The sequence below is a fragment of the Cynocephalus volans genome, chromosome 13 (assembly GCF_027409185.1).
Source record: "Cynocephalus volans isolate mCynVol1 chromosome 13, mCynVol1.pri, whole genome shotgun sequence".
Classification (NCBI taxonomy): Eukaryota; Metazoa; Chordata; class Mammalia; order Dermoptera; family Cynocephalidae; genus Cynocephalus; species Cynocephalus volans.
The window spans coordinates 42,714,903-42,859,081 of record NC_084472.1 but is presented as its reverse complement, the minus strand read 5'-3'; the positions used below and the strand labels follow the sequence as shown (position 1 = coordinate 42,859,081).

General features: G+C 38.8%; 3 protein-coding genes across 6 annotated transcripts; 2 read left to right on the top strand and 1 right to left on the bottom strand.

The window, feature by feature from the left end:
• The first annotated feature begins 22,872 nt into the window (after positions 1–22,872).
• IER3IP1 (immediate early response 3 interacting protein 1) lies at positions 22,873–34,569 on the top strand. Its single transcript, XM_063077139.1, has 3 exons — positions 22,873–23,029; positions 32,214–32,315; positions 33,208–34,569. The coding sequence occupies exons 1-3, from the start codon at positions 22,939–22,941 to the stop codon at positions 33,261–33,263; spliced, it is 249 nt and encodes an 82-aa protein (XP_062933209.1). The 5' UTR covers positions 22,873–22,938; the 3' UTR covers positions 33,264–34,569.
• Positions 34,570–40,091: 5,522 nt separating this feature from the next.
• Positions 40,092–88,050, top strand: HDHD2 (haloacid dehalogenase like hydrolase domain containing 2). Of its 3 annotated transcripts, XM_063077135.1 has the most exons (8): positions 40,092–40,211; positions 46,963–46,995; positions 55,779–55,889; positions 58,424–58,632; positions 62,475–62,559; positions 73,868–74,084; positions 83,062–83,125; positions 87,314–88,050. In XM_063077135.1, exons 3-8 carry the CDS (start codon positions 55,789–55,791, stop codon positions 87,415–87,417), a joined length of 780 nt encoding a protein of 259 aa, XP_062933205.1. In that variant the 5' UTR covers positions 40,092–40,211; positions 46,963–46,995; positions 55,779–55,788; the 3' UTR covers positions 87,418–88,050. The 3 variants fall into 3 exon arrangements, with proteins under 3 accessions (XP_062933205.1, XP_062933206.1, XP_062933207.1); XM_063077136.1 differs by lacking the exon at positions 46,963–46,995; XM_063077137.1 differs by lacking the exons at positions 40,092–40,211; positions 46,963–46,995 and adding an exon at positions 52,767–52,849.
• Positions 88,051–94,917: 6,867 nt separating this feature from the next.
• KATNAL2 (katanin catalytic subunit A1 like 2) lies at positions 94,918–138,833 on the bottom strand. Of its 2 annotated transcripts, none has more exons than XM_063077305.1 (15): positions 138,769–138,833; positions 132,658–132,824; positions 131,274–131,316; positions 127,529–127,646; positions 126,251–126,346; positions 123,148–123,246; positions 122,861–122,938; positions 119,893–119,991; positions 117,776–117,839; positions 117,457–117,575; positions 113,008–113,099; positions 110,703–110,813; positions 96,712–96,874; positions 95,584–95,686; positions 94,918–95,057 (listed from the first exon to the last, which is right to left on the bottom strand). In XM_063077305.1, exons 1-15 carry the CDS (start codon positions 138,831–138,833, stop codon positions 94,918–94,920), a joined length of 1,557 nt encoding a protein of 518 aa, XP_062933375.1. The 2 variants fall into 2 exon arrangements, with proteins under 2 accessions (XP_062933375.1, XP_062933376.1); XM_063077306.1 differs by having other exon boundaries at positions 131,274–131,313.
• Positions 138,834–144,179: the final 5,346 nt, after the last annotated feature.

Sequence of the window (144,179 nt, the reverse complement as noted above, 5' to 3'; positions counted from 1 at the left end):
AGCAAGCCAGGGTGTCACATGGCGGATGGCAGAAGCAGAGAAAGAGAGCTTCTAAGGAGGGCCTCAGAACCATGCCCACAAGCACCATTAAACCACCGGATGGATTAATCCACTCACTATGGCATGGTCCTTACAATCTAATCACCTCTTCAAGGCTCCACCTTTCAGTTTACAGTGGGATTTCACACCTTCAACAGTTACAGTGGGGATTAAGCTTCAATGAGTTTGGAGGACCATTCAATCCACAGCACTGTGATGTTAAATCCAAGTCCATGAGATCATTTTATGCCAAAATTCTGCCTTTCATATGAGAGAGATAGAAGGGCCAAAAAGGCTAACACCTTTGTAGCCAAGGTTTCTAAGGTAATGCTGGGTTGCACAGAAGTCCACGGTGGATGACCTCCTAACCTGAGCTTGCCAACCATCCTAATTGGAGTATCTCACCCATTGACATCCCTCAACATTCAAAAGGGGTTTAAATGCATCACCATGATATTTAATACTTTTCCTTCACAAGCTTTATTATCATGAACTATCCAAAAAAGCTTCACAATTTACCCTTGCGATAAATGTTCTTATTTTAGCTGCCACGTCAAGAAACTAAAAGAGAGATTCTCATTTGTGATTTCCTTCCTATCCCATGAAGGATAAGAAAAGACACAAACCAAGTCTTGGAGCCTGAGGACAGGTTCCCAGTGACCACTAGCAGAAACTGATCTGAAGATGCAGCGACAAAGGATGTTTTCTTTGAGCTGCTCTTCCAGGAGGGACCTGGGTCTAGGCATGGGACTCACATACGCCTTTGGACATGGCACAAGTTTCTGAAACTGGCAGCTGTGCTTGGGAGAGTAATCTGAGCAGTCAAATAGGTGGAGCATTTTCTCCCATGTAAGCATTAAATTATGTGTAAAGATGGAAGCCCAGCATCTTTAGCTTCATACTTCAAGCCAATGGCAATCAGAAGTAACATTATCAGGGAGGTCATAAAACTGGCTTCATGACCAGCCACCAGAGGACAGCAGAGGTTATTTTCTACAGAACTCAGTGCAAACTCTGGGACCAGGTAGCTTCTCAGAGCAAGAGCAGCAGCTCAGCCAGAGGTTCACAGGGAGAAGTAACTAACAGATTTGCAGATGGAATTAAGGTCTTTGTTTTATAGTTGCATCTCACTGGCAGTGTAAACCAGACTGAAATGTCATTCTTTTCCCAATTGCAGCTTTAAATGTCTCAAAGTTATTAGTGCTAAAATATCAGCAAATGATTTTGTAGCAAAAGGAAAATTAAAACCAGATAATTTGACAAGTATGTCTGCAGAGCCCTGGAGTTACTAACTGTGGCATTGCCCTGAATTGAGTTAACGGCCAAGTTCAGCACAGAAGACCGTTGGCTTCTGCTTCTGAAAATGCTAAAACTACATAGGTGCCCTCTAGTTCTCCTAAATTCTACACTCCAAAGAACCCAGTTCTACGTCTCTCCCTGAATGCTAAGGAACTCTTAATATCCTTATTCCCTGGCCTTAGAGTCTCCTCAAGCAAACCGTAAAGTCACACACCAAAATCTAAGAGCTTCAGAGAAGAAGAGTCAAGGAAATCCAACATACGATATGAAAACATGTCATTTACCCCATATATTTTATAATTGAGGACAGTAAACACCTCTTCCCTATTCTAGTAATGTTTGATGCTTTTAAGTTGGAACAAAATTTCCCCCAAAACTGGATATGATTGGTTCATTTGAGCTACCTTGTGGAAACAGACAGGACATCCATCTAAAACTCTGCAGGCTAAAAACAAAGCTAAAAATAAAGCCACGCTTAAGAAGGACAAATAAAAATTCCTGGCTTCACAAAATGACAGTAGAAAAATGCTGTGCTCTTTTCTTTGACTGTTTTATCATGTCAGAATTCCAAGGTCAACTCAAATACTAGCTAATGAAGAATACAAGCAATGCAAATAAAATTCTCTACTGTTTTAATTTCAAATTAAATTATAAGATTAGAAAGGGCCATAGCAAATCAAAGCAAAAATCCCAGCCCAACCAATAAAGTATTTCCTGTTGGGGCAGACCAGACATTTCAGACTGATGCTTTCAGTCCTCAGAATGCCTGAGTAATTGCTCATCTGTTTGCCACAGGCAAGGAGAGAGGGTCATCACATCCCAATTTCCTTAGATTGAGCAATGAGCGTGGCCTCAGCTCTGTGGAAAATAGAGGGAAAGCTCTCTCCTCGCTAAGGGGATGTGATCACACTTATAGGTGCTTCTTCATTTAAGAGTAAGAATTAAGACAGCCTTGGTCAGCAGTGAGGAAGATTAGAGAAAAGTAAAATTATCAATTGTGCTAAGGATATGGAACCACGTCATTTAATAGGACACTTCCAGCAGACCCCAGGCAGGCCTCATGAGAAGAGCTCCTTTGCCTCTCTCTACAGAGTTGAGTGCACAAAGTCTGACCATCTTACAAGGTTCCTCATAGATAATCCAACCACGTTTGTAATTATACACCCTTTTATGGGATAGATGTGCACTGTAAACTTTATGAGGGCAGGAGATGTTCATTTCAGCCACCACCATCTCCCCTAGAGCTTAGCAAAGAACCCGGCATGCAGTAGCTACACAAAATGTTTTTGCTAAATGAGTAAATGGATCTCATTGATTTTATCTGAGCCAAACACCAAAGCAAATCATTTCACTGTGACCACTTTAAACTCTCTCTCAAAGAGTTGAAATTTCATCTGGTTTCAAGTGACCATATGGTGCAAATTGCTGGTTGCCATCTAACTGCATCCACTCTCGGGTAGCAATACAATAAATAAAAAACAACTTTCCCAGGCTTATTTGCAGTTAGATATGGCCATGTGACTATGCCAATCGGATGCAACTGGAAACGTGAAACTTTCAGGAAGGCTGCTTTAAAAGAGCTTGACTTAGTGACGAAGCATTTCTTTTTTCCCTTCCCTATCTCTTTTTTCCCTTCCCTTTCTCTTTTCTCTCATGTCTGTAATGTGGGTGGTGCCCAGCAGCCATCTTGGGCCATGAAGTGATTTTGAAGATGGAAACCATATAATAGTATGGCACAGAAAGATAATAGAAGACTGGGTTCCTGACAGCTACTGAGCCACCATTCCAACTCTGGACTGCCCATTTCCAAATTGCTTTTGTATAGGAAAGAAACAAGGTTGTATCCTATTTAACCACTGTTATTTTAGATATCCTGCTAACTCTGATTACAAAACACTTTTCTCTATTTAGGGGCTCTGATCAGCCAATAATAGCACAACTTCTTGTTTGTGTGACAATTTCCAATGCATATTTATGCTGATTATTTCATTTTATAATCTCATTGGCCATTTGATTTACCTAAAGGAGGTCATTGGATATGAAGGCTAGTTAGTTTCAGAGTCAACCCCAAATCCAGTTCTTCTTATGGCCATGGCAAACTTTTCTTGTCAATTTCTTGGCCTCGCTGTCACACCAAGCTAGTCTATAACATCTCTTATATACCCCGTTGCAGTATAGGTAGTTGAAGATAGAGAAAGGGGCTGGACCTGAACTTGGTCTGGTCCCCAGGTTAGGACAGGATCAGGGTTAGAAAAGTACACTGTCCAAAAGGCCTCAGTTCTAGTGTGATGCAAGCAAAGATATGACCAGGTGTGTGGCCAAGACTCAACCAGGGAATTGATCTCAGCAGAACAGGCAAGTTCAAGAGCTGGAGGTTGTCAATTATCATTATCCGTGATAACAGGACCTTGCTGCTCATGTGACATTCATAGGCAGGTTATAGCATTGGGAAAATACACCACTGAGAATAGACAGAGTGACAAGAAGCAAGCCCAGTCCTAGACTCAGGGACATGATAGGCAGAGAGCTCTTTTGCTCAGGAGCCCATGTGGGCATTGGTTGTCCTCATCAGAAGGGCAGCAAGCTAAGCTTGGGAACTCAGGTGATAGCCCTGGAACTCCCAGATTTGAGCAAGTAACCACCACACAGGACTGGGAGAAAAGAACTAAGGCCTTCTAAATGCAGCATGACTTCAGTCCTGATTTGGGCTCTAAACAGTGTTGCAGCTTTTGGAGGAGGTATGGGAAAGGGGCTGGTTTTGAGCTGAGAAAGATGCTGAAAAACACTGAGAGCTAAAAATACCTTTCTACAGATGGCCACTTATTTTCGTACCAGGATAAATATACATATAACTCAGAAGTAATAAATTCAAGTTACATAAAGTAAATAATCATTCTGAAATGCCACGACTGAATTAAGAACTTCCTTGAAAGCATTGTTAATGTCTGGAGTTTTCAAATAATAAAATTCGTTCTTCTCATCCAACTTTTATATCATCTCACTGTTAAGGACAGTGGCTTCCTGGATGACTGTTAATGATGGTTTTCTTTATTATATTTTAGACCATTTAGCAAAGTTTATTGATTTATACTTCCTTGTAATTAGTTGTAGTGATTAAAATAGCTTTTATGGCACCTTAGGGATTGACTTTCTAAAGAAACAACATTTCCCCTAAATTGTGTGCTTTAAAACATGGTTAAATACTGTTTGAACTCAGCACTAAACCATCATTGGTGAAACTATGATTTTATATGTAGTTGCTTTCTTATTCTTCTACTTATATTGCACTATCATCCAATTACTTGGCAGCTGATAATAATAACAGCAGCCAACTTCCATTGAGTGATTACCGTAACATGAACATTGGGCTAAGTGTTTTAATGCATTATTTCATTTAATTCTCTCAACAACCCTGTGAAGTAGGGACTATTTAATTGAAACTTGGAGGAATTAAGCTACTCAGCTGTTAAGTGGCAAAGCAGGAATTTTAACCTAGGGCCATCGCCATTTCAAAATCTCTTCTTTTAACCACTTAACTCCACTGCTCGCTGCCAAGTAAGCCAAGCAGGACCCTGTCTACACATAGTTGAGCTGGCAGTCCCCAGACTGACATAATTTGACAAGTGCTGAAAGATCCCTCTTAAACAAAAGTGTCTCCTGTCACCAACCTCCCTTGAAACTGAAATTCCACTATTAGCATGATTCTTTTGACAGAGGTATATATTTTTCTGGAAAGATAAATACTCTAAGACAGTGCTACTCAAAATGTGGTCTGTCAAACAGCTAACACTATAAAACTTTTAGGAGAAAAATACATGTATATTTTCACAACCTTGGGTCAGACAATGGTTTTGTACATACAACACCAAAAGCACTAGTGACAAAAGAAAAAAATAGATAAATTGGACTGCCTCAAAATTACAAACTTTGTGCTGCAAGTGATACTATCAGGAAAGTGAAAAGATGACTCAAAGAATGAGAGAAAATATTTGCAAGTCATATATCTGATAAGGGACTTGCATCCAGAATTTATAAAGAACTCTTACAAATTCAATAATAAAAATACAAATAACCCAATTAAAAAATGGGCAAAAGATTTGAATAGACATTTACCCAGAGAAGATATACAAATGCCCAAAACACATGAAAAGATATTCAGTACAATGAGTCATCAGGGAAATGCAAATCAAAAGCACAATGAATACCATTTCATACCCACTAGTAAGACTACTACCAAAAGGACAGTCAATAACAAGTATTGGTGAAGATGTGGAGTAATTGGAACCCTTGTTACATCGCTGGTGGGAATCTAACATAGTGTGCAGCCACTGTGGAAAACAGTTTGGCAATCTGCAGAAAATTAAATGCAGAATTACCATATCACCCAGCAATCCCTATCCGGGGTATACACCCAAAAGTATTGAAAACAGATACTCAAACAAGTATTTGTATACAAATATTTGCAGTAGTCAAAAGGTGGAAACAACCCAGATGTCCATCAATGGATGATTAGATAAACAAAATGTGGTATATACAGACAATGGAAGATCACTCAGCCATAAAAAAGGAATGATGTATTGATATATGTTACAATGCGGATGAATCTTGAGAATATATGCTAATTGAAAGAAGCCAGATACAAAAGGCCACATATTGCATCATTCTACTCTTATGAAATATCCAGAATAGGTAAATCCATAGAGACAGAAAGCAAATTGGTAGTTTCCAGGGTCTAGGGGAAAGGGGAGAATTGGGAGAGCTTGCTTAACAGGTATGGAGTTTTCTTTTGGGGTGATTAAATGTTTTGGAACTAGATAGAGGTTGTGGTTTTATGACGTTGTGAGTGTACTAAATGCCAATGACCAGTACAATTTAAAATCATTAATTTTGTGTTATATGAATTTCACCTCAATAAAAAAAAAATACTGCAGAATAAATTTACCAAAAGATATGGAAGATCTATACTCTTAAAACCTCTGAACATTACTGAGAGAAGCTAAAAAGACTTAGTACACTGAAGAGATATACTGTGTGTCTGAATTGGAGGATCCATTATTGTTAAGATATCATTTCACCCAAAATATATTTATAGATTCAACACAATTTCAATCAAACTCCCAGCAGGACTTTTGGGAGAAATTGGCAAGCTGCTTACAACTTAAACACAAATGCAGAGGACTTATAATACCCAAAGCATTTTTGAAAAAGAAGAGCAAAGTTGCAGGAATTTATAGCACTTGATTTTAAAACTTACTATAAAACTATAGCAATCATAACAGTATATGGTACTGGCTTAACAACCAAAAAACACATCATATAACTAAATAGCCCAGAAATAGACTATACTTACAAGGTCATTTGATTTTTGACAAAGGTGCCAAGCTAATGGAGAAAAGAAAGTGTTTTCAACAAAATGGTGCTGGAAAAATTTCATATCCATATGGGAAAAAAAAAAAACCAACAAACAAAAAATATTGACCCCTACCTCACACCATACATAAAATTTAATATGAGACAAATGATAGACCTAAAAGTAAAACTTAAAATCATAAAACTTGTAGAGCGAAACATAAGAGAATATCTTTAAGACTGGGGGCAGGCAAAGATTTCTAAGACACACAAAGCAATAACCACCAAAAAACCAAAAACTAAAAACCCAACCCCGATAAATTGGACTTCATAAGAATTAAAAACTTCTGCTCCTCATAAGACCCCAATAAGAAAATGAATGTGCAAGCCACAGTCTGGGAGAAAATATCTGAAAAACGTATATCTGGTAAAGAACTTGTATCCAGGATATATAAAGAACTCCTTCAACTTAATAAAAATAAGAAGCAACCTGATTTTCAAAAAATGAGCAAAAGAATTGAACAGTTTACAAAAGAAAATATACAAATCACTAATGTACATATAAAGAAGTGATCAGCATCATCAATCATCAGGAAATACAAATCAAAAGCACAATGAGATACCACTGCACACCCACCGGAAAACTAAAATTTAAAAGACTGACAACACAAAATGTTGACAAGGTTGTGGGGCAGCCGGAACTCTCAAACACTGTTTTGTTCGTTGGTTTGTCTGTTTTTGTGGCTGGACGGTACAGGGATCTGAACCCATGACCTTGGTGTTATAAGGGTTTATTCTAAACAACTGAGCTAACCAGCCATCATACATTGTTGACGGGAATGTAAAATGGTATAAACTCTTTGAGAAAGAGTCAGGCAGTTTCTTATAAAACCAAACCTACACCTTCTCTATGACACAGCACTTACTCTCCTATGTATTTTTTCCAAGAGAAATGAAAACACAAGTATATGTATGCAAATGTACATGAAGACAAATGTACAAGAATGTTCGTAGTAGCTTTATCAATAATAGCCAAGAATGGGAAAGAGCTCAGGGGTCTATCAATAGGAAAATGGATAAAAAAATTATGTGGAATATTCATATGATGAAATACTACTGAGCAATATAAAGAAATGAATGACTGATACATACAGTAACATGGATGAATCCAAAAAACATTTTGCTGAGTGAAAGAAGCTCTGCACATAGGAGTAATTAATACTGTAGTTATTTGATTACAGTTATTTGAAACTTTACAATGGTTCCAACCAATCTATATAGGGTTAAAATCACAACAGAGGTTGCCTCTTGGAGAGTGGGGTTAGGGGTCAACTGGGAACAGTCAAGAGAGAACTTTCTGGGATGGCAGTAATGATCTCTATCTTGATAAAGATTTGGGTCGCACAGGTGTCTGCATTTGTCAAAACTCAGCAAATGTATGTTTAAGATTTGTACATTTTATTTTATATAAATTTTATATCAAAGGAAAAATATAATCAAACATTAAACTTTAGTTAATGGTATGTATGTTCAAGTATTTAGGAGAGGGTGTAGCAATGTCTGCAATTTACTTGGAAGTACACCAAAAACAAGGATTAATGAATGGATAGAAGGATAGATATGTGATAAATCAAGTGTAATAAAATCTTAATGGTAGAATCTAGGTGGTAGGCATATGAGTGCTAATTGTAAAATTTTCTCAACTTTGCAACGTTCGAAATTTGAATAATAAAATGCTGAGGAATAAACAAGGATGAGATGATACAAGGTGGCTCCAAAGTCCTGTGTGTGCTAGTTAGGAGTTATCTGTACATTCCTTGCCATTTTCCACACATATTTTAATTCCTCCCCCACCTCCCTATTCTTCTGGATGTCTTCTATCATGTTAGTGGTCAGAAGGTATGAAAATAGTCCCTATGAGATGTTTCTTCTGTTAATGCTAAGTGAAAGAAGTTGATAATTTTGTCTTTCACAATGTCCCTGAGTGAATTGTTGTAATTATTAAGGAAGTGACACTGTCAGATCCCTATTCAGATAGGTTGTACAATGAACTTGTCATCAAGACCTTCTCTGACAGGGGAGCCTGTTGTGCAGGTTCCAACCCCTGCATGTGGGGCATTGTGGCTACTTTGTTCAAGCTAAAGATAAAAATAAATTAGAAAAATAAATTCCATAAATGTACTGTGCAAGCACTACATTTCAATTTGTTGTTCCAAACTTAACCTCTCTTCTACCAAGCGTTGAAACAATTCCCCTAGTTCTAGTCTGTGTTCCCTTGGTAGCCTTCATGATCCCTGATTCATTTTAGTTGTTTGTCTAGGCCAGTGGTTCCCAATATCAGCTGCACATTGGAATCACCTGTGAACATTTAAAAAATATTGATAACTGGATTTCATCCCCAGAGATTCTGACTTATTGGTCTAGAGTGCAGCTTGGGCATTAGATTGTTATAAGCTCCTTGCGTGAATCTATTGTGCAGCTTGGGTTGAGAAGTAATATTTAGACCTTGTCCAGGTTCATCCTCTCATTTTAGAGGTATTTTAAGCTGTAATAGCACACAGAATCTCAGTTGTGGACACACCACCACCATCATTTGGCACATCATTCTGCATTACCCTTTTCAAAAATGTACAGAATTTTGTCAACTGGTTAACTTCCCCTCTTCCTCGCCTTCCTCTTCTGCCTTTCCCTCCCTTCTTCCTCTCTCTTCCCGACCTCTTTTCCTCTTCCTTTTCTTCATCTGAAACATTGAAGCTAATCCATTTGGGAAAGAGCTACTCTCCTCAGTTCCCCTTCATGATCCATAAAGGGAAGCTTAGAGTCCCTCATTCTATCAGCTTAGTGGTGCCTGAATCTTTCAGCCACACAGATGACCTCATGATGATGGCTTCTTCCTCTGAGGGTCTGGGCTGCCCTGCTTTTTGCTACACTTCATCTTCTTTCCCCCACATTCACCCCATAGCACTGTGTTAAGTGAGCTGTTAGAATGAGCAAATGTGAACTGATAAAGCTATCAATTTTTTCCAGCCATGAGAGCCCAGAATGGAGCTATTGGCATCAGTAGAGAACAGTTGTTGAGCTGCATAGAGAAAGCCCTTCCTTGGAGCAGCTACTAAAGAAATTCTAAGATAAATATCCCTTTAATGTTACCTCTTCATCCAATGACAATCCTTAGACAAACTCAGGCTTATGATCATTCACTGTGCATTAGGAATGACTTCCTATGAGGAGGATTCTGAAACTGTACAATTTTGCCAAGAACCCTTCTCTGAGATGCTGAAGGCAGCTCTACAGGATAGCAAGAAGTTGTTCCTGCTCAGAGTTATGGAACAGGCAGACCTCCCTACAAATCCTTCCAAGAAAAGTGTTCTGAACTCCAGTCCTTCACTTTTACCCTTTCTTTTCATTATCAATCATTAAGAATAACTACCATTTATTAAGAACTTACCATGTGCCAAGTACTACATACTTTAGCATATAAAACAATACAAAAGTTAGGAATTTTTACAACCATTTTACAGATCAGGAAACTGAGTTTCAGAGGGTTCACGTGGTGTGTCCAATTAGCAAATAGTCCAGCTGGGATTTGAACCTAAGGCTCTCTGATTCCCAAACCCGTTCCCTGAACTGCTAAGCCAGGCAGCAGGCAAGTCTATGTGATTACAGCAGAATGAGTGCGGGCTGGCACTAGCAGGTGATGCTCCATGGAGGAGGTGAGATTTATGCAGCACCAACAAAGACGTTAATAAGCAAGGAGGAGGGGAAAGGCATTCATGAGCAGTTACCTCTGCCATTACTGTCCAAGTGTCTTTCGGGGTATGGATAGTGTGGTCATTCTCATGTTATGCTACTGGCAAGGCTATATTCCTATAAGTGAAGGAGCAGGATTTCATCTGAAGGGCAATGTATTTTGTCATTTCTTCAACAAACAATTAGATGACTGCTATGTGCCAGGCACAGTACAAGGTACTGGGGTAAGAAACCCCTGCTCTCAAGATATGTGCTGTCCAGTAAAGGATGCAAACATTTATGACGCAGTAGAAGTGCCATGGTGGAGATTCCCATATGATGCTATGGGAAAGTAAAGAACACCCATCTTAGACTGGAGGATGAGTAAAGTCTTCTTTCTAACATTTCATCTGTGTCATTGCTGCTATACTTTGGCTGGAGGAGGTGACACATGAACCAAGCCCTGAAGAATAAGAACTTGGTCAAATGAAGTGTGAGTGAGGGGGAATGGGATGGCAAGGATGGGGGGAGAATGTTCTAAGCAAAGAAAACAACACTCCAATAGGATACCCTCATGGGGTACTAGTTAACTATTGTATTGTTGGAATAAATCACTCTAAAATTTAGTGACTTAAAACAATGATTGATTATTTTCCATGAGTTTGTAGGCTGATTGGGTCATCTTTTGCTGATATCCACCAAACTCACTCCTGTAGCTACATTCAGCTGTCAGGTATGTGGGAAAGGGACTTGGCTGAGACAGCTGGAATGCCTGGGCCTCTCTATCACCTTTCATTTTGGGCTTTTTATGTCATTGGGGTCCCAGGGAAGCCTTCCAAGAGGGAAAGGCAGAAGCTATAAGGCCTCTTGAGGCTTAGGCTTCAGAACTTGCAAAACATCACTTCATTTGAATTCTACTGATCAGAGGAAGTCTCAAGTCCAGCTCAGATTTTGATTGGAAAGAGGAGCTGCAAAGCAGCTGTGGCCATATTTAATCTATTACACATGTCACGCTATGGTATCACCTCTAAAATCCTACATTCGAATGTTCTATTTTCTAATTCCAATTACCCATTTTTTCCACATTTGAATCTGCTGTTTCAAGACTTCCAGTCCCTGACCTTTCCATTTTCACAGCCTCTTCCTAACTTTTATTCTCTCTCAATGTGAGTGGTTGATCTCCTAAGCTCTCCTCTCACTTGCCCCCATCATTCCTACCTAGGGGGCCCTGGGGTTAGGCAAGACTGAAATCACATAATCAGAAAGAAATCACACAATCTTCATAGATTGGTGGATTGGCCTCACCCAGTCTCAAACCTCAGCTCTCAGCTCCACCTGTCAATGTTTTCACTGTTCTTGGCCAGTTCCTCTCCCTCTAAAGCTAGTCCAAACCTCCACTGAACTACAAGCCCCTTACTCAAACCTTGCCCCTCACTCTCAGTGAACAATGATTTCTTCTACTCCACTAAGGAGGCAAAAGTCAACAGACATGACCTCTCTCAACCTCCTACAAAAGTTCCCACCTGCATAAACCTGTGTCCTCCCTTTTTCCTTTCAGTCTGAAAAGATGAGGCATCCCCTAATCCGGTTCAAATCTCAACCCTCTGCCTGCGCCCTTTCCCCTAGACCCGCATTCTCATTCTGGGAATCTGAACTGAAGAAATACAGAGTGAGCAGCTGGTGGCAGGGTCAGAAGCCAAAACACACAGAGAGAAAATAAGATGACAAGCAGAAGCCGTGAAGCAGTAAGAGTAACTGATAGCGGCAACTGAGAAGGGGAGAATGAGTAATCAGAAGCAATGAAGCAGAGAAAGGGAGAGTTGAGAGGAGATGGTTGTCAGATGCAGGAGCAGTGGAGACAGAGACAGGGAATACCAAGGTCAACATAATGGCCAAACACAAAAAGAGGGAGCTATGGACCCACTGCTGGGCTGGAAATTCAATGACCCGGTCATGATTTGGGAGCCTGAATGTGTGACATTCTTGGGTCCTTGTGAGGCCTGGATGCACAAAGATTCCCACCTTTATTACTGCCATAAGCATTCTTCAATCAACTCCCATTGCTTGAGGTAACTTGAATAGACCTCTACAAACAAAAGCTTAACACACCATCCCTATTACTTTATTATAGTCCCACTTTCACTTGTGTTTATGTCTAAAGACATAAGAGAAAAAATAATTTCTGTGTTCCCTGCTCAGGAAAAAGTATGTTAAATGAAAACCATGTGGTTTTACTTTTACTTAGAAAAAAGAAAGCTATTTCATAATATAACAGGTTTTCAGAGCCCCCACAGTCCCAAAGTTCTTTTCTATATAAAAAAAAAAAAAAAAAAAAAAAAAAAGATGACATGTAAGGGGATCTTAACCCTTGGCTTGGTGTTGTCAACACCACGCTCAGTCAGTGAGCGAACCAGCCATCCCTATATGGGATCCAAACCCATGGCCTTGGTGTTATCAGCACCACACTCTCCCGAGTGAACCACGGGCTGGCCCCCAAAGTTCCTTCTAAGATTTATAAGCATTCCTGATACACTTTGGTTCCTTCCTCCTTCCCTACACCTGACTATCTTTCCTGAGTGTATACATGGTTGACTCAACAAAGATTAATAAGGTAACGTTTATAATAAGAGATCTTCTCTTTAATAAGCTAAATAAATAACAACAGACACAAGAAAGCCGTTGGGAGATACTAATTAATTCTCAGAACTCCTAAGAGGTTTCCTTCCTTTAACGTTAAGTAACAAGGAAGGAAAAATCTTGGCAACAACATATTGGTGTTCCATCTTCTGGAACAGAACTTTTTATTCTTAACTCCCAATAAGCCAAGGATAATTGACCCTTGTAGCTGCTCCAGAACCAAACTGAATTGAGACAGTATTCTCAAATATTCAAAGGCTTAAAAACTAATACTAGAAAAAGAAATGTGGTCTAATGTATTTTACCACCACTTTTATCCTGCAAAATTTTGTTGTTACCTATTGTCTACAAAATAAAACCCAAATCCTTACCTGTTGCTCAAGGCCCTATATAATTTGGACTTAACTTACATTTGACATTGCATGTCAGAACAATTTCCCTAGGTTTGCCTCCTATTGCTGGCACCATTTCTCTAGTTTGAAGGCCCTTCTTCCTTCCTTTCTTCTTGCCTACATTCTGCCCAGCACTCAAGATTCAGCTTAAATCTACCCTGGCCCTATTTCTCCAAAACCTCAGATTTCTTCCCTTCTCTTAAACACTGTAAGGGTACCTGGTTTTCTGCACCAGTCACTTGGCCCTTCTTATGTGTTGCCTTGGGTTTTTTTTATTGCTCTCTCTATCTTATGAGTGCCCAGTGAGACTGTAAACTCCTTCAAGGCAGGAACAAATAGTCACTGTTCTACATTGTATTCCTCTTGGCTCAATAAATGTAGCTGTTCCATTAGTGTTTTCTAAGGCAGATGACTTGAATAGCTTAAATGCACCAAACTTGTATTCAGGTTTGTAGAGAACTGTTAGAACTGGGGGAAGACTCAATATACAGAAATGTGGCCAACCATGCTCATCCTTCCCGAGACATGCTCCACGCCTTATCACCACCTCTCGCCTTCCCAGTTTCTCTCCTCTGCTTATACATTCAGATGCTTCTTGACTTTCAAACTTCCATATATTACCTAGCTTAGCTCCCAATCCAAAGTGGCTTAATTCCATCAACACCAGCAGATGACTCTGGCAGTTGTTTATACTTGTACAGTGCCACTGGGTTTAAGAATAAATGAACCTACCAGTCGTTCTTGAATGCTGCCTTCTCCTCGGGCTGCTTTACCTTTTCTCCTTCCTGTCACTGCTGATTTCTTCTTTTTAGTTCTTTGTAGGTGTATTTGCTACTTAGAACCTAGCTTCTGCCCTCATAGAGGGCCATATTTAACTCAACTTTATATTGGATCAAGTACTTGTTTTCCATTTTATTTTATTCAGTACTAATTATATTTCTTGTTTCACACTGAGAGAAAGCAGTGCCCTTTCCTAAAAAACACATTTGTAGTTAGGGTAGATTAAGAAATGTTGCAGTAACAAATAAAAACCTGGTATCTCAGTCAGTGGCTTAACATTGTGAAAATTTATTTTTTGATCATACCACACAGTCCAATTTGGGTCAGAAGAAAATTTCCTTTCAGGGTGAGGTTCTGAGAATCCTGACATCTTCCAAACTCTCCACTGGATCCACTCCAGCCAGCCAGCCAACAAAGGAAAAGAGAGATTGTAGGGAAGACTCATCGTTTCTAAATTGCCTTAGCATGAAGATGAAATTTACATTCTATTGGCCAGAATTCAATGACACAGTCCCACCTAACTATAGGGAACTCTGAGAAACATAGATGTCTTAAGTATCTAGGAAGGATCCTACCGGATTGCTGAACACTAACAATTGCTACCATATCATATCACTTATATCTTCCAGCTGCTTTCTCATTTTATTTCATGGAATCTATTTTTATTCTTTTTTTCTATAAGACGTTCTTTATGAAGCACACTGATGTCTTGTTCAATTTAGACCAGTGCTTTTAGGACAGTGGCTTACCTCTCATCTAAGATTCTTTTTGATGACTGCTTAGTTTAGTTCTGCCGTTTCTTATAACTCATCTTTTTTCTTGTATTATACCAATGCATTGCAGGAGTACATCTTCCAATAGCTTTCTGAAAAGGATACGTGAATCTTATCTTCATTAGAATTTAGATTTCTTGAGGGAAGGGCCTATGCCATGTTTATTGTTGTATCCCTATTGCCTAAAATAATGCCAAAATAGGTACTCAATAAATATTTGCTGATAGAGTAAAAACGTTCTGAGTTTTCTACATGTTTAAATCTCTCTTTAAAAAATAATTTTTGTCTAGAAATGTTAGTTTAGTTTTGCCTTTGTTTTTAAAATCTTCATTTTTACCTTTACCATTAGCAGATAGTTTGATTGGCTGTAGAATTTTAGATTCAAAATTATTTTCCTTCAAAACAGAAGTGTGCCATTTTCTCTCACATCTGGTGCTAGTGGTTTCTTATTTCTTTATAAATTTCATTTTTCTTCCCTTGAAGCTTTTATAATCTTCTCTTTAATAAAATGTTTTGAAATTTCATATGTAACACAAAGGTCAAGGGTTCAGATCCCCTTATTGGCCAGCTGCCAAAAAAAAAATTTATAATGATGGGTCCAGGTAACGGATTTTTTAAAACCCATTTAACCTACTCAGCACCTAGTAGGTCATTTCAGTTTGAACACTCATACTCTTTTCATCTCTGGAAATTTTAATTTTGTATTATTATTTCCTATCCTGCATTCCTATCCTTAGGAAACTCCCATTTTCCCTGTGTTCTAGTTTTTTATCCATATATTTTTAAAATGTTTCATTTATTTATTTATTTATTTTTGGTGGCTGGTGGGCATGGGGAACTGAACCCTTGACCTTGATGTTACAAGGCCACACTAATCAACTGAGTTAACTGGCCAGCCAGTACCATATTTTCTATCTCTATTTTTTTTCTATATTCTGGGAGATTTCCTCAACTTTATCTTCCAAAGAACCTTTTGAAGGTCTATCAAGTTTTTGATTTTGAGAATTCTTTATTTTTCTTTGTTCCTTTATAAAAATTTCTGGGAAAAATTCCTCTCTTTTAATGCCTCTCAAGTCACTTTTATTATCAATAATTTAGCCTTTTTTTTTTCTTTATTGCTGGTTTTCATCATATGTCCTGATTGCCTGTTTATATTTAATAATAATGAGCTTAAGGTTTGGAAGCTCTGTGTAGTTGTTAAAGTATGAAAACAGCCATTTAGCTATAGATTGAACTAGTAGTAGTCAAGTTAACAATCTCCAAAATGCCAGAATAAGAACAGCCCTATTCTAGAGCAGGAATACTCACATTAGAAGCCTTAGCTCTTCTCCGATAATTTCCTTAAAGAAAAGTCCTTGTAGTCTTGCCTGGGGACAAATGCCAGACTGTTTGCTATCTTGTCCAAGCTGGTTGGGAGTTAGTGCTGGGAAGGCTGGGTATTTCATATACAGATCAGTTGATCTGCCCATTTTCAGCCCTGCTTCTTCTTCAGGATCTCTGTTGTACCTGCCGACTCTGAATCCAGAGCTTTTGTGAAACTTCAGGATAATGACTTTACTGCCACTTCAACTTTTCATGGTTCATTCTGGGCTACAGCTTTATGCACTGTGTGTTATCCATCGATATGCTTCCTTTTATTTTTTATCTCCCTGAGTTTATTTAAATTGTTTATATTCTTCCATATCTTTACTATTACAAATGTATTTCCTTTTTAAATTCCTTTATAATTTAATGGAATTGCAGGCAGGAATGAAGAGAAATACAATTCCTTGGTGCACCATCGTGAGCTGGAAGACAATTATATATATTTAAAAGCACCTGGGTGATTCTGATGATTGGCCAGGTTTGGGATACACCAACCTAAACTATCTTTTGTTCTCACTCTCCTCTTATTTTAAGCACTGAACATTTACTGCTCTGTAACTCCTTGCATTCTGTGGCTTATTTTTTTTTTCTTTTCTTATTTTTCATCAGAGCAGGAACATATTTGATTATTATTTGTACTTAGCCTACTGAACTTCATCCAACCCCTTGTGCGATATAAGGCGCATCTTAGAAGTTCAATAAATTTCCATTGAGTAAAAGAATAAACAAATAAATTCATTCGAGTAAGTAGTTTCTCTACTTTTTTTATTCTGATTTTATTTACTCAGGTGGCTTTTTTTTTTTTTTTTTTTTTTTTTGGCTAAAACCAGTCAGATATATGTAGCCATTTTGGATTAATCCCCTTTTAAAATAGGTACAGTGACCTATTTTTATTTTTTAAAAAATCTTTCCATTTCCAAAAGCCCTATTTCCAGAAGCACTTCATAATGCACAAAGCTTTCAGCTTGCAAATGGTTTCATTTGAGTCTCATACCAGGAATAGCTTGTATGAGTCCATAATCGTGAATGAGGCTCTTGTGGGATTTTCCTATTTTGGTGCAATGCTTACTCAAATAGAACCCATTTGGGTGAATGCTGGTGCCATAAACCCAGTTAAATTCAAGGTTGCTATTGTAAATAACAGGATTAAAAGCAAACATACCTCACTCATCATTGATTCATATCTCAGACATAGATAATAAAATAAGTATATCTATTAAAACATGTTATCAAGATAAAAATGTTAAAAACCATAATCCATTTTTGTCAGTCTTCAAAGTGACTCTAAATTTTTAATAAATAACATGCATCAGTCTTATCTTGATGAACTATTTTTTAATGAATGTAGGAATAGATATGCTGAGATTTTAAAACAGGAAGACAAAGAGATCAAAGCCAACAGATTTACTGAAGAATTATTTCAAGACCTGATTTGTGAAAAATTTTTCTTTAGTACATACCTGATATTTTTTCACTGAGTTTGTAAAAGGTTTTAGTTAATTTAAATAGTGACTTTAATCACCAAGCATTTTTGTTTTTTACAGATGATTTGAGTATTGTAAATAGCATTTAAGTCAGTCAGGAACCTAGGGATACAATTAGCAAAATCTAGAATGCAGAAAGTTCTACAGGACAAATTACCCAGTTCTCTCAGCAAATAAATTGCTTTTATTACTTGACTTTAAAAGAAGCACCTGGGCTGTTCTGGGGAGAATAAACTGGAGAGAGGCAAAAGCAGAAGCACAGAGACCTGTTAGGAGGCTATTGCACTGATCTACCCAAGAGATGATGGAGACTTGGACCAGGATTTTGGTGGATGAGATGTGGTCAGATTTGAATACATGTTGAAGTTAAAGTCAACAGGGTTTGCTGATAGATGGTATGTAAGGTGTGAGAGAAAAAGACAGAGCCAAAGATGATCCAAGGATTTTTCCCTGAACCACTGAAGTTGTCATGAACTAAAATGGGATGCCTATAGAAGTAAGTTTCAAAAGAAAAATCGAAAGTTCATTTTTGGGCAAAGTAAGTTTGAGATGTTTATTAGACACCCAAGTGGTAGTCAGCTGGAAATACCAGTTCATGGGTGATTTCTGGGTAGGAGATAAAAATTTGGGAGTCTTCAGGGTATATAAATGTTTTTAACCCATTAGAATAAATCATATCACCAAGTGAGTGACTATACATAGAGGAGAGATCTGTTGCCTCAAAAGTACCATGGAAAAAACCACCCCAAAATTTAGTGACGTAAAATAACTATCATTTGTTCTCATGGATCTGTGATTGAATGAAGGTTGGTTGATCAAGGCTGGACTTGACTGTGGTGATTTGGTTCTGCTCCACATCTTTCTTTCCTTCTCTCAGAACCAATGGATTAGTCCAGGCATGTTTTGCTCATGGCAATGTCAGAGGCACAAGAAAGAAAGCAGAAACATCACTTCCTCCTCATTCTATTGGCCAAAGCAGGTGATATTGCTGAATCCAAAGTCAAGGAGCAGTAAAATTATAAGGCAAAGGCATCGATACAGGGAAGGGTAAAAAATTTGATCTCAATAATACAGTCTCTCATATGTACAAAAACTGAGTTGTAGGCATTTTAACTTTAAAAGATCAAGTTTGAATCCTACATCTACCCTGTTCCCCACATCTAATCAGGGGCTAAACACAAAGATTATCCTAGACGTATTCTTAACCATTGTTTTTTCTTGCCTTTATTGAAAGCATCAATTTTTTGATTCCTGTCAAAGGAATGAAAACACTCATATTAGTATTTACAAAGGAAGTCTATGGCAAGACGGTCTGAGATGCCAGTGTACCATCTAGAAGTCAAAAGAGAAAGAAACAAAACAAAACAAAACACCTTGAAGAAGAAAGAGACATCTGCATCTGAAATTGGAAAAACAAAGTTTCATCCCTGACAGTACTGTTCGATAGGGCAACTAACATTGAGATAGGAGGTGCTCAGTTTCCCTGGGGTCAGGTTTTAGGCCACCCTGGGTCTCAGACCACTCCCCCTAGGGCTCAATCCCCTCCTTTGAGTCCTGAACTGCTGTTGTTTGTAGCACCTATTTTAATACCAGCACCTGGAGACTGAGACCACGGGAGGCAGACCTGTGTAAGCTTGGTGGCTCAGCATGCTCAGTAGAAAGCAGTTTATCCTATGAATGACCTTCCACTGAAAGCACTAGAGAGCACCTAGAATATTCCAAGTGTAACCTATGCATGTGGTGGAATTTAACCAATAAGCATGCTCCAAGGAGACCAGTTGCACAAGACTATGTTACCTAACCTGTTACGTGACTAGGAACCACCCCCTTAGTTGAATATTTATTAGATAACATGAATATGTGTAGATAACCAAACTATAAAAGTGAAATCTAGGAAGAAGGGAGGGCTATTGTTCATCCTCTCTGGAGCTGGCCTGCACTTTGCCTGAGAGGTGTGTATTTCTTACTTTTTGTGTTAAATCTGCCTTTAGCAGGCTGCTCTGCTCATTCTCTTGAGCTAGCCTGCACTTTGTAAAGTGTGTATTTCTTTATGTATTAAATTTGCTACAGCCACTGCTCAGTCTCTGGAGCTAGGCTTCACTTTCCTTGTCAAATCCATATCTCTTATTCTTTACATTAAACCTGTTTTTGCTTTCTACTCTGTCTCTGCTCTTGAACTCTTTCCTGTGGTGGAGTCAAGAACCCAGTAGAGGATGGTGAGGGTTGATGTCGTCCATTGGATCTCCCTAGACCCTCTCCTCTGGTACTAATATGAATGTGTGAAACCACATCAAAACAGACATCAGAAGCTCAGCACCACGCAACAAGTTCTAATTTGAAATAGACCACAACCAGTTATTTATTTTCCATCTGCTAAAATGCAGAATGTGCATTTTACTCATTTTTTGTTTGAAAGCAGACTTTTTTTTTTTTTTTAATGCTGTGACACCTATTTTATAAATATATAATAAAATTCCCAGGCTTTGGGTTTCTTTAGAAGTAAGGACATCGAAGGAACAATTCTTTTTAAAGATATAATCTGCTGTTATCAGCTTAGCCTACAAGCCTGAATTTTTGAAAAATAATGAATCAGATAACATAGCACTAGTACTTGTACACTATCTCATATTTTAAGCAGTTTTTGTTAGATTTAGAGAATTTTGAAGCTCAAAGGGCCTCAGAGATGATAATCACCTAATTTTATAGATGAAGTAACAGAGGCACAGCGATGTTAACCTGACCCTTTTGACAATAAAAGAATTGGATCTTGCGAGTTGTGATCCAGTGGCAGCACAAAGGCGTAGCCATGAGAAGCTCTACTCTGACCTCCACTTCATCCATGCAATAATTTCTAGTCGTCCTTCTGTATCTCTTCCTCCAAACAATCTAGTAAAAACTTCAAGTCACTGCACAACTAAAGCTTCCAGACAAGTTTTCCCAAGTGCCACTTCCCCCTTTCTAGCCCAATGTAGAAGTCCTAGAGGGGCCCCACTTTCCACATTCGAGAATAACCTTCCTTCACTGTTATGGACTGAATGTTTGTGTCCCCCGCTAAAATTCATACACATGAATGTGATGGTATTACTCGTTTGGGAGGTAATTAGGATTAGGTGAGGCCATGAGAGTGGAGCTTTTGTGAATGAGATTAGTGTCCTTATGAGTCCTGAGAGAACTTGCTTCCTCTCTTCACCATGGATACAAGAAGTCGGCAATCGGCAACCTGGAAGAGGGCCCTCATTAGAATCTGACCATGCTGGCACTCTGATCTCAGACTTCCAGCCTCCAGAATTGTAAGAAAAAATGTCTGTTGTTTATAAGTCAGCCAGTCTATGGTATTTTATTATATCAGCCTGAATGGACTAAGACATTCACCATTACCAGTGTCTAGAGTTTTATAGGCTTTAAAGAACTGGAGGATTTGCTGGTGTCCTATTGTTTCTTTTATTTCCTTTATTTTATCTTTACGTGTCTCTCTCTACCTGATTTGCACTTGTGTTCAGATTTTGGAGTTAGTATTTATGTTCTATTGTGGGAAACAACACATCTCTTCTTCCCTGTAGACACTAACTAGTTGGCCTATATAAGCTTAATTTCTTTCAGGGAGTTTAACCTATTATTCTTTTTTTGGCCAGTGTCTCTTCCAGCACAAGTAACACACAGGCTTCCAAAGTCCTTTCTGAGACTAATGTGGTGCTTTTCCCTCTTTTATCGTATGGTACCCTGTAGAGTTTAGGAAGTGATTACTTTGCACACTTGCTCTCAAACAATGTCTAAAATTTATCAAGGTCTAACAGCCTCTTGCTGATGCTGTCAAAGAGAGACATTAGTTAAAGTGGTAAGGACAGATTTTAATCAGAAATATACTATTGCAATAAGGAAGAGTTTCCAGTGTGAACTGAACTAAACTTTGATTTGTGCATAGGTAACTGGGCATTTTAAAAGGAGAATGAAAGAGTAGGGAGGAGGATGAATGAGACCTCGGTAGAGTCAGGATAGTGAAAAATTACAAAGGGTTGGTCAGTGCAAATGTAGTTAGGACTGCTCTGTCTATGAGCTAGCATGTATGGAAGTTAGGATTCTATCCTCTCACGGAGACTGGGAGGCAGAGGCCCTATCCTTCCTGATGATTACATTTTAAAGGAATGGTTTTCAGGTCCTTGAGAAAGACACTCCTGAGTTGTAGGAAATACATATACATCTCAAAGGTACAGAGGAAGGATTCACAATTGTAAGCCCTTTGTCAGGTGTTGGCTAGAACGAACAGTAAATTCTTTTGGTAACTTGAGCTTTCTCAGGCAAGCACTTTAAGGGGGCAGCTAGTGTTAAATTATGTCAGTGTTTGTCTTTTAAAGTAGGGGTTGAGGGACAGACACAATCATTTGTGTGGACTGTCTATAATTTTTATAGGCTAATGTTGAAGGCTGGTCAAGAAGAGGGCTCAGAAGGAATTTGGTCAGGAGAAAATGCTTCTCACTGCGTAATTTTAAGATATGTTATTTTATTTTAATTTATAAAAAAATTTTATTTGTCAAAGCCTCTGTTCCCTCATCTGTAAAATGGGAATATTAAGATCTCAAATAGCTCCTGGGAGAATCTAGCACAGTGCTGTCCAATAGCAATATAATACATGACTCGTATGTCATTCTCAATGTCCTCATAGCCACTTAAACAAAATGTAAAAATAAACAGGAAAAATTAATGTTGGTAATATATTTTATTTACCCAAATGTATTAAAAATATTATCATTTCAACATGTAATCAACATTAAAAATGAGTAGCATATTTTACATCTTTGTTGTGTCTTTGTATTTTGCAATTTTAGCACCTCGCAATCCAGGCTAGCCACATTTCAAATGTTCAGTAATCACAGGCGGCTGTGGTGTTGGACAACATGGGTCTAGACAGCTAGGCGCATACGCCCTGATGACGTAAGCGCGGGGCGGTTCTTGGCTAGAGGAGGGCGGAGCTTCTCGGAGAGCGCGTTTTGGGCCCCACCGGCTCCCGTAGGAGAGCGCCATCCGTGGCGACGCCACGTCCCCTGCGGCGTCTGGAAAGGAATCAGTTGGGCGTCTGGGCGACTCTGGGTGGCTATGGCCTTTACTCTGTACTCGCTGCTGCAGGCGGCCCTGCTCTGTGTCAACGCCATTGCTGTGCTGCACGAGGAGCGCTTTCTCAAGAACAGTGAGTGGGGCCATGGGGCGCGGGCCAGAGTGGCGGTTGCGGAGCCCCCGGGGACGCGGACCCGAGTCGGGCCTCGTGAGGGACAACCCCGGTCGGAACAGAGGAACAGCCGAGTGCTCGGCTCCGAATGGGAAGTGGGGGCCTTCCTTAGAGGGGAAGCTGAGTCTTTCACCTCACCTGGTTTGAGCTCAACAGCCCTAGGCACCAGGGTGGGAGGGTACGGAGGTGAGCAAGGGATGCACCTGACTGCGATTAGTTTAGGTCATTAATTTAATTGCTTTTCCTGTGACTGCTTTTAGTGATCGAAAAGGTGAGATCTGAGTTTTAGTTAAAAAAAGAGTTGCGAGTGGAGGGGGAGGGGGCGTGGCATTGGTAGTTAGAGTAGTGAACTGATGGAGGGCAGTAGGGGTTCCTGAGCTTTGGGGATAATAGGAGAGAGAACGTGTTGAAGTTATCGGGTCATCCAGCCGCCCCTGTTCCAAGAAAAGTTTATTCAGCACAATTTATTGGGTGCCTTTAATGTGCCAAGGACCGTGGTAGAATCTAGGAATACAAAGATGAAGATACAAGTTATTCCTACCGGGACCCCACAATCCAACGATCTCGATGCCATCTCGGACAGTCTGGTTTTTGCTGTATGAGGCAAAATTGAGGCAGGGTACTGCGTGATGTGAATCTTTTGTCGCAGTAAATCAAATATGTTTATGTGAATCACTGAAACTCAAACCGACGAGCAAGATGTATTTATTTATTACTTCAAAAGAGATTTATCAAGCACAAATTATGAGCCAGACCCTTGTAATAGGAGCTGGAGTTACAGCAGTTACCCTGCTTTTCTAATGGAATTTAATCTAAATAAAAACCGAAAAAGTAACAATAAGAAGTATGCATACCGTTGTGAAAGTTGGTTAGAACACAGCCTTGCAACCTCAAGGTCAGGGGTTCGGATCCCTCTACATGCCAGCTGCCAAAACAAACAAACCAAAAGAATGTTATGAAGTAGAAGTGCAGGGAGATGCTAACTTGCGAATCTGTGAAAGTTTCTTGAAGGAAGTGTGTCTAACCCGAAATCTAAGTGAGTAACCATTAACTAGTTGAAGGCGAAGGGTTGGGAGAAGTTGGAAAGGTGAGGAGAGTCTTAAGCAGCATAGAGCTAGTATGAAAACTCTGCATCAGGTGATAACAGGGTCTTAAGCAAGGCAGTGACATGACCAGATTTGTGTTATTAGCAAGATCCTCTGGCTACAGTATGGAGAACAAATTAGAAGGGAGTAGAGTGGATGTGGGAAGAACCATTTCAAACAGGGCAAGTTGAGATAGGTGGGTATAATAACAATAATAATAACTAATACTTATGTAGCACTTACTGTGTGCAGGATCTGTATCGATTGCTTTACATATATTAACTTGTGTAACCCTCATAGCAACCCTATGAAATAGTTACTTTGATAGCACAAAGAGAGTAGGTAACTTAGTAGGTTCTCTCCAAAAAATAGTAGAGAACACTTCCCAATTCATACCATGAGACCAGTATTAACCTGATATGAAAACCAGAGAGACATTGCAAGATGAGACTACAGAGCAGTATCTCTTATGAATATAGACATAAAAATTTTCAACAAAACACTGGCAGACTAAATCCAGCAACATATAGAAAGGATTATACACTATGACCAAATGGGATTTATCCCTGGAATGCAGAATTGGTTTAATATTTGAAAATCAGTTAATGTAATAAATTAATGAAGTAAAAATCACATGATCATCACAATAGATACAGAAAAAGCATTTGACAAAATTCAACACCCTCTCATGATAAAAAACACTCGAACTAGAAAGAGGTGGGAACTCCCTCAGTCTTACAAAGAGCGTGTGGAAACCTTCCAGTTAACATCGTAATGATGGAACACTCACTCAATACTTTCCCTAATCAGGAATAAGACAAGGATGTCCTCTCTTGCCATTTCTGTTTAACATGGTACTGGAAATTCTAACCAGGGCAATTAGACAAGAAAACAGTAAAAAGACATCCAGATTGTGAGTTTGAAACAGTAAGATTATCTGTTTGCAGGTAACATATTCTTGTAAATATGGAAAATCCTAAAGAGTCCTGTAGAAAGCTATTAGAACTAATAAAACAGGTTCAAAAAGATTGCAAGATATAAGAATAATATATAAAAATCAATTGCTTTTTTATACAAGAACAAGGATCTATTATAAGTGAAATTGAGAAAACAGTTTCATTTACTGTATCCTCAAAAAAGGATAAAATATTTAGGAATAAATTTAACAAAAGAAGTTCAAGTCTAATACTATGGAAACTACAACGCATTGTTGAAAGAAATTAAAGGTAATTGAAAGTAAAGATAATTTTAACAAGTTAAGACATTCCATGTTCATGGATCAAAAGACTTAATATTGTTTAGATGACAATACTTAATATTGATTGACAGATTTAATGCAATGTCTTTCAAAATCCCAGATAGCTTTTTTTGAAGAAACTGATAAGTTGATTCTAGAGGAAATGCAAGGGACCCAGAATAGCCAAAACAGTCTTGAAAGAAAAGAACAAAGTTGGAGGACTCATGCTTTTTCATTTCAAAACATACTACAAAGCTACAGTAATCAAAACAGTGTGGTGCTGACATAAGGATAGACATAGATCAATGAAGTAGAACTGAGAGTCCCAAAATGAGCCCTTATATTTGTGGTCAATTCATTTTCAACAAGGGTGTCAAAACAATGGGGAAAGAATAGTCTTTTCAACAAATGGTGCTGTAACAACTGAACATCCATATGAAAAAGAATGAAGTTGGACTCTTAACTCACACCATTCACAAAAATTAACTTAAAACCATAGACTTATAAGCTGTAAAATCTAAAGCTATATAACTCTTAGAAAAACATGTAGACATAAAGCTATGTGACTTTTGGTTAGGTAAAGCCTTCTTAGGGAAAGATTTCTTAAACACTATAAAAAGCACAAACTAACACTAAAAGCACAAGGGCCTAAAAAGATAAATTGGGCTTTGTCAAAATTAAAAACTTTTCATGCTTTAAAGAATACCATTAAGAACGTGAAAAGACAACTATAGAATGGGGGAAAATATTTGCAACTCAACTGTTGCAACGCAATAATAAGAGATAACCCAATTAAAAAACATTTGCAAAGGATCTGGATAGACATTTTTCCAAGAAACATATACAAATGGCCAATAAGCACATGAACAGATAGCTGACATCATTAATCATTAGAGAAATGCAAACCAAAACCATAATAAAATACTACTTCACACCAACTAGGATGGCTATAATGAAAAAAGACAATAACAAATGTTGGTGAAGCTGTGGAGAAATTAGAACTGTCATATATTGTTGGTGGGAATGTAAAGTGGCTCAACTGCTTTGGAAAACAGTCTGGCAGTTCCTCAAAATGGTAAATGTAATTATCAGTGATTCCATTCCTAGATGTACCAAGAGTAATGAAAACAAATGTTTACATAAAAGAATACGAATGTTCACAATAGCATTATTCATAAAAGCCAAAAAGTGGAAACAACCCAGATGTCCATAAGTTGATGAATGGATGGCTAAAATGTGGTATATTCTTAATGTGGAATACTAGTTGGTAATAAAAAGGAATGAAGTATTGATATATGCTACCACATGGGTGGACCTTGAAATCATTATGCTAAGTGAAAGAAGCTGGTCATAAAAGACCACATGTCTTATGATACTATTTGTAAGAAATGTCCATATTAAGCAATTTTATAGAGATGGGAAGTAGATTAGTGGCTGCTTGGTGCTAGAGGGTCTAAGGGGATGGGAAGTGGTTGCTAATGGGTACAGGGTTTCTTTTGGAGCAATAAAAATATTCTAAAACTGAGTGTGGTGATAGTTGCACAACTTTGCGAACATAATTAAAACCATTGAATTGTATACTTTATTGTACATTTTAAATGTATGAACTGTATGGTGTGTGAATTGTATCTCAAAAAAAGCTATTTTTAAAAAAATTTCATTCTTAGCTCACAGGCTATTAAAAAACAGGTGGCTGATCCTAATTGGCCGTGGCTGTAGTTTGCTGATTCCTGATGTAGAAGATAACAGAAAACATCTTCATGACCCTGAGGGTAGGGAAAGATTTCTTAAACACTAACCATAAAGGGAAAGATTGGTAAATAGGACTTGATTGCAATATAATGAAGAACTTATAGGAGAAAAAAAGTGAGCCACATAGTGGGAGAAGACATTTCTGAAACAGATAACTAGCAAAAGGCTTATCCAGAATTAAAAAGAGACAGTCAACCTGGTAGAAAAAAGGGCAAGAAATTTGAACAAGCACTTCACAAAAAAGGATAATGGCTAATCAACAGTATGAAAATGTACTCAACATCATTAGTCATCAGGGAGATTCACATTAAAACACAATGAAAGCAATTACGTATACTCCTTAATAGACTTAAAATTAAAAAGACTGAAAATACCAAGTTTTAGTAAAGATGTAGAACTGTTTGAACTCTCATACTCTGCTGATGGAAGTATAAATTGGTGCAACAACTTTGCAAAAATTTTTTGGCAGTATCTACTAAAGTTCATCATACACATCCTCTCTGACCCTACAGTTTCACTTCTACACAAATGCTCATATGTGCACTAAAAGACATGTATAAGAATGTTCATAGCAGCATAATCATAGTAACCAAAACTTGGAACAGTAGAATGGATAAATTGTTGTATTCATACAATAGAATGTTACACAACAATGAAAAGAAATGAACTATGGCTGTACAAAACAATATGGATGACTCTGCCATAATATTGAGCAAAAGAAGGCAGACACAAAAGAATACATACTGGATGATTCCTATATATAAAGTTTAAAAATAGGCACAACTAATATATGGTGTTATAAGTCAGGGAGGAATGACTGGAAGAGGGTATAAGTGAGGTTTCTGGGGTGATTAGTGATGCTTTATTTTTTATTTGGATGCTAGTTACATGGACGTATTCACTTTGTGATAATTCTTCAGGAAATATACTTACAACTTAGGTACTTTTCTGTATAGATATTATATTTAATTTCTTTGAAAAAGATACCAGCTATCTTGCAGAAATGTTGACAGGGCTAGAGAACAAGGCTCAAAGCTCAGCTTCTAGGAAAAGCATCCAAATGCATTGATGCTACTTCTCTACTGAGAACTAGGCTTTTCTGCCCCTACTATGGCTGCTGCCACCAGACAGAAGGTTTTTCAGTCCTGTTCCTCTGACATCACTACTTTCTGAGTCAGTCTGGTATGATCATGTCTAGGTATTAGATGGGCATTAGTGAAAACTAGTTCAAATATCTGTGTCTTAGCTGCAAGGGAAGCTGGGGAAGTACATATTTAACTTTTTCAGCTCATCTGGGAGAGAAATAGTCTTTGGGCCTCTCCAAAACTCATAAATATGGTATGAAGTTCAGTTGCTGGGTAGCTACAATAAATGAATATCTAGCAGATACATATTTTCTCTCTAAAAAATCTATATGAAGGAAATGAGTCCATTTGCTGAAACTGAGAAACAAGGTGGAAGGTTTGAAATGCAGTGATCATACACAGAGGAAGAAGGAGGTAACTTAAAACAGTTGGGTTACTAGGCAGTGTAGAGAGCCCTTTTGGGGAAGGCAACAGTGAATTTGTGCTGTTATTGGTTTGGGGGGTGTGATTTTTTTTTTTTCCAACAGTAAACACTTAATTCAGTTTCATATTTCAGAAGTGGAGCACTTCCAGTTGCTCAATAAGCCAATTGATAGCTTTGTTTCACCCTATTTTCTAAGTCATCTTCTACTTCTCTTAATAAACCTTTGGTTTCCAAAAGAAGTACTGTATGTTTTACAGTGGTACTAACTTATCTTAAAGGACAAGTAAAAAGGCATAATACTTAGTACTTAGTCAAAAATAAATACTTGTAGATTTATTTAATTAATGACCTTACCTGCATATTTAAGTACTCTCAGAGTAATAGGCATTTTACATAGTTCTATGGAGAGTCACACTGTTTGTGTGGGTGTGTGAGATACAGATCTTACCCTTTGTAAACGTATGGCCTTAATAGGAGGTATCATAAAATTTTACTTTATCTTATGTTTGTGAGATTGTTCTTAAGTACTTTGGCTTAAGAGAATGTTGTGGCTGATGTGATCTTTTATTCAGATCATTGAAACTTTCTCTATATCAGCAATTAGGCTGTTTCAATTTCTTAGCATTCTTGTGTTCACTGGAGTAGCACTTTTAATTTCCTTCAAGAACTCTTCCTTTTCCTTCACAATTTGGCTGACTGGCACAGGAGACCTAGCTTTCGGCCTGTCTTGGCTTTTGACATGCATTTCTCACTAAGCTTAATCATTTCTAGCTTTTAATTAATTATTTTTTTTGGTGGTTAGCCACTATGGAGATCCAAGCCCTTGACCTTGGTGTTATAACACTGTGCTCTAACCAACTGAGCTAATAACTAACTGTCCAGCCTCCAGCTTTTAATTTTAAAGTGAGAGATGAACAATTTTTCCTTTCTCTTGAACACTGAGAGGTCTTTGAAGGGTCATTAATTGGCCTAATTTTAGTATTATTGTGTCTCAGGGAGTAGAGAGGCATGAGGAGAGTGAGAGAAACAAGAATGGCTGGTTGGTGGAGCAGACAGAACACACACATTTCTCAATTAAGTTCACCATCTTATATGGGTGTGGTTCATGGCACCACAAAACAATTACAGTAGTAACATCAAAGATCACTGATCACAAATCACCATAACAGATATAGTAATAATGGAAAGCTTTGAAATATTGTGAGAATTACCAAAATATGACATAGAGACATGAAGTGAGCACATGCTGTTCAAAAAATGGTGCCGATAGACTTGCTTGATGCAGGGTTGCCAGAAATCTTCAATGTGTAACAAATGCAGTATCTGCAAAGCACAATAAAGCAAAATGCAATATGGAGAGTTTTGCCTGAACTTCAGCATTGATCTTTTTGATGAAGGCAATTTTTAAAAACTTATGTTAGCAAAATTCTTTGTGTAGTTTATTATTTGGTACTTTCATATTTATGATAGCATTTGATTCACATGCAAACTTGGTGACATTGACAAACTACATCACATTCATTCTCTTTTATAGATACAGAAACTGCTCTGAGAGGCTGATTTACTTAGGGTCAGGCATCCCTTAAAACTGTAGAAAATAGTTTTTCTTCAAAATGTATCTAGCTGGGGGTTTTTGACTGAGCCTTAATGGATGGCCATTTTGTGTCTGACTTCTTGAAGAACATGTTTGGTGTTTGCAGTTAGTAACTTTTTCTGTTTAAGTTTGTTCCTGAAATTATAGTTGGGTGTAATTATGTGAAATTATGCTGGCTGGGCATCTCATTTGTTTTCTGATAGGCCCTCTAGCTATGTAAGTGACAAGAAAGCCAGAGAATTAAATCATTCTCTTTTTTTTAAAAAAGAAGCAAAATTCTTAAAGCGTTGGTCAGGTTTCTGAGAAAAACAATTGAGATTCCCTTTGTAGTAGTTGGAAGAAAAACTATTTGTTACAGTAAAAGGATACCAACCACTATTGGTTTTATCAGTATTCCATATTTACACAACTATCACTTTGAATATTGCTCACAGCTGGACAATAAAAAATAATGACTTTTATTCTAATTGATTTGTGGTATGGGTATAGAATTCTAGATTGTAACTAATTTTTTTTCAGAGTTTTAAAGACACTGTTCCATTTAATTTTCTCATTTCCAATGTTGCTATTAAGAAGTCTAAAGCCATTTTGTTTTCTGGCTCTTTGTAGATAACCTAATTCGTCTAAACCTTTAGGGTATTCTCTTTATCTTTAGGGGTCTGAAGTTTTATGATAATGTTCCAACGTGAGGGTCTTTTTTAATTCATTGGTCTGTGTTCTGATAGGGCCCTTCTGGGCAAAAGCCTTGTGTCCTTCAGTTCTGAGATTTTTTGTTTGTTTTAAATATTTCTGTGATGATTTCTTCCCATCTGTTTTTTCTTATCTCTTTCTAGAAGTCTGGTTATTTTGACAAATTGATACTCTAATTATTTTCCTTTTTTTCTTTAATTTTGTCTTGTCTGGTAGTTTACCTTAACTTGATCTTTCAACCCCCTTTTTTGTACTTTTTATCCTAACATAGCAAGAGCTCCCTTTTTGATCCCTGACTATTCCTTTTTTATGATATCCTGTTCTTGTTTCATAGTTAAAATAGCTTTTCTCTAAGGATGTTAATTTTTTAAAATGTTTTCTCTACTTCTTGCATTGTCTTTTCCCCAAAGTCTTTTTTTCTGTTTTTTGGTCTTTCCCTGTTAAGAATTGTTCCCTCTTGACTGTCAGTTTGTTTTTAAGTGTAAGGAACTGAAAGGCTTATTGTAGACTCCATGTTTATGTTTACTGGCTTATTTACTGGTGGGCCTCACAATAAGGTGAATGTGGAAGTTGGCTATTTCATTGACGTGAGGCTTCTCAAATGTCAGTATCTGAAGTCTTTCTTCTTGGGCAAAATTGAGAAATGAAGAGGAATGATCAAGGTAAAAGTGAAAAAGATGTGCTCTGATGACAGGCCAGAGCAAGCTGTGAAAGCCTGACTAAGCTGTTACCAGGTTTATGTTAAAATTTCCCCAGGTGGGCTTTGGCCGGTTAACTCAGTTAGTTAGAGTGTGGTGCTGATAACACCAAGATTCAGGGTTTGATCCCTGTACCAGCCAGCTGCAAAAAAAAAAAAAAAAAAAAAACAATAATAATAATAATTGTTGGCTTTTATAAATTCTGAATTGAGCTAATTCAACTTGATAATATACTTTGGTTTTCAATCCGAGCTGAGAAGTTTTTTGTTTGGTATTTTTAAAAAGGAGGAAAAAAATCAGGTGTCACAGCAGTCATCTTCACTGAATTAAATGCCATGGAATAATTTAAACTGTAGTTTATTTTATAAAATCAGAGTGTAAATGAAGTGAAAAGAGGTTGTTGCTTCTATCAGAAGTTAAAAAAATACCCATACGTATTTAACTCAATATTAACTTTTCTTATGTCTTATTTTATATTTTATGTCACTAACAAGGGCTAAGTCTAACTTTTAAAAGATGGCTAACGAGGGAGCAAGGCAAGTGCATAATAAATAAATGCTAATCATTTTATATTATACAGTTGGCTGGGGAACAGACCAGGGAATTGGTGGATTTGGAGAAGAGCCAGGAATTAAATCTCAGCTAATGAACCTTATTCGATCTGTAAGAACTGTGATGAGAGGTAAGAAAAACTCATACAAGCACCCTGAAATTTTAATTTTGTGGTTCAGTGTAAGTAGCAAAGCTTCAGCGTGTGAATACTATTACATAGCCTTTTTGTGAGGTTTTTTTTTTTCTTTTTGGTTTAACCTGGCTATATTGCAGCTTCACTGCTTGAAAGTGGTTTTTTTCTCAGTTTGCCTCTTTCTGTCTAAGACAGTTGATGCAAATGGACTGCTCAGTAGTATAATTTGTTTGTGTGTTATCTGTCAAAGCTGAAAGACAGATATTCCTGTCTTTTGGAAACTGTTGCTTCCACGTTGTAAAGTCATCTAGAGTCGTGGAAGGCTCTCAAGAGAAAAATAAAGATCCCATATCTGCAATTCTACGGGAAAATATTTTGGAGTAATTCAAAAAAGAAGAGTTTGAAAACCTGTTATTTAAAACCATTAAAATTAGAGCCTCTTCTCTCTTTTTTAAACTACTTTAATCAGAACTTTGGATACAGTGCTAAATAAACTTATTCTTAATTTAGTTATGAGACTACAGAATCTTCTTTGCACTGTATTTCTAATCTTAAGCGTCACTGGCAGCCATGTGGATCTATTTCTGCCTGGGTCCAGTGTGCTTTTGTGTTTCCAGAGTTGAACCAGTACTATCCAGAGTTGTTTCACATTGATGTAGTTGTGCCAACGTGACACTTAATCCTAGTTATACGAGCCCTCTTTAAAATCAGTTTTGGATTTTGTGATCCAGTGCATTTTTTAATGTTCTTCTGTTGTTATATCTATTTACAACATGATTATGATAACATATTGTTAGATATTCCTATCCTTCGTGGATGCTAGTAACTGTTGTTTAGTTTTTTTCTCAAGTTGTCTTTATAGTAACAACCTTTTTTTTTTTCTTTGCAGTGCCATTGATAATAGTAAACTCAATTGCAATTGTATTACTTTTATTATTTGGGTGAACATCAATGAGGGAAATGGAGGCTCAGAAGAGGAGATGCCCGCAGAAGTTATGACTTCAGTCATTATTGGAATATTCATATCTTAGCAGGCCAGTCTTGCACTTGAAAAAAATGTAAAGCTGACAATAAAACCAGAGTTCCCATTTATCTGATTTTTTTTTAATGTTGCACTTGTAATTTCATTACAAAAAGATCAGATCATCAGAGACAGTAACTCTCCAAGATTGGAATGTATTTGATTGCTGACTGTTAATAATAGTCCATATTATGGTAAAGATTGTTAAAAGGGTACAGGACTGTTGCTTCTGGTTTTTCTTTAGATATTTTTCTATGTTTCACTTCTCAGGGATGAATTTTTTTCCAAAGTTTTGAAGTTCCTTGTGACTTAGCTATCACATGAGAGTGATTATCCCCCTAGATAAAACTTAAAGGATTTTTTAAAAGTAATTACATATAAAGTGATAAGTAGGTAATTTGGATAATTTTATTTTGAACTCTTTGGTTAAATATTTTGTTTATATGTTGTCTTGGCTATAGACACTGTTGAGTAGCAACACTCTCTGATTTCAGACCTTGTTATTTCCTTTTGTCTTTTTCGTGACCGGCCCTCAGCCAGTGAGTGCACCGGCCATGCCTATATAGGATCCGAACCCGCGGCGGGAGCGTTGCTGTGCTCCCAGCGCCGCACTCTCTCGAGTGCGCCACGGGCTCGGCCCTACACTCTCTGATTTCAGGGAGGTTCTAATTTTCTAAGTCAGTCAGATGATAATTGTGTTTTTGTTTTGCTTTCATGGATTTGTTACTTTACTAATTGGCCTCAATGATGAAACAAGACCAGTATCTACGTATTTTCATTGGTAGAGAAATCTGTGTAGAAAAGTTTGTACCCTTTTTACAGTGACTTATTTTTTTTAAATCAGCATACATATTAGCCTGCAAGAACAATCCTAAATGACACAATTAAACTATACTACATAAGAAGATTGTTTATTGTGAAGCATTTACCTCCCCCCAAATTATCACATTTCCATTTCTTGGTAGAATAGCCCTTTAAGGTGTATGATTCTTAATTCTTCATTCTGTCTGTAAATAGAGCATTCATGCTGGATAAGGTTTTTTTTATTTTGTTTTGTTTTTATGTCTTAGACCATCTTGTGAGGTTATTTGCTCATCCCATAATACAGTTGTATGCAGAAAGGTAAAAACTATGTAAATGGTTTTTGTGGAAATTCAGTTGTAATATTTTAAAATGTGGAATGGTGTTTATAGGAGAACATTTGTAAATAAAGTTGAATTTCCAAGTCGAGCATTTGTTTTTGTACTTTAGTATAAGCCTGTCAATGTTAACTGCATTAATTTCCATTTTGTGTGTAAAGCCTCTTATATATGTTCTTTGCTGTAAAACTGCTGCATATAGATTTAATGAAGTAAACAGTCCATTTTTTTCTTCAGTGAATTAACTGAATTGCTGACATATATCAAGAGGACTCTTGTGCAATATTTATTCCATGACTTAAGTTACTTCTAAAACTAGGGAGCAGGTATTGAATACCCATTGGCTATGCCTGAGTTAGAAATGGATGATCTTTGGGCTGTGAACTTGCAGCTGTACCAAGGGAATGTACCAGGGATTCTTAATTGATTACTTGGCTCATGTGAGTAACATTTGTTAATTATAGGCAATGTTCTTTTGGCCTTACAGAGAGCCAATAATGCTTGTGTCCAAGTTTGAGCCATTGAACAGATTTAAAAGAAACAGTTCATTGAGGGCACTCCATTCACCCACACACCATGAGCCATATAAAATTTTGAAAAGAAAAGAGAGATCTTGGTCTGGTGCCATTTTTCATGTAAGGCATTACAACACACCTTCATGTTAATATAGTGCTAGGATATTGTCCAAGTCCACACTCCACTGGGGAGCAGTCACAGCAGGGTAGGATCAGAGTATTCTCAAGTAAAGCAGTTCTGCAGAAAGTGAAACACTGAACATCAAAATATTTAATCTCTTGAGGCCACTTACACAGTTCTAGTTTTAATGTGGCTGAAGGGAAGTGTGAAGTTTTCACACTTTAGCCCTGGTTTCCCCAGAGCAGTTGTGATTCACTGACCATAGTATCTTATTTTAGTAGATGATAACTTAAGTGCCTCTTTGCCTGCCTGCATCTTTCTCCTTGAGCATTCTCAGGATTAACAATTCGTGATCATTCTGGACTTCAAATATCCATGATATTTATGGTCCTTATGTATTCGAGCCCTTTGTCTGTATTCCTCTGAACTGTTGCAAAGGTCTGGGCTCTAGTCAGTAGATATTAACCAAATTCTTACTCTAGTCCTTAATCGAGTGCAGTGGTTTGCAAACTTTGTTAACAGCAGAACCAGCTTTTTAAAGGAATTCTAACATAGGACTGGAATACCCCAATATCTAAAACGTGAGATGAGGTCCATTTGTTTATTTTTAGCTGAAGCAGGGCTGGGGCCCAAAAGCCCACTGTTCAGTCTCCACCCCACTCTTGTCAAGCTTCCCGAGGCACTTCCACAAAACCCTAAATTTTCAAAAACATGGCTAGCAAGTATCTTTTTTTAAAAAATCCCTGCTTTAGATTCAGTAAGAGTAGGTAATGTGATCTGTGCTCTATACGTAATATGCAGTCACTTGTGTTTAGGTATGTACGTACACATGAAACGACTCAAAAGAAAGCAGTATATTTGAACAGTAAAAAGTAGGAGGCAGGATATTTCTAATATGTGAGCAAAACCTTTTACATGTGACTTAGGCAAGTATACTTCCTAAGACCTCAGTAGTTTTTGGTTGCCTTATCTACAAAGTTGATCAGTAACTGTTTCAGAGCGGAAGTCTGGTCCTGACGGTTTATACACATCTTTTCCAGATTACTAACCTTTGATTCTAGATGTACCTCTACCAAAGAGATGTTCTCCTGAAATAAAATATTTTTTGGTGAAGTAAAACACCTTCTCATTGATTTATTAGTTTAAAAAGTATTACCAAAATAAAATTTTGATACTAAGCAAAATGGAATTCTTTTTTGCTAAAATTTTCCTTGGTCCCTGACTGGTCATTAGATGTCAGATACTGTGAAAACATTCTGTGCATGGACCTGGGACACCTAGTGGGCTATGTCCAAGGGTATAAGTTTTGGAATCCTACTGTTTTTGTTTCAGTTCAGATATTGTTTTGTGTCTCCATTCCTCCTTTGGGTTTTTGCCCCATCTTTTTTCTGAATTTAGCCCCTCCCTGTTGAGGTCCCATTCCTTCTTTACTCATTCTGTTTTTTGGGAATCAGAGCCATTTGATGAGTCTTTTGCTGAGGAAGCCATTAGTCCTGTCCCATTATGCCACATAATTGTGAATGACATCAATTACACTACCCAATTGCTCAATCCTGGAACATATCTTGAGGTCTTCCTCTCCCCTACCCCCATTCTAATCTATCACCAATTTTTGACCATTTTGCATCCTAAAGATCTCTTGAATTTGTCCTCTTTGCTTTGTTTCCATACATTCTAGTTAAAGCATCTCTCTTGGAGTCCCACAGTCCCCTCTTATCCGGTCTCATCCATTTTGGCCCCCCTCCAATCCATTCTTCATACTGCAGCCAGCGAATGCATTTATTTTTTATTTATTTATTTTTTTTGTCTGTTTCGTGACCGGTACTCAGCCAGTGAGTGCACCGGCCATTCCTATATAGGATCTGAACCCACGGCGGGAGCGTCGCCATGCTCCCAGCGCCGCCGTGCTCCCAGCGCCGCACTCTCCCGAGTGCGCCACGGGCTCGGCCCAGCGAAAGCATTTAGAAAAATGCATGTCTTATATTACCCACTTGCTTAAAATCCTTTGGTGGTATTTTAATCTGGTCGACTCATCTGGCTCAGGAGGGGAAACTAGGAACAGGTTCCTTTTCCTTCAACCAATTAGGTCCTCACACAAAAAACTCACACTAAACAAATATAAGACAAAAACAACTTCAGACCCAGTTGGGGGGAAAAGCAGACGACCTAGTCCAGGGGACAGAAAGGGTTACAGCTCACAATGTGGCTGACTGCAGCACTGAGCAGAGGCGTTGGATGGTGTTCCAGTCAAGGGATTTCATATGTGTAACCAGAGTGTGTATCCTATTATATCAGACTGCTCCAGAAAGTTATTCATTTAGTCATTGTTTACAGTGACTTCATAAGGATGACTATCTGTGCATTCACATTTATTTGGATCTAAATATTTTATTCAGATCAAGAGACAAGTAGAGACTCCCAACATGTGGGAGGGGACGTGAGGGAGGTGGTTCTATGTTTACTAAGATATTGCCCCCCTAGGAACAAGTGGGCAAGACCTCTGGTAGCTCTATCTGAGAGAAAGAGACAAGGTGGGAAGCAGGGACCTCGCTGCCTGAGGTAGTGTTTGACGGAGACAGCAAGAAATGCCCGAAGTTACTCATGCAGCTAAGGAGGAAATGATGACGTCAGAGATTGGGTGTTTGAAGGAAAGCATTAAGTAGACTTCTTGAGTTACCCCCAGAGAATGAACAAGAAGTGGTGGAGTGACGCAGGGTGGAGGCAAAGAAAGTTACTCAGTGATACTTGATTCAACAATGGTGCTGTGGAGAAAGTTGGGCTTCCGGTCAAGATGGCGGAACAGACGGTCCCCAGCGTCACTCTCTCCCAGAAATCAACCAATTTACAACTATATAAAAAAGCAACAACAGCCAAGCTGGGGCAGCTACAGCTCAGGGGAAGAGAAGGAGAGACCTACAGAGTGCATGAAGGTGAGAGAAGCCATGATGAGAGAAAGAAAAAAACTGCTCTGACCATTTTGTGCTGGCTGCTATAACACTGAACTGCTGAGCACACGGAGCAGGAGCTGGCAAAGCTGCAGCTGTGCCCTTTGGATGGAGTTGCTTGGAGGTGGCAGGGGAGAAGAGGGCCTTGGTGGCTCCCAGGCCAGCAAGACCACTAATAGTGTTCCTGTGGACCCACATAGGAGAGAAGAGCCACAACTGAAAAAATGGAGCCACTCAGAGGCTGGTGAGTCATCACAAGGGACCGGTGTATGGCCTGTCCCATGGGAAGTGTTTGCAGCATGGGCAGTGGGAGAGATGGGCCCACAGGGGGAACAGTGGGGCACAGCAAGCACAACTGATCTGCACCCCAATCAGCACACGACCACTCAGAGGAGACTGGTCAGGAATATAGAATTGCATGGGGTACAGTTTGATGAAAAGACTCAGGCCCAGATCAGAGTTACTACACAACCCAGGTGCACCAAGTCTCTGGAGAGCCAGAAGTACAAAGTCAACCTGAGCTGCACAAAAAGCCTTCCCTAGGGAAGCAGCAGCAAAGCAGCAATTTAGCTAAACCACAGAGCTCAAGTACTGGTCCCCACAGGAAGTTCCCACACTTTAGAGAAAGCAAAGGACAAAAAAATTAGTTCCGGCTCAGAGACACCACCAGTGCCTCGGATCCACCCTGGGATGTGAGGCTTGGAGCCAGGTACCAGACCCCCCTCCCACAACCAGGCACACTGTGCCAGTGCCTCAGGTGCCGTCCGGGGACCCAAGACATGGAGCCAGGAACTAGAACCACCTCCCACAACCAGGCACATTGTGCCAGTGCCTCGGGGGCTGCCCAGGGACCTGAGGCTTGGAGCCAGGGACTGGACCCCCCTCCCACAACCTGGCATACCACACTGGTACCCACCCAGGGACTCAAGGCATGGAGAAGGGGACCAGACCCCCGTCCCACAGCCAGGCACGCTGTGCCAGTACCTCGGGGCCTTCCCAGGGACTCGAGACATGGAGCCAGGAACCAGAACTACCTCCCACAACCAGGCACACTGTTAGCACTTTGGGGGCTGCCCAGGGACCTGAGGTATGGATCCAGGAACTGGAACCCCCAAACACAACCTGGTGAACTGTGCCAGTGCCTTGGGCCTGCCCAGGAACCCAAGGCATGAAGAAGAGGACCAGACCCCCCTCCCACAACCTAGCACACTGTGCCAGTGCCTTGGGGCCTGCCCATGGACCCGAGGCATGGAGAAGGGGACCAGACCCCCCTCCTACAACCAGGCACACTGCCTACGCCAAGGAGCGTGCCAAAAACATCATCTCCAAGTGGGTGGCCCACCACAATAACCATGGCTGCTGTGAAAGTGGCCAGATGCCACAACCACCATGCAAATGGTCCACCAGCAACTGGAATACATCGACACAAGGAGAGTCACCAGCAAAGATAAAGAAAAGAAGAGGACGTCTCTCTCCACAAAGCCTATCCCAGAGTGACAGAAGAAGCATCTGCTCTACAATAATATGGGGGACTTGATCACACCTCTCAGCACTGTACAGATCATCTAGGCAACAAATCAACAGAGTGACCATTATTCTTTCAGAAGGAGAAAAGAAATCTAGGGTAATTAGAAGGGGGAGGAGCAGGGGGAGGGGGTGAGATTGGACAAGAGGCATAAAGAATAAGTATGATTTGTAACAATATATATGCTAGTGATATTGATTTGATCAACATACGTCAACGTTGAACCCCCAAAATATGTATAATAAATTTTGATTTAATAAAAAACAAACAATGGTGCTGTGGAATGGGAAATAGCTACTGGACAAAGCCGCAGGTTTTGTTTTTCCTCGTGCACCTGGACAAGCAAGCCGCGCCCTTGCAAGCGCAGGTCTCAGCAACAACTTCACCTTCTCCTCAGTGGCGGGCCAGCCTGGGACTACACGGGGTAGCGGCTTCCCAACCTGGGAGGAAATCCTGGGCAGCTGGAACCGGGGGAGGCGGGACTTCCGGTGCTGCCGCGGGACCGGTTCCGGCATCCTGCAGCCAGCTGCCGGGCGCTCCAGGCCGGCGGAGAGGACCTGCGGAAGGCGCCGCTGTGCCGGCTTTGCTGTTAGTGGGACCTTCCTGAGGACGGCGTGCTTAGTGCGGGTGAGGAGCCGCTCTAAGACGGAAGAGGAAGAAGCGGAATTGGGGGTCGGGGGCCGCACGCCTGCCTGGAAGCTGCACTTTTCATGAGAGGGCTCGGGGAAATACCGGCGGTGCCCCTCGGCCACCCCCCTCTCTGAGGGGGCGTGAGCCAACCCACGCGCTTGCTCCGTGAGGACTGTTCCGCCCTTCGGGTGGCAGCCTCCTGAGCTGCGGCGCTATTGCGCGTGCGCAGAGCGGGGTTTGCGGTGTGTGAGGCGCTTCCTCCAGGCTCGGCGTGATCGGAGCTGCTCGTCTCCGCAGGGCAGATCGTGACTAGCGTGTTTGTCGTTCCTGAAAACGTGTTCCTGGACTGTATTTCTAAGCTGGCGTCCCCTTCCGTCAGCCTGCCTTTTGCCAGACCCTAAAAGATGGATAGGTTCAGAGTGCAGTGACCTATCTATCCTAAGGCCTTTCCCCGCCCAAGACAGAGAAGGGATCGCAGTTGAGTTCGTGCTTGGGTCCTTCCAGTTCGAAAGACCGGCATTCATGAGTTTAATTCAGAGCCTTCATTGTGCGTCTAAATAACAGTGGAAAAGCCAACCACCCCTTTCCTCACCGAGCTCAGCAGTTCGGTAGAAGAGACGTGGGCAGATAACCCGGGCAGAGTGATAAGTGTCACGGGAGCACACTGGAGGCTCCTAGCCCAGCACTGGGAAGAAAGGCGTTGGACTCAGGGGAGGCATGCCAGAGGAAATGATGCTTATCTGAGACGGGACTGAAGGAGTTGGCCAAGGGAAAGGAGGATTTAGGGACACTAAAGTCTAGCGATGAGGGAGGTGAAGTATAGGAGTCTTGGTGACTGCAGTGCCATGGACCTTGCGTGCTGGGAGTAGAGACAGATGAGTCGGAGAGGTAAACCAAGGCTCTGTACATCACTGTTCATTGTTCAGGCTTTATCCTGAGGGCAGTGGGGAGCCACTGGACGATTTTTAACTGTAGAGGGACTGAATAATATCATTTATTGAATACATACAAGGGTTCCAGAAAAGTCTGGAGCCATATAGGGAAGGAAAGAGATTTTGTACTCCCCAGGGCGTCTAGGAGGCATGTTCTGAAGAACCCCAACCTCCCAAGAGAAAATTTTTATTGGAATTTCGTTTTATCTTAAGTATTTATGCAAGTTTTGAATTATGTGCCATGATATATCTTTATTTTTATATGTTTTCTCAAATCTTCAAGATGTACTAATACTTTAGGATTTTGCATTATATTTATCTTGTGACTTTTGTGGCCCTTGACACAGCCAATGTGTCCCCTCCCCTCTTTCCTTGCTCTTCCCTCTACATACATAATCCAGCCTTTCTGTGTGTCCAGTACTGTTAACAATACTTTACAGGTATTACTTTATTTAATTCCCATGTCAACCATTACAGTGCTGTTCTTTCTACTTTAGCAATTGTGTTAGTCCATTTGTGTTGGTATAACAGAAATACCTGAGACTGGGTAATTATATAAGAACAGAGGTTTATTTGGCTTATGATTCTGGTACAGCTGCGTCTGGTGTGGGTCTCAGGCTACTCATGGCAGAAAAGCAGCAGCAGCCAGTAGGTACAAGCAGATCACATGGTGAGGGAGGGAGGGAGGGAGGGGGAGAGACAGAGAGAGAGAGAGAGAGCTACAGAGAGAGAGTGTGTCAGGGTCTTTTAAACAACCAGATCTCGTGGGAACTAATAGAGCAAGAACTCACTCATTGATCCCCCCATCTAGGGAGAGCATTAAACCATTCATGAGGGATCCGCCCCCATGACCCAAACTGCTACATTGGAGATCAGATTTCCATGAGTTCTGGGAGGATGATACATCCAAACTCCATCAGCAATGAAGAAACTGAGGCTGAGAGGTTTAGAAAATAACCAAGTTCACACAGCTAGTGAGATGGAATTCATATCAAGGCATGTACAACTCCTTTGTTCTTGTACTTAACTACTGCACTATTGCATTTTAGGGAATGGATTTTAGGCTGGAAATATGGAGGTGAGGCAGAGGGGATATTTAGGAGGTTGCTAAAATAGAATAGATTATGATTTCAAAACTAATACAGTAGCACTGAAGAGAAGAAAGTGGATCCACAACTGTAAAGGAGGTAGAACTGACATGATTTGGTATCTGAATTGATGGTGCTGCCATTCACTCACAAGGATCGCAGGGAAAAGAGCAGCTTTGAGGGTGAAAAGGCTTGCTGGGTTGAGATGCCCCTGGGATATTCAAGGGAAGATGTCCCCTGAAGTATCTGGAATAGTTCCCCTTGGCATGAGAGAGAATTTGCTTTTCTTTGCACTGAGTATGTACCACTGTTAGTTGTTTATGGCTCTTCTAAGGGATATCCCATATAAACTTGTTCAAACTATGGGAGATGGTGGGACTGAAACCCAAGATAAACAAAAACATGGACTACCTTCGAAGCCCTTATAGTTCTTTTGAGGGTGATACTAGTATTTTACACTTACATTGTATCAAATACTAGCTTGTAGTTCAAGTAACAAGTTTTACAAAGGTTCAGACAAGAGAAGAGATCATGGCAGAAGTGGTCAAGGCCTGTAGAGGGGCTAACTGAAGAAATGAGTGTATTTTGAGGTTTGTGTGGGGCATCTCAGTTTTGTTCTTCTAGGCCTTAGTCAATTACTCTCAAATGTGATGCTCCAGAGGAGCATTTTAGAGTGTAAAAGGTATGTTCTATGGAACTGATGAAAACAAAGAATATAGGCTTTTAAAATGTTTTAGTAACATAAAGCCTATGTGGATTCTTCAATAAGGATTCAAATTACCAGTATTTATTATGACAGTTCCCTGGCTCTGGTTGGGCAATTTTTCTTTTTTTTTAAACAGTATAAGTCTTTTGCTGTTTTTCCAACCTTGTTTATATTTTGTTCTTTATTCACCTTCTGAGTTAACATTTTTTGTTGAGTATTAGGTGTCTCATAAAAGTTGGATTCTGAGAGAAGCAATTTTAGGTTCCACTGTATAAAAAGAGAATGCTTTGTCTTCATTTTGCCCATCCTTATCTTTTGTGATATAGTTAGTTCATTTTAAATCAAAGTATCCTTCAAGGTCAAGAGGTCGGTACCCCGCACTGGTCAGCTGCCAAAAAAAAAAAAAAAAAAATTAAAGTATCCCTTAACTGTTGCATGTCCAAATAGAGTCCCCAGGAACAGACTAGTCTTTTGACTTAAAGCTCTTTCTCCTCTTAGGCAGTTGATGCTAGTGTTGATGTAATCCTTCATTTCAAGATCACAAAAAATACCAGAAATAGAATAACATGAGGACTATTACAAAAGGAAGGCTTTTGCAGTTGAACCTTGATTAACCAGAGCTCTTAATATCATTTTTGCCTTTACACTCTTTTTTTTTTTCTTTTTCAGCAGATACATTATAAAAGACAAACGGAACCAAGGATTTATTTAAAATTCAAAATGCCTTGGGAGTAGGGGGTTTTGTGCTGAATGTATAGTAATTGTCTGTACTAATTTAGTTTTTTATAACTGTATTCAATGTATGAGAAATGACTAATATATAACAGGATTAATTTTTATCATGAAATGTATCATCTACCCAAGAGTCTGTAAAACATATATGTAAGCTTTTAATAATTATAATAAAATGAACACCACCCATATACTCAGTGCCTAGGTCAATAAGTAGAGCATTTGCAAGACCTTAGAGGTTCCCCTCTTGCTTCTCCTGGTTTGCATCTGCTTCCTAACCCTTGGAGGGAATCAACATCCTGACTTTTTTAAAAATAATCATACCCTTAATTCTCTTCACAGTTTTATCACCTGTGTATGTATCCCTAATTTTGAATGCTATAGTATGAAACCATACTGTATGTATTCTTTTGTTACTTGCTTTGTTCACCCTGTAGTAGATTTGAGAGTTATCAAAGATGATGTTTGTAGTTCATTCATTTCCATTGCCTTTTGTATTCTGTGTATGACCATACCACAATTTATTTACCCACTGTGTTTTTGATTGACATTTCTACTGTTTCCAGTTTCTGGCTGTTACACACAGTGCTGCTGTGGATATTTCTGTTCACGTCTCATAGTCCAATGTGAATGAATCTCTCAGGGGTATAATACCTGGGAGAGGAATTGCTGGGTCATAGATTATGGTAATGCCAAACTGATTTCCGAAAGGCTTGTACTGGTTTATTCTCACTGGCGGTAGATGGGAATTCCTCTTGACAACCATTGGTATTTTCAGACTTTCAAATTTGTCAACCTGTTGGTTGGTGTAGTAATCTTATTGTTCTTTAAATTTGCATTTCTCTGATTACCAGTGAGCCTTGAGCATCTTCATTTGTTTATTTGCTGTTCAGATTTGCTTTTTTGTAAAGGATATATTGAGATCTTATGCCATTTCTCTATTGGGTTGTTTGTCTTTTTCTTATTTGTAGTTTATATTTCTTGGATTTTTGTCCTTTCTTATGTGTTTTAGAAATAAGTTCTTTCTGTATATTTTCACTCTGTGGTACTTTCGAAATATAGTTGAATTTATCTCTTCCTTTATGTTTTGTGCTTTTTGTATCTTGTTTAATAAAGCCTTTCCTGTCTTCAAGATACTCTCCTATCTGAAAGTTTTCCGGTTTTGCCTTAAACATGTGGTGGTTTGATCTATTTGGAAAAAAATTTGTTGTGTATGGTGTGATGTGAGAGTCCAATTTCATTTTTCTCATGGGTATTCCATAGTTCTAACACTGGTGCTTCATCTTTTTTCCTCACTGATCTGAACTATTTGACTCTGTATATGCTAATATCACACCATCTGATTTAATTACAAGACCTCATTAATTAAGTCTGGATATGAACTATATAGCAAGACCACACTTTCTTTTTCTTCTCTGGTCTTGGCCAAAGTGTCTTGGTTATTCTTGGCCATTTGCAATGGCATATACATTTTAGAAGCAGCTTATCAAGTTCCACAATACACTTTTTGGTATATCGATTGGAATTGCGTTGAATCTGTAGATCATTATAGGGAAAACTGACATCTTTACAATATTGTGTCTTTTAATCCATGAAAATGGAATCTCTGTGCATATTTAAAATTTTGCCCTAAAAGCATTAACATGTTTTAGACAAATGAGACTTTTCCTGGTGACTTGTATTTTATGATGCTACTATAAATAATGTCTTTTTTAAAAAATTAGTTTTCTAATTATTTGTTGGTAACATAGAAATGCTAGTGATTTTTTATATTAATTGCTAAACTCTTATTTTGTTAATCTCTTAGATTCTTGAATTTTTGTATGTATAATTGTATCACCTATGAATAATAAAAGTTTTGTTTCTCCTTCAGAATCCTTATATTTTCTTTTTGTTACCTTACTGCACTAGCTAGGATATCATTTACAATGTTAAATAGAAGTGGTGATAGTGAACATCCTTGTCTTATTCTCTATCTCAAAGGGAGTGTGTTCATTATATCACTGATAAGTCTAATTTGGCTGTAGGCTTTTTGTAGATACTCTATCAGCTTAAAGAAGTTTTCTTCCCTTATTACATTGCTTGGGATATTTTAGTGTGAATAAATGCTAAATTTTATCAAATGCTTTTTCTGCATGAATTGAAATGATGATGATACATAATTTTATTCTTTTAATCTATTAATGTGATAACATTAATTGGCTCTCTAATTTAAATCAACCTGGTATTACTGGGATGAACTACAACTTGTTGATGATGTTTTTATTTTTTATATGTTGCTAGATTGACAATTATTTTCTTTCAGCACAGCGACAATATTATTCTAATGTCTTCTGGCTGCCATTATTGCTGATGTGAAGTCAGCTATCAATCTAACTATTGCTCTTTTGAAAGTAATCTGTCTTTTCCCTTGGCTGCTTTCATGATCTTCTGTTTGCCTTTAGTGTACAGCAAGGGTTTAGGTGTGGATTTCTTTTTTTCATCTTGCCTGGAACTCATTGGACTTTCTGAATCTGTGCATTGGTAATTGGTAGCCTTTTCTGTTTTCCGCTCACATCTCTGACCCTGTTTTTTATTCTTTAGACATATAGGCATTCTGATATTTATATTAATTATAATTATACAATAAGTACATTAATTACAATAATGTAATTAATTATATTAATTGCAATAATTACATTAACAGAAGCTTTTACAGGACAGCTTATTCAGTCTGTATCTGTAGGTTCTCTCTTATGGCAACTTGTTTCCTTACTTGCCCATTATTTTTAGAATTTTATCTGGTTTTATTTATGGGATTTCTTTGCTGTTTGGGCTGAAAACTAATATCTTGGGGGATGGTTTATGTTTGCTGCAGCCATACATCTGCTAGTCAAGGTCACTCTAATTAAAACTCTTAAGGTTTTTCGAGGACTTAGGTAATATGAATTTGGTTTGCAAATTGGGTCCAGGGTTGGCTTATGGTTCCAAAATCTCTACAACACATTCTGTGTCCCACCTTTTGGGGCCAAGTTTCAAAGCAGTTGATTTTCTTAGTAGTCAACCGAGACAAGGTAGGGAGGGAGTGCTAGCGATAGAATTATTTGTGGCTCACCCTTAAAATGAAGTCTCAGCTTTTGGGTCAGAGGATCTATCTCTTCAGACAGGCTCTGAATCTTTTATTCCCTGAAGAGGCTCATAAAAACAAAAAACAAAAAACAACTCAAGGTCACATAGTGTGACAGATGCTTTTGGGACCAAAACAGGCCTCAGTTTTCTGCTCATTTCTTGAATTTCTTTCTTTTTTCCAGATCTAAGAATTCCTTTCTCATTTGCTCCGTGAGGTAGGTATCTATTTATGTATATGCTTAAAATCTATTATTGTTAGGTTTCATTTGGAGAGTTAATTTGGTTACTTAGCCTACTGTATTAATGGAAGCCCAAGTCCAAGAATGAATTTTTAAAATAAGCATACCAGCATTTATTCATCTATAAATATTTACTTTTTCAAAGTACTTAAGGTAGCAGACGATAAACTCCTGCCATTGCTGAAGATACTTTTGGAACTCCTATTTTGGAACTGCTTTCCGAGCTAGTACCATATTCTTGAATTTTTTTATTGGTTACAATGTGCATGCTTTAACAATGGATATAATTTTGAAAGTGTAAGAATAAAGCCTGCTGAATGAGACAGGTAGTCAAGAAGAGTAATGCCACTTGTGTTTAAAAATGAAATGGAGCTCTTAGTTAATGAGGCTGATTTTCATGTGTGGCTCATACAGGGTTACTTCAAAAAGTTCATTGAAAGATTAATGTTATCTTTTAATTCTACTTTTCCACGATCTTTTTGAAGTACCCTTGTATATTGACACTGAGGATAATTTCTAAATTGTTTAAAATAAACATTTTTTATCAACTTCCAGTTAACTAGAAAATTAACTTTTCTAGAATACTGTATTTCCTAAGCATTATGAATAGTTGTGTTTTTATTGTGGTGAGAAAATATTACTGGAAGATACTTGGCAATATTCTTTTAACTGTAGCTTCTGGAACGTGCTTTCAAATTTTTTCATTAAATTTTTATTCCTTTTGTATGTATAATTTCATACATTATTGATAACATAATTCTTTGCACTGATTTAATAGGTGCATTATAAATAATGTGTCAAAGATTCACTTAATATTTATGTGTTATGTCTGATAAATTCTTTATAGGGGAGGCAAATTCTGTTTTACTAAAGAATAGTTTGTCAGGCACATTGACCATTTAGAAAAAAAAGTTAGAAGGCAAATTTAGGAACAGATCTTTGTGTTGGCAATTTCTTCATCTGGTACCATCATCCTCAAGGAAAGGTGATATCTATACAGATAATATCTGGGCTTTGGTTTTCCCAGGTATAAAACTAGTGTGTGTAGATAGGGATGAGGGGTGTTTTGAGAGCAAATGATCTTGAAGATTCTTTTTCATTGTAACATTCTTTTTCCTTCATTACTTAAATACTTGCTTAATGGTCTGTTCTTTTACTCTTATATACTTATATGTATTTTCCTCATTATTTTTCTTTCTCCTCAAAGCCTATCTTTTCCCCCACAGTTTTAATAGAAGTATATACAAGTTTGGGGTTTGTTTTCTTTTCCCATTAGATCTCATGTACTCACATTCTGTGACCATATAGGGCATAATGTTATGTATATATCTCTATAGCTGGAATTAGGGATGTTTAGTTTGCTAGTTTGGGGATTTGTTTTTGTCTTTGTTTTTCTTTGCCTTCCTTCCCCAGTATGAATCCCTTCCCCAAACACTGAGTTGGCAAACTTCTTCTCCAAAGGGCCAGGTAGTAAATATTTTAGACTTTGCAGGCCAAGAGACAAAATTGAAAATGTTATGTAGGTACATACAGGAGTCCTTCAAAAAGTTCGTGGAAAATGGAATTGAAAGATAATATGAATCTTTCCATAAACTTTTTAAAGGACCCTTGTATGTAACAGGATAGAAAAGTTTATTCTACATACTTTTGACAAAATGAAAAACTTTATGGAACTGAAATTTCTATTTCATATTGTTTTCATGTGTCATAAAATATTATTATTCTTTAGATTTTTTTCCCCAACCATCTGAAAATGTAAACGATTCTCACCTTGCAGGCCATACAAAAACAGGTGTAGACTTTGGACAATAGTTTGGTAGTTTCTTATAAAATTAAACATATTCTTCCCATAGAATCCAGCAGTCACACCCCTAGGTATTTTCCCAAATTAATTGAAAACTTATGTTAACACGGAAACCTGTACGCGAATGTTTATAACTGCTTTGTTCATTATTACTGAAAACCAGAAACAACTGATATGAAATTCATCAGGGGAATGGATAAGCAGACTGTGATACATCCATATAATGGGATACTATTCAGTGATGGAAGGGATTAGCTATTGGTTCAGGCAACAGCATGGATGAATCTTAAATGCATTTTTCTAAGGGAAAGAAAACCAACCTAAAAGTCTACATATTGTATGATTCTTCTCGTAAGACATTCTGAAAAAGACAAAACTGTGGAAAACAGATCATTGGTTGCCAGGAGTTAGTGGAGGGGAAATTAGTTGCCTACAAGGGGATATACAGAGGAATTTTTAGGGTGAGGAACCGTTCTGTATAGTACTAGGGTGGTGAATACTTAAGCCTGTGCATTTGTTAAAACCTTTAGAACTGTACATCACAAAGAACAAACATCAATGTATGCAAACTCTAAAAAAAAATCAGCTAGGATATGGGACACCCTGGATGGAAAGTAAGACTGTGTGAAATGAATCTAACTATATTACAAATGTGCGTCTGTGAAGGCTGTGGATAGGGAGGAGAAGCTGACCTAAGTAACTTTTAAAGTGGTGTTTTGCCTGGAAACTAAGGATAAAAACAAAATGAACTGTATGTAAACTTTGTACTTCCCTTAGTAAATTTGTTTCTCATGAGGGTAAGAGTAAGCAGTCTAAAAGTGCTTTACAGATATGCCAGAGATGAGCAAATAAGTAAATGGATGATGGGTCGTTTCTCATTCTGAGAGCAAAGCTACAAATAAGGATGGAAGGCTGGAATGAACACTGCAGTACTGTATTTCAGTTGGAGACTTCAGTATGAACTCGTTTAGCTTAATGTACATATACAGATGGGTAGATGCAGAAATAATTATGTGTTTATATATGAGTTGGTATACATAATTGTATTACCTAGAATATAAGGACCTAGAAGCAATGAGCACTCCCAGTGCCCAGATGCTGGTTTCTAAGTACTGTTCTCCAATAAAAGGAACCAACACTCCTTGGAGAAAAACGGCTGATTCTAAGGCTGGAGAAAGGAAAATATAAGATGAGCCTGGAGCATCATATAATTCCAGAAATCAAGGAAGTAAGTGCTCAAAAAATAAAAGGTTGGAGACATAAGAGCCAACCTGAAAGAGGTCTTAGTGGCCAAAGCTAAAGCAATTGAGCAACAAAATAAATGACATAGCCTTAGGTTACAGCCCAAAGAAAAGAATAAATATCCGTGAGTTTGTACTGATTATATAAATAATAATGATTGAATAAATAAATGAAGAAGAGACCAATTTTCCGTACAGAAGAATTCCGCATAATATATGAGGATTCTCCTCTTTCTAGGAGGTAGAGCTTAGTTTCCTCCCTGTTCTCTTCAGTGACTCACAAAAAAAATATGAAAAGGGAAGAAAAGTAAACATGGAGAAACCTGACGAATACCATAATTTATTTAACTAGCCTCCTGTTGATGGTTGTTTAGGTTGTTTCTAATCTTTTGCTATTTGTATCCAGCAACAACTAGAAAAATAATGCATCAGAACTGAATTGGATTTGTGCAGGATTGCTTCAAAATTAATTGACCACATTGACAATTTAAAGGGAAAAAATTCAATAACCGTTTAGCAAACTGGGAATAGAAGAGAACCTCCTTAACTGGCTAAAATATCTACAAAGAGTCATAAAGCAAGCATACTTAGTGATTAAGTATTAAAAACATTTCTTTTAAAATCAGAAACAAAATGAGGATACATGCTATCACAACTTCTATTCACTTGTCATGAGTTCCTAACTAGAGTAATAAAAAGGAAAAGAAATTAGGAAAGAAACAAAATTGTCACTTGGAGTTGATAATTATTGTCTACATAGAAAACCCAAGAGAAACTACAGGCTGAATATGAGAATTAATAAGAAAATTTAGAGTGGTTAAAGAATATGACAAAAAACGTATTATATTTCAATATACCAACACTAAACGGTTTAAAAAGGCAATTTAAAATAAAATAACATTTACTATAGCAATCATAGAGATATGTCTACAAATATATGTAAGGCATTAATGTAGCTATTTTTTAAAACTCTCTTAAGAAAACTTACATAAATAGAGATGCCATGTTGATGAATAGGGTGACAATATAATAGTGATCTCAGTTCTCTGGGTGTTGCTGTATAGATTCAGTGCAATTCTAGTCAGAATCCCAAAAGGTGGTTTTGGTTTTGGTAGAATACGACAGACATTAGTGTGGATGAATGTCAGAAATAAAATATTAAGCAAAACATGAAAGTTCAAAAGAATGCATAAATTATGATTTTATTTTTATAATGATCCAAAATGTTAAAACTAAGCAATAGGTAAAAATATAAAGAAAAACAAGAAAATGATTATCACAAATTCAGAATACTAATTACTTCCACGTGGGTGGAAGAGAATGTAACAGGAGGCTTCAACAGTATTGGCCCTGTGCTATTCTTAAGCTGGGGATGGGTTTGATACATGAGTTTATTTTCTTTCTTTTTTTTTTATAACTGTTACTATTATTATTATTAGGTATGAAAATGGCCTTTTTTTTTTTTGCCTTCAGTCCATTTTTAAAAGAAATCACTTATTAGCTTATTTTCCCCCTACTCTTGACGTAGACAGTCATAAGAACAGTGCAGTGACAATCATATACTTTCACCAAAATTCAGTAATTGTTAATATTTGCTCTATTTGTTTTATATTTTCCTCAAGTATTGCATTTTGTTTTCATGTCTCTTCAGACGTCTTTAATCCGAAACACTTCCCCAGCTCTTTTTTTTTTTTTTTTTTTTTTGCCTTTGGTGACATCGATAGGAATCTTTTTCCTTTGCAATGAATGGTAATAATCTGTGGGTGATTCTTTGAGCGTGGGTGATTATACTGTTCGCAAACAAATTTTCATCCAGTGGTTTTGGCATTCATTGATGATTTCTGCCTGAATCAGTTATTACTGTGGTGGTTGTAAAATGTCAATTTTCTATTTCTAGCATTTCTTCTACATTTATTAATTGGCATTCTTCTGTAAAAGAGCTTACCCTTTCCCTTCTCTTTAATAAATATTTTTAGTGTTAGCGTGGACTCATTGATTTTTTCTTAGTTCAGTGTGTTATTCATTCTTGTCAGTTTTTATTTTGGTGCTCAAATTGCCTCATATTTGGCAGGTGGGAACCCCTTCAAGCTGGCTCCCGTAACCCCACCTGTGATCTGGTAAAACATTGTGTTCCAGGCTCCTCTTGTACTTTCCCTGCCCCAATCCTGGTTTTGTGGACTTAGTGTGCTCATGACTACTAGAGTGTTGTTGCTTCTTGGTCCTTTTAGTGGACAGAGCTAAGACATGCATTTTTTTAAAATCATGAATTCATCCTGACACCTACAATTCCAAACCAATACCACAGGGCTTTTCCTCTCCTTCCAGTCCACGTTTATATCTCTTTTCTCCTACTTGAGAACCCTGATTTTTAAGATCAACATGTTTACTCATTTTCTCAATCCTACAGTGCACACAAAATAGTTTTGGAACTCTACCACTGCCATTACCAACAACAAACCTACTAAGTAAAGTTCAAGGTTTCCTTACAGTTCTTTTTGTCTTTTAAATATATCCTCTTGAAGGAATAGAATCAGAGTATTATGAGTAAAAGTTTTCTTGGCTAGGTTACTTCCTTTCTGTTTTTCTATTTTAGGGCTGGTTTAATTTAAATTTGAATGTGTAAAACATGAACATGGTTCAAAGTCAAAACTAATAGCATGGACAAATTAGTAACTTTTCAGTGTCCATTTCCTCATCTGCATAGGATTGCTGAGAAGTTTAAATGAAGTGATAAAGTCTGCAGAGCACTTTGCACAGTGCAGAACACATACAGCATCCAATAAATGTGAGCTCATTCTACTTTCCTTCTTTCTCCCAGATGCTTCTCTCGTGCCTTACTTGTCCTGCTCTGTGGCTTCAGGCCATAGGTTGTGGGGGGAGTTGAAGGGGTATTTCCTGTTACAAACGAGTGGGGAGGAAGAGGGCTCACCTCTTTCAGGTTCCTGCTATGTACTTATCACTGCTAGGCATTCTCCTTAACTCACTGAATCCTTACAACCCTGGAAGATATTTACTCTTACCCTTCCCTTTTTACAGATGAGGAAATGGAGGCTTAGCTGACACTGGATCTGTCTGACCCTCACCACTTGGCTTCACTTCCCCCACCATCTGCATCTGCCTCACTTGGGCCCCAGGTTCTAGCTTGCTGAGGGGAAACCCCTGCTTAGTTTTGGGGAACATGTGTAAGGAACAGAGCAGCATGAGAGAGCATGCCTGGGGCCCTCTTGGTTTGTGGGTTCCTTGGGTCCAGCTGGAGCACCATCTCTGTGCTTCCCTTTTCTGCTTCCCTCCCAGCCCGGCCTACGCTGATAGCTCTATCCTGCAGGAAAATGCATTTCTCTCCAAGATGCCTGATGGATGTCCTTTATGTTTGCTAGTCAGTTGCCAGGGCTTACCGGCAGTTTGCTTCAGTTCTGGGGCTTGCTCTAGCTTTATTTATTTTCTATATTTATACCTGTATTAGTTTGTTTTCTGTTGCTTATAACAATACCTGATACTGCGTAATTTATAAAGTAATGAATTTATTTCTCAGTTTCGGAGGCTGGAAAGTCCAAGGTCCAGGAGGTACATTTGGGGAGGGCCTTCTTCTTTGTGGAATTCTACAGAGTCCTGTGGCAAACAGGGTATCATATGGAGAATCACAAGAGCAAAAGAGTTAGAGTATCCATGTATCCATGTCATGGCCCTCATGATGCAATCACTTCTCAAAGACCCCACCTTTCAAATACCATAATCAGATTTTCTACCCTCTTAAAACTTGTTAAAATGGAGGTCAAGTTTCCAGTACATGAACTTTTGGGTGACACATTAAACCCATAGCAATACCTTGTGTGTGGAGATGGCTGACTTGAAATGGGAGGAGGGTCTGGGGAAGATGCTCAGCAGAAATGGAAGGAGCAAAGGCGCTAAAAACCAGAAGCCTGGAGGAAATTCAGGGATCCTCTATTATGCTCTAGGGCATAATATAACACATTGATTCTCTCAGCCCAGATCTCTTGACTGTAGGCGGTAGACAAAGATTAAGGCTTCATCTTGCCTCCCTGTCCAAGTATTGAGGAGAAACTTAGGGCTAGACAAGGTAAACTTGGCCAAGGTCACACAGTGTATTTGAGGCAGAACCAGGGCCAAACCTGAGCCTGCCAACTGCCAGCCCTGAGCTCTCTTGACTGCACCTCATAGGGAGTGAGCTAGGAGAGGTCTTCCATCTACCATCTGTCCCCAGGTAAGACCCCATAAACCACCTGAAAGCTCTTCCCATAGTATTCTTCAGAGATTCTTAGTAATTGCCTACTTATATCTTCCCAGGTTCTTTCTAGCTGAGCTTTGACCTTCTGCCTTTGCTACTCACTTTAAAGGAGACAGCTCCTTCAGCTCTGCTGTTATACCAGGGCCTGACACGTAGTAAGTGCTCAGTACACATTTGCCCTATGAAGATACAAATGGATAGGGCAACTTGGCAATATCTTGTAAGGGTGAAGGTGAGCACACACCCTCAGACTCAAAAAGACCCAGAGAAATGCTCACATTTGTGTCCACCAGGAGATATGTACTGGGATGTTCATAGCAGCACCCTTCGTTGTGATAAAATATGCAAAACTACCTAGATGTCCATGATTAAGAGAACAGATAGATAAATTGTGATATATTTATATGATAAAATACCATACACTGTGGAAATAAATGAAATATAGCTGCATCTATTAACATGGATACATCTCACAGACATAAGGTGGAGTGATAAACCAAGTTGCTAGGTGTACACAATATACTTAACACAGAGATTTGAATATATCAAAATCAGGAGAGTGGCAGAGGAAGAAGGGCAATCAGATCAGAGAGGGTACACAGAGGGCCCCAACTATATCAGTAATGTTTTATTTCTGAAGCCGTATGATGTATAAAGGGGGTTGTTGTATTAATCCTTAATACCTTTTTGTATGTCTGACATATTTCATTATAAAAACAAATGAATAAGTAGAAGAAATGACTGAATGAATAAATGAATTAATGAATTTAAGAAAATGAAGTCCCATCCCCTTCTCTTTAGTTTCCCTACTATTCTTACCCACCCTCTTATTAATTGTCATAGAGTACTTATATGCTACATGATACAGCTCATAATAGAAATTTTTTAAAGAGAAGATATGCAAAAAGGAAAGCTGCACTTTGTAAGGGAAATAAATTATCTTCTTACTTAAATTACTGTAAAACTTGAAATTTCCTCCTCAGTGACCTGTAAATACTGGTAGCTCCTTGGCCACATATGCCATTTCAGAATATAGCAGTGGAGATGGACAATTAGAACATTTTCATTATATGTAACCAAAGGTGAAGAAGACCTTGCTAATGATTTAGTGCTTCCATCCACCCATTCTTGACAGTGCATTAAACTCATATTTAAAAATAAAATAAATGATTGAATTGTTAACCAAAGAGTTATTTTTAAAAACCTGAAAGTAGATAGCAGCATCTCTTTTAGCATTTCCCTTCCTATAGTTTGAATTCGTGATTTAAAAAAAGAACTCTAAGTACTGTAAAAGTTTTATGAAACAAATTCTGGATTTTTGATTTTTAAAAACATTTTCTTTTTTTTCCCAAAAGCAGCTTAACACTAAGCAGTTTCTGGATAGGAGTGATATTTTTGAAGACTTACCAGTTTTTAATTGTCCATTGTTTCCTAAACTGTATTTTTAATTTCATTTGCTCTCTCCTAGGGAATGAAGGATGGCAGCACGCCGTGCATTAAAAGCTGTTTTGGTGGATCTCAGTGGCACACTTCACATTGAAGATGCAGCTGTGCCAGGAGCACAGGAAGCTCTTAAAAGGCAAGCTATCCTCCAGGTTCAGCTGACAAATATGTTTGTAAGTGCCATTTTACCAAGGCAGATCATTAGCTAAATGGATGGCCTTGAGACAGCATTTCACCAGCTTACCACATATATGGGGACAGCAGTGTGTTTAGCTGGAAGATGTATGCATTATAATGTCCTCCAAACATTGTTCTCTAAGCTTTATTAGGCTTGGCCTTTTCATCTAATCTATTCTTCTGGCTCTTTATGTATGTATGTCTCTAAATCAGTAATGTAAATTTGGGAATGAAAACTCAAGATTTTAAAATGTGGAATAAATAGCATTGGAAAAATCACAAATGAATCCTGGAATCACAGAATGAAACACACACACACACACATACACACACACACACACACACACACGCACGCACGCACGCACGCATATTTCTACCCCCTGCTGCTTGTTCTAAGATCTAGCATTGAGTGTGTAACTGCTCAAATAAAATTTAACTAAAGGACTTGAAATTTTAGAAGTATTCAACAAATTTAATGCTTTCAAAGGCTAAGTACTGTCTTATATTTCTGATGTACCAACCACAATATTAAACAGTCTAATACAAACTAGGGATATACAGTAAAAGCATATGAAAGTGAATTTAATGTGAATGTTTGCTTCTGAGTGTCCTGAAAAAAATACCCATCAACACAGCGGAAGTAGTAACTGGTATTAAGCACCTTTATCCTAGAGTAATCTAGAGTAGTTTTCAAAACAGCAATACTCAGCATGTGGTGCTTGTCATTTTCGAACCATAAAATGTTCATAGTATGCTCTTAATCAGAAAATCTAGTGACTAGTGTCACAGTACCAGGTGTTAGGGCAAAACATTGACACAGACTTCACACTTTCAGTGAGCTTACTTTCCATTTGGGGAATTCAGGAAATACAGATTTGTATATCTTGGTAGGCATCAGTTGGGAGCCATCAGTTTAGTTGGCAGTCATGATGTTCATTTTATAGGTGGAGAAATGGTGGATAATCTGTTGTTTAAAGTCAGAAGAAAATCACTTGCATAGTTGGACTTTCTCTTGACTCCTTGGTATGGTCTTTCTCTGAGTTAGGCTTTCTAGGAGAAAGGACATCTGTTGATCTGTGTGCTCCCATTGGATAGAACTTTTACTGCTTTAAAGATAAGCTTTCTACTCTGGATTGAATGAAAAATCTTTTAATTTCTGGTGAACACTGACCCCTCTTAAGTAGCTTTGTAAACTATGAGCCTGCCATTCTGGAGGGGCAAGAGCCTACAGATTTTTCTGTTACTGAGCAGGTTCTTATCCCAAAGAAGTCACTGTAGTGGCACTGCCAGTTTTGGTTTCTATAGAAACAAATAGACTACGAGAAGTTGAGGGACGAGTAAAACAAAACGTTTTTAAGAAACTCATCAAAAATTCTGTGGCTATTTCAGTACTAACACTTGTTCATTTTTAAGATAATAGTTATGTTCAAGTAATCAATTTTGAGAGATAAATCACCAAATTTTATGTGTTTTGGAGAAAAATGACTACACAGGTATTATAGAGATAATCATGATTATAGTGAATTACTTAATTATATAAATTTATTTAATGTTCTTTGGGTAAAATACTTAAAATATCTTTTCTGTTTTATTTGCTTGTTTGTTTTAAATTGTGATTAGTGTTTTTATGCCTTGCGGCCTTTTGGAGAAAGCATAAAATAAAAAGCAACAGAGCATTAATATTAAATTCTAAATTCTAGCTAAATTAAAATTATTTTCAGATTTTCGATTAAAACACTAGGATCAAGGACATAATTTTCATTTTTAAAGAAGGCTATCATGAATTTTTTCTCTGATACTAGATTGCCAGATTAGGTTTCAAAAGCAGATCATGGAATCAAATCAATCCTGTATGTAACTAGTTCAAGGGAAGACATATTTTAGTCTATAAAAACAGAATGTTTCTTTGAGCTGTCCAGGTAGTTTCTGTTTATAAACTTAGCAACATATTAGGGTTTAGTTAATCTCTGATAATATCCAGAGGTTTCTTCTGTTCTCTTAGTATAGGCGATCAAACACTATACCATGACACAGAAGATCAGAGTTCTTGTCTCAGCTCTACTGCCTCCCAGGTGTATAAAGCTGGCAAGTCACTTAACTCCTCTAGGCCTCAATTTTCTCATCTTAAAGAAGAGAGGGCTGTACAGGATCTCTAAGAAAACTTTCACTTCTCATATTCTGTGAGCACAGTGGTTACTAAGCTTTGTTTTTTGCTTCTTTACTAAACTCTGCAGTAAAATGCAGTGAGAGAATATATAAGGCCCTCAGAAAAAGCTTTTACAGTTTAACTTTGCAGCCTTTAGTGGTGAAGCTGTTCACAGATTGCAGATAATTTGTAAGCAATGCTGGATAGATTTAAAAACTTTGCCCATAAAAACACTCAGTGAGTTATCCTTCAGCTTCTAACATGTGGCACAGTTCTACCAAATTAGGAGTTTTTATGGGGCTAAAATATAAAAGCTGCCTGTTGACTTCTGAATTTTACTTTTCCAGGTTACGTAGTACTTCTGTAATGGTTAGGTTTGTGACCAACACGACCAAAGAGAGCAAGCAAGACCTACTGGAAAGGTTGAAAAAATTGGAGTTTGACATTTCCGAAGATGAAATATTCACATCTCTGACTGCAGCCAGAAGTTTAGTAGAGCAGAAACAGGTCAGGCCCATGCTGCTAATTGATGATCGAGCACTACCTGATTTCAAAGGTGAGGGAAATTCAGAAAGATTTAAAAATTAGTTCTTCATATCTACTTATAAGTCATTCTTAAAACTGGGTATTTCAAGGTGTTTATTCTGATTTCCCCGTTATTATTGAAATGGTCGACAATATTGATAGAGTTTGAATCTAAATCGGTATTTCTTAAACTTTTTTTTTACTGCAACTCACAATAAGAGAAACACATTACATAGTATCCCAGTACATATATATGTGTGTGTTTATATATATTAAGCAATACTTACTGTACAAGATGTACTCTATTTTCTATCTGGTTTAATTAATTGTTTGTTTGATTTTGATACTGCTTAGAGCCCTCCAAATTAGGTTCACAATCTACTAATGGATCATGACCCACGGTTTGAAAAAACACAAGTCAAAACTCCTTTGAGTTTTAAAATCCTCAGTCTAGGAGCCACTGTATCAATGTGGATTAAATGAGATAAACCAAGAGCTCCTTGTTTAAAAATAGATGTCATTCTGAACAGTGTGAAGTTTTTACAATGAACATGAAATATTTTTCAATCAAGAGAAAATAAAATTGTTTTTTCTCTTTGGAAAAATTAACAGATTCTGGAAAAATAAAGTTTTATGAAGCTTGACACATTGCTTCTTGTTGTAGATGATATTCAGAGTGAAATAATACAATATAGAAAAATGGGTATAAGTATATTCATTGCAAAGCCATGTGATGGCTTTACAAATAATGATTAGAGAAGTTCAGCATGGATATACGGTTGGGCAGAACCTCAAAACTTGTACTAATAGAAAATATACCAGTGTCTCAATCAGAATTATTATTTGTAAGAAACAGAAACCAACTTTGGCTGAATTAAACAGAAAATAAATTTATTAAAAGGATCTGAATGCTGAAAGAAATATAAAATGACACAACTCTTCCGGAGAGGAATTTGGCAGTAGCTAACAAAATTACATATGAAGCAGCACTTGTAGGAATCCATTTCTACAACATAGTTACGAAAGTACACAATGGCATATGAACAAGGTTATTCATTATAGCCTTATTTGTAATAACAAAAGATTGGAAACAACTCAAATGTTCACTGAAAGGGACTGATTGAATAAACTATGATATATTCTCGAAATGGAATGCTTTGTAGCTGAAAATAAGTAATGACGAAGAGTGCTGTCTCCTGATAAGGAGTGATATATTAAGTGAAAAAAGTAAGGTATAGAAAACCTTACACATTTTCTGTGTAGGAAAATGAGAGGGAAATAGATATACATATGTATTTGTCTTACATTTGTAAAAGGAAGCCAAAGAAGGATAAATGAAAAACTAATAAAAATGGTTACTAAAGCGTAAGGGAGAGAAGAGGAGGAGATCAAAAGAGGAGACTTCTCTAAAAGTATTCTGTTATATACTTTTGACTTTGAAACCTATTCATGTAACTATTTTACATAATTAAGACAATTAAAAAGTAAAAAGTCAGCCCCTAAGAACTAAAAACAAATGGAAATGAACTTAACTTTATATCAAGTTGGTCATATAACCACTGTTACTTCAAATGACTTTAAAATACAGTTATTTTTACCTATTTATTCATTGTGGGATAAATTCTAAGGACAAAAGAACCACAAAGAAATCTTAAACTGTATTCAGTAGTATTATTGTTATTAGTAATATTGGTATTGTTATTTTTAAAATTATAGATATAGAATAAAGCAAAGCAGTAACTATGTAAGTATTCTTAGGACCCAAGATTTTAAGTGTAAGTGAAAAAAGATACAAATATAAAAATAAGTTAATTAAAAGCTGTGTATTAATAACTTTGAATTGAAAATATCATAATCAGCTCCTTTTTTCTCTTAAAGAATATGTATCCTAATTTTGCACTGAAAAGGCCTGAAAGCCATGACGACTCATTACTCAGACTGTGATGTCTACTACATTTCCTTGGAGAAATGACTAATTCCAGATCTGGGCAGGCATGTAGGATGAGTCTAGGATAGCTCATTGTGTTAGTATGGACACTACTGAACACTAGTGAAGTCATGTCTATAGAACACCGGAGCCAACTTGAAGGGATAATTGAGTATCAAAAAGAATAATGATTGTAGTGGATTAAAACACGTCATATATATAAAAAGCCATGAGTTCAAAATGATACTCAGCCCCACAAAACTCACTGGTCACTGTTGGAGGTTACTAGGGTAGTAATCCATTACTTTGAAAATTAATAAATTAAGGGAATAAAACAAGCATTTAACCTACCTTTCCTGTTGACCAGGGCAACTGGCACTGGAGACCACATGTGTCAGCTGGTACTGCTGCTTCAGAATTTGATAAAATCAATAGTCACCTCTTCAGAGGAGACACTTCCTGCTTCTTTGTGTTAAGCTCCCAGTTCAAAGCCCAGGGTGGGGGCTTCTGATTGGCAGAGTCTCAGTCGCATGCCAGCATCCTTAGCTGCAAAGGAGGCTGGAAAAATATTTGGTACTCTTAGCCTCTGTGGGGAGAGTGAAAAGTATCTGCTACTCTCAGCCTCTGTAGGGAAAGCCTCTGCCTCGCAGCAAGCCTTATCATCTAGTGAATTCCCTAATTATGAGACTGATATTCAGAAACTGGGCAACAAAATAATGGCAAATTCATTCTGTCACCAATGTATTTATGCTTCTGGCTGAGCTGAAAGATCACAAAACGATTTTTTAATCAGATTTTTCTCTTTTGACTTTGAGGAATATTAAGACTCGAGCTGTTTTTAGCAGTGTGCTGGAGTTGGAATGCATAAGCAGAGTCCCTGGTCTGGGAGAAATCTTTGTCATTCAGTCTAGACTATACTTGCAACATCTTTATATACATGAAAATACCCAAGGTAGATGGGTTTTTGAAGAGAATGGAAATATCTTTGCTAATATTGAATATCTTCACTAGTGGTAAATGGAGATAAAAAGAATTAACACAAAAAAAACTGCAGCTCTTACTGTAACCAACAATTTTATTTTCTTCCTTCAACAAACTAACTGACTTTACTCAATACTCGTGGCTACTGGTAAGAAGGAAATCAGAAAGCCTGAGTATCTGCAGACAATAAGAGAGGCAAATAGGAATTGGCATATGGATAATCCACAGAACCTTTAATCAGACTAACCACTGTGATGGTGAATGTTCTTGTTTGGTTGTCATATCTGAAGTCCTGTTATCAGATACCAAGGCCTTAAAACGTGCTATTATTATGAAATATTTGTGAAGCTAAAAGATTAGGCATCATGTAGAAAACTTGTAGAATCGACAGTGCATTCTGTATTTATCATGCATGTGGTAACCTCATCTGTGTCAATTAGAAAGTCTAATTTCCCTTACCTCATAGATTCCCAGTCCCTCATCAGTTGCTATTGATCTAATAGCTCATAGGGAACTCGTGGCTGTTCTTGTTGATTGTAATCAGTAAAGCCGTTTGAAGTTAGAAATTGTTACTTGTTGGAAAACATCAGGTTACAATTTTCAATTCAGATCGTCTAGTTACTGAGTAACAGTAAAACTATGTACAAGGAATATGGAAAAATATTAGGAAACTCTCTCTGTCTCTCTGAGTGTGTGTGTGTGTGTGCATGCATGAATGTCTGTTTCTTTCATTCTCTCTCTCTCTCTCCTACCTCCCACCCCTATTTCTTGCTCTCCCCCCCACCCCTTTCTTCTCTTATACTTCCAAAGTACATTGGACAGTATAATTTCTTACACTTTAGTTTATGGCTACAGCAAAAATTTGCACTTGATTGACTAAAACTACTTTGTGATAAAATGTAACATTGCTTTTAATTGCACTTTTCAACAATTACATCTTTTTTTTTTTTTTTTTCCATTTCCAGGAATACAAACAAGTGATCCTAATGCTGTGGTCATAGGATTAGCACCAGAACATTTTCATTATCAAATTTTGAATCAAGCATTCCGGTAAATCTAGCTATTTGTTTTTCATCTGATTATATACTCCCCTTCTTCCTTCTTTAGTCTTTGTTATATAAGGTTTTATTTGTTTTACTCTCTGGCCACCTAGATTGTGCATGAGGATAGATATCTTCAAGACCATTTCAAGATCAAAATCGAAAAATATTTATTAGTATCTTGACTCAGTTTTTTTAAGATGATAAATATGTTAAAAAGTGATGATCATTGAGTTTTTTCTGGTTTATAGAATCAATAATTCTGGAGCAGAAATTCAAAATAAAATTGCAACTTTTAAAGCTAGCAGTTTTATATTTTATTATTACTCCTCTGAGTCTCCATTGACTATGATAATCTCTGAAGAAAAATAGCATCAGGCTAATCCACCAAAGACAATGAATGTGATTCTCCAGTGAGAGTCCAGACTGTGAAAAAGAGTTGACACATTTGATTATACTTTCAAAGAAATTACAGTGAATGATAATGATGGTCTGAACTGGAATAGCAGCAGTAGGAATAAGAAACACAGGTTCAGATAGCATCAGCATGACTTGCTAGATGATTGGGTGTAGGGGGTGAAGAAGAAAAGTGAGTCATGGAGACCATCCAGATTTCTAATCTGAGCAAGTAAGATAAAGAACACTCCATCTGGGGTTAGGAGGTGATGAACTTAGGCTGGGGCTGTTTGGCCTATGGGATATCCAAGTGGAGATGTTCCCATGGCTGTTGGTAGAAACACAACTAACACATAACATGTATAAATCTTCAGTTACTGTGAACATTTCACTTTTATGAACTTTTTTGCTACTGCTTCCAAAAGGAAGGTGGCATACTACTTCTCATACTTGCTAAGATAAATTGGATCAGAATTTACCTGCCAATCTGCTATAGAGTGAGATTGTAATTTTTTCCCTTGGATTTTTCGTTTTTCAAATCTTGCCTTTTATTTCTTGTCAAACCTCTAAATAGTATAATTCATGTTTGAATTTATGACCAGAAAATAGTTCAAAGTGTTGCATAGGGATATATTCAACTAGCTTTAAAAAAAAAAATTGTTTTTTTTAGTGCCTTGGTTAAGTCTTATTATTTAACTGCCAGAATGGTATAAAAAAATCATTCTTTGAGGAGTGGGGGGGTGGGGGGGAAGAATTGTGTTAGTTTAAAAAACCCATTATTTTAGTACAAGGATCTATCAGAATCATTCCAACTTATACTTTATGTAGAATTCATTTCTTGATGTATATATTTTAGAATCAGAATGTTGTAGGAAACTTTAAAACTATCAGTTTTGTACATCTGGGCACATTTTTTGCTGTCAATCTTGAAAATGGCTGTCGTCATGTAAAAATCTGTGTTGGCAGAAATACCACTTTGAGAACAGCCCCCTTTTCCCTGTGTGCACGTTAATTTTAGATCCTCAGTTAATGGAAACCATTAGCTACTTGATGCACTTTTATTTGTGACCCTCTTGATCACTGTGATAGTCAAGCCTTTGTTTAAAAGAAGCAAACTCACTTTTTACAGTTGTTCAGTGTCTGTTTACTATAGTTATTTCCTGGATATCCCCTGCTATGCCAGATTATTTGAAGGGTATCTGGTGTTAAAGTTTCCTCTGTTTCACCTACTTCAGTTAGCGTCCTGAGGCGGATTATGTCACCAGCTCCTTAAGTAAGGTCTACAATTTTACCCAAATCATTTTCCATTTAAAATGGAGAACCTTCTAGTACTTCTTACTTGCGAATTTACCCCTACTATCTTTTATTCATTTCTTTAACCACAGAATTCAAGGAGAAAGTATCGATTGATTTCAGCTGGTAATTTGGAAAGGACATATTTAATAGGAAGTTGGGAGGTCTCTCTTAGATGAATACTAGACTCAGGGTAATAAAAATGTATGTTGACATAATACTGACTTTGTAATTGCTCGGATGCTGTCTAATTAGTACACTTTCCCAACCATATTGATTTTTTTAAACACTACATTTTAAAGCATTACAGTGCACTTATAGGTCAAACTCTAATTTCACAAAGGCACTTAACAGCTGGGTGGAGAGTTAACAGAAGGACGTTAGGTCTTGCCCTTCTTTGCATATTGATGTTTCCACAGAGACTGTGCCTTCCAACCAGTGACTGCTGCTGTTTGGACTGTGTGTGGCAAATACAGACATCTCAAATGAACGACCGATTATTTAAATTACTATTCAGGTTGATAATGAGAACAAACACTGGATTCTAAAGCCCATTTTGTAGCATCCGTGAATGTCAGCTTCAGGGCCACATTGCATCAAGCAGATACAACAACCTTCACATTACACTGCCTCTTGTTTATTGTGTTTTTAGTGAGTAGGCTTCCCCAAAATGCCTAGTCCAATCAGTCTTAAATGCCTGAAGAATTGACAATGGATTTTAAAGAATTGATTTTGGGAAAGGATATGAACCATTAATAAGGAATAAATATGATTTGCATATGGATTCTATAAAACATTGAAATCCTAAGAGCCATTGTTAGCTTTTTTCCTTTCACCTAATACGAAAAGATATAAAGAATAAAATAGTGAACACCCATATGTCTTTCAACTATTTTAAGAAATAGAAATTATCAACACATTTGATATCCTCTACTTTTTCCTCCCCAATTTTATCACCCAGGACACATATAGTTTATCAGAATTATGAATTTAGTGTTTATCATTTTCATGTATTTCTTTATACTTGTAAAATATATATATGTATGTATCCCTATTGAACAGTATATAGTATTATTTTTGCATGTTTTATACAGTATGTATTTATCAATTTGCTTTCTTCCCTGGTAATATTGTATGATTCATCAATATGAATATTCATAGCTCTAGTTCATTGATTTTCATAGCTGTGTTACTAATGTGTATTAAGGTCTCTTTTCATGTTTGACCTGAATTAGAAAACCAAAGCTTGAGCATTTAGGGAATGGACCAATTATAATTAAATTTTATCATCACTATTAGGAGGAAGACTGAGTAAACAGATCACTTAATAATCTAGCCTGAACTTAGTATTAACAAGACTAAAACATATCTAATCACAAAAATAATATGTCTTCGTTGTGGAAAATTTTAAATGGTCAAAAAAGAATAAACTGAAAATCACCTGTAATTATGCCACCTAAAGAGAAGCACAGATCACGTTTTAGCACATAGCTAGTTTATCTATTTCTGTGTACATACATATTTATACAAAATGAGAATGTATATGTGCTATGTGGTAACCAGCTTTTTAAAAACCCAACAATATATTGTGCATGTTTTTCCACATTTTAAAATATTATTCTAAAACATGTTTGATTTCTACAGCGTATTCCATTTTAAGAAGCACAATAAATTGTTTAGCCATGAGTTTCCTCTTATTATTTCCAAGTTTTTGAAATTAGCTTTTAAAAACTTCTGAAAACATGTTTGTTGAGCAGTATTTATGTTTTTTCCTTATGATTTTTTCCCCTGGAAGTATAGTTGCCAGGTCAAAGGAATTTGGGGAGTAAACTGTGTGGAGTTGCTTAACCTAGAAAAAAATTAAAGGTTTTTTCCCACAATTAAGAGCAACTGCTCTCCACTTTCTAGAGGAGCTTATTAAAATGTCATTATACCTGGAGATAAATGACAATACAACTTTCACATTTAAAATATATAGGTGAAGGCTGTTTAAGAATAATGTTTTGAAGTTTGTTAATGAGGTATTTCCTATAATTGTTTAGAGTCTGAGCGTTCTCTAAAAGTCTTAGAGATATGCGGAAGTTTGTGTTTTTTTGTCAGGAGGAGATTCTTATCACCATAAATGGTTTCTGTTGAATGTTGCATTGCTTGTTTTTCCCCATCTCTTAAGAAAAAATAACAAGTTTAGTTACTCCAGTATATTCAAATCCTTAATAAATGAAGAAGAGAAAAGGGGGAAGGAATCAACAATAATGGCCTCAGTTATTGCTGAATTTGTACGGTAACTCCTGAATCTTTGCAAAGTATTTAGTGCCCTGGGCATGAGGAATTCCAGAACAGTGTGGCAGCAGGACTCAAATTAGAAATATTTCTGGGGTTTTTTTTTTCCATTTTTGAAAGCGCTGACTGCTATGCAGTCTTCTTAGTTAAAGTTCATATTATAAAAATATAATACTTTGGAGATAAGAAATTGTTTGAGACTTAAAAACTTGAGTTATTTAAAGCATTTCATTTGTGTATGCAGAGAACTTTGTACACAAATTTGAAAATTGTAATCAGAGTCACTGCTCTTATCTTGTAATTTGGGCATATTCTTTGATCAAGGCAACCCTTGCTACTCTACATAAAAGTTTCAGGTGAATAAGCCACAAAAATGTATTCTGTTACTGATTTTTCTAAATTGAGATATAACACGCACAATAAGGTATGTAAATTGTTAGTACACAACTCAATAAAATTTTACATATAGATACACTTAGGTAACCCCCACTGTGATCAAGATACAGAACATTTCCAGCACCGTAGAAAGTTCCCTTTCCCAATCAGTACCACTCCTTCCCCAAGGTAACCACCGCTCTGACTTTCATCAGTATTGCCAGTTCTTGATCTTCATATGAATGAAATCATACAATTGTAGCATTTTTTTCTGTTTTTGAGATTTATCCAAGTTGTTGCACATAGCAGAACTTTGTATTTTGTTTTGTTTCTCGTCCTTCTTCTCCTCCTTTTCCTGTTTAGTAGTAATCAATTGTATGAATATTCCACAATTTATTTATTCATTCTGCTGTTAATGGGCATTTGCGCATTTGTTTCCAGTTTTGGCTGTTGTGAATAAAGCTGCTATGAACATTCTTGAACATGTCTTTTGGGGACATGTGAATTTAATTCTCTTGAGTGTATATCTAGAAGTGAAATTGCTAGATAGTAGGATAGGAATTGTTTAGCTTTAGTAAATATTGCCACACAGTTTTCCAAAGTGATTGTACCAAGTAATATGTTCTCACTAGCTACAAATGAGAGTTCCAATTGCTCCACACTCTCACCAGTCTGTGTTATTGTAGCTATTCTGTTTGATTAGAATAGTGCTATTTTACTGAGTTTAGATTTGTAATTCTCTGATGACTTATGTTGTTGAAACCTTTTCATATATTTATTGGCCATTGGATATCTTCTTTTGTGATGTCCCCATTCGAATCTTCTGCCTTTTCTCATTGGGTTATCTTTTTCTCATTGACTTGTATGAGTACTTTGTGTGTTACGTGTACGAGTCTTTGGCTGAATATTTATAGTGCAAATATCTTATCCCTGTCTGTGGTTTGCCTTTTCACTCTTTTAATAGTATGAGAACATGAAGTTCTTAATTTTGATGTAGTCTAGTTTGTCAGTACTTTCTTCTGTTCTGCTTAAGAAATTTTTGCCCAGCCTCAAGGTCATGAATATATTCTCCTGTGTTTTCTTCTGCAAATTTTATTGTTTTACCTTTAACAATTAGGTGTAAGATCTATTTTGAATTAGTTTTTGTGAATTATATTAGGTAAGAGTTAATTTTTTTTTGTAGATATCCAGTTGTCCCAGCAACATTTATTGCAAAGATCCTTTTCCCCTCACTGAATTGCAGTTGTCCTTTTGACATAACCCAAGTGGCTATATATGTGTGGCTCTGTTTCTAGATTCTTTATCTGTACTTGTGCTATTCCACATTGTTACACGTGTCCACATTTCATTACTGTGCCTTTATATCTGGTAGTATACATCCTTCAACTTTATTCTTTTTTAAGATTATCTTGGCTATTTTTCATCCATTGTATTTCCATATAAATTTTGGAATCAATTTGTTAATTTCTACAAAAAAAAAAAAAGCATGGTGGGAGTTAGAGTGATACTTCATTAAATCTATGGATTTGGGTAGAATTTATATCTGAACAATAATTTATCTTCCAGTCTATGAAAATGAAATGTATCTCCATTTATTTAGGTTTTTATTTTTTGCATTCTGTCTTCAACGTTTTATAGTTTTTAGAGTATGGATATTAGACATATTTTGTTAAATTAATTATTGTATTTCATGTTGTTTGATACTATTGTAAATGTTATTTTGTTAAATTTCATTTTTAATTGCTTGTTGCTAATACATAGAAATTTAATTTTTTGGTGTGTTAACCTTAGATCTAGCAATCTTCTTGCACTTACTTGCTGATTCTAATCATTTATTTGTAGGGTCTTTGGGACTGTGTTTTCTACATAGATGGTTGTACCATCTACATATGATGACAATTTACTTCTCTCTTCCAATCTTTATATTTTTATTTTTTTTCTTTATCACACTGGAACCACCAATACAGTACTAAATAGAGGTGGTGATAGTAGATAGTCTTATTTTATTTCTGTATTCGGGGTAGAGCTTGCAATATTTCACCACTTTCAGTATTTCTTACTAGATCAGTAAGCTATGTAAATACATCTGTTTTTGACTTCTGATTCTAACCAGAAATAGCAGTGTTAAGCTTGCCTTAGATCTTTGTTGTAATGTTTTATTTCATCTTCCTCTCTGAATTTATAGTATTCTTAGAAGATTTCTATTTTATGTGGAAATTTGAGTCTTTAAAAACTTGTTACTTATTTTTAGCAATTAATGAGAGAATTACTGTGTCACTGTCACATTGGAGGTATTCTGGGGGGTTCAATTGATTAACTGTTAATGGGTTTTTCTGTTTTTCATGATTCACTGTTGTTTTAGTTTGAACTATTGGTAGTTTGTGTTTGTCAGGTTGATTGGTATTAGTTTTAAACATATTGAATATTAATGCTTTGCAATCATCTAGTTTAGTGGTTCTCAACTGCGGACAATTCTGCCCCCTAGAGAACATTTGGCAATGTCTGGAGACATTTTGGGTGTCATGACTGAGGGAGAAGGGGTGCTACTGGCATCTAGTGGGTAGAGGCCAGGGATGCTGCTAAACATTTTATAATGTATAGGACAGCCCCCATAACAAGGCATTTTCTGGTGTACAGTGTCAGTAGTGCTGAAGTTGAAAAGCCCTGGTCACTTTGACCCCTTCATTTGAAACTGAGGCTCACAAATGTGAAGTAGTTTGCTCTTACCTATTTTATGTAGCATAGATAGTATATTTTCTACATTTATAAATAAAGGTAGTTGTCATTACCATCAGACAGATACTGTGAGAAGGTTTGCATGCATCGTCTCTGTCTCCTCCCAAGAAGGTGTTATTCCCCATTTTATAGGTCAGGACACTGAGGCATATACAGAGGTTCATTCATTAATTAATTTATGTAATAAACATTTAGTAAGAGGTACCAGGCCATTATTTTTTAAGTTGGAAATACAATGATGAGTAAAACTGATGGGCATTGTTATAATTACATTCTGGTGAGGAAGACAGACCAAACACAATTAAATAATGATTACAAATTGTGGCAAGTGATATGAAGGAAAAAAGGGGATGAGATAGAGATTAAATGTGAAAGGAAGTCCACCTTATTTAAATAGGGAGATTGAAATTGTCTTCTTTGATGTATTGACATATAAGCTGAAACCTGACAAACGAGCAGAAGAAAGCTGTGTGAAGGTGGGGAACTGTTTCAGGTGGAGGAGTACTGTGTGTGGGGGCTGAAGCAGGCCCAAGTTTGACCTTTTTTTAGGAAATGAGAGTAGACTATTGTGGCTGGAACAGTCAGTGATAGAGAAGATGACTTGAGATTGGAGATGAGCGGTACAGATAGGGCAAAGCCTTATAGGCTGTTGTAAGGACTTTGTATTTTATACTGTTTGCAATGAGAAGTTATTGAAGGGTTTTAAGCAAGGGAGGTGTATTAGTCCATTTTGGGTTGCAATAACAGAAATTGTATCTGGCACGGGCCTCAGGCTGTTTCTACTCATGGCGGAAAAGTGGCAGGCAGCCGGCAGGTCACATGGCGAGAGGAAGCAAGAGCGAGTTAAACAACAAGCTCTCGCGGGAACTAATAGAGCTAGAACTCACTCACTACCCCTCTTTCCCCAGGGAGAGCATTAATCCATTCATGAGGGATCCGCCCCCATGACTCAATCAGTTTCCAGCACTGCCAAAATGGGGATCAAAAATTTCCACATGAGTTTTGGTGGGGACAACACATCCAAACTCCATCAGGAGGGATATGACCCCATCTATGCTTTTTAAAACTCCCACTATTGCCTGTATAGTAGATTGGAATAATAGGGCAAGAGTAGAATGCAGGAAGACCAGCTGGAAGGCTGTTGAAGAAGTTCAGTTGAGAGTAATACAGTTCTGAGATATTTTAATTTTTGTTTTAGAATCAAACTGGATTTGCTAATAAATAGGAATGGGGAGGTGGTGAGGGAAAAAGAAATCAAGGATGAGTTCTTAGGTTTCTGGCTTGAGTAACTGGGTGAATTTAGTGAGATGGGAAAGATTGGGGGAGGAACAGTTTGGGGAAGATTGGTGAGAAGGATTCACTAGTTTGACGTTGGACATATGGGAAGTATCTGACAGTTACTTAAGCTGCAGTGTAATTTCATTTCCGTGTGCGCCATCTTCGGGGGAAATGGTGAAAAGCTGATCACTTCCCTTGAGTGGTTAAGTTATTTATTTAGAAAGACAGCATAGTGTATTTGGAAGAATGCTAGATTGGTCTTCAGAACTTCCAGGTTCCAACACTGGTTCTAGCTCTCCTTGGATGGTGTGATTGATTTCATCCAACATCTCTGGATGATCTCCTCATCTGAAAAACAGGGCACGTTGGACTTGGTGTTCCTTAAGTTCTCTTTCAGTAATTTTGTGGCTCTGAATTTAAATTATCCCCTTAGCTTTTTCTCTTGCTGCTCTGCCTGAGATTTTTATGTGGTGGCCCTGCACCCTGACTAGGATTTTTTAGTTTTTTTCCTTCACCTACATGGGATTTATAGTTGGAGATTTTTGTATCAGGCTTTCTTTTTGCCTTTTTTCCTTATTTTTTGCACCTCAGTGGGTATATAGATGGAAAATTTTCAGATCTGCTGATGTATCATTTAAGGTATCAATAATAACTGTCTTAATCTATTTTGTGCCACTATAACAGAATACCTGAGACTGTAATTTATAAAGAACAGAGATTTATTTCTTAACAGTTCTGGAATCTGGGAAGTCCAAAGTCAAGAGGTCCACATCTGGCCAGCATCTTCTTGCTGCATCTTCCCATGGTGGAAGGCAGAAGGGCAAGAGAGTCAGAGAGCACACATGCAAGAAAGGGAAGGAAACCAGATTCATTCTTTTTATCAGGAATCCACTTCTGTGATAACATGCTCCCTCAATAACAGCATTAATCCATTCATGCAGGCAGAGTCCTCATGACCTAATCACCTCTTAAAGGTCCTACCTTTCAACAGTGTCACATTGGAGATTGTTTCTAACACATGAATTTTGGTGACATGTCCAAACCATAGCAACACCCAACCTTTTGTTGCCCTGTCTAGTAAATATAAAAATACTCCAAGTATCGGGGTGTCTATTTTTGATTTTTTCAAATGTTTAACGATAAAAGATCTTTTAATCTGTGCTCTAGAAAATGTTTACCTTTCTATCTATCCTGAATATGCCTTGGTTCTTCAAAGATTCAGTAAAGCTTATGCTGTGCAGAGAGGAACAGTAGAAGCAGGCATCACTTTCCTGAGATGTATAGCTTCTCTAGCCTAGTGTCAGACAAGTTCCCATTTACAGAAATGTAGAGGAACCCACAGTTTCACCTCTTCCAGGGAAGGCACTAAAGTATTGCCTGGGAATTAAGTACATACATCAATCAAGCTGATAAGTCTTATCCCCAGTTAATATATAATAAAATATTAACAAAGCTAAATCAAATGAGTTTTTAGTTTAGGTATGTAAGTGGAAAGCAATTTTGAGGTCTGTTACATAAAGAATTCCAGTTCCGTGGTAGAGTAGCAAATAAATGGGATTGGGGGTGGGGTGGCAAGAGGGGAGATAAATAAATCACTCATTGTTATCTCACTGCTATCAGCTGTGGTTCTTTAAGGCCAACAGAGTGGCTTTGCCAGGTTTCCTAACAGTTAGATTTCAAGATCTACTTTAAGAAATAAATTTGTATTAATATTAGTGAATACATTTGAAGGATCTGTCCTGTGCTGTGAGCACTTTGTAGTAACTAACAGTAAAGCCCTGTAATAGTCCAGTATTGGTTTTTACTTAATAAAATATTTAATCATAAATGTCTGAATTCTGCATCTCCCACAGGAAGGCATTTCCATGCCCACTGACAAGAATAATTTAGCAGTTTCATAGTTGAGCGCTTAATTACTCGTAATTGCGAAGGGTAAGATATGATGAATTCTTCCTTGGTGGACGTACTAAATATTTTAACTAAGTAGATGATTTAAAGTAAATTAAGCTAGTGAGATCATTTATTACATTGGTTAAAAGCAGTTTAAGAAATATATCATGTCCTGCATTCCATTAGATGATAATATGTATGTGACTGTTGCTGTGTGCTTCATTGTTGGGATGGATGGCAGATTTTGGTCTGGGGGGGCTGGTGTTGGGAGGTGAGTATTAAGTTTGTTGGGATTTTTTGATTTGTTGTTTTGCCTGAGTCACTAATGAGGATCCTTAGCTATATGTAGAGTTTGCTTTTCAAGCTAATACGAAAACTCTTTATGCCCCCCCCCCTTTTTTTTTTTGGTATGAGAGCATTTTTTTTCCTGTATCAGGACAAAGGAAGGGCCTTGACAGGAAAGACTCCACCTTAAACCTTGTCAGTGTGTTCTTTAGGGAAGATGGCCTGATTTTCAAAGTAATGTCAAAAGCAGCCAAAAAGTAGAATAAGGAAGAGAAAGTACAAGACTAAACTTTTTGTACAATGCTCTATTAAATTTCTGAATTAAAAAGAAATTTACATTTGGGAGTCGAGGAAACAGGAATTCAAATATTTAAGGCGTTAGCTTAGTATGTTACTGCAGCAACAATTGTGTGGTATTGTAAAAGGCTCAAGAGCCTCCTGCTTACCGTTAGGGAAGGTTGAAATAACTTGTCTCATTAAGTTAAGCTTCTTCCCTTGGGTGTCTTGTTTAGCTTTAGTTCTCTTAATTCTCTTTCCCTGGTGATTTGAGTAAAGTGTCTGAAACCACTAAAGGTAAAAGGTTGAAGCAGTCCCTTTCTTTAGTGTATCTGAGTGTAATTCCCAGCAGTTCTTTGTGAATTCACTAGAAGACAGCAAGTCATTAAAAGTTAATAAGAAACTATTTTGTTTCTGTGAGTGTGAATAAAACCACTTTGTAGTCCAACATTCTTTCTCTGTCATAAAAGCCTTGCTTTAGCCAATTTTCATTTTCTCGTTCTCTCTAGGTTACTCCTGGATGGGGCGCCTCTGATAGCAATCCACAAAGGCAGGTATTACAAGAGGAAAGATGGCTTAGCTCTGGGGCCTGGACCATTTGTGACTGCTTTAGAGTATGCCACCGACACTAAAGCCACAGTAGTGGGAAAACCAGAGAAGACATTCTTTTTGGAGGCATTGCGGGGCACTGGCTGTGAACCTGAGGAGGCCGTCATGATAGGAGATGTAAGTAGAAGAGCCCAGGAGAGGCCCTGATCTCACCTGTTATGCTGGGAGGGCCAGCTTCGAAGCACTGCTTTAGGGAAGCAGACTATGTTACTCATGATATAAATGGTAGTAAGTGGCTACCTATAAAATAGGTTTTTCCATAGATAGATATTTAGTGGTATTCATCTAAATAACTGAAGTTTTTACTATTTCTGACATTTTTCCATAATGTGATGGGATATATACAATTCAGAAAACCATTTATTTTTTAAGTCAATGAAATGCTCTATGTAGTTTTTTTGAAGAAAACCCCTACACATATCTAAATCTTTTTGAATGTTACTTATGTGGAGAACAACCTATGCCTAAAGAATTCTGTCATTATTGATTTTTATCTTAGCATGTGCTTTATGGAAGAACTTCCCAGTCAGTGTGCCAAAAATAGCTAATGATATTGATCACCTCAGCCCTTTCAGTGGTAGGGCTGAGCCTGTGTCATTCAGAGGCCCAGGCTGGTCACCTATGGCTGTGAGCACCTTGTCAGTTTACCCAGTGTACTGGGAAATGTTATTTCCTCCTATGTGTGCCATGATGGGAAAAGAGCTGGAAAGCACAATACCTTGTAAGTTGGTGGGAAGGATAATATTTCAGTTTTTATTTTTATTTATATTTTTCTTTCTTTATTTTATTTATTTATTTATTTATTTTTAAATTTTATTTTGTAGATATACATTGTGGTTGATTATTGTTGCCCCTTACCAAAACCTCCCTCCCTCCTCCTTCTGCTCCCTCCCCCTCAACAATGTCCTTTCTGTTTGCTTGTCGTATCAACTTCAAGTAATTGTGGTTGTTATATCTTCTCCCCCCCCAGTTTTTTTTTGTGTGTGTGTGAATTTATATATTAATTTTTAGCTCCCACCAATAAGTGAGAACATGTGGTATTTCTCTTTCTGTGCCTGACTCGTTTCACTTAATATAATTCTCTCAAGGTCCATCCATGTTGTTGCAAATGGCAGTATTTCATTTGTTTTTATAGCTGAGTAGTATTCCATTGTGTAGATGTACCACATTTTCCATATCCACTCATCCGATGATGGACATTTGGGCTGGTTCCAACTCTTGGCTATTGTAAAGAGTGCTGCAATGAACATTGGGGAACAGGTATACCTTCGACTTGATGATTTCCATCCTGGGTATATTCCCAGCAGTGGGATAGCTGGGTCATATCGTAGATCTATCTGCAATTGTTTGAGGAACCTCCATACCATTTTCCATAGAGGCTGCACCATTTTGCAGTCCCACCAACAATGTGTGAGAGTTCCTTTTTCTCTGCAACCTCACCAGCATTTATCGTTCAGAGTCTTTTGGATTTTAGCCATCCTAACTGGGGTTAGATAGTATCTCAGTGTGGTTTTGATTTGCATTTCCCGGATGCTGAGTGATGTTGAGCATCTTTTCATATGTCTGTTGGCCATTTGTGTATCTTCCTTAGAGAAATGCCTACTTACCTCTTTTGCCCATTTTTTAATGGGGTTGCTTGTTTTTTTCTGGTAAAGTTGTTTGAGTACCTTGTATATTCTGGATATTAATCCTTTGTCAGATGTATATTTTGCAAATATTTTCTCCCACTCTGTTGGTTGTCTTTTAACTCTGTTAATTGTCTCTTTTGCTGTGCAGAAGCTTTTTAGTTTGATATAATCCCATTTGTTTATTTTTCCTTTGGTTGCCCATGCTTTTGGGGTCATATTCATGAAGTCTGTGTCCAGACCTATTTCCTGAAGTGTTTCTCCTATGTTTTCCTTAAGAAGTTTTATTGTTTCGGGGTGTATATTTAAATCCTTAATCCATTTTGAGTTGATTTTAGTATATGGTGAGAGGTATGGGTCTAGTTTCATTCTCCTGCATATGGATATCCAGTTATCCCAGCACCATTTGCTGAAGAGGCAGTCCCTTCCCCAGTGAATAGGCTTGGTGCCTTTGTCAAAGATCAGATGGCAGTAAGTGTGTGGGTTGATTTCTGGATTCTCTATTCTATTCCATTGGTCAGTGTGTCTGTTTTTATGCCAGTACCATACTGTTTTGGTTATTATAGCTTTGTAGTATAGCTTAAAGTTGGGTAGTGTTATGCCTCCAGCTTTATTTTTTTTGCTCAGCATTGCTTTGGCTATGCGTGGTCTTTTATTGTTCCATATAAATGTCTGGATAGTTCTTTCATTTCTGAGAAAAATGTCTTTGGAATTTTGATGAGGATTGCATTGAATTTGTATATCACTTTGGGTAGTATGGACATTTTCACTATGTTGATTCTTCCAATCCAAGAGCATGGGATATCTTTCCATCTTCTTGTATCCTCTCTAATTTCTCTCAGCAGTGGTTTGTAGTTCTCATTATAGAGATTTTTCACCTCCTTGGTTAACTCAATTCCTAAGTATTTTATTTTTTTGGTGGCTATTGTAAATGGGCAGGCTTTCTTGATTTCTCGTTCTGCATGTTCACTATTGGAGAAAAGAAATGCTACTGATTTTTGTGTGTTGATTTTGTATCCTGCTACTGTGCTGAAATCATTTATCAATTCCAAGAGTTTTTTTGTAGAAGTTTTAGGCTGTTCGACATATAGGATCATGTCATCTGCAAACAGGGACAGTTTGACTTCATCTTTTCCAATCTGGATGTCCTTTATTTCCTTCTCTTCTCTGATTGCTCTGGCTAGTACTTCCCACACTGTGTTGAATAGGAGTGGTGAGAGTGGGCATTCTTGTCTAGTTCCTGTTCTTAAAGGAAAAGCTTTCAGCTTTTCCCCATTCAGGATGATATTGGCAGTGGGTTTGGCATATATGGCTTTAATTATGTTGAGATACTTTCCCTCTATACCTAACTTATAGAGGGTCTTTGTCATGAATGAGTGCTGAATTTTATCAAATGCTTTTTCAGCATCTATAGAGATGATCATATGGTCCTTGTGTTTGACTTTATTAATATGGTGTATCACATTTATTGATTTGTGTATGTTGAACCAACCTTGCATCCCTGAGATGAATCTCACTTGATCGTGGTGAATAATTTTACGTATGTGTTGCTGTATTCTGTTTGCTAGTATTTTATTGAGGATTTTTGCATCTATATTCATCAAGGATATCGGCCTGTAGTTTTCTTTTTTGGTTATATCTTTACCTGGTTTTGGTATCAGGATGATGTTTGCTTCATAGAATGAGTTTGGGAGATTTGTGTCTGTTTCAATCTTTTGGCATAGTTTGTAAAGAATCGGTGTCAATTCCTGTTTGAATGTTTGGTAAAATTCTGCTGTGAATCCATCTGGTCCTGGGCTTTTCTTTGTTGGGAGCCTTCTGATAACAGCTTCAATCTCCTTTATTATTATTGGTCTGTTCAAATTTTCTATGTCTTCATGGTTCAGTTTTGGGAGCTTGTGTGTGTCCAGAAATTTATCCATTTCCTCCAGATTTTCAAATTTGTTGGCATATAGTTGTTTATAGTAGTCTCAAATGATTCCTTGTTTTTCAAATGAATCAATTGTAATATCACCTTTTTCATTTCTAATTTTTGTTATTTGAATCTTCTCTCTTCTTTTTTTTGTTAGCCATGCTAATGGTTTGTCAATTTTATTTATCTTTTCAAAAAACCAACTTTTTGATTCATTGATCTTTTGTATTGTTTTTTGGGTTTCAATTTCGTTAAGTTCTGCTCTAATCTTAATGATTTCTTTCCGTCTGCTAACTTTAGGTTTGGATTTTTCTTGTTTTTCTAGTTCTTTAAGGTGAAGTGTTAGGTTGTTCACTTGCCATCTTTCCATTCTTCTGAAGTGAACATTTAATGCAATAAATTTCCCCATTAGTACTGCTTTTGCAGTATCCCACAGGTTTTGGTATTATGTATCATTATTTTCATTAGTTTCAATAAATTTTTTGATTTCCTGCTTGATTTCTTCTTGGACCCATATGTCACTAAGTAGAATGCTGTTTAATTTCCATGTGTTTGTATAGTTTCCAGAGTTTTGTTTGTTATTAATTTCTAGTTTTAATCCATTGTGGTCTGAGAAGATACATGGGATAATTCCAATTTTTTTGAATTTATTGAGACTTGATTTGTGACCTAATATGTGATCTGTCTTGGAGAATGATCCATGTGCTGATGAGAAGAATGAATATTCTGAGGTTGTTGGATGGAATGTTCTGTAGATATCTGCCATGTCCAATTGGTCTGGAGTCTTGTTTAGATCTTGTGTTTCTCTGCTGATTCTTTGCCTAGATGATCTGTCTAATATTGACAGTGGGGTGTTCAGGTCCCCTGCTATTATGGTATTAGTGTCGATTTCCTTCTTTAGGTCTAATAGAGTTTGTTTTATAAATCTGGCTGCTCCAACATTGGGTGCATACATATTTATGATTGTTATGTCTTTTTGATGCATCAGTCCTTTTGTCATTAAGTAGTGTCCCTCATTGTCTCTTTTTATGGTTTTTAGTTTAAAGTCTGTTTTCTCAGATATAAGAATAGCTACTCCAGCTCGTTTTTCTTTTCTGTTTGCATGGTAAATCTTTTTCCATCCTTTCACTCTTAGTCTATGTGAGTCTTTATGGGTGAGGTGGGTCTCTTGTAGGCAGCATATAGTTGGGTCCTCCTTTTTAATCCAGTCAGCCAGTCTGTGTCTTTTGATTGGGGAATTTAAGCCTTTTACATTAAGAGTTGTTATTGAAAGGTGTTGATTTATTCCTAGCATTTTATTGGTTGTTTGGTTGTCTTAGGTGTCTTTTGTTCCTTGCTTTCTGTTTTACTGTTTGGTTTCTGTGTTTGTTGGTTCCTTAGGTTGTAGATAGCGTTTTTGTTTGCTTGTTTTCTCTTCATGAATGCCATTTTTATTATACTAGTGGGTTTTGATTTTTCTTGGGTTTTTATGGCAGTGGTAGTTATTTTTCAGGAACCAAACCCAGTACTCCCTTGAGGATTTCTTGTAAGGGTGGTCGTGTGGTAGTGAACTCCCACAGTTTTTGTTGGTCTGAGAAATATACTATTTGCCCTTCATTTCGGAAGGATAGCCTTGCAGGGTAGAGTATTCTTGGCTGGCAATCTTTGTCTTTTAGTATTTTGAATATATCATCCCATTCCTTTCTAGCTTTTAGGGTTTGTGTTGAAAAGTCTGATGTTAGTCTGATTGGGGCTCCCTTATAGGTGATTTGATACTTCTCTCTTGCAGCTTTTAAGATTCTCTCTTTGTCTCTGAGTTTTGCCGATGTGACTATAACATGTCTTGGAGAAGGCCTTTTTGGGTTTGGAGATTGTTGAGCTTCCTGGATCTGAAGATCTGTGATTTTTCCCATACCTGGGAAGTTTTCTGCCACTATTTTGTTGAATATGTTTTCAACGCAATCTCCGTTTTCCTACCGTTCTGGAATACCCATAACTTGGATATTTGAGCGCTTAAGGTTGTCTGATATCTCTCTCAGATTTTTTTCAATATCTTTGATTCTTTTTTCTTTTTTTTGTCTGCTTGTGTTATTTCAAACGGCCCATCTTCAAGTTCAGAGGTTCTCTCTTCAACTTCGACAAGCCTGCTGGTTAAACTCTCTGTTGTGTTTATTTCGCTGAATAAATTCTTCAGTTCGGCAAGTTATGCTACATTTTTTTTGGGGACATTGATTTCCTTGTACATTTCCTCTTTCAGGTCCTGTATACTTTTCCTCTTTTCATCATGATGTCTAGCTGAGTTTTCTTGTATCTCATCCTTAGAATTATCACTCGAAATTCCTTGTCAGTCATTTCAAAGGCTTCTTGTTCTATAGGATCTAGAGTTTGAGATTTATTAAGTTTTGGTGGTGTACTTTCTTGATTTTTTGTATTTCTGTTATCTTTTTTTTGATGTTTATTCATTGTGGCAGGGGGTTTCACAGTCCACCAATTTGAGACTATTGACTAACTAAGATGTTGCTGTGGTTGCCAATTTGGTATGGCTACCTCCGTGACTGCTCAGTTGGCCTCTAGTGCCTTGTGTGTGTGGCTGCCTCGGGTCTTGGGCCTCTCCGGGGAGCCACCTCTCTGGTCAGCTTGGACTCTGCTGGGCTGCTGGATCACGGGGGTGGTACCGCAGGGTGTGTGGTCTCTGCTGAGCTTCCACATCCCGTGCAAGACTTCTCCCTGTTCCGTGCACTCTGGCCAGGGCTGCTGGATCACGCAGTGGTGGCCCCACAGGGTGTGTGTTTTCTGTCGAGTCTCCGCCTCCCTAGCCGGACGTCTCCCTGCTCTGTGTGCACTGGGCTGGGCTGGGATGTGTCTTCTGCAACCCTTGTCTATCAGCTGGGCCTTCAAGACCCTGTTCAGCACCGCCTCGCCCAGGAAGTCTACCAGGTTTCTGCTAGGCGCAGATGACCAGTCGCTCTGGGTGCCTTTGTAGCACTGTGTAGATCTTTCTCGGGACTTATCACCTTCCTCCTGGTATCGCGGTTATTTGTGTACTTGTCTTATCTCCCACACCAGAGTGTGAGCTCCTTGGGGTAGGAGCCCACAGCACAGGGTTCACCTTTGAATCCCCCCGGCACGGACCGACTCCGGTGCCCGCAGTCAGCTCCCTGGCAGGTTCAGGTGAACTCGGGAACTCTCCAACCACACTATTCCTAACCAGAAATCGGTTAGGCGTTTTTCCGAACTGGTGGCCACAGAGATGGTATCTGCCTCCCAGTAACAGGAAGTTTACCGGGGGACGGAGCCCAGGGTGCGGTGGAGTGACAGTCAGCCCAGCCCGTACTTCCTTGCCCTCCCGACACTGGTTGGGGACGCCCCACCCCACCAGCCCTGCCAGAGAACCGCGGAGGGAGTGGGAGGGGAGGCTGGCCCGCAGGCCCCGGGAAGCCCCGCACCGGGGCAAGCAAGTGGGAAGGCTCAGTGAGGAGCCGAGCCGGGCGAGGAGGACTGGCTTGGCCAAGCCGGGACGGAGCCCCCACCACCTGAGAAAATGGAGGCAGCCCCAGGGCCTGTTAGTGGCCTGGTGGGGCAGGCGGAAGCCGGGCGGGCGACCGCCCCCCGAGCAGGGCCAGGCCAGGGGTCGTTCACAGGGCTGTGCTGGGCTGGGCGGCTCCCTCTCTGCCTCTGCGTTGTCACTGTCCCAGTTCTCGGCCGCCGCCGCCTCGGGCTGCTCACTCGGTCCCGCAGCGTGGCTCAGGCGCTCCCAGGAATCTTCTTTTATGCCGGCCTGAAACTTCGAATCCTGAATAGGGCAGCTGGCCGCCTTTAGCACGGCCCCGGCCTCCGGGATCCTGGCAGCATCAACAGCGGCCTGGTGCCGTGTTCCCTGTTTAGAGACTCGCTTTTGCAGCTAAGAAACAGTTCTTTTCCTGCTCCATACTTCAAAGCTGTTGCCTGTAAACGAGGCAGCCTCTCCTGCCAAGGGCAAAGTGGCGGTCAGCCCCCACAACCGGCCACCAGCAGTGGTCCTTCCTTAAGAGACGGCAAGAGGAAGGTCCACAAGTTTCCCGGCTGCCTAAGGCCCAGTGGCCGCCTTTTCCACCTCAGCTACTCCGCATCAACCGCTGCAGCCACCTCCATCTTAGGATCCGCCCCCTACAGTCATATTTCAGTTTTTAAATACAGTAATAATATGTTAGGCTGGAAAGGACCATCAAGATCGTCTGGTCCAAACCTCATTTTATAGACTGGGATACTGAAGCCCAAAGAGCTAAATCTCCGTGCCTAAATTCTTGGAGCTAATAAGTGTTACAGGTGGAAGTAAACCTCAAGACTGTGGACTTCTCCCCTAGCTTTCTTAGTGTAGTGGAAATATATTACAATCCTCCTGATTTCATCTATTTCTGTAATCATTCACCTAAAATAGAATAGGATAATCATTGAACTCGGTAGCATTTTGAGAAACCATCTTCTCAGTTACATCTTTTCCTCTTGGCAAGCTTTTAGCTGGCTTTCCTAGACAAATGTGTGTGAAGAAGTGGTTATCTGAGCCTGGAGACTCAGAAATCTTAATCTCGGGAGATACTGGTACTGGGACAGGGTGGGAGATGGAAAGGGCAGCAGCTGCGTTCAGCTGCATGAAGGCTATTTGTCATCCAAGAGGGTGGCAGTTCTTTCCCCCTTTTCCTCATCCACTTTTCCCCACCTCCCTTCCTCCTCTCCCTCTCCCCCATCTGTACTTCTTCAACAGGGCAAATGTAGCAAATCTAACAGAAGAGGTTTAAGTTAGACCTTGAATGAAGATTTTGACATTCTGAAACTAATTTCCAAAGACTGTTGTTGAACAGTATTAATGAGTTTTAAGGAAAACTCTTTTCTTCAGGCATAGTCTGGATGAATCCTGCTTACAGACAGGAGATGACAGGATTGATTTTCTTGAAGTTTCTTCCACTTCTTGGATTTTTAATTACCTTGCATTCATCATCACAGTCAACCAAGTGATTTATCCCTGTCTTGAGTAATAATTGGAAAGAAGAGCTCCCTTTTCAAACATCTGTATATTCCTACGTGTGAAGTGAACATCAGACAGTCATAGAGTTTATTAAGTATACCGATTTGGCGATTCTGCCTGTTATGGACAATTGGATGGAAAGTAAAGACAGTACATTATGTGGACTGCAGAAAAGCTATCTCCTGAATCTGGTTCATCCATTGTCTGCAGCTGGATTATTCACCTAAAAGCTGCCAAATGGATAGATGTTTTTTTCCATACTCTGTTTTAAGAAGAAATAGATGTATGTGTGGCAAAGCATGAAGAATTGTAACTCTGCACTTTGTTTGTGGTTACTAGGATTACTGCTCTATTGTATGCCTTCCACCTATGCGGCACTTCTCTTTCCAAACGTGGCATGCTTCCTCAGTGTTACATGTAGATTCACCCTTTTTTACACTTTTCTTTCTTTCACTTTAAGAAAAAAACATGGGATTACAGTTGGCCATCTCAGCCTAATAAATCAAATCAGTTGGTAGGGTTTGTTGGCAAGCTGACTGAAGACACTAGAGTAAATCTTTTTTTATGCTTTTCTAGGATTGCAGGGATGATGTTGGTGGGGCTCAGAATGTCGGCATGCTGGGCATCTTAGTAAAAACTGGTATGTATCTTCTGTATAAGCCTTTCCTAAAACAGGATGGTAGACTACACAATTACATAAAGAACAGTCTTTGCAGAAATGGCAGAGTCCTGGGCACTTTAATTCTCTTTCTGTCACAAAGCAAAAACAAAATGGGCTTAGAATCACAGGGAAAAAGACAATGAGAGAGGACCCATGCTGTACAAAGCTAGGAAGTTCAGGGCTCAGAGGTATTTTAACACTTACCCAGAGATAACAATACTCAGTTGACAATTGGCACTTATATGATTTCCTGGATTATACAATTTACCACATCAGAATGATTCTCTGTAAAAATACCTTTTACTTTGTGCTGTCTATATGATTATGAAGTTGATCTTTTTAGGAACTGGCCAGCTAAGTGATCTGATCCTTTGTGTTAATGTTTGCATTTAAAAAAATATATTAAAAAAATAATAATAATAAATAAAAATAAAAAGTATATTTAAAAAAACCTTTTTCTTTTCTTTTTACTCATTGTTTTTAGTGAAAAAAGTTTAGGAAGTATTTTCCGCACCACAATTAGGTTTACTCTGTATGGTCCCTTAAATAAATTTAGGGAGAAAGAAGACCTTATTGAGAAAAATTCAGCTAATACAGTATTATGACTACAGGAGACTGATTAAATGTCCTGGGTCCTGGTCTCAGCTCTGTACTGACTAGCTGTGTGAGACTCTGGTCAAGGCTGTTTGCCTCTTTGGGCCCTTTAAGAATGATGGGGTTGGACTGGTTCCTTCTATGATCCTATGTAGAGTATGACTGATAAAGTCCTTTCAAGGTAAGGAAAGAACAGTCTTGAGAGCTGTGAGTGGGCTTGAGTACTGTTGCATTGGGAGCTTAATGAGCTTTTCCAGGTAAAATGGGACTTTTCCCACCCCAAAGGGTACCTGCTGAATTTGGAACTTATAGCACATGACAGCCAAAAATCATGTCCAAGAATTGTTTACAGGCTTTTATAAATCAAATAGCAGATAAATGGTTCCCTAGATATCTCTGTGAGCTCATTTGTCTGGTTTCATGTAATGGTAGTGAAACTTTTTAATAGGCTGTTCACAAAAGGGAAGACTTAAACATAATGTCACAGAGGAGTTACCACTGGGAAATATTTTTAGAAAAAGTAGCTTGACATTTGTTCAAGAAAATGTGGTTGCATAAAAGCTCTTTTGAATTTAAAAATACAAGAAAATATAGATGCAGCTATAGTTGAATAAGTATTTGGCAAGGCTGTACATGAACAAAGAGTGAACACATCATCTGCTTGTGCCTGGGGTCTGGGGTGAACCATTGGAGCCTTGTAATTAGTAGTACCAGTCACCCTAGAATTAAAATTAACACAGTGTGTTTTTTCACATTTCTCAGTGAAAATGATCATCATCTTCCCAGGAACATTACAGTCCTGTGATGTAATTAAACAATTAGAAGAATGAAATAAGAAAAATGGCCACAGTCATTCTCCTGCCCCGTGTCTTTATTTTTAAATTCCTACCCTTGGTGATTTTATTCTCTGGTCATCACTGAAGAACTCCTCAAATAACTATTTTTGCTATTGTGTATTATTCCCATGAACATTTCTTTAGTTCACATAATTAACATTTACACTGAACATCAAAATTAGACCTATGCCAGTGTCTTGAAACCACCTCTCCCGGCTGGTCTCCACTGGTTCCGACTTCTTTTCTGACCAGCCTATCACAGAAGCATCAAGTTAGTCTTAGAAAAGCCAAGAGCATATCACAATCAAATCTAAAATGTGTAACTATTAAAGCAGCTAAGTCCAGCTCATGAAAACAGGTCCATTGGTACCATCAGTCTTTTGTCAGAAAAACTTAAGTACTTACGCCCACTGTTCTAAAAGCATACAGAACAGCCAGCTCCATTGATAAATTTTAAATAAATAAATCGGTGTGATGGACAAGCACTAATCTTTCCAGTGTTGAAAATTACCATCAATGTTTTAATTCATGTTCAATAATAAGTGTTTTCTGTGGATAGTCTTGAGCAATTTTGTTTCTCAGTGCACGTAGTAAATGCTCAGTATACATTTTGTCAGTTACTAGTTAGTAAAGATTTTGACTAGTCCTAACCAGAATTGATTTGTTTAGCATGTGAAACAGTCATCTAGAAAAAAATGGGATTGCTCTTTGTCTTATGGCATCACATAACATCCTGTATTCCCCTCCATTCACCATTTATCCAGGAAAGCATAGGCTGCTGCAGTGAGGGAGTTGGGTAGAAGTCATGTAGGCAGCTTCATTCACCCAGCTGACTTTATTGAGCACCTACTGTGTACTAGGCACAGTGCTAGGTGATAGAACTAAATCGTACACCTAAGCCACTTCTGTCAGTTTGTGCTTTGTAGAAACTCCACTTGCAGAGCCAGACTAAGCAAAAGCATTCTAGAAGCCCTTAACGCCAACTTCCAGGCCTGGAAAGGCTACAAGACCACTGGATCCAGGAAGTAGGTGGTACAGCAATAGTCAGTCATTAACTTACCTGTGAGACCAAGTAGAAACCTTGCAAAGGAGTTTATACTTAGTGGGATTTAAGCTTGAGAAAAAAACTGGCAGTAGAGCTTGCTGCGTAGACCATACTGTTGTGGACAAGTGCCTTGAGCATGCTAAGGTGAGTGAGGTAGATATTAATTACCTCTGTACACTTGATGCTGGTTTCTCCTGTAAGAATTTATAGTCAGTAAGACAAGACAGGAAGCATCTTCACCACCACAATGCTAAGGTGTGGAGAAGTGGGGTTTACAGGCTTTGAGTTTGTTGGGCAAAGCCTCTTAAAGACATGGTTGGAGAAAACGGTGGAGTCTTTTGTTGGGGAGCTGGACTTAGGGAGAGAAAACTGGAAAAAGCAGAAGAATAAACAGCAGAGATCACAGAAAAAGTGATGAGAGAGCAAGGAGAAGGAAAAGTGCAGAGCTGCAGGGCAGGTGGCCTTGTTCCCCTGGGGCCTCCGCTGGAACAGTATTCTGCATTTCCTTCCTCCCTCCCTTCCTTCCTCATTCCCTTCTTTCCATTAATTAAAAAAGAAAGTTTATGTGTGCTTACCATGTACTAGTCATTATGTTAACTTCTGGGAATACAATGGGGAATGTAATAGACATAGTCCATGCTCTCAGAGCACTTACAGTGTTCTTGACGTAAGACAGACATTAAACAAATGAGTGCATAATTACAAATTGTTGTAACTGTTGTGGAGGCAAAGAACAGTGTGCTAGGGGAGGAAATAACAGGGAAGGGATCTAATTTGGATGGGAAAGTGGGGTCTGACCTGAAGTGTTAAGGAGATAGTCAGGTGAAAAGAATGTTCCAGGCCAAGGGAATGATGGCAGGTGTAAAGGTCCTCAGCAGAGCCAGGGTCCAGTCTCAGACTGCAGCCTGGTGAGCAAGTAGCACATGCTTAAGTTAGTCACTGGGGCCAGGCGACAAAGGGTCTGGTAGGCAACAATAGAGATTTTGGATTCTTTCTGAAGGGCATTGGGACCAATTAAGGGTATTTAAATAGGGACCACGTACTGTCGATTTACGTTTGTCAAAGCTCTCTGTGACCACTGTGTGTAATGGTTCCTCTGCTACGTTGGGGTGTTCAATTGTGTGCTAGGCCTTAGGAACAGCAGGCTGTCTTGAATTCCAGATTCAGAGTCAGACAGTGTCCTGCCTGGCTTCAGGCCTGTGAGCATCCATCACTCTTTCCCCACCCACCCCCAGGCACTCTCATTTGCCAGGCTCTCAGTCATTTGCCACCTCTCAAGGTCTCTCCTTGGTGGCAGCACATGCTGTTCCCACCTGCCTGCAGGAGCTGACGAGGTCTCTGCCCTCTAGGCCTGGGCTTCCATTTTAAAGCATTGATTTAATCACCATTCTATCTGTAGGGCTGAGGGTGCGGAGAAGAAAGTGATTTCATCAACTGTGGAGATTCGAAGGGAGGCTTAGCTGTCAGCTGATCCAGTACCTGTGACGGTCCATTGTGAAAGACCACAGGGCCTGGGAAAATGCTGAATGTGACATTTCTTTGAATTTCCTCATTAAAAGGTGCTTTGGGAGCTGTGGAGCCCCTGATTCTCTAGTAATTGTAAAGGTTATTCTGTGGGCCAGGTGCTTGCAGGTGTTAAACATTTAGTATTCTAGCAATAGTCTTTGTTCACTGGCTTTCCTTTTGTTTCAGGGAAATATCGAGCATCAGATGAAGAAAAAGTCAGTCCACCTCCTTACTTAACTTGTGAGAGCTTCCCTCATGCTGTGGACCACATTCTGCAGCATCTACTGTGAACCATTATATGAATCTGAAGCAACTTGAAACACGGCTTTTCATTGTCTGGAATATCCCTTACCAACTCAATGCCAGCATCAGGAGACACATGCCACTCAGCGCTGATCATGTCTTAATCCTCTTTTATTGTGCATTAATTAGAAAGAAAGGTATTGAATTACAGCCAGGCACTAAGCCTTGCTAATCCCTTTTGTTTTATTTTGTAAAAGAAGATGAGACCCAAAGAAAGGGAAAGCTGAGATTTGCGCCATTCCTTTTAAAATATTCATCAGTTTAGGCAGGCCTGGGAGGGAGAAGCTATTGCAAGGAATAGTGGTCTCTGCATATGTCCTTACTGGTAAAGTAGGAGGGGGGAATTCAGATTGTGAGTAAGGCTGAATGGTAGTTTTAAAATTATAAAGTAATTTGTTGAAAGGTGCATTAGACTGGTTATAAGACAGAAGCGACAAAATGAATTGTCCTTTAGACCAAGTGATACAGTGAATGTGCTTTAACAGATGGTGAAAACTAGATTTTTCTGCTGTATTCCCAGCACGGGTGACTTCCTTTTCTCTTCATTAGCCAGAGATGACTAATTTAAATTTAGATCCTGATTTTAATTTAAAATAATATTTCCATTAATAACCTATTCATTGCAGATACCTATTATACTGTGTAACAGTTGTTTTGGAAATTTTATGTAAAATTAAAACTATCAGTATTTTACAGATGTTTTAATTAGACATTGTTATTAACAGAAACAGTGAAGAAACTAAAATCAAGCCTTTAATGTCTTATAGACCATGCATTTTTGAAGTTAGTGTCCACTGGGGTCCTATTAACTGTACATTTGCAAGATTTCATTATTTTTGCCTTTGACACTGGGAAAAATCTTTTAGAAGCTATTGGGACAGATTCAAGCTTTTATGTACTTGGTTACTACAGCTGTAAAATGAAATCTCGTCTTGTAGCATGGATTATTCTTCTCATGTTAAACCCACCAAAATGAAGGGGACTAAATAGGTAATGATTTTCCTAGTGCATTTGCATATTGTGATAATCCTGGGCCTTTGCAGTTGTTTTACAGGACTCCTGGGCATTGAATTATTAGAATGTAATTGTACATCATTGTAGTGTTCACCTTATTGAATCTCACACTGGTGTTAATGAGCTTGGGGTTTTGATGCTTGTTTAGAGATCAGCTTGGTCTTGCATGGGAGGGAGCAAAGCTAAATAAATGGTAGTTTGGTGAGCACTCTGTTCCCGTTTTTGCAAATACACCAACTTAGTGTTTAAACATCCCAGAGTGCAAAAGATGGATGTGGTAAGACTACTACCCCAAATCAGAAGGATGAGTGGGGTGGCTGAGAGCATAGATTCTGGAGCCTAGCCAACACTTACCTAGCTCTCTGACCTTGAGCAAGTCACTTTGCCTTTCATGCCATCCTTATCTGTAAAATGAAGGTAAACATAGTGCCCATCACATAGGGTTGCTGTGAGCATTAAATGTATGAACCACATATTAAGTACTTAGAATTGGGCAAATGGCATGTGCTGTGCATTTGCAGTGATAGTGATGCAGATGTAGCAGGACTCTCCACCTTTAACAATCTGAAAAGGGTTGGTAGAAGTTATCTCTACAGTTGTCTCAGTGGAGAGTCTTCCTGAGGATTAAAAAAAAAGATTATGTACTACATTTAGACTTTCTCAGGGCAGCCATATAGAGAGGCTCAGCATGAAGGTAGAGAGCAACACATGGTCCCTGGTGGATGGGCTACATCCACCTTTGGCCTATTACTTGGGTACTTGGTTGTTCTTTGAGTCAAGCATTATCAAGTATTTGCTGGTTGCTTCACACTAAGTGCCCTGATTATTGTGGGAGTAAGCATACAAGAAAAGGATTTTGCCTTGACACTGTCTAGTTGAGGAGCTAAGGACAAGACACAAGACATTACTCGAAAACACTATGAAAGATTCAACTCCAGTGTCCCGTCCTCTGGTATTTTCCCTGACTCAGGATGGAACAAGGTGTCCCCTCCTTCGCATCCATGTAGCATTTGTTAGATTGCACTTTCATCTTCACATGTCTTCTCCCTACTAGACAGGACTGTGTCTCATTCTTTTTTATATATGCTACAATACAGATAGAAACTCAGATGGTTACTAAACCAATAAAAGCTAACTATAGATATTATAGGAATTTAATGCTAAAAGGCGTAGCTGTGTGTAGGGAGGAGAAAATGTTTCATTTTAGACTTGTTTCCTTTACAGATGTTCATTGGGAGGGGATACTTGGAAATAATGGATCTAATGCTCTAAAGAGAGGTTAGAGCGAAAGCAAAAACGAGGACATCACTGATAGGTTGGGAATAGACAGAGTAACCAGGAACAGTATCATCTCCTTAGCAGAACGTACGCAGATAGGAGAAATGGCTTCTTTCCTTTCTCCATTCTACTTCGTCTCTGTGGGCCGTGAAAATCTTGATTTGAGATATATTTATTTAATAACATTATATAGGGCTTGCTAACTGACCTGTTCACAGAGAGGTTCATGAGGATAACTAAATATCTTGTCTTAAGCCAAGATTTCTATAAACATTCCAATAAATGTTAGTCTCAGCTGGTTGGTCTGCCTTGGGCCTCATGGAGGAAACTTAGTAACTGAAGTATCTAACCGGATGCATTTTCCAGCCATCCCATTTAAATGGCTATCTTGTGGTATTGACCGGTGTTTGCGTCATTTTTACTATAATCCTGTCCTGGACCAGAAAAGGGACCAAGTGACATCTTAAGATTAGAAGGGATTTTAGAGAACACCCATTTTCAGGAGATGGGTGTTAGCATCTGCTGTGAGCCAGGTACATGTGGAGGGGGCGGGGCTGGGAGGACAGGATGGCGCTTCCACCAATTCACTCACACCTCCAATGTCAGCCACAGGTTTGCAGTAGCTCTACCTACCTAGCACTCTATATCTGTCAGAGCTGATTGTAATGGCTAGGACGGGAAAAGGGAGCTAGCCCACTTCACTGTAAGTGACAGTTCCATCAAACTTTACCTGTAGCTGTGATGTCAGAAATTCCCTTGGAGTGGTAGTGGTGTTACCTTATCCTTAATCCCACATTTAAAAGCTTACGTAGCATGTTGGACAGGAAAGTTAAAAGCACACCTACAATTGATTGGGTTCAGTTGGTTTTGGATCAATGATGGTTCATGTAGGATAAAACTGAAGTCTTTGGGCAACTATAATAATTTTAAAAAGTGCATTAATCTATTTCACTAAAACACTGCCTTGAGCAGTAGAATCCCTTTTTCATATCAGCAGATATGTTGTCTGCATATCACGTTTATTTGATATAAGTCACAAAAGCCTTTTTAAACATATAAATGCACAAGACCTTTGCTGACTTTCGTATCATACCAGCCATCGAGGCCTACTATTCCAAAGCATGATGTATCTTTAAGGGGCAGTAATGAGGTGCTATTACTCATTTATCATAATATAAATGGCATTATCTCTTAAAATCAAACAGTTTTGAATACCTTACTTTTCCCAGTGCTTACCTTCATGTCATACACATCTCAACTTTTGTTTGTTTCACTGGCTTATGTGCCTGAGAAATTGGGTATTTATTTAAATGCCCCCTCTGGGTAAAGCATAAAGAAGACAGAGCAGAACGTAGCTTTGGCTCCTGAGATGCATATCTTCTAGTTGGGGAATTGAAGTACATAAAAATATATCTAGCAATATGAAGGGCTCTGACAAGTTCAATATAGCTATATAAGTCCTCCAAGAGAGGAGATCTTGTGCCATGAGTATGTGCTTGGGAACAGTAGTCTATAAAGCAGATAATAGTATTCAGGTGGCCTTTGGCCTACACCATTTTAAAGAATGCTTCATTCAGTAGCAGTGAAAAAAAGGACAATCACGGATGGAGTGTACGTTTGAGTAGGCTAAACAGAGTGAAACACATCTGCATACACACAGCTATCTAATACAATGAGAGATACTGATAGTGATGAAGAATAAAGCCAATGAGAATGAGGTCGGGAGAATCATGACTTTAGATAGGTATGTCCGTCAGGGAAGGCTTCTGATGGTGTTCTGAGTGAGGTGTGGGAGTAGGCCATGTGAATTCTACAGGCAGATAGTTAACCTTAGTTGCCAACATCTGAACATCAGGAGATTCAAATGCAAAACAATTACTGGGTTTTCTAGGAAGATTGGAAGAGTTGGCAGTGTTAGGTCCAAATTTCCATGTTCAGTTGGAGCTGAGTAACTGCTGTGTCCTTTAGAGAATCTCTGGCCCTGTCCAGTTCACCACAGTCCCCACCTCTGCCTTGTCTTACACCCAGTGTACTTTACTAATTTATTATTAGGTCCCATGTTCCTGTAGGTGTTTGAGTTGTGACCTTTGCTTTACCACATGTTAGATTAAATTAAAATTTCCTCCAACTGCCAGGCCAATCTCCTATGTAAAGTTACATATAATTTTAATCTACTTTCTTAAAAAATAATCGTAGAGTCTCTAAACATAGTAGATTAATCATATGTGTTGGTCTCTTTTTCTCAAAGCCCCACTAAAATGAAAGTAAAGGAATAAAAAAGGTATAAACCCACAAGGACAACCCACAAGAGAATGGTAGAAGAGATATCAGTGGACAACAATTTGGAAGATAGTGGATGGGATGTTGATAACTAAAATCAGTGCAAAGAAAATACAACCAACATTCATCCTGTAGAACAATCTCGAAGACTCAAGGCTCAGAGGTAGCAGAGAGGAAGTGAGGTGTGAGGCAGGGTTGAAAAGGAGGAATTGTTTAAAAGGTGGTAAACAGAATGTTTGGAGCCCCAGAAACCCTTTCCACCCTGAGCAGAGAGATGACCACCCCTGGCCAAGGCAGGAGAATGGAGGTTTTTCGTTGTTCTCTAGAAAAATGAACCATGGAAGTTAAAGCCTTGGGGACAGTAGGCGTGGTGGTGGGCAAGGGACAGTGGCAGGGCTGCAAACAGGGATTAGGTACTAATCTGCTTATTCTGTGGTGGTCCTCTGTTCTCCTTTCCCTTAGAACACCAAAACCAGAGACGTGGGGAAGGAATTGAAAGTTTATCTCATACGTTTGGCCATTTGGAAAAGAATACTGGTGGGTAGCTGATAGATCAGAGAACGTGTTGCAAAAAGAAAAGTTAGAATAGATATTTAGAAAATTAAGCAAATGAAAAGTAAAGACAGGCAGTTATTTATTCCAGGAAAGACAAAATTCAACAAGAGAGGAAATGTAATTCTAATTCACTGTTTGGCTCTATAGTGAACAAGGTGCTGTTTTAGTAAAATAATGAATATTGAATTAACCTAAAATAACTATTTGGGGATGATGGGGAAAGACATGTAGCTAATAGGGACAGAGTGGAGCGATGAAAGGGCTACATTTCAATTCATCCAAAGCAGGAAGTCATTAGATAATGTATAAAACTGCTCAAGGAGAAGCCACCGAAATAAATGCATGGCATAAAAACATGTACGTGCACAAGTATTTGGAGACAAATTTTCCAAGGAAAAGAGGACAGGGGAATTGCATATGTGATTGAATTGAGATGGAAGTATTGAAAAGATGGACTTAGTGATACTTAAAAGGAATGGAGGATGCAGAAGTGCATGCAGCAAACAGGAGGCTGATTTTAAAAGTGGAAGAAGGTAAGTGAGTTTGCTGTGAGGGATGGCAAAACTGCACTCATCCCACATGGAGTCAGGAATGGGCAGTAAGCTAAAAGGACCCAAAGGTATTGTCACAAAGCATGCTATCCACAGGAGTGTCTCCTCTGCCCCTTTACCTGTTCATTCCCAAGTACACATACAGCACCAGCTAATCTGTTTTCCATCCACAGCAAATTAGCAACAACAGTTTCATCCAGTCTCCATCCACTTGAGCCTTTATGAAAGTGGAAAGAATGGTAGTAGCCACAAGCAAATGGACTAAATAGCTACAAGAAATGTCAGCTGAGAGCTTAATGAGAAAGTTAACACCCCGCCCCACCCCCGCAAAGCATAAAGTAGATATTGGAACTTGGACAGAAAGAGGGTACTTCAAAAAGTTCATGGAAAAGTGAAATTAAAAGATAACATGGGCCAGCTTCCAAAAAAAAAAAAAAAAAAAAAAAAACAGTGAATCTTCCCATGAACTTTTGAAGACCCCTTATAAGCGGTCAGGCCATTCAGTTGAGAGTGCTATATATTTAGGGTACCACTGATGCTGCACAGGGTAGCACCTAATGCTCATGAGACTTAAGTTCACTGAGATGAATCTTTTTGTTCATTTTAAATTCATTATACAAGGTGTATTTTCAATTCGACTACATTTTCCATGTCATGACGTTTTAATAAACATTTGGGAATATTGCACTCAGAGCAATAACCCCCCAAATGCTTTGTTTTTGTTTAAAAAGGTAAAACCCTTTAGAATACTTAGTTATTCAAAATGTCTCTTTTCCTGGAAGTTTTGTTTAGGATTTGGTTTGTTTGTTTTGTTTTCTCCAGAGTAGTCTGCCTGTAGGGATGAAGAAAACAGGGCAGGAAAGAGAAAATAAACAACTGTAGGTAAGTTCTAGTGAGAGGAGGGATGCTATTGCTTGTTGGAAGCCTTAAAATTTATCAGGAGTTGAAAGTAGATGCCTGGGATTGTGGGTTTCTGAGAGAGAAGCTTCTAGCTGTTTATAACAGCTAGAGATGGGGAGGAGCCTCAGAGCAGAGAAGATAAAGAGTATTCTAGAAGCCCAAGTGCCCCATCCTAAGCTTTGGACTCAGTGAGGAGCTGTGGCAATGGAAAGAGAAATCCAGAGCACACTGGTTAATGAGAAGAGTCAGAAGATGTTTTGGGGGGCCAGAACTCCAAACACTTAAACTGGTTGCTGGCAGTAATAATGTGCTAGCCCACTGCTGTTAGCTCCAGATTCAAAATGCTCAGTGACATTTCCCAGTGGGCCAAGTTTGGAAGGGGTCTGCCACTAGTGATGTTGGTTGGGGTCAGAATTAGGAAGGGTTGAAGAGATTCAAAATATTGTCAAGAATGAGAAACAGACTATATTTTCCTCACCGTCCCCATTCTTATCCAGCTGTAATCTGGGCAGATGGTCTATAGAGCTTAACATCTAGTGGCTGTGCCAACTCAGGACCATCCCGTGCATGGCTAACACAACTTTTCTAACTGCATCTTTTTCTTCAGAATGAAAATACCAGTTCATAAATGAAGAACACTGCATGAAATTGTTCAAAGTTTTATGTAGTCTAATTGTGAGAAAAATATCCATTGCACATATACATGTAATTGAAATTTTCAATATTTTTGTTGACATCTCTCATGAAAATATCTCAAATTTCCAAAAAATGCAGTTGTCCAAATGAATCCCTTCTTCCAGAATAATTTTCCCTTTTCCATTCCAATCATTGTATTCTTCTCCTACTTACACTAATAAATTAGGAGGCCTCTGTGGTTGCCTGTGTGTCCAGGACAGGGTAAATGTGATTTCAAACAGATTCGAACTCTCTTTGCCAGGCTGAGTATTTCTGAGTCAGATTCTTTGCTGAAGGTTTGGTATGAGCTAGCACATCCAAAAAGTCAGCAGTGGTCACTGTATCCAACTGAATCTCAGGTAAATTGCTGCTATCTAGATAAAAAACACAACAGTAACAGCACAACTATCGACCTCTTGGTGATCAATGCTCTTGAAATGCTAATAGACCTTCTTTCAGGACAATGCATAATGCAGCATTCTTAATGGTTAATGCAACAAAAGTTGAGACTAAAGAGGGCTGGAAAAAAAATTCTTTAATGTGCAACTGAGTTAGACCCTAAAACCCAGACTAAAAAAAAATGTGACTTAAATGTATCATTATCAAAGTATTATTTAATATTTATATAGTTCCTTAAATGGATCCAGCCCAACATCAGTGTGTGCCAGAGAAATAAAAGCCTGAGGCCTAAGGAGTTTATCGTCTGTGGGCAAAGTCAATCTAGAACAGAACACCAAAGGAAGGATGAGTTGAGTGCATGAGGGATGATTTGGCCAAAGAATGCGTTCCAAGTGTGAAGGGCCACCAAGGATGGGTGCCAGGCTCCATCTGCTGGTGAGAGTTGGATTTTTAAACACGAATTTCTATCCCAGAGCACCTTCACTGTACTCCCAACCATACCTGACTGGTGATGTTCAAGAGCATTGAAGATCTTCCTCACAGGCCGCATGGCTGCTTCCCTGCAGACGAGCTTAATGTCTGAGCCTGAGTAGCCCTCAGTCTCCTGAAACAGCCATAAACCCAGTCACTGGTCAGCAGGCAGAATGCTGTGGCCATTGCATTCTCATGGGAAGGACTCAGTATCAGAGCCCCCATTTATATTATGTATGTCACCCGTGAGTACTATACAAGGAGTCTCAGGTAAATAAAGCTTGAGGAAGAGATACTGCTAACATGTTTAGGTAACCTCCATAGCCGGACAATAAGCAATTTCCTAACACCATCCAAATGTGTTTGTTGTAAGATGCTGGCAGAAGGCTGGACCACCCAAGTTAGCCTAATGGAGCCCTAGTGCCCAAATCCAAGCACGACCAGATTTGACAGGCATTTTTGTTATTGTAAATAGGATCATAACTGCCTTTGAAGAACTTCAGAGAACATTGTATTCAAGCATCCACCCAAAACAGGTCGTGCTTCTACAACATCCTGGGAATGGACACCAGCAACAATAGGGATAACATACCCGAACCTAGAGCTCTTCTGTTTGCAGAAGACTTTCATTTAATCACCACAATAATCCTTTGAGGCTAATCTGCTACCCATTTTACAGATGAAGAAGCTGAGGCTTAGAGAGTAAGTGACTTCCCTGACGTGACACAGCTAGTAAATGGCAGGGCCGGGATTTGATCATAGGTTTTCTGAGTCTACACCCTAAGCTATTTCCACTTGCTCACATTGCTTGTCTCTGCTTGAATATTTCCAAGCAACAAAGAGCTCATTCTTCGCCGAGCCCGTGGCGCACTCGGTAGAGTGCTACCGCTGGGAGCGCTGCGACACTCCCGCCGCGGGTTCGGATCCTATATAGGAATGACCAGTGCACTCACTGGCTGAGTGCAGGTCACGAAAAAACGACAAAAAAAAAAAAAAAAAAAAAAAAAAAAAAGAGCTCATTCTTCATGAAGAAGAGGTCCATTGCATTGCCAGAGTCTTTTCTAAGTGTCTCCAGGAAGAGGCTCCTAACGGCTCATGGTAAGACCCTGTCCAGGAGACTGTCACAGTGAACCCTGGGCCTCCGTTGGGGCAGCCTACCTGGCTCAACACACTGTACTCCAGCTCCGTGCACAGCTCCAGGGCTCTGCTTTTGCACACAGGGGGCAGCCAGTGGTGGATCATGGCCTGCCTGGCTTCCAGGTTGGGAAGATCAACCAGGATCCTCTTCTCCAGGCGGCGTAACATGGCACAGTCCAGCTCCCTGAAACCATGTCAGAAACAGAGAAACTAGATAGGACAGCAAACACTTCCTAAGCAACAATTATATTTTCAAACGAATTTGGCATTGCGGGAAGCAATTCTGCATTTTTACTGTCACTATACATCTATGGCTGAGTGGACAGGAGAGTTACTTCATATTGTTTGGAGAAAGAATTGGGAAAGGAAGGAAGGGAGGGAGATTAGAAACTCCTCGTGTAAAGCAGGTAATTTTAGGTGACTTGATTTTGGGGGGAAAAAAACAACAACTAACAACAACCAAACGTGAGTATTCTCCTTACAGTTGTAACATGAATTATTCAATCTGATCTTACCAGTGAGTAAATTATTCCTGATAAGAACATGGGCACTCTGGAAAATACACTAACACTTGTACGTCCTGCAGTGAATGACCACCTCAAGCCATTGTTCTGAATTCAGCATCAATGCTCTTTCCTGTGTGTCCATCCAGTGCATATGTGGCCCTTTGAGACACTCATTCCTGCTCCTCTCAAAACTGTCAGGCCAGGTTTACAAAATTTTGTACTTGCAGGCCATTTCCCTAAACTTCTTGCTATAACATTTTCAAACAAATGGAAAAAATAGAATAAAACAATTGAATATCCATATATCTGCCATCTTGATTCAACACCAGTTAACATTTTGTCATATCTGCTTCATATCTCTCTCTTCTTGCTAAATTATTTCAAAGTAAATTGCATCATAAAACCCTACTCCTAAATGCTTTAGCATGCATATCCCAAAAGAAGGACATTTTCTTACAGTTACAATACCATTATGACACCTAGCAGAACTGATTCCATAATATATCTAATGCTCAGTCCATATTCAAATTTCTCCAATTATCTCCAAAATATCTTGTATAGCTTTCCAACCAAAATCCAATCAAGGACCATGCACTACATACGGTTATATCTCTTAAATCTCTTTTAATCTAGACCAGTCTCCTTGCCTTGGCCCTTATTTGAAAAGATAAAGCCAGTTGTAGAATGGCCCACATTCCAGATTTGTCTGATATTTTCCTTGTGATATCATGTAACTGGTTCTGTAGTGGGGAACCCTGAGCATTTTCTGATTGTTAAACCTGCCCTCTTCCGCTGGAGAAACTGTTTTAAAAATTTTATGCTTGGTTGTCTTAATCGCAAACTTTTAGCTTCTGTAACCTTGTTTGCTTCCTGCACCCATGCAAATTAGGCTCCAGAACTGAACAATGAGCTATGTCTCATAGCCAACCAATCTGGACTAACAGACTTGTATCCCTCATTTGCATAAGAGGACCTAAATGAGAACTTGGGCAGGAAGTTTTTGGCTATATAACGTGGGCCTTTTCCCTCATTCAGGAAGACACGAGCCTAATGCTCGTGCTCTCCCTGCTTGCAAGCAATGAAGTGCTGTAACATCAAAAAAAGCTGTAACACCAAAAAGAGCTGTTGACTACTAAAAGAGCTATAAAACCAACGTTGGGCTTGGATTCCTCTGTGCAAGCACCTCACAACAGTTCCTCTACCCTTTGTCCTCTAAGATGGAAGTTACATCTGAAAAGCTTAATTCAATTCAAGGTAAACATTTTTGGCAAGTATATTTCATTGGTGATGTTGTGTTTTTTTATTACATCACATCAGAATCCACAAGTCTGTGTGTCTCACTATTAGTGATGTGGTGTTTAATTATCTGATGACCACAGAACTTTCCATTATAAAGGAAACATCTTCTCTTGGCAAGCAGTAAGTAGTCTCACACAATACTTTGGCTCCACATGAATACCCAGTTCCCCACCCCCTTTCACCAAGTGATATTTGCATCTGTTAATAATCATTGTCTGAATCAATTATTTCACTAGAGGTTGCAAATGGTAATTTTTAAAAAAATACCATTTTTAAATGGAATTTTAAAAATCCATTTGGATTTTAATTCCAAAAGTGTTATTTGGAATTATTATGGAATTATATAGCATTATTATGTAAAGTAGAGCTTTCCCTCATCACCTGGGGCTATTTGGTTACAGCTCCTATTATCAATAGATCATTCTGTGTGTGTGTCTGTAAATTCTTTTGTATGTTAAAATTGCAAGCTCCTAAGAGGAAGGGAAACATCTGTTTGATTTTTGATAGAAATTAGGAAATACCTGTGTGTTGGTCTGCCTTAACTATTGATAAAGAGTAACCATTAAAACATTATCACCAGATATTTCTCGTTTACAAAGACACTGAGAATGCCCGAAGTGTCCTCCTGTTTTTCTTATTCTTATTTTGAATCAATGTTACAATATTTCCTTTTAAATTGAAAAAATGAAAACATACTTCCAGGTAGCATATCTGAATCCTAAATTGGAGGGACTAGATTTCTTTAAAGATTGTGTCTTTTTTTCACCTATTAGTCCTCCAACCCTGAGCTGAGAATCCATAGTCCAGGCGTGCCTTACTGGCAACAACAATTACCTATTTCTTTTTTGCATTTTCTTTGTTCTTTATCAGCCTCATCCTGTTGAAATTCATCTCACGCCAGACTCAGCCACCTCCTCCCCTGCATAACCATTCCCCGTCTCAAGGCCAACATTTATATTCAAGGCACGATGGGGTCAAGGATAAGAAAAACTATGCTTCACAGCGGAACTTTTCCTAGCACTCCAATTCATGATGTGTTCGTCTTTGCTTCAAATGGCTTCCTCCTCCTTCACAACACACACTGAGCAATAACATGCAGTCAGCACCATCAATAATGATGGCATCTCTTTCAATTGGTCAGTGCCCATACCACACCAGTAGTTCAATATTTTGAATATCACCCCTGCACATAACCAGCAGAGATTTATTGTCTTTCATACCCAAGGATGTCCCAACAGAAGGCCACCTGTGTAATTAAGGTTGAAATAGAAACACTTCATTGTTGATGAACTTTAAATTAAATCAGACTGCACTTGAGGGGTGAACACAATCTCCTCTGCTCCCTCCTGAAACCCTACTAAAACAACACTGAAGGGCTGTCGTTGTTGTTGTTGTTTTAAATGGCATAAATCTACAAAAGCAAAGAGAATAGGAGAAGAACTGATAGCAACAAAAAGTGAAAAGCTGGAAAGCATAATGATGGTTAAAACTAACTTAGTTAACCCATGAAGCCACTTTCTAATCAACAGTGAGGAAAGTCAAGAGACAATCTGATTTGAATCACAGAATCCCTAAGAGACTTTGGGAATGGCAGTACAGAGTGAGTAGCCCTTATCTGAAATGCTTGGGACCAGAAGCATTTTGGACTTCAAATTCTTTCAGATTTTGGAATACTTGCATATACATAATGAGATATCTTGGAGATGGGACCCAAGTCTAAACACAAAATTCATTTATGTTTCATATGTACCTTATTCACATAGACTGGAAGTAATTTTATACAATATTTTAAATAATTTTGTCCATGAAGCAATGTTTGTATACACTGAATCATCAGAAAGCAAAGGTGTCACTATCAGCCATCCATGTGGACAATCTGAAGTTGTCTGGCATCACCATCATTCCTGACTGAATTTATATGCCACCAATAAGCAATCATTTTCTTACACTTATTCACACATAAGTACTTAACCATAAAAAATATGACATATCATTAATACAGTGAAAAAAATAATGTGTTCATGGCAGCTGAGCTGCACGGTAGCATCACCAAAATACCTGTATCAACAGTTAAACAACAGTAGCAATGAATGGCAGGCTTAATAAACTGTACATGGTGCACCTGCATTTTGACTGCAACCCTTCACATGAGGTCAGGTGTAGAATTTTCCATTTGTGCTGTCATGTTGATACTCAAAAAGTTTCAGATTTTGGAGCATTTTGGATTGTGGATTTTTTGATTAGGGATGCTCAACCAGTATCTTGGACCTTTAGAAAGTGAAGGTGAGGGTCGGCTCATGGCTCACTTGGGAGAGTGTGGTGCTGATAACACCAAGGCCATGGGTTCGGATCCCTATATAGGGATGGCCAGTAGCTCACTTGTGAGAGCGTGGTGCCAACAACACCAAGTTAAGGGTGAAGATCCCTTTACCGGTCATCTTTTAAAAAAAAAAAAAAGAAAGGTGAAGGTGTTGAAAATAGGGGAATTGACTGAAAAGTTGTTTATGAAACAGGTTACAGATTTTTTCCCCACCTCCAATGGCAGAAGAACTACCCCTTCCATGCTCTGGCAAAGGGTATGATGGAGGTTATCAAGGTTGGAAAACACCAGGAATAGTTGAGAACAGTGTACTGAACTGAAGTGATAAGACTCCAGTTCTCTATCCCTAGAATATTGGCAGCAGCCAAGCTCTTACCCTCTAGGCAAAAGATTGTAAGATTCTTCACTTGGCAGTCTGACCAAAGAGAAAGACCTAAAAACACTGATATTCGAGGTTCCCCAACATATTAGACCAGTCAAATCCCACTACATGGAGCCCACGGTCAACAAGCCCTTCCCACACTCACAGGGTTTTTGTTTTTAATGTGCCTCTCATAAACATTAGCAGGCAGCCAAGGAGACCAATTCTGTGGAAAGCCTCTAACATAAGACAGAGTCAAAAAGAAGTAAATAGGAAGAAAATAAAAGACTCTTGAAGGAAATAAACCTGCAGGGAGATGAAACTCAAAGAATTAGTATTCTCAGAGAGACATAAGAAAAAATTGTCTTGAAACAGGAAGAAGATGCCATTTAAAAAGAACATTAGAAGAAAAACAACAAAGCACAATAACTTGGAATACAAAATATAATGAAAGAAATTAAAATGACAATGGAAAATTTAGAAGATAAAAATGAGGAAATCTTCCAGAGAATAGGATGATAAAGACACAGACAGAAAGAAATTCAAAAGGAGAAAGAAATTTTTTTTTTTTAAAAAATAATGAGGGCATTAGTTCAGGTGAACCAACATACAAATGATTGGATTTCTGGTAAAAGAGAACAGAGAAAACAGAGGGGAAAATATCAATGAAATAATTCAAAGAAACTTTCCAGAACCCTAGGAAATGATTTTTGTGTTTAAAGTATTAATAGAAGTTAAGGTTTAAATAGAATTTACTAAGTGGAAGGCACTTTTTAAAGCATCTTATAGATATTAATTCGCTTATTTCTCACAACAACCCTATGAGGTAGGTGTAAAGATTTTAGCACAAATAGTGAGACTCTGAAGCCAGAGCTTCAGGCTCTGTTATGATACCAGCAGTTACCTGCAAGTGGACTTTCAAGTCACATCGGGGTGAAGTTTCAGAACCCCGAGAATGAAGAAGGATCATAAAAGCATCCAGAGAGAAAAAACAGGTTATATGCAATGGATCAACAATAAGACTTCTCAGCAGCAATGTGAGATATTTAAAAAAATAGAGTAATACCTTCAAAATTCTGATGAAAAGTAACTTCCAATGTAGAAATCTGTATCTTGATCAAATTATCAAGTTGGAAGATAGAATAAAGATATTCTCAACACTCAAAGCCTTTTAAAAAATTTGCTTCTCAAATATCTTTTGTCAGGAAAATATTGGAAGATTCTGGCCAAAGGGAGGGAGTAAACCAAAGGAAAAGTCTATAAGAGATTCAAGGACCAGGAGGCCTGACACGGAAAGTGAAGGAATATCTAGGATGATGAGGTGAGATTCCAGGGTGTCCTCTATATACTGGGTGCAGAGGACAATCAGTTCAGTGTGAAGCTGGTAAGAAGGCTCTGGAAGACATGTCTTTAAGTAGATGAAATTGATAGAATACCGGGTGTGTCTGAGTGTATCAAAAGTCAGTCTAGACAACTAGCAGGGAGTTGTGGCTGAATTAGTGGGAGAAGACGGTGAAGTGAGGGGGAAGAAGAAAAGCAGAGAAGGGAGGAGATCTTTTAATAAAGTGAAACCATTATACTCGTGTTTTAGGGAATCAGTTCAGTTCAGCAATATTTACCACCTGACACATGTAATGTCACTGCTAAGCCTTTAATATACAGAAACCGATAAGACAGCCCCCTATTGAAAAGTAACTAAAGATGGTAACAGTGAGGTTTGGACCTTGGACTTCAGGAATGTTGGTTCTGTAAACTTCAAAGATAAAGTAAGACTTAATACCAGACTGAAAACCAGTAAAGAAGAGCACATCAACCCGTAGAAATGGCAGAGCTGGGGTGACCAATAGTTGCCATATCTTCCTCCAAGGCTTTTCCTTGGAGCAGCTGCTGCCTCCCGAAAAGGCAGGGATTGCAGGAGGAAGGTTTTCTTAGAGGCACCTTCTTCTGATTGTCTCCATCCATCCAGAGTGACTTCCTCTCTAAAGGAAGACCAGAACCCCCAGAAAGCCCTAGGAAAATGGAGTCATGCAGAGTGAGGTGGGAAAACCATCCCTCACTATAGATGTCTGTATTGATCAGCTAATGCCCTAAAGCAAGTGATTTACCTCAAAACTGCTTGTGGGTACAAAATAAGTGCACCTCTCGGACAGCCGGGCCTGATGAATGCACTTTTAGTGACATCAATAATAATACAAGCATGCAAGGGAGGAAACAAAGGACAAATGGAATGTACCCAGGAATCATTCTTTATGCCAATATATCTGTATAAAAAAATATATAACCTGTGGCAACCAGAAAACACTCCCCTTAGCTCCTGCACTTTGATTTTTAAAGCTAGATATTTCGTTCTTGGATCTCCTTTATTCTGGTTATTTGGCATTTACATCACTCAAAAGTCAAAACAACCAGCAAGTGTGAGTTATGGAAAACATGTGGAACACAGCGAAGGCTTACAGACCTCAGAGACTGGTACCCTGGACCTGTACCCACTGCTGGATAAACAGTGCAGCACCCACTGGCCACCTCGACAGTTTATGGGGGCTACAAGGCCTTGCACCTGAGCAACCTGTGCACCTGCACCAAACCTTCAGCCACCTTCCTAAGCCCTTAGCCCATCTACCCTGTTAAACCACGGGGTTCCTGGGACAGAGATCATTGCAAATTTAACAGAATTTGGAAGCCAAACCTAATTCTAGTTTGTTCCTTCAATAGTTAAAATTTATCAAGTTTAAACTATCTCAACATGGTAAGAGAAAAGCAACCTTCAGCTTTGTAAGCAAAGCCTTTGCAGTTTGTCCCTAACCATCATACAGTCAGTGGTCATGCTAATCCTTAAAGAGCAGAGTAAGGAACTGTACCGTTCTTTGGTAGATGATGAGCAGCCAGTGAACAAAGCGTCAAAGATTACACTTGTCTCCCACAGAAAGCCCTACATCAGCTGAACCCTACCTACAATTCCCACTTGGGCCAAAGTAGTCTGCTTGCCATTCCCTGAATCCACTTTTGCTATCCTAGTTCTGAGTTCTACTTAGGCCATTTTCTTTGTGTGGAACTTCTACTTTACCTATCAAAAGTCAAGTCATTTTTATAGGCCTGGATCAAGAGCTCTCTACCTAATAAAAACTTTTAAAAATATATATCCATCATCAGAAATTGTCTCTCTCTCCTATATAATTTTATCTCAGTTGTTACATCAGATTTCCAGTTTCCAGAGGCCAAGGATACTGGGCTGCATGTCTTAGATCCCCCATTCTCTATCATGCAGAATAGCTAATAGGTGCTCAAGAAATACTGCTTCAATGCATGCATGAACTTTAGGTGCAGGGCTACTGGCTTCCTGTAAAATGGCCTGCTTCCTTAAAATTCAGGTTATTCTTGAAGGTGAATCTGCTTTGTTGAAAATTACCATTTCATAATCATCATTGGTTCTATTTAATTAAAGAGAAAAGCAGCATCAACTTGAGTGATGGGAACAAAACACTGTATTTTAATCTTTAGTGAAAATCATGGAAACAATGAGTTGAGGGGATGATTCATCTCACTCACTTGGCTGGTCTGTGCTTTTGAAGATGAGTTGAAAGATGTAGTCACCAGAGATTCCACTTCTCATTTTGAGGAGTGAGCTCCCAAGCATGAGACAGGGAATCCAGCAGGATAGTCTGGAGCAATCAGTTCAGTTTTTGTCCTACTAATAATGTTTGGGTTAAGAGCATCATTTCTCTATTATAAAAAATGAAAATGACTTCTAAGTACTACAGTATCAGCAAAGAACATATATTCCCCAATTACTCTTGCCAGAAAATATATTACCAATAAAAAAAGATTAGATATTCACAAGTCTCTTGTAATAAAGTCCCTTGAAAAGCTCAATTAATTATAGGAAACACTTTTAGAGTGCACAACTGAGCCACGAGGAGGCAGGGCCAAATTGTTCAAGGTCCAAAAAATGAAGAGAAAGCCGAAAACCAAGACTGGGCAGTTGCAGTTGAAGTCATAGCTGATTTGGGGGTGTTTGCCTCTTGGTTACAAAGAGGTTTAGGTTTCAAAGGCTACATGTGAGATAGCATGTAGCTATCTCAGGCTCATTCAAGAGGGAGGTAGAGTCAAGGACCACCACATACAGCAAAAAAACAGTACTGCTGAAGGACACTTGCCTCCTGCGAAAGGGTGGGTTAAAAATCACCCCATTAGCAATGAAAGGCATCGGGAAATTTGTCTTGCACTTGGGGGTGGGAAAAAGTCTTCACTGATAATCCAGAACCATAGACTTACCCTCGTTGGCACGGCCCAAGAAGTCCTAAGCTGAGAAATTAGCTTAAACACAGTGAAAAATTTTCTCCAAAGGGACCCATGCAAGACTGCCACAGATAGAGTCCACTTCATTAATGTAAGCTCACTATCTAAAATAGCATAACAAACCATCATGAATGAGTCAGGAGAAAACACTAACAGAGGGAGACTCCACTGATAGAGAGTATAAAATAAATTATGTTTAAAATACTTAGAGATAAAAGAGGGAATAGAAAATATAAGCAAGAGACTTGCAGTTCTGGCCAAGATAGAGAAGCCCATTCCTCTCTAGTCCACCCTCTTCCAACTAAAAAGTCCCTGGATAAAATGCAACAAACACATGTAGGGAGACACTGAGAGATGGAAGGAGGACTGGCTGGGAACCTCAGGACCTGAAGAGTGACGTGGCAGCGAGTTTTCTTTCTGCCCTGTCTATCCCAGATGGACGGGTGCTGGAGAAGCCCACAGCTCAGAACTGCTAATGTGCACAGATAAAAAAGAAAAAGCATCCCTGCCTGGGAGTGCCCTGGGACCAAGCTGGGAGCTGAGTCATGGTAGTAGGAAGGAAAATCGCTCAGTGGTGCCAGCAGGCTAAAAACCCTCAGGAAAACAAAGTAAAATAAATCATGGCACACTCATACAGTGTGTGCTTTACAGGATTAGGTAGATTTTCACAGTTATCCACAATGTACAAAGAGAAGGTAAAAACAAACAAACCAACAAAAACAGGCCAGAGAACAATAAAATATGTATCCATGGGACAATCCCTTTTTTGTCGCCGTGTGCATGCTCTACACACATACACCCACACACAGAGTCTGGAAAGATTTACATCATTTTCCAGGGTGTAGTCACAGGGCACTATTTACTTTCAAACAACACCGAAGCATCTAAAATATGATTTTCATGATGAACATGTGTTACTTTTCTAAATAGCCAAAACAGTAAAACTGTTTTTCTCTTCGGAAAAAAAAAAAAAAAAATGACGACAGAAGAATACACAGATCACAGATGATAACAAATAGGCAAACGATTTTCACCAAAAAGAGAGATGCAGAGATGATCATACTTGTGTCACAGTGATGAAAATGAATATTTTTCCAGTTCTCAAATTTTCTATAAAATGGTTATAATAAATTTATAATTTTTTAAATTTGGTTTTAAACTTAGTTTGTTTGTCAAGCTGCACCCTGTTGAGAAGAAAAAGCAGTGCAGAGTAGGCCAGGTCGGAAGCTATTTAGGTCTGATGGAATCAGGGTGAGGCAAGCACCGGGCAGGTGAGGTTTCTACTTTGTAACCTAATGCTAGGCAGCCACGTGCCTGCCCCCTTGGACCTACCAAATCCTGCACAGCATGTTCCTTTCCTGGTTGTATCAGTATTGCCCATACACCACATGTGGAAGATCACAGACGTGATACTACTGCATGGGAGAGTGAAGTTTCGTATGGAGAGAAGCAATTTCAAGCAAAATGATTTGGCCACCGATAGGCACAGAAATACTATGAAAGATAACAAGCCTGCAAGCACGATTGAATGCAACTGCAATGGAACATGCGTTCATCAAATCAGAGTGAGTGAGTGTGAACCAATGTCTCCCAAAGGGTTTTCAAATGGAACACTAGCCCTGTGAGGTACTCCCTGAAGAAAGGACTCTGGGGTCAGATAAGTTTGGAAGGTACTGCTTTAGTGTATCTTTCATGGAGAGTCACAATGCCCAATGGCACCTTAAAGACACTGAGACATCCTGCCATGGGGGAAACCAGTGGAACTGTCTTTAGCTTAGTATCTCTTGAATATATCAGAACACAAGATCCCATTTTTTTGCACAATGCTTACTGACCCATGGCAGGCCACTTCTGGAAAAAGGTTGATCTAGTCAAGGCACAAAGCTGAAAGGTAGGATGTCAGAGAGCACAACTTCTCCCTGGAGCCCATAGGTGCACACGGTGATTGTGGACAGAGCCGGGGTCATCACAAGCACACATTTCTAGAGAAATATCACACCAGAGAGTAGAGAGTTCATACGAGAAGTCAGTTTACATAGATGATAAAAAGACAGCCAGGTTAGCAAGTGCCCCAGGGGTGTTTCAAATTTGTCTAAAAAAGTAAATGAGTAGACGTCATGAGGTAATGACACAGGTGAGCCACTGCTGACCTACAGCTCCTTTTTCCTGATGACTTTCCCCAAAACACAGATCAAGAGTATTTTATTTCCAGTACTGTGATCTCTTGCATCTTGTGTTTTCTTCTAAATTTTAGGGGCTTTTTGTTCTTTGCTTTTTAATCCAGAGCTTGGTCATACTAGGTACATGATTTTTAAGAGGGCTGCTGGAATTTCTAGCTGTTTTACAAACAGCAGGGAAAACAGGAGTTTCATTGTACCTCACACACACAGTCTTCACGCCTTATCTGTAGATACTACCACAGAGTGAAACAGATGTCTAAAGATGGCATTTGCCTTGATGGCCCTTTCAGTACCTTGTTTCCCCCTGGACTCCTGGGCCTGAGTCTATGAAAACTCAATAATTGAGGTGGGTCTGATTAGCCCTCACTGAGCTCACTAAATTTCTCACATGGCTATTATGTTAAAGAAACAAGCTTTGTTATTCCTTTTATTGCTTATTGGCATGCCAAATGACACAGTTGAGCTGTCATGTTTTGCTTCCTTCTTGTCCTCTCTGTGATTCTGTAGACCAGAGAAGGTGATCTTCTGAGCAGGCTGCATGCCATCTTACTGCTGAGAAGGGAGAAAATGCCTGCCCCTTGGAGACAGAATGGATGTGTCTAGGGAAAACGGTAAGTTAATGAGCAGTCAAGGACAGGATAGACTAGTTCCTTGAAAGATGCTATACATGAGACCTGCCACTAACCACAAAGAATTTCTTTTGGGATTTTAGGACTGGGTCTACACTATAGTTTGGTATGATTTAGTTATTTCTCCCAGAAGGACACACCGCTTGAATCAAATAAGTCTATTCTCTCATCTAAGACCCTGAAGCCAAGAAAAAGATCTGTTCCAACATTCTTGATAAAGGTACACTATTTCCTCTTAGAAGGACTTTGGCAATATGTCACAAGGGACTTAAAAACCACCTAAACCCTGTGATATGGTAATCTGACTTCTAGTAATCTGTCCTAAGGAAATAACCAGAACTTTAGTCAAAAACTTTTATACAAGGAAGCTCATTTCAGTGTTAGTTATAACAGAGTAAGTTTTGGAGCATCATATATGTTCAATAGGAAAGGAATGATTAACTAAATTATGGTATATTCACATATGGGAATTTTGGGCAGCCATTACAAAATCCAATTTTCAAGGATTATTTAATGACATTGGAAATGTTCTTGCTATAATGTTAAGTAATGAAAGCAGGACACAAGTGGGAATACAAAGTCAAACAACTTCTATGGAGGGATATTTGGCAGTTTCTACCATAATTTCATGCACATTAACCCTTGGACCCAGCAATCTATATCCAGGAACCTACCCCAAAGATACACTGGCAAATACGCGTAGTGATATAGGCACACTGTTACTCATTACAGCATCATTTTTAATAGCAAAAGAGTAGAAATAACCCAAACGCCCGTCATTAGGTGACTGGTGGGATAAATTATCACACACACGAAATGGAGCACTACACAGCTATAAAGGACATAAGGAGGAACTTTGTATACTTATTTGGAAAAATCTCCAGGATATTTTGTTAAGATTAAAAAAAAAATCAAGATACAGACAAATTTATGTAACATACCTCCTTTTGTGTAAAAAAGTCAAGTTCAGTTATTTTATGGGATTCTTAAAAAAAAACCTTGAGAGTTCTGTGTTTGTTTGTTTGCTTTGTTTTATGTTTTTTGTTTTCTGGGTATTTTGGGGGGGCACTGTGAACCAGTTTATTTGGGCCTTAGGGAAACTGAGGCAGGACAATAACTTCCTCAAAAACTTCTTAGGTATTCACTGGGAGTTAGGGCCCTCTATTCTTCTAGAAAATGTGTAGGTCACCCAGGGACACAGACCTTCCCACACTTACCGGAGGCTTCACAGCTCCACACCCACCCCAGTGACTCTCACAGTCACCCTGAACATAAGTGACGTGGTTATGATCAACCCTGCTTCAAACAGACGAGGGAACAGGGATTCCTTCCCTGGAGGGTTCCATGATCTTATTTAAATGGTGGTTCTTTGGTTGGACTCCACTTTAATATTGTTTCAGTATAAATGCCTATCTCTTCAAAAGTGAAGTGCTGATTACCTTAACACAGTAGAGAAAATCTTATAAATTCGGGGGAGGGGGAGCTAGATTTAAGTTATGAATATATTTAAAACAAATGATTATGCATAAATGTCATAATTTCTTTTTAGTGACTTCTGGTTTGGGATCCCAGATGATCACTATGCTACAAAAGAGTTTCTATTTTCATCTTTGAATGTGGGAAAAGGATTGGTGGGGTGGGGTGGGGTGGGGGAAGAGTGTCATGAGTCCCAGCTCTGTTACAAGACTGCTGTTGACTTTGGGTGGATTGACCTCTCTTGAACTTGGTTCCTGTCTGAGAATGGGAAGAGCAGTGATTCCTTTATGTCTCTTGCCTCATCTGCAGCTTGAAAGAAATGATGTATGTGAAAATATTCTTAGAACTATAAAGGGATTGCAATTATTTTTTAAATATACTTTCCAAGTAGAAATTGTTTTTCCTTAGTCAACATCTCTTATTTCCCAATTCCACTTCTAGAATTGTTCTTAAACCACTCTGGGATACTGTTGGAATAAAAGACTCTGATAGTGTATTATATATTCAATTAGAGATTATTTGACTTCCTATTTACCGTGCAACATTAAAGAAAAGGTTTTCCTTCTAACTTAAAAAAAAGTTTAATTTTAATACTGATAAAATCCAAACATTTAGTTTCTGAAATATTCTTTGAGTCTTGGAGATTTTAAGCATTTTATAGTTCTATGCCAAAGCCCTGCTTAATTTAAACATAGTATATAATTTGCCTTTAAACTCAAAATGTTCATTTTAAATATCGTCAGTGGTAGCCTGTGTTCTCTCTATTAAGACAGATCTTTCATGGTACAGATAGGACTGTGGATCTGAACAGCAAAGCCTTCAAATTAATCTTCTAGGGCTGGAACCAAACAATGAGGCTTTGCTTGAAATGGTCAGTATAAAATTTTCACCTGAGCTTAGTGGCTCGTGAAAATGTATTCAAAATGTACTCTCTTGATCTCTTACCATGGCAAGTTAGAAGCTGCTAAGACAAACACAAGATCTTCTGAGCAAGCCAGCCCATCCATCTGCATCAGTAACTCTGTCTTCATCCGAAGGCTTCCTTCATGTTCTCCCCTACAGAGAGAAGGGAGGTGTGATTGTCTCAAATGGCAGGGCCATCACCTTCACGATAAGACTGACACTCACAGCAATGACCCAGTGACTGTAGGATGGATTCTGTTCTGATGGCTAAGGGAGCCACTCATTCTAGAGTTAGAGAAAACAAGCTATTTGTTATCATTTTCACATAGAGTAACAGAAAGGAAATAAGTGAATATAAAGGTGCTTCAAAAAGTTCATGGAAAGATTTGTATTATCTTTTAATTCTATTTTTCCGTGAACTTTTTGAAGTACCCTCATATAATGGTGGTATTCAAAAGAAAACCGAAGGTTGGCAGTGAACTAGAAAATAATTAAAGGGTAAATAGTGCCACTGGGTAGACTAAATACAGCCCAACCGTGTCTATCTGCAGCATTATTTACTCCTTTAAAAAATGGCATAATTGAGAATAATCCTTTTTATTTATATAGCATGCATGAAAGTACTTTCACACAGTATTTCTTTTAGTATCAATTATAGATCTAACGTTCAAGAAAGATGATCTACTACACTGAATCTGTTTCACTCTCTTCTGATAAAAAGCAAGATAATGACATGGAAACCAACACTTTCTTTGTAGAGCAGATTGGAGGCAGTTTTCTCTGCAAATTTGCCCTCCAAGTCCTCTGCTCCATTTCCAAAGGTCTTACCACCAAGAAAGAGCACAGTGTGAGGACCACAACAATCCAAATTGAGTTTAACCACTGACCACATTCAGCAGACTCTCCTGCCTCCTCACTTGTATAGATCTAGTTAAAAGGATTAAAAAAAATGCCTTTCTTGGACAACAGGATATTTGACTTCTTGTCTGTGCATGTGTGTAATAGCAACTTAAATTAGATATATGGTTTTTTAGGATTTATGCCCTTACAACCCAACTATCTTTTCCTAAGGGAGAAGATACTCTCACAGCATAGTTATGTATTTATTTAGCATTTGCTCCTAATTATGATTCTTTTAACACTATATGACCCAAGAAGTCTTCAGAGCATCTGCCCTTATTCCCTGATGCTTTGAAGACTCTAATTTTAGAGTCTTCAAGTTCCAGTCAAGGAAACTGAAGTTTGAGGCAAAACCTGGAGTGCACTCAAGAGTAGTAGTTGATGAGTTTCCATATTAGCCCAATCGAGGCTGTAGGAAAACCTAGAGATAGGGACCAACAAAGCAACTGTGAGGACAAGTGCACAGGTCACCACAATAAGGTAGGCCAGGAGAGGCCTGGTCGTTGCAGAGAGAATGACTACTAGGGGTTCTGGTGGATCCCCAGCTGGGTGATGGTGCAGTAGAGAGAAGAAAAGAAAATGTTTCCAATAAGTAAAATTGCAGAAATTATATTCTAGTTATACTTCCAACAAGCTAATTATTTGCTTTTTATGGCTATTAGTTCTGCCTTGATGATAGGCCATTAACGGTCATTAATAAATGCTACTGTGTTGAGATTTCCCAGAGATCTGTTTTTTCAAGCCAGGTGTACCAAGTTTAGTAAAGTTTCCAAGAAAAATACCTCTGATCAATACTGAAAGCTGGTCTTAAAAACAAACAAACAAAACAACACTGCTCAGCCTTTTGGAAACACAAACAGAAGGCTTATTTCAGTCTAAGAAGTGTTCCTTCCTGCTGGGGACATTAGCTGACACTTCATCTTTAGAAATAACCTATGTGACATATTTAAAATCAGACACGCTGAGCCATAACCTGATGACACAGAGAAGTGGTGGCTTCCCTGGCCTCACACACCCTCAAGGACTGCCTCGCAGGAGTGAAATACAGACTTGGCCCTTTGCAGTGGCTGAGTGGGCAGGCCCCACTCCCCACGGGCAGCCCTTCTGGCTCCAGACGAGGTGGTCATAGGTGGCTATTTTGAGCCAGCAGGACTGTTGTGGCAGTCTGGGATCCTGGGGCTGGATGATCTTCGGGCCTGAAAACCACTCTGTGGGGAAGGGGGAAGGGAGGATGACATTTCCTCCGGTTATAAAAACTACTTAAATCAGCTATTCAGTTAACAGGATCTAATTTAAAGACCTTTCCATGTGTCTGCAGAAAATTTGTGGGCTTATTAATAGGCTCATTCTGCTGGTAAATGTCGATGGGCTTCCGACCATCAAACACACTTACAAGAGGGGAGAAATGATGACCAAAAGAAAAAAAAAAAACAACCCTGTCTGTTACCCAGGAGCCGTGCCTCTCTGACTCATCACTGACTCCAGCTCGTCCAGGAAGATCGTGGAGGGGGCATGATAGCGGGCAAGTTCAAATAACACCTGTGTGGGGGAAAAGCAGACACATATTCAAATTCATATACTCCGATTAAAGTCCTCAGATGCTCCCAGAGATTTAAAGCTTAGAGTGACTATAATAAAAAGCATTTATGCTGCCCTCGGTGATTTCACAATAACTTTATAATCATTACAATTATTTCTCCCTACCACCACCCCATGGGGTTGGATGGTCCAATTATTTCCATTTATCACTTGATAAAATTAGAGCCAGAGAGGGTAGGTGGTTAGTGCAAACTGACTAACCATAAATGGGAGAGCTTAAGATAAAACTCAGTTCCCAAGCTTCCAGTCAGCTGGTTAACCCCTGAGACATCCTGCCAAAAACATGTTCCAAACGGACACAAAATCCTTGGAATATGAAAAATCATTTCATGATTTTTCCTTTAACCTTTGGGGACAATAGGAGGGTTATTGTCTGAAGGAAGAATTGTAGGGAAAGGATAGGGTTCCAGTCATGGGTAACGGGGCTGAAGAATTTTGCCCCTTTCTGTTCCCCAAATTACTCCACGGGGTCCCCATACCACCTCAGCACTGCTGCTTGGTGGGCTCAGGTACTTGAAGGCAATCCCTGATTGCATGAGATGCTCTATTCCAAAATAAAATACTATAGACTGAGCAAGAACAGGAAAGCAAACAGCAAAAGAACAGACATATAAAACCAAAATAAAGGCTCTAAAGGGAGATGTTGTGGTGATGAAAAGAGTATAAAAACCTGAACCTTTTTTTTCTAACCCGGGAACTGATCTCCTGAGCACCATATACAATTCTTCACTGGTTGATCAGAGAAAACAGTAGAGATTTAGAAAAGAATAGAGATTCTTTAATAGGCATGGGGGATTTATTCTCTGTGTCACTTAGCACTTAGCAAAGCATCACAGAACAAATAAGAGGGGACGGGCTCAGAAAAAGCCAGACTGGTTTTCACCAGCAGCGGCAGGTTATCCCTTCCAGGTCTCCTTGTTGCCAAATGGGAAATTCCTCCCCCTCCCCGCAAGTGTGTGGGGCATCCAGACTCATGTGCCAGCATTTTCCTTTCACTGAATCCTGTTTCACTGGCACGGCTGGCTCAGTCTAGTGAACTGAGAGAACAACGGCAATGCTGGGACACTGAGCACACTCGCCTTTTAGATACAACAGAGGACACCTAATTAGAAGCAAACAACTTTTCTTCCTTTTCACAAAGAGAAAAGCCCCAAAATACCTGATGTTAAGGGTGATTACAACAGCAGCACTCTACTCAATGAAAAATGGAATAGTAGGAACCCTATCTTAGAACCATACACGTTTTTAAGGAGCTTGCTAAGGGACAGAGAGACCAAGAGCCTCTACCAGACCAAACATCCAGCTGGGACGAGAACCACATCTGGAGCCTAGGTCTCCGCATTGCCCACGCCACTGCTCTTTCCACTCCCAGGGCATATATAGAATCCTGGGTAAGGGCTTCTGGAAGCATTAGTCAAATATTTTTCAGAGGTACTTGGAGGAAGTTAAATACAACTGAGGGTGGGGTGGGGGTGCTGAAAGATGTAAGCATCAACAGGTGCATGCATTTGCTAAAGAGACCACTCAACTATTCAATAGCGATCAACTCCTAAGAGGCATGAACAGAAGGAGAGGAGCGAGGAACATAACTCAAGGGTTCCCTATAAATAACTCTTTAAATGGAACAGAAAGAGAAACAAATGGTGGAAAGAGCTTCTCTGATTTCAGGGAAGGTTTTGAAGAGCTCTCTTCATCTGGAAGCTTCACAGTAAGGAGCTTGACAGCATGACCAAGATTTTCCGGGTGATCTTTCCAGGAGCTCAGAAAATAAGGAGAAAATTAAGTACTTTCTGAAAGGAAACGGGATCTTTCAAGTTTAGGAGAGGTTATCTGTATCTTCTTGAATTTTTTAAAAAAATATCCAAAGTAAAAATATATTTCACAGAAAAAATATAATATCTTCTAAACTTATAAAGAGATGCTGAAGTTCATCCAGAATCAAAGAAATGCACATTTGAGCAGTGAAATATTAAAATGCACATTCAATCACTGAAATATAAGGTTTCACCATCAGATTGGCAAAGATTCTATGGAATTTTAGAGTGTACATGGTCAGAAATTAGCTATCATTTGGATGTGATTAAGACAGGAATCTAGAATAACACCCAGGTTTCAAAAAAAAAAAAAAAAAAAATGTTGGCACTACACAGTGCTGACCAGGGCGTGGGGAAGCAAACACACTCACAAACCACTAACTGTAAGCTGGTACAACCCTGTCAGCAGGCAATTTGACAATTGATGATGCTCATTCCTTCTAATCCAGCAATTGTACTTCAGAGAAATTGTCCTATATTACTATACATGCAGACACATATGTGCACATAAGACTGCCCACTGGAGCTTTGTTCATAACAGCAAGAGACTGAAAGCAACCTAAATGCCCATCAAGATAAGATGGATTGAATACATTTTGGTGCATCCATGCAACGAAGTGCATGTAGAGATACAAAAAAATACGTTCTATCTACAACAATGTGGAACAGTGTCTAAGTTAGATTGTTAAGTGGGGGGAAAAAAGCAAGGTGCAGAAGGGATATACGATATGGTCCTACCTGTACTTAAAAAGGAAGAAAGATATAGACAGTATTTTCTAGGGTAGCGTAGTTATCCAGAAACGTTCTCGAAGGCTACACCAACAACTGCTAATAGTAGTTGCCTCTGGGTACTCAAGGGTCTATATACCTTTTTATACTTTTTTTAAAAGGCAGTTGTTTTTTAAATATATGGTACAGGAAGGGGAGAAATGGGGGGAGGAATCATTTCCTCAGTCTTAGAATTCTAACAAAATAATACTGAAGCAGAGGAAAACATTAAATAAAATGTTCACACAGAATGGAGAGTTCTTAATTGACTTTTCTGGCTACTCAACAATAAACAAGAAAATCCATTTAGCTTCAATATTTGTTAAGAATATTGATAAAATATCTAAATTTATTCTTCTGCCTAGGTAAATCCTTTTCAGAAAGTACAAGGTAATCTTTCTTTGAGCACCCTGCAGTATCTGCTGCTCATGGTTCTAAACTCCACTTTTCATAGCAGGAGATGAATCTAAACTAATTCTGGAGGCATCTTTTAAGAATTTTGTTGTTATTCAGCACACAAAAATAAAATGGCAAAAAAAAAGAAAGAAAAGAAAAGAAAAAAGTCTTCAGGCTGATAAGGATTCTATTTAGTTAAATTTCAGCTAATTGAAAGTCAGCTAACTAGAATCACATGGAAACCACAATGTAGGAGCAGCTAAATTCAAGCTCCATCCTTGGAACTGGCACTGAGACTCGAGGTGACGAGTGAAGAGGTAGAAGACATCAGTGTAGATTTCCACGAATTTCAATCATGAATTTAAGTTAAAATCTTAAGTTTTAAAATCTTAAGATTTAAAATCTTAAGTTTTGTAAGAATTTACAAAAACTTACACATTCGAGACAACTTATAAACAAACCAAAGTAGTGAGTAATAGATTATTTTAGGTAAGTCAATTCTCTAAAAATGTTCTATGATGACTTCCAAATAGGCCATAAAAGTTTGAAAATGAGTCATCCACAGGAATGTAATTTAAGCATAATAATTTAGAGTTATTACTTTTCAGAAGATATATATTTTATAATCACTTAATATTGATTAGATCTCTGTCATTTTACAGAGCATGATAATTTAACAGGGTTTCTGAGAAGGATCTACCTTACATTGAAGCATAAAGCATAAACAGGAGTTCTCTTCAGGTGACTGGAAGACATAGTAAAATTCTGTGATGTAAAATATATCATAGACTATAAAGAAGATATTGTAAAGATGGAAACAGCCTCTTAAGGAAAGCAAAAACCCTGTAGGCTGTGGGCACTGTGGAGGAAAAGTTGCTCAGAACATCGAAAGGATAATTAAGTTTTCAGTTTCTTGATTCTTCCTTAGAGTACCTAGTATAGGAACTAGCATACAATAGTAGTCTCTCAGTAAATGTTAACTGAATATACTGCACATGTTTAATAATAAATGCTTCTTGAACGAAGAAAAATAGGCTACTTCAGAGACTTTTTTTTTTCCAGCTTCCATTCCTAAGTTGCATGAATCAAAAAAGCACTATTGGTCAAATTCCCAAAGGAAGGGAGATCGCGTTTTGCTGGTGAGGGCATTATTAATATCCACATATAATAGTCAATCCATTTCCCAGGCTTTTGGTAATTAAGATCCAGGATAAAATCTAACACCTAAATCACTCAAAAACAAATAAGCTCTGATATCAATTTGTACCACCATATTCTGCTAGAACTTATTTTTAAAAACCAAAATTAAGGATGCCTACCCGAACAAGTTTTTCTGAATCCCCTCTCCATTTGCTGACAATGGTGGATGCGGAAATGTTAAAGAAGGTTGTTTTGCATTCAGTGGCCACAGCTTTGGCCAGTAAAGTCTTTCCTGTACCTGGAGACATTGTGGATAAAATGTGAGTGGACACTTGAACTCCATTCCTCTGCTTACAGACAGAAGTCAGGCTCACAGGTGAAGAAGGAAGTAGTTACTCAGCTCTCATTTGCCCCGGTCCTGACATGAGGACAGAAGGTGACAATTCATCCTCTGCACACACACTTCATACCAACACCAAAATAGAAAGATGTGTTTACCTGGAGGGCCATAAAGCAGTAGTCCTTTCCAGGGAGAAAGAATTCCCGTAAAGAGCTGTGGATACTATGGGAACAAGGAACAATGATGAGATTTGGTATTAAGAAATCAGCCTGTGCACCCTTAGCACAGGCAAGCTAGAAAACTAGAGTGAAAAACAGCACATCTCTAAGATTCAGGCCTTCCTTGTTTGTTTAAGGTCATATCTTAATTATCCCAATTTTATTTTCACACTTAATAAGAATTCCTGACTTAAGTTTTGTGCCTCCTTTAAAGAGCATTTTTTTTTTTGAAGAAAAAGAAAGGTATATGTTGGTACCTTTCCTCCCCATTACAGCAGTTAGTTCTTATATGCATAACATTGTTTCCCCCAGAGTTCTAAACGCAGAGCATCTGACAATCTTTTGAATGTTGTAAAGCAGGTATGAACTTTAAGATAAATATTAGAGCCAACAAATAAAGGCAGATATGAGTGCAGAACAAAGCTATGGTGAAGCCTGTTTCAGAAGCTGGAAACATTTAGTGGCAAATGTATTAGGAGATGCTGACTTTAAACAGGACTTGCATGGACTTCAGTGAGTCTCTCCCATTCGTTCAAATTCAAACAGCCCGAGGGGTGGGGGTGGGCAGGGTTGGTAGAAAAGAGAGGGGAAGAACAAGTAATGGTGAAATTACAATTAGTTTCTTGCTAATGCTATTAGTTTCTTGCTAATGCTAATGTCAAATCTGGACAGCATCACTAACAGAGCTTATAATACCATGGAGATAACATATCCAGTGAGTTCCAATGAGATGTTCGGAAGTTTTATGCTATAAATTCACTTAGAGGAAAAGTTGAGTAAATTTCTATTAATTCTGAACACCAGCATATTTCTTACCTCCATGTCTCAACACAGGAAAAAAGAGGGGGAAAAGACAATCCAAATTTATTGATTTTGTGTCCTTAGAATAAAAGCATCTCAAAATCAGGGGCTGCATGGGCACAGTGGTAAGAATACATAGGTTACTCAATAAAATAAATTTGTAATATTGACGGCCAGAAATTACAAAAAATGGTCACAGCTTATTTGCAGCGCCTTCCATCAAAAGGTGGAGTCTATTTCTCCATCACTTGAATCTGGGCCCAGCCTTATGCCTTTGGACAATAGGACACTAGAAAATATAAGAAGAGACTTGAAAATATACGTCTAACAAATATAAGAACTATGAGAAGAGACACAAATAATGTTCATGAATTAGGACTTCTCCCTTTTTTGCCTCTTTCTAGGAACCCTCTGCCACCATGTGACCAAGACTGGGTTTATCTGCTAGGGGATGAGAGGCCACATGAAGAGAGGCCTCAGCTATCCTGTTTATTCCAACTTTCCCAGCCTTTTCATCTTCAGCATCCATTCTGGCTGATGCCTCAGACATGTGATTGAGCCCAGCCAAATATCCCATGTGGGAAAAGATGAGCCATCCCAGCTGAACCCAGCCCAAGCTGCCTACCCATAGAACTACAGACAAATAATAATGCTAAGTGATACACTGACCTCCTCATCACCCCATTTGTAAACCAAAAATGAAAAGTATCATTTTTCTATTTTTCTACCCCTTTAGTGAGCTGCACAGAGATTTGTGTGGAATAACTAATGAGCACAACATGCTGGTTCTGATGGCCACTGCCCTGGAAGAGGCTGTCCAGTTTTCACAACCAGCCAAAACCAAAGCCCTAGATGATGCAGGGGGTGGGGATGAGAAGAGGATCTATAGAAACAGGATGAGAGAACCTCTCCTATGGGAGGTAATTCTACTATAATAAGTATATTTTTAGGGATGCGGGCTAATTCAAACCAATCTATACTAGCTAACAAATCATATATACTGCAGAGTCTTAGATCTTAAATTATCACTTAGAACAGACACCTCCCTTGAACCAATATGAAACATGATTTTAAATTGCCTAGAATAGACTAGGCCTTGGTGTTCCAGTGTCAACAAAGTGTTGTGACACAGGCAGAAAAAGTTAACTTGTAGACAGAAAATCATCCTGCTCTTCCCTTCCTGATGGGTCTATGACATACAGCCTGTCCAATGGATAATGAACAGAAATAACCCCCAAGAGGCTTCCCATCCTTACCCTTATAGGATACACAACAGCTTCTTTGACTAACTGCTTGGCTGCATCGAGTCCAATAATGTCATTCCACTTTATGTTTGGATTATGGAGATAAATGTCCTGCAATGCACATTGGATCATTTTGTTAAAACTAATGTTTTCCTCTATAGCTGTAGTAAACACAGGAGCAGCACAATACTTGACTTACAATAGAATATTAAGTGCTGGTGATAAAAACTTTTCATATTAGATATATGTATACATTGTAATTTTGGGTTAGTTCACCAAAGGGATGCCATGAAAATATTCACTGATTTTCCCTGAAGAAGATATTGATGAGATAATACGGTACTTTTAGGGGGGGATAACCTCCTAACATCGGACTTTACCTGTCCTCCGTCAATAGCAAACCATGCTGATTTATGATTGTAATCAAAGAAGCTACAGAATATGCCTTCAAATTACATTAGCTTTTACTGCAAAACATAGTTCCTAGCCGGTGCCTGGCCTCTTGTTCACTCCTTGATTTTGCAAACATTTTCTTAATTTGTTGCATAAAAGAGATACTGCTCCTCTGAAACCAATTTCTCTTTTTTCCCTAGTGAGCATTTTCTACTTCTAGCAGGAACAATTGCTTCTACAAAATTCAAGGAAGCCAACAACCAAGCAAAAGTGCAGTTTCCCCTCTTATAGCAGAGCCCTACAGCAACCATCTAGGGTAATCAATTAAGGTAGCTTTTACTGATAACTAATTTACAGTTTTCAAATTTCAATTTCACAAGACACCTCAGAACAGTCACTCAGGGGCCTTTCTCGGTGGAGATGTTTTGGGCAAACTGAATATCTAGAGTGTTACATCAAAAAAAGAAGAAGCCTCCTTTCCAAAGTCATTCTGAGTGACTACAGGACAAATCTGGAAACTATTTTTGTATTTATTTAATTTTTTAGTAAGGTAATATGCACTATGCACATGGTTCAAAAATATAAAAATATGTTTTTAAAATGCTGGTGAAATGTTTGTTCCTACTCCTGTCCCACATCCACCCAAGTCCCTGCACCACCAGAGTTCCGCTTTTATTAGAGAAACTATTTACACAAGTAATTCTGGGTGTGTGTAATATGCATAATCCATTCTTGGATGGGACGGCAGAGAAAGGACTCAGTCTTCCAAAATCTTGGGAGAGCCCCCATTTTTAGAGCCTTGATCTACACACAGACTCACCAGCCACTCACATTCTTATTATGGCTCTTTCTCAGGGAGATCTTGGCACACGAGGATTTATCTATCTTGGTATTCAAGGCATCCATAGACAATAGCTGTATTTCTTGCCTTCATCTAGAGTTGACATTGAGTTCCACAAAGCAGCATTTAATTTCCCAACACTATGCTCTCCCTTACATCAATCTAAAGTTATCCATCAGAACTCAACAGGACTGCCTCATTAGGTGGTGAGCTCTCTGTCATTGCAAGCATTCAAGCAGGAGCTGGACAACTGCCTGTCATGGTACTACAGAAAGGATTCCAGATGGAATCATTGCAGCTCACTTCTGTTCCACAGTTCTATCCTCACTAGCCATGTTATCCTTTTGCAAAAATGGTAACATGACTATTAATTTTTGTGAGTATACAAAATATTCTGCTCTGCTCTCAAATACATCCCAGATACAACAATCTGGCTCAATCTCTTGACCCCTCCCTCTCACTGGTAAAAACCTTAGAGTGGTCTCACTATCTTCATTTCTTTGCTATCCACCCACCTCTCTGTCATGAGGAAAAGTTACACACAAGCCATTCGATGATTCTGTCCCCCTGATAATGCTTTTCAAAGGCTCCTGGTCTCCTGCAGGCCAGTCTCAGCTCTGGGTGCTGTGCAGGCGCCCTTCCGCAGGAAGCCTGCCTCTCTCTCCAGCCCCATTCCCCACCATTCCCTGCTTCTTACTCTGCTCGCCAGAAACATGCACGAACTATGCAATTTCACATGGATGTGCCTTTGCCCAAAACAGCTCCCACTCTCCCTCTTTCTCTCTTTTTCACAAGGCTATTTCCTGTGTATCTTCTTCCCTAACACCTTCCCCACTCTTTGGCAAGAAATACCCCTCCTTCATGCTTTCGAAATGCAACTTGCCCATGGGACAAGAAACTCTTGTGGGCTAGGACTGTGTCTGATTTGTTCACTTTGTGTTTCCACCCCCAGAACATGCCTGACACATGAGAGGTGCAGGAAACACCTGCTGAACTGAACAGCAATAGCTGAGGAACCCTTAGTTATTCAGAGAAGCTGTCCATTTTTGATGATCATTTGAAACATCTCTCCTACTTTGCCTAGGTTTCAATCTTCAAATAAATGAGATCATTAGAAATATGAAAACTATCCTACAATTAAATCTATTCTATACCCAACAAACTTGCTCCAAATCACACAACTAGAAAGAAGATGCAGAAATCAAATTTAGGTCAACTGATTACAAAGCCTGTATTGTTAACCATTAGACTTTACTGCCTTTAGATTCTGGAGTACAAGCATGAAAAATTGGTAGTCTGGATGGTAAAATTTTTCCTACTAATCTTGTTTTTCATAGAAATTTTCAATTATGAGATCGCCAGACTCCTGACATCTCTATTTCTAGGTTTTGATTTTTTAAACAAGATGCAGACATACGCTTTCTTTCTCTAAGAGACTTTTTTTTCTTTGACTCTTGGCTCCACCATAAAACCTTTCACCTGTCCCTTCCTTTCTATGTCTTTTTCTCTTTTGGTTTTTCTTGGCCTCTATAGTGAGATGGTGGGCTTTTTATATTGTAATTTTATGATTCTATAATTTATTTATCATGCATTATTGTGCCTCTAAACAATATGAGTGCCTTCGCAAGTGGGGGCACTTTATAAATAAATGATCATATTTATTGTTATTAATAAAAGAAGCAGCCCACAGTGCTCCAGGAGCCCCAGTCCGCTCCGTAAATTTGTGAATTGAATATCAGATCTTACCCGGCTCACCACGGCTGCCAATTCTCGCATCTCACTGTTCATGCCAATAAATGCACTCAGAGGTTTCAGCAATCGTTCCTGATGATGGGAGCAGAAAGGCTCACATTACAATATTGCTTCATAATTTAGATAGAAAAACAGGGCATGGATCTTGGTAAAACAAACGGTGGCAGGTTGACATGACCTTTGACTTGATCTCAAGGTTTCACTGTACTCAAAATTATATTTCTAAAGTTCATCTGGATTTCAGCAGTTCAAAAGATGAATGTCACATTTTAGCCACTTACCGAGGGGTCTGGGTTACAGTCAAAGGTGTTCAAGGTAGGTTCACCCGTTTCTCCTTTGACAGCATCTGTGAGCAGCCCTCGGAAGTCAATAGTTTGGCCCTGAAAGGGAGGAATGGTTATTTTTGCCATTAAAACATCAGAGAAGACTATCCTTAGTAGCTCAAGCCTCATTCAGTCAAGGCACATTTATATATACCCTGGTATGTACAGCAAACTTGAAGTTAAGCATTAAAAAGAAATTGCACTAATATTGAATATGTTGGTGTCATTTAAAAATTTTTTTAAAATAAATTCTTCAGAAAGCAGTTGATTTGAATAAAAATTCACGAGCATTTCTCAGTTCCTGTCGTATACCCTCTTCTTACCCTGTATAGTTTCAACCTTTTAAAACATTATGTGCACAGGAAGAACTCACTGGCACAAGAGTAGTGATAGTTTTCTCGTCTACTGACTATAATGTGCATTCACAACGCAGTAGAGTGTCAGCTACAAAACAGGAGTGAAGGCATTTGTGAAGAGTATTCCTAATTCTTATGATACCTCTGCTAGTCAGGAGTAGCATCCTAGTTTCACAGATGTGGAAGTAAGGCCAGAGAAGTTAAGTGATTTGCCCAGGGCCACACAACTAACAAGCAACTTAAGGCCAGGATTCAATCCAGATATTTGTCTCCCAAACCTCTACTCCTTCCAATGCCACCCTGTCTCCCCTACAGGCAGAAAGGAAAAAGCATGCAAAAACCGATAACAATAGTAGCTCACATTTATTGAACATTTATTAGGTTCTAGGCACTGTACTGAGGCTCTCCTTTCATTATGACATTTAAAGTGGGCACATGAGAAAATGAGGCTTGGGGAGATTTTAAACAAAGTGCTGAGTTACACAGAGGGAAAGCATCTGAGCCAGGGTGTGAACCTAGGAAGGCTGACTCCCTTAAGAATAACACATCTACCAAATTTCAGGGGGGCTGGGGAATCCTGAAGCTAGGGTTCCTTGTATGGCAATAATAGACACATTTTGGAAATCAGTCCCTGGCCATACACCCTCATTCAGTATATAAACATTGAAATGCTAGGGAGAAAACCATCTACATTTTACCCTGAAGACATTTCTGCGGGAAAGAGACTTTATAGCCAGACCATTTCAAAGATTAAGTGCTGGGTTAAATAGTCCTTTCGTTGAGATCCAATCAGAAATATCCATTCATACCACTGTAAGGCCTTACAAGAGATACAAAATGCCACAAAATAGCTAGGCACAAAAGTGGACTGAAAACATGACAAAAGCAGAGAAGGGGAACAAGGAAATATTTTTCCATGGAGGCACGGATTCAAATGGTATCGTCTCTAGCAATTACCCATATAATTGAGACCCTGCAAGGGAGCCAGTTCAGGCCAATGAGATTGCTCCCCTTGACTTCCAGGGAGATGCTCCCAGCTACCCCTCCAAACTCACACACACAGAGTTCAGTTTGCCTGGGGAGAGCTGACCCTAGCTAAGCCAGCAGTTCCATAGTTTGAGAACTTGATCAGAAAAAGAAAGAAGACTCCTAGGTAACTACAACCCTTTCTGTGTCTGGTTTATTTCACTTAACATAATTTTCTTCAAGCTCATCCATGTTTCTAAAAATGGCAGAATTTCATTCTTTTTTATGGCTGAGTAGTATTTCATTGTGTATATATACCACATTTTCCTTATCCAGTCATCCGTTGGTGGACATTTAGGTTGGTTCCATTTCTTGGCTATTGTAAACAAAGCTGCGATGAACATGGGAATACAGGTATCCCTTTGACATGATGATTTCCATTCCTTCGGGTATATACTCAGAAGTGGGATTGCTGGATTGTATGGTAGTTCTATCTGTAGTTGTTTGAGAAACCTCCATACTATTTTCCATAATGGTTATACTAATTTACAGTCCCACCAGCAGTGTGGAAGAGTTCCCTTTTCTCCACATCCTGCCAGAATTTGTTGTTTTTTAGTCTTTTTGAATAAGCCAGGCACAGAAAGAGAATGCATGTCTTCACTCATAAGTGGGAACTAAGAAAGAAAAGAAAAGAAAGAAAGAAAGAGAGAGACAGAGAGAAAGAGAGAGAGAGAGAAAGAAAGAAAGAGAGAGAGAAAGAAAGAAAAAGAGAGAGGAAGAAAGACTATAACAATACGTTGAACTTTCAGAAGGAGAGAACAGATCTATGTTTACTAGATTTGGGGGGGGCAAGGGAGAAATTGGTTAAAAGACACAAAGAATAATTATGATTTATAATGATGAACACAATAATATTGATTCGATCATCACATATTGTACACAAATACTGATAGTCAACTCTGTGCCCTATAAATAAGTATAATCAATTATGTTCCAATTAAAAAATAAGTTTAATACATCTGCCTTGAAAGAAGTGAAAAAAATGAAATAAAAAGGCATTAAAAAAAAGAACTACAACCCTGAAGAGTACGATCAAGAGAAATACGGTGATTTTCCTTTCCAAATTTCATGTTGCAACCTACTTTTTGATTACATCCATCCAATCTGGGTCTTTTTTGTCTAAGAAACTATTATTTACAAATCTGGACATGAAATTCATTATGAAAAGGTAGAAATATCTATCAAGGACAAGAACAGCCCTGCACCAACTAAGGTTTCATGGTTCACATGAAATTACACGTAAACCTGGAACCGTACCTCCCGGGAGGAAGGTGGCACCACTCATCAGCTACTACTGACAGGGCAGAGAAGAACAAAGACGGGGGCCACAGCTCATTAACTGATGCAGGACAGTCATGCCGATGTTTACCATCTTAATCACAGGCTTGTCAAGCTGAAAGGAACGTCAGGCACCACCTCTTCCAACCCCTTACTTTACAAATGAGGAAACTGAGCTCCTTTGAGATAGGGCAGTTTATTCCAGACCATCCATCTAGAAGGGAGATTTCAGGTCAGAACCCATTTTCTGGTCCCCACCCAGTGCTTTTCCCAGTTTATCTCACAGCCAGCCTTCCATCATTGCATTTGAACTTGCCTGTTTGACAAAAATAATGTGTTCTATTTTCATTTTTAAGAAGAGAATTCCCCCTTACAGTGTTAGCTTCATGAGTTCCACTCACTCTACGTAGGTGGGTGTTTTCCTCTCCATTGTCTTTGTTGATTCTTGATATATTTAAGCCAAAGTCAGCACTCTCCATGCGAGGGTTGACAACCTCCTGAAGGAAGAGGAAGACAGCGAGACGTCAGCTGCAGAAAGCGACTGAGGGATGCTGGTTGGAACTGCCTACTCCATCATGCAAAGTCAGTTACTGGCTATCACTCTGTAAATGGGGAACCCCGTGTGTAATTTGGCCACTTTTTGCAGACCCAATGACATGAATTAACTATCCACCCCATGCCCTGTGGAAGGAGCTGTTTCTGGAAGGCTGAGAAGACACGAGGCCATGGGCTCCGGGCAGCTTTTCCAATGGAGGAAACAGCTGTGCAGCAACCCACCCCTACTTGCTGGCTTGTCTCTTCTTCTGTGACCAGAGGTGTCTGCAGCCAAGGGTGGCTGAGTTTGGAGATGAATCAAAGTCAACCAGCCTCCTGTGGGTTTCATCCCATGTCACCATCACCTCCTTCCCACCTAAGTCAGGCTGCAATGGCCAGAACCGTGCAACCTCCTTGAGGGTGAGAGACTCCTTGTGACCACTTGAATTTCATGATTATTCCTTTCCATCCTGCCAGCATTGTTGGCATTAATTCTTCCCATTCCTTTCCTCAGTTTCTATTAGTCTTTCTTTTGAAACCTGGAATATATTGTCCTAAACAGGAAGGTTCTGGACATGGATCTCCTGAGACAGGAGCCACTGGTTTCACCTGCCTGGTGGCCTCCCTCCTGTTGCTGCCCTGCTCCTCCCCCAGCTGGTCCAGGTGGAGGTCTGGGGTGGGGACAAACCATGCGCACTTTGGAGAGGCCCAGTGGAGACTCTGAGATTCGGCCACACCTGAGACTATCCCTGGCCTACTCTTAGGAACCCAGGGATATGCTTTGGGACAGGAAGACTGGCCACCTACAGTTACTTCAGATGGAGGACTGAGCTCTGCAGCAACCAGGCCCTCCTGCTGTGACTGCCCTCAACCCTGACCCACCCCTCCGGGGACCATCACCCAGCACTTAGAGCAGGGGAAAGGTTGGGGGAGGAAGAATTCTCCTGCTCAAATTAAGAAATGTTAAGAAATCTAGGGATTTATCTGTGGTTTTAATTCAGCATACTAGAAGAAAATCTACAATTCAATTAAATCACACAGCAATGGAAAAACATGTCCTCAAAAAATAAATAAACGTGACTTTTTCTTGGGGCTATTTCTCAGCCTACTGTGATGTTGCAACCATCAAGCAAAGTCATCCTGACCTGTTTAGGAAGCTCCGTATTGAGAGATTTGGTGTCCCCTGTCTTTGCTGCTGTGGTTTTGGACCGTGACCTCTGCTGACTGATCTTGGGAAGATTTTGACAACTGTCGCCAGTCACCCTAAGGGAAGGATAAAAGACCTTGGAGGAAATTATTCTAACCACTTAATTTGAGGTAAATAAACAACTAGTGTAGCACACTTAAAGAAACTTGCATGGAAGGAGGGTGGATGGCCACTTGTGCCACCCACCTGCCTTGTCCATACTGGCCATGACCCACTCCAGTCTACCCACTGGGTTCCTCCAAGACTGGACTAGTGGGTTCACTTCCTGCTGGAGGCCCCCAGGAGAAAGGTATGGGGAGGGAGAAGTCATCCCACTGAAATGAAGAAATATTAGGAAATTAGGGATTTGCCTGTGGTTTTAGTCCAGCATACTGGATGTACCCTGCCTCAGCATGTTATATGCAATACACATCAAAGCAGCTGTGGAAGGAAAGCAAACCATACTTCATTTCTGTCATCACAGATCATTTATATTTACAACATTTTCATCAAACATTGTTCACTTCAGGCAAAACAAATTAACAAGCTGGAAGTCGGAACTAGTAGCTAACTCTGGTGAAGATGGGGTGCATTGATGGGAAGGGGCAAAGGGAGCCTGCTGGCGGGCACCAAGCGGTGGTGGTTACGTGCGCTTTGCTGTATATATGTTGTACATCATTAAAAGGTAAAATAAACTCATTCACGACATCCTCATATTTAGACATGAAATTCAATATTGGAATATCTGTATTTTTCGAAAGGAGATGACCTACAGAGAGAGGCAGGACTTGCTTGGGGCCCAGAACACAAACTTGCCCATCATCCATTGTTCATTTCTCTCAGCTCTTTCATCCCTACATGGGAAGTGCATTTGCAGGAAGTTTGCTAGAAGTATTTCTGCACATGTTCTAAGTGATCTCAGAGAGCTGCTGTTCCAACTCCATTTCTTTGTAAGAAAGAAAAAGTTGCTCACATCTAATATAAATGTGCAGTTATTTGTCCAGCAAGATCATCATGTCAACAATACCACCAATGTCCATACTCAGTGACCCCAGTGTTGGGCCCACAGGGGTGAGCATCAGGGGAAGTGGACACTGACAGTCCTTAGTGCATTTTTCTCATCTCTAAACTGAGAAGGAGAAGGTCTGTCTCTCAGGCCTCTTGCTGGCATAAAAATAAAATATCTATAAAGTGAATACCAAGTAGTTTACAAATGCAAACCCTTATTAATAGTGTTGATTTAAATGAATTAAATGTGTATATATAGTTAAACTCGCATCAACATCCTTGTGGCACTGGCAGGGAACTGGGACACTATTTTCCCACTTTGATTTCCCATTGGATGTAACTGACCCACAAAATCTGCTTTAACACTGACCCACGAAATCTGCTTTAACACAACCAATGACAAGAGCACTCACATGCAAAGCCATGCAATTCATTTTCAATCAGCTCTAACAATTGCAAAATTCTTCTGAATATGAAACCACATTCACTCTGCTTTAACTGTACCGACCCGTCCTAGGTGTGCCCTGTGGAATTCTGCAGAGAAGGCCCAATCCTCCTTTAGAAGGTGAAGACTTCTACTGTGCTGTTCTAAGAACCCCCCCACTCCAGGTCCCTTGTTCAAGCTAAATATCTCCAGTTGCTCCAGTCACTCCTAAAGTAACCTGGCTCCCAGATTCTTCCTCATCCTGGTCACCTTCCCTTTGTCTACTGTCTTTTGAACAGAATAGAGTGGCCTCCTATGTTTTGGACACTGGATTTCTATTGACAAGGCCTGAGGCTACATTAGCAATCACACCACACTGTTGACTCAAGAATAATCACCTGCAGTTAACTCAGACTTTCAGGTCTCTGATTTTGTAATGGGGAAGCTATTTGTTGTGACTCTTTCATTAGAGTTCATCCTATCAAATTTCATCTTATTACTTTGGGCTTATCTCCCAAATTATCAAGACCTTTTGAGACCCTAATCTGTCATTCATCACATTAGATAGTCTTTCCTCCTTCTTAGGTCATCAGCAAATCTGTAAACAGGGAGCATGCTCTCTGGTGTGAGCTGCAAGATTAAGAAAAGATGCAGTGATTTGTTAATAGCCAGCCTCATGGCCCAACCTCTTATTTCAATAACTATCTTTGAGAATAAAATTGTACACAGAACGGCTATTCATTACTTTCCTAATTATCCTCCCTGACTCTAACCATTTGCTCTCCAACCTTTATCCTTGCCATGTACAAACACCTACTCAGAGAAGAGCTGAAGGGACCCCAAGCTGTCAAACGTGCCACCATGCCCATCCCTAAAGGGAAACTAAGCACTCCAGTGAAATTCACTTGCAGACTGTTTGCCAGGTAAAGAATGCTGAGAAAGTTCTAGGCATGAGTGTGTGGCTGAGAAATAATCAGAAGCCAAACGCGTTCCAAAGCTGGCCTCTTAAAATGCTCCTCGCTGTTTTTATTCCCAAGTAGTTACCATTTATTACTAGAGTCTGACTAGCTTTATGGAAACTATAAATAAAGGAATAACACTTGTGTCAAAACAATAAAACTGTCCCTAAAGAAGAGCACAAAGCAGAAACAGCCTTAGGCAGAGTGTTACTACTAGTGTCATCATAAAGTTCGCAGGGGCTCCATGACCAATTTTACAAGCTATGCCAAACAGCCCTGAGAGGAGTCCTGGTCTCTTCTTAGGCCATAGAGGAGGAAACTGGATTCACAAGAGCAGGGAACATAGTGGGGGTATACAGAATTCACACCTCCTGAGTGCCCAATAAGTTGCTTTTGATCACAATCTCAGTTTTCTTTTTCAATCAGATTTTAAGATTTTAAAAATTTTGCTCACTGCCCGAATGGTTGTGTGGCCCCTAAAAGAACCCCACTTAAACTCTTTCCTGAGGAGTAGGCTTTATTATAATAGCAAAAATCCACAGCCCGTGATGCCCCAAAACCTGGCCAGCCCTCAGCAGCAGCACCGTGGTGCTCCCGGGCATATAAGAATAGGTTGTGGCGATTTTGGGGTGTGGGTTGGGAGAGGTAAGAGAGGAATGGGGAAGACACTGGGGCAAGAGTGGGGGGCCTCGTGGGAGAATGAGGGGTACCCATCAGAGGCAAATGAGATTCAGATGTGGGAAGCTGGGAAAGGGATATAAGCTGCATGTGAGAAAAGGACAGACACAGGAGAAGGACAGGGGCACCCAGGCCGGAAGTGGGGAAGGCAGAAGCTCCACCCTCCTGGCTCAGTGATGATCGTCAGACAGGTCAGGACAAGCAATCAGGGAGGGCATGAAGAAATCAATTATACAATTCACAAAGGAAAAATAATATTCCCTGGGTGCTCACTATGTGCTAGGGACTCACTATGTGTCAGAAACCTGCTCCATGCTGGTAAATTGCAGAGCCAGGAATTGAACCTGGGTCTTTTAACATCTGAGGTCCATATTTTTCATATCATGTGGCCTAGAAAGACAGCGCATTACTGGATAAAATAATTTGCAGTAAAACCGGGAAAACCAACAAACATTGGCCAAGTCCTGGACAGCTGTAACACGAGGGGAATCCATGACTGGGCCAACCGAGGTCACATGACTACAGCCTAGTATTGCTGGTCGACAGTCATGCAGCTGCACTGGAGAATCTTCTGGAAAGGGATTCCACAAACTCCTAGAGTTGACTTGGTCAAGATGAATTATGATTCACTTTACCTTCTGTTCTTCCCTCCACTTCTTTGTGGTAAATTATTTTCTCCTGTGGCAAAACAAATAATTGGGAGGAAAAGAAAATAATTTAATTTTAGGAAAGAGAAAGTGATTTTTCAGGTATGTTTCTCCTTTCACATTCTTCTTAAAATTTGCACTACAGCCTTTTGGAATCCAGAGACTCTAAACTATTCTCACCTAAAGAGAAGTGAAATTATCAGCAAAGAGAAAGAGACCTGAGCTTCCCAAACATCTCCACACAGAGAAAGACCTCAAAGGCCTCAGATATTAAATGTGTTGGAGACCACGAACCTGGTAGCAACTCCAATATGGGCTAGTGTTATAGCTACCATGTCTTTAAGTTTTCAGGAACTGGACACCATTTTGCTGTATTGTGTGGAACACACGGATAATTGCATGAGTCTGGCAGGTAACGCTAAGTCACACTCTGCCTGTTTACCTAAAAAATAAATGGGAGAATGTGGGTATCAAGCCAGATGAGAACTAGCATCTAGAAATCAGATCATGTCAATTAGCAGTGCTGGTCGCCCTGTGGTTAGGAGTCCATGCTTTCTCTTCCAGACCCAGATCTAACAACCAGCCAAGGAAGCCAAGCTCTAAACTCTGTGTTGGAAGGGAGCTCAGATAAAATACCTCTCAGACCCCTTCTAGCTCTGAGATTCAGCCCCAGCTATTTTTAATTGATGTTCCTCTGGGTTTCCTGGTCCCTACATGAAATGTTAAAGTCTGTGGCTTAACAAGTGCCTTGTAAACAGGACAATGATCTCCCTTGGTTTATAATTACTTCCCCCACTTACAGACTTTTAAGTCAATGCTACTACAAAACACAGGGACCTCACTTTAGGTCTTTCCTCCAGCCAGCCTCGTTGACTGCTAACCTATACTGGGTCTTTGCATTATATTGATCATTATCTGGATTGATGGCTTTCAAAAGCATTTCATTATCTATACATGAGCTATTAGCTTCACCAAAACTCATTTTCATGTTATTTTCAAGATAGATAATAGATAGGTCTTCCTAACAAGAAAAAGTCTGCTGTCATCTATCCTCTTCCAACAGCTCTTTCCACTTCTAAAGAAATTAAAGTAATGTTGGTCTTCCGAAAAGTACCTGCAATACACTGGGGTTTTGCTTTCATTGCCCTAAAACACATTCTTTGAATGAATGCCAGCATGGCTAAAGGGTTGTCAATGTCCAGACAATCATGTTCTAAATTGCCTGCACCGGATCTAAGAGAAGCAACACAAACTTTCTGGTCTACTCTTCCAGCACTGTGTGAGGGACACCATTTATCTGGCACCAAGATGAAGGCGAAACACTAATCTTAAAGATGCAATCAAGCCTTATTTCTAGAAAACAGCCATGTACCTGTGTCTGATGCCTTTTTGACAATTTTGGGGTATTTTTGAAATTTTACAAAGTAATAGCTCTCATATTCCATCAAAATAGTTTCAAGATCAATGTTGTCACAAACTTCAAAGCGTCGTAACCCCAGTTTAGTTTCTTGCTCCAGAGTGTTGGCTGTATCAATATACCTGGCAGTTTCACAGAAGGGAAAAAAAAAAAAAAGAAAAAAAAACTTAACTTTGTGTAAAAAGAACAAAGGCAAACAGGCATTACAACTCCAAAGAGACACAATACAAAAAGCAAGTCTACACTAAATAGCACGTTAGATGAAAACTAGTATGCATGCCTGAGGTTTGCCTATAGCGTAAAGAATCCCACATATGTTAGATATATCCAGATATTATCTTTCAAAACAATTGCCTCTGGAAGCTACATACTTATTCTAGTGAGGTCACCATTGTTCAAAATGTTTTTGGATGTGCTTAAAAGTCAAATAAGTAAATCGACCAAGAAAACATCTTGTGATTTACCTATATTCATTTTTTTGCCTAAAATGGGTATTTGCCCAACTTGATTACCTCTCTATTCACCAGTATTCATTTTAGATAAAATTTAGCAATTTATCAAACCCAAATTCATCCCCAAAGAGCAAGATTTGCCATCACTGAGGCAATTCAAATGAATGTGTCATGAGCTCTAAAGAAAATTCCAAAGATATGTCAGTCAACATTATTGAGGACATTTAGTACAAGCAGACAACATTTGCTTGGAAACATTGTTTCTGGAAATTTTTAAATCAGTAACACATTACACCACAAGGTGATTCTGCAGGTAAGCAGCATCTTCACCACTGGTTCTTCTCTGTCATTTTAACCTTGCTCAGTCATAAAGCTGTCCAGTTAAGGTGGTCTTAGCACCAGAAGCAAAGGCTTTGTCTCAAGATTCTCAGAAAGTAGACTCTCCAGGTCTTAACTTTTAGTTCTTTACTTCTTTTTAAAACAAAGTGTCTCCTAAAAAGTGTGCACATATGCAATTATGTACAAATTAACATGTGATTTCAGGAGCTTATCAAAGGACCTCAGATAAAGAACTGCTACAGGTTAGAGTTCTTTCTGTCTGATTTGAATCTGGGAAAATAGGAAAAGAAAACTTTCTTTTTTTATTATGCCCTCTTCCCAGAATCAATTGGAAGATCGAACTTTCTTTTTTCTTTTCTTCTCTTTTCTTTCTTTCTTTTTTTTTTTTTTGGCTTGCTGAAAGATTGAACTTTCTTTCTTTCTTTTTTTTTTTTTTGTCTTTTTCGTGACCAGCACTCGGCCAGTGAGTGCACCGGCCATTCCTATATAGGATCCGAACCCGCGGCAGGAGCGTCGCTGCGCTCCCAGCGCCACACTCTCCCGAGTGCGCCACGGGCTCGGCCCAAGATCGAACTTTCTTAAAAGAGGTTGCCATGATTATTTCCAATGACCTTGAAATGTATTTATCTCTCCCAAGCTAACTTTAAGGAACTTGCAAACCACCAGTCGATGAACTATAGTCATTCAGCTTCTATACTTATTGGTGTCTCACCAGGCTTCCATGCTATGTCTTAATCCCATTTTACAGAATGAAAAGCTAAATGAGTTTTTTTAATTAATAACTTTTGTTTAGCATGCAATACTACATGTTCATTTAAGAAAAAACTAGAAAATACAGGAAGTCAAAAGAGAATTCCACCACTCAGAGATAATAACGAACACTTTATCTTTCCAAACTTTTTAAAAATGACTAAATACATACAAACATATATGTGTGTGTGTATATATATATATATATATATATATATATATGCGCACTTGTAAAGCAAAAATAAATAAATAAATAAAGATGGAAGATGGGAACACACACTATAGAGGGCTTGTAGTCTCTACTGACATCACATTATATTCTGAACTCTTTCCAGGATCATGGAGTTTTGACTTAAACAAAAATTACAAGGGGCCGAGCTCATGGCACACTCGGTAGAGTGCTGCGCTGGGAGCGCAGCGACGCTCCCGTCGCTGGTTCGGATCCTATATAGGAATGGCCGGTGCACTCAGTACCGGTCATGAAAAAGACCAAAAAAAAAAAAAAAAATCAAACCAAACCAAAACAAAACAAAAATTACAAGAATAGACGATTGAGGGCCCCACATTTCCTAAACTAATTGGTCAAGGGAACAAAACTGCTTCTGTGTGTTCTTGTTACTCTGAGCTTGAATGGGGTCTGAACCGGATATGGCTGGCCTGAGGAGCCACTAGACGTTCTTCACCAACAATGACAGGAGAGGACTTTAGGAAAAACAGTGTGCAGTAGTGGGCAGTAGAGGCAGTAGGGAGCAGTGACAAACAAAACACAGGAGGGAGCAGGGGAGACTGACTCAGGCTCCAAAGGATGGACGTATAGGACTAGAAGAGCCAGCATCCATAACCCTCTGCTCTCCCTAGTTCTCACTCACACATTCAAATTCTGCTCTTTCTGTTTACCTAGTTGTCTCATTTATGCCATGCCCCCTTCTTCCTCAGCACCTCTGCCTGTCATGTTCTTTCCCATCACATCTGTCTATCTATATTGCATAGGTCTTTCAAGTCTGGCTCATGTCACCTTCTCTACAAAGCTTTCTTTGCTCATTCCAATTCACAATAATCTAGCCTCTTTCCTGAATTTTTAGCACTTCGTTAAACGAAGGTATATTTTTTTGACACTGATATCTCCTTAAAAATACCTATAGTTTACTTTTCATCTTGATAGTTCACTCATATGTCCCTTTCCCCAGCAGGTCTCAGGAAAATGATTAACTCTAATGGAATCTTTATTGATTCGAGATGCAAAGGGCCATCTTGTGGCAGAAAGGGGAAATGCATGCCTTGCAAGTGTAGAGTAAACTATTTTGGCCATAACCACACCGAGTGCCAGAGAAGGGTTAGAAGGTTTGTTTGTCTTTTTGATTTTACAGTTCTACTTCCTGATGCAATTTCTGGAACACAGAATACACTGCAATAAAAATCAAGGATTATCTGTGTAAATGACTTTGTCTTGCGTTCTAATTATTCTACTCATCTACATTCTAGTAAGTTCCTTAATGGCTATTCAAATAATACTTATTGAGCATCTAGTAATATGCTCACAGTGCTGGGGCCTGGCATGGCGAGTTCAAGGTTTATAAAAGTCAACTAGTCTATATGGCAGCATTCTCAAAGTGTTCCATGGAAAACTGGTCTCTAAAGATGGTCTAAGAAGAAGGGGTTCCTTGGCCAAATTTGTTTGCAAAACCCTAAATATTAAGACTTTAGCACAGATATTCCCATTGCACATAGTAAATTAGATGGTCTGAAAAGGCCTGAAATAAGGGACCCTGTTTACTTTCTTTTAACCCAGTTTGCCAAGCTGATGTGACCATAAAACTCTTAAAGTAACATCTACTAACATTCTGCAATACTATTGTTCCAAATATTCCACATGCTTGAAAAACACTGCCTTGAGGCATTTTAACTCAGGGCTCTTTGGATGGAGCTGAGATTCCATCAAAAGATGAAGCAAAATGTGTCAAACCCACTTTTCAGATGCTTTTGCTGAACCAGGTTGGGTATTAAAAAGAAGGAAATCCAAATCTTATCCTTTCCATAGTAAAAGTAGCAAGCACTCATATACATTTCCTTTCCACCAGGTGCTATTCTAAGAATGCCACATATTCAATCCTCATAATAATAGTATCTACCCCATCACCCGATTTTACAGACAAGGTAACTGAAACACAAAGAGAATAGGTAACTTGTCCAAGATCACAGGTTAGCAAAGAGTAGAGTAGGTGTTAGAAAGAATATGTGCTCATCCAGGAAGCCCTTCCTACCACAATAAGCCCCATACCCTGTCTTAGACACTGCCATTTTTTCATATGCTGCCCTTGGAGTTGCTTTCTTTAGATGACTGGTGAATAGGGTGGAGCAACCCACTGCCCACATGCAAACTGCCTGGCTAGTCAATATCATGAACACCCTCACATCCAAGACGGGGAAACAGAGGCACAGAGAGAAACAAAGTCAGCCCTGCTCTGCTCTGGTTCTCAATTCCACCCCACCGCTCTCTGTGGATACAGAGATTTAGCAGCATCAACTGACAGCCTGCCTGCTAATCATGAGAGCAGGGCATTCATTTCTCTGGTCTGAGACCAGTGGTGATGTGGAAAGAACGAACCATTTTCTCAATAAAATTTAAATCCCCAACACCAAAAAGTGAAGTGTCTGATAAAACCGTGTGTATCAAAGTAAGTAGAGTGGGGAATTTTTTCTTTTTAAAGATGTTGCAGTTCATTACATTTACCATGGGAAAAAGTCTTTCCCCAAATTCTGATATTAAGGTGTTATGAAAAGGCCACATTTTGCAATTAAAGAGCTTACATAGTCAGTCAACGGGAGAAATAAATCAGATTACTCAATGACAAAGTTTGTTCAAAGATGCAGTGTTATAATTGGTTACCAAAAAGCATGTATCTAAATTTTGGGGAAAGAAAAAGCCCTCAGGTCCTTCAATGACTTAAATAATAAAAGGATGCTTAAGTACAGCTGCAGAGATTTCATTTTCTGACTTTAAAAAGTCATACTTAAAAACAAAACAAAACAAAACTTCAAGAAACATGGCCCGCATACATTTCAGTTTTCCTGGGATGATCCTCAGCAAAAACAAATCTTCAACATTAGAGCAGAGGAATAAGGACCTGGAAGGCTTTTGGCTGAAGCCAGTCCCGGAAAAATGCTCCCACTTAGAGTCAGGTGACCTCCTGACTCACAGTCCTGGACTCCACTGAGCCTCAGTTTCTTCAAGCATAAAATAAGGGCCCCATTATCTACCTTAAAACTTAAACTAATAGCTCTTCAAGGTCTCTAGAATTGTCACTGCCTTCAAGGAGGCAGGCAGCAGGTTTACTTAAAACAGCTTTTGCTGGTGTGGTTAAAAGAAACAATGATAAACTCTCAGTTCCCCCTCAGCAGCTTCCTACTCTCCTTACCTTTTTCCTTTGCACCTCCCCAGGACTAGGGCTACTGGATTCTCAAAATAGCCTTTTAGTTACATCGGCTCCCTTATTTCATGAACAGCTACTATGTCTAATGGAGGAAAAGATGCTCATCACACCTTTTGGGAAAATAGCAGCAGCTGGTTGGTTCTTTTTCTAACTCAAGATTTCTTCTTCTTGGCACTACTGACATTTGAAGCTGGATAATTCTTTGTGGTGGGAGCTGTCCTGTGCATCATAGGTGCTGACAGCATCCCTGGCCTCTACCCACTAGATGCCAGTATGACACCCAGAAAGGATGCCAGGCATTGCCAAATGTCCCCAGAGGGGCAAAATTACCCTGGCTGAGAACTACTGCTCTAACTTAAAAGTTTTTAAGCCCTTAGCCAGAAACCTGAAATTTTTCTTCCTGGCTGAAATTTGAAAAGCAGAGAGAATCTAAAGTAGAGAGTACCTTCAAACACTTTGTGGATCAGCCCTCTTCCTCTCAAACTTCCCGGCATGGCAGCAGCCCTTATTGTAAGTGCTTGAGTGTATCGCATGAAGTAGGTGGTCAAACTCAAATGATCCCAAATTTTCTCTCCCTGTCAGTTATAGATGAGTATTGCAAGGAAAAAGAGAGTTGGGCTTAGACTGTCCAGATAAATGCAATACTTTTCTTTTGAGGAAAGGAAAATTAATAGGAGAGTTATCTTTGTGTGCATAGCCAGCAGTGGGCCTCTAGGAAACCTTATTTCTATGCTATCTTTGAACCTGAAGGGGAAAGTAGGCACACAACATTATCCATTTGTCAACTCACAGAACTATACAAGAAAAAGTGGGAACCCTAATGTAAACTAGGAACTTCAGTTAATAATAATGTATCAGTATTGGCTCATCAATTGTAACAAATATACCACATCAATGCAAGATGTTAATAATAGGGGGAACTGGCGGAGTGAGGGGGTATACGAGAACGATGTACATTCTGCTCAATTTTTCTGTAAATATAAAACTGCTGTAAAGAAATAAATTCCATTAATTGTTGTAAAAAGTCCTTGTCTGGAAAAGTGGAGGTCAGAGAGAGAGAAATCATTTCTGTAAATATTTGTCATGTAACTTACCCTTCTTGCGTTAAATAATGCAAAATTAAAATGAGAAGATTTTTTCGTCGTGCTTCTGTCCTCATCTCGGGCTGTGAACAAAGAGGAAAATTTAGATGGGACAACAATGAGATAAAACATCATTTTTATAGCAATAAACCCTTGAAGGTAAATGTAACCTGTCAAAACCAAGCAGCATGACTTAAAGGGTAGAAAGCAGCTTGAAGTCTCTAAGGATATATAAAGTTGTTTTCCATTGTTATTTTCTTCTTAAAACTGTCTTCTCAATTGTAAATTTAAGGGGCAATGATTTGAATTAGGACTGCCCTTTACTACTTGGACTTCTCACTGTCAAGCTAATTGGCCTCTTATTGCTTATAACCCTGAAGAAACAAATACATATACTCTTACTATTTGGACCAGGTTAAGGAAAGTAACTATAAAAATAAACTCATGAGCCAGAAATCAAATGTGACAACCCAGGCACTTACCTGCTACTATATCTTTAATTCACTTAGAGTTCCATCCAGTCCCTGCACAAATGCAGAGATGAGTTCCAATAAACCATTCAGGGGTGACTGCACAGCCAAGCATTTATAATAGCCACTGAGAACAGCAGAGGCCATAAAAGGAAAATTCCTGCATAATTAGGTCCTTATTCAAACTGGATGAATTTGCACATTTATTCGTGGTGTTAATGTGCTACATTTAGTAATCTGGTATCTCAAATTCTTCTGAAATGTAGTCACAAAATACCTATGTTCAATAATATTTCCCTTATTTGAAAATAACTTTAGCTAAGTAGAACACAGGCAAAAACTGGACAAAAACAAAAAAGGCCCCTGTGTGGTCCAAGTTATGTCACAAAATCTATGCACAAACACTCATATTCATGACACATATGAACATTTTTCAGGCATTCATCCAGGGCTTTCTAAAAAATTAATGTTGTAATGAAATTAAAACATACACATAATTATTTAAAAATCAAAGAGCACTATATATTTTTTTCTTTTTAAGTATCTTTTCATTGTGGTAAAATATACATAACATAAAATTTGCCATTTAACCATTTATGAGTGTACAGTTCTATGGCATTGAGTCCATTCACAGCGTTGTCCGCCCGTCACTGCCGTCCATCTCCAGAACTTTTTCATCTTCCTCAACTGAAACTCTGTACCCATCAAACACTAACTTCCCAGCCCCTGGCAAACAGCATTCTACTTTCTTTTTCTATAAATTTGCCTATTCTAGGTCCCTCATATGAATATAAGTGGAACCATACAGTATTTGTCCTTTTTGTGTGTCTTATTGCACTTAGTGTAATGTCTCCAAGGTTCAACCGTGTTGTAGCATGTGTCAGAATTTCCTTCCTTTTTAAGGCTAAGATAATACACTACTATAAAATTTTAAAGAAAAACAGTAGTCTTCTACCTCAGTCCACTACTCCACCCCTGCGTCTCACTCTGTAGAGGCAACAACCTTAATTATTTTAGCTGTTTCTTCTGATATTTACTTTAACTTTTTAAATAACATATCACCGTTCGTAATAATGTGAGTTTTTGGCATTGACTACTCACCTCCTGTTAAAGTAGATGAGAATCAAGCTGTTTGTTTTTTTGGTTTTTCGTTTTTTGGTTTGTTTTTTTTTTTTGCTGGCTGGTACAGGGATTGAATCCCAGATCTTGAGTTTATCAGCATCATGCTCTAACCAACTGAGCTAACCAGCAAGCTCAAGAATCAAGCTGTCTTGTGCCCTTGTCACCCTATCCTCCCCTTACAGTTAGATCAATATTCACTGATCACACTATTGGGATTATGTAAATATAACACTGCTGAGCCAAAAAGTACTATGGCTATTTTTCCATTTCTGTACAACATTATTTTTTCTTGGAATGAGTAATTACCTCATTTTTATTAGGTTACCTATTGCTGATTATCAAACACCAACACAACTCATATCACTTTCCACACAATCACATAACATCAGATAATATGTCCATTACACTTTTCCCTGATGGCTTCCCTCTCGGAGCCTCCAGCCTCCTGCTCTGCTCTAGATGGCTGACTCAGGCCTGTGACAGGTGCTTATATTGGGATTTTTCTTTGAAACTTTCCCACATTGAGTCCTTAGAAACTGAGTCTTCCCCTTTTCTGGCCACTCCCTTGTTTTAATATTGTTGTTGAGAATTTGCATTCCTGAAAGCATCTTTACTCTACTTTAAAGTCAATAATTTGAAAGGTCATAACATTACCATTCTTATTCCTGATCCTTTGCATGTAGTATGTTTTTTCTTCCCAGGAAGCTTTTAGGATCTCATTTTTAACTTTGATGTTTTGAACTTACACAATTTCTTTGGTTCAGGTCTTTTTTTCATTCACTGTGCTAGCCATTGTCAGGCTGGAATTCCCATGTTTCCATTCTTAGAAATTTTTTCTTATTGTTTCTATGATAAATTACTCCCTGATGTCTTCTCTGGTTTATTTTTAAGAACTCCTATGAACTAGATAGAGGATATCCTGAATTGATTGATAATTTAGGATTCTTTTTTTTTTTTCTGCAGCATTCCATTTCTTTGTCTCCTTTTTTCTTTCCAAGGAAATTTCCTTGGCCTTCTTTTTAAACCACTCTATAGAATTTATTTAGAGAATAATGTTTTTAATTTCCAAGATTTTGTTCTTATTCTCTGATTGTTCCTTTGTAACAGCATCCTATTCTTGTTTTTTTGGATGCACTATTATCTTATTATTTAAAGTCATAATGAAGAAGTTCAGTTACGTTCAATATTTGCTCTTTAAGTAGGCAAGTAAAACAGTAACCTATTTTATAAAGATACCCATCAAAAATTATTCAAATAGAAAGTTTTGCTGTGTAAGGTAATAAGCCTTTATCCAGGTTGCTAGAAAACACAACAAATAAAGCAACCTGTGTTTCAAAGGGCTTGTGAATGGACCATAGTAGGGACCATTTGTTCAATTGAAATTTACTTTGCTCTCTGCCATTCAAATGGTAGTGTTGCTTTGAATGAATCTAAAATAAATAAAAGCCAGTCTTCTCAGAAGTTCAAAAGAAAGAGAGATTAAAGGAACATTGTAATTGTTAAGTTTATAAGATAGATGACAAAAAAAGTATAGACTCAGACTGGGAAAAAATATTTGCAAAAGACATATCTAATAAAGGACTGTTATCCAAAATATGCAAAAAAAATTTTTTTTAATAGGCAAAACTTATAAACTGACATCTCACAAAAGAAGATATAGAGATGGCAAATAATTATATAAAAATATGACATCATAAGTCATCAAGGAGGGCAAATTAACACAACAATGAAATACCACTACACACTTATTGGGATGGTGAAAATCCAAAACACTGACAACACCAAATGCTGGCAAAGATGTTAGAGCAACAGAATTTTCATGCTTTGCTGGTAGGAATGCAAAACAGCACAACCACTTTAGAAGATAGTTTGGCAATTTCTTACAAAACTAAACATACTGTTACCATACATGATCCAGCAATGACATTCCTTGGTATTTACCCAAATGACTTAAAATCTTACATGTATGCACAAACCTGCACAGGGTTGCATATAGAAGCTTTATTCATAGTTGCCAAAACTTCAGAGCAACTAGCATGTCCTTCAGTAGGTGAATGGATAAATAAACTGTGGTACATCCAGACAATAGAATATTTTTCAGTACCAAAAGAAATATACTGTCAAGCTTTGAGAAGACATGGAGGAAATTTAAATGCATATTACTCAGTGAAAGAAGCCAATCAGAAAAGGCTACATACTGTATGGTCCCAACTATCTGACATTCTGGAAAAGGCAAAACTATGGGGACAGTAAGAGGATCAATGATTGCCAGGGGTTGGGGGGAAGTAGGGGTGAATATGTGGAGCAAAGGATTTTTAGGGCAGTGAAACTACTCTGTATGATACCATAATAAAAAATACATTATACATTTGTTCAGACTCATAGAATGTACAACACCAAGAGTGAACCCTAATGTAAAATGGACTTTGGACGATAATGATGGTCAGTGTAGATGCATCGATTTAACAAATGTAGAGTCTAGTGTGGGATATTGACAAAAGGGGAGGCTGTGTATGTGTGGAGGGAGGAGATCTATGAGAACCTTCTGCTCAGTTTTGCTGTGAACCTAAAACTGCTCTAAAAAATAAAGTCTTCTCTTAAAAAAAATGTAGGTGACTGATTTTTAAATAAACATTTCAGACCTAATATATTTAAATGGATGCTTATCCCTTCAGAGTAGTCCTTTGGCAGGTCATGCTCTTATTTCATTGCTGAAAACATTTCTGAGACCCCACCCACCCACAAAAGAGGCAGGAAGAGCACCACTACCACAACAAGGAGGCCCAAGGCAGAGAAGTGCCCCAGCTGGCCCCAACCCACTCCACACCCCACGCAGGAGGCAGGAGGAACTCCACCACAGGGACAGGGAGGTCCTGAATTGCTTCTTTTTCCAGGCTCCTCTGGTGACTCTCCCTGTGTCAGTGCAGTCGAAAATGCAGCAGGCCACCTGCATGGTTGTTATGACTGCTACTGTGATGGCAAGCAGTTCTTGCAGAGGTAGAAGTTATAGTGACTGCTGTTGTGGACACAGACTGACTGACTGGATTATAAAGCTAGATCCAGCTATATGCTGTCTTTAAGAGACTCACCTCATTTGTAAAGCCACACACAGACTAAAAGTGAAAGGATAGAAGAAGAGATACCATGCAAATGGAAACCAAAAATGAGCAGGAGTAGCTATTCTTATCAGATAAAATAGACTTTAAACCAAAAACCATAAAATGAGACAAAGAAGGCCACTGTATAATGATAAAGGGATCTATCCAACATGAAGATAACAATCATAAATATATATGCACTCAACACTGAAGCACCAAGATATATAAAGCAAACACTATTAGACCTTAAGAAAGAGATAGACCCCAATACAATAATAGTGGGGGACCCAAACACTCCTCTCTTAGCATTGGACAGATCATCTAGACAACAATTCCGCAGAGTAACACAGGATTTAAACTATGCCTTAGGCCAATTGGACCTTGCAGATATCTACAGAATATTTCATCCAGCAACTACAGAATATACATTCTTCTCATCAGCACATGGAACATTCTCCAGGATAGACCACACGTTAGGTCACAAATCAAGTCTCAGCAAATTTTTAAAAATTGAAATCATTTCATGTATCTTTTCAGACCACAATGGATTAAAACTGAAAATCTGTAACAAATGAATCTCTGGAAATTATACAAATACATGGAAACTAAACAACAGTCTACTAAATGACCTATGGGTCCAAGAAGAAATTAAACAGGAAATCAAAATATTTCTTGGGACTAATGAAAATAAAGACACATCGTACCAAAACCTGGGGGATACTGCAAAAATAGT

What these genes read in the sequence shown, in the direction of transcription:
- IER3IP1 (XM_063077139.1), top strand. Translation starts at nt 22,939, where the DNA reads ATGGCCTTTACTCTGTACTCGCTGCTGCAGGCGGCCCTGCTCTGTGTC. An exon ending in GGAGCGCTTTCTCAAGAACA is followed by an intron (nt 23,030 to 32,213) that starts GTGAGTGGGGCC and finishes TATATTATACAG; the next exon opens with TTGGCTGGGGAACAGACCAG. An exon ending in TGTAAGAACTGTGATGAGAG is followed by an intron (nt 32,316 to 33,207) that starts GTAAGAAAAACT and finishes TTTTCTTTGCAG; the next exon opens with TGCCATTGATAATAGTAAAC.
- HDHD2 (XM_063077136.1), top strand. Translation starts at nt 55,789, where the DNA reads ATGGCAGCACGCCGTGCATTAAAAGCTGTTTTGGTGGATCTCAGTGGC. An exon ending in GCACAGGAAGCTCTTAAAAG is followed by an intron (nt 55,890 to 58,423) that starts GCAAGCTATCCT and finishes TTACTTTTCCAG; the next exon opens with GTTACGTAGTACTTCTGTAA. An exon ending in ATTTTGAATCAAGCATTCCG is followed by an intron (nt 62,560 to 73,867) that starts GTAAATCTAGCT and finishes CGTTCTCTCTAG; the next exon opens with GTTACTCCTGGATGGGGCGC.
- KATNAL2 (XM_063077305.1), bottom strand. Translation starts at nt 138,833, where the DNA reads ATGAGGACAGAAGCACGACGAAAAAATCTTCTCATTTTAATTTTGCAT. An exon ending in CTGTTGTGTATCCTATAAGG is followed by an intron (nt 117,840 to 119,892) that starts GTAAGGATGGGA and finishes TTGTTCCCATAG; the next exon opens with TATCCACAGCTCTTTACGGG. An exon ending in GCAGCTTCTAACTTGCCATG is followed by an intron (nt 96,875 to 110,702) that starts GTAAGAGATCAA and finishes ACATGGTTTCAG; the next exon opens with GGAGCTGGACTGTGCCATGT.